Consider the following 121,896-nt stretch of genomic DNA (forward strand, 5'->3'; position numbering starts at 1 on the left):
CAGTAATAAAGACAGGCATGTTGGGGCACCTGGGTGGCTCAGTTGGTTAAGCATCTGACTCTTGATTTCAGCTCATGTTGTGATCTCAGGGTTGTGAGACCAAGCCCTGCGACTTGGGGGGGGGGGGGCTGCAGAGCGGAGTCTGCTGAACATCCTCTCCCTCTACCCCTCCCCTTGTTCACACAAGCTCTCTCTTTAAAGTGAATAAAATAAAATAATTTTTTTAAAAGAAAGACAGGTATGTTACTGAAATATGGTGGAATATTGCGTGGTTATAGTTCTACCATGTACAAAATGCTCAGGGCACACGGAAGGTGGGACAACTCATTCTGCCTCTTTTCGTATTAAGCTCCCTCTGGGCTCAGCCAAACAAGCACCATTTCTAGAATACTCACATGAGCCAGACCAGGTCAGACTACCTGTGACAGTTACAGTGGACAAACAAGGAAATGGGGCAAAGTTTTCCTTCCTTCCCTATCATGCCTGTTGTTGGCTCCTGCCCCTGTGAGGCCAAGAAGTCCCAAGATCTGTAGTCAAGAAGCTGGAAACCCAGGAGAGCCAATGTTGTAGTTCTAGTCCAAATCCACAGGCTTGAGAATCAAGAGAGCCAACAGTGTGACTTCCAGTCTAAAAGCCCGCAGGCTCAAGACCCAAGAAGAGCCGATGTTCCAGTTCAAGTCCAAAGGCAGGAAAAGACCAATGTCCCATTCCAAAGCAGTCAAGCAGAAGGAGTTCCCTCTTACTCAGCCTTTTTTGTTCTGTTCAGACCTTCAGTTGACTGCACAAGGCCCACCCATATTAGAGAGTACAATTGGCTTTACTCAGTCTACGGATTAAAATGTTAATCTCATCCAGAAACAGCGTCACAGACAAATCCAGAATAAAGTTTAACCAGATACCTGGGCACCCCACGTCCAGTCAGGTTGACACATAAAGTTAACCATCACAGCTGGTGACACCTGTCCTGCCTGCGTTCCCATTGATTCACAGCCAGTTCACTTTTGGAAGCAAAAAGGGGAGAAAGAGAATCCAATAAATCAATGCGCAATGGCAATGAAAGTAAATCTCACTCATCTCGTGGCTCCTGGTAGCCAGGCAGGTGCGACACATATTCTCTAATCTTCGTAACAACTCTGCAACCTGGGAAGAACGAGCCCTGTTTTCCAGATAAGGAACCTCAAGGTCAGAGATGTTAAGTACTAGCCCCAAGTCACACTACCAATTAGTCATTGTATCTGCTAGTGGCTCTTCTAGGTTGTACAGTACATGCTTCTTTGAATTCCTGCCCCGTGGCCAAGATCCTGACTTTAGTATTCATTTTGCCTGCTCTGAAGCCCTATGGTTAGTTTCCCTCCTATGTGTTCATAATAACAAAGTAAAAAATCCCAACTACTGGCCACCTAATAAGAAGAAAAGTATTACTTTTAACTAAAGTAATGGTCATGGCAGCAGGAAGACAGCGGGGGCAGGGAGATGTGCTGATGGCAAGAGTTTCAGGAACCTATGTTCCCTGACTTCTCCCAGGAACCTCACCTTGTTACTTCTGCAAAGTCATTAAGGGAACAACTCTGGCTCTGAAGGGCACCCAAGGAAGACAACTCAGAAGCTGGTCCTTTGATGACAAGCTGCCTTCTGGGTCTGTTGCTCTCGAGCTTGGAGACCTCTACCATTTTCCTGCCTAGGTTGGTTTTATAGATTCTTTGGGACCAGGAGGCTGCCACTTCAAAACATCTCCTTACCCTTTATTCGATGGTCACTTCAAGCATGTGATCCTGTTGCTTCTCCAATCACAAGCAATTAAGGCAGAGGTGGTGAAGTCTGCCAGCTGGAGGGCAGGTGCAGGGGGCCTCAGGAAAAGTCAGCAGGACTGCTGCCATTGTACCTCTGGGGGCACAAGGGGGAGGACAAGGAGTCAAAACACAAGCATAAGCCAATGTCTTCATCTGTTCAGGTTGCTGTAACAGAAAATGCAAAGGGGGCTTAGAACAACAAAAGTATTTCTCAGAGTCCTGGAGACTAGAAAGTTCAAGATCAAGGCGCTGGTTGACTTGTTGTCTGTTGAGCCCCTGTTCTGGTTTATAGATGGCTATCTTCTTGCTGCGACCTGGTTAAAGGGTTAAAGGGGAGGACAGACCTCTCTGATACCTCTCCTTTAAGAATACTAGCCCCAATTCATGAGGGCTTTGGCAAAAGCCCAATTTCCCAAAGGTCCATTTGGAATGGGTTTGAACATGTGATTTTAGGGGGCAGAAATATTCAGTCTATAGCAGCCAAGCAGCACAAAATCTTAAGGAACAAAATATTTCTAATCCTTATGTTTGGTGAGAAACCATTAGCCCAAGAAAAAGGACATTTCCTTGGTTATAAAATTGAACTTCGTTAGGGTAAAGGGCAAGATAAACAAGAGATTCTTAGAGTTTCTAAGGACAAGCCGTGTGTGTGTGTGTGTGTGTGTGTGTGTGTGTGTGTGTTTAAAACAGTTCTTACCACACTGAAAAAATAAAATTAAATTTAAAAAAATTTAAAAATAAAATAGGGGCACCTGGGTGGCTCAGTGGGTTAAAGCCTCTGCCTTCAGCTCAGGTCATGATCCCAGGGTCCTGGGATTGAGCCCCACATCAGGCTCTCTGCTCAGCGGGGAGCCTGCTTTCTCCTCTCTCTCTGCCTTCCTCTCTGCCTACTTGTGATCTCTGTCTGAATAAATTAAAAAATCTATAAAAAAATAAATAAAATAAAATAGTTCTTGCCCACAATTACAGTTGAGCCAAGACTGTAAAGAACCTAAATAACCCTTACTCCAAAATCCATACAAACACCATGCATCCTCCATGTCATCCAACGTCACCTGCACAGGTGACATGTTTAGTGTAAGAAATGTTTATTCTCTGCATCTGAAATACAAGCTCTTGGGATTTCATAGGGACCTTTTGAGGAAAATCTGTAATCAGTGATTTTCAGTCTTCACTTTTGGCTCCAAACAAAAAATAAATATTCATGTTTCCACCAGGAGCAGCAACTCACTACAGCACAGACATAGAGCTTTACTGCATGGTGAGAGAGTGGGGTGAAGACAGCGCATGTGTGAAATGAACAAGCCCCTCACGTGATCTGGATGCACAAGGGAGGACAGTGTGGGCTTCTGCACGACACATAATAGGGGACCACCTAGTTAAGCTTTGGAGACCAGACAGAACTCATTTTATTTCTTTTTTCTAACTTAAATTTAAACAAATTTTTATTAATAAGATAATTAAAAATAAACTTGAATCTCTTTGGCTCACTCTTTGTTTTCTTTAGATCTTTGCTGGAAAATCAGACCAGCCAGGAGCTGCATTTGCAAGAAGATGTGGACTTTGGAATCTGAGAGATACAGGCTTGAATTCCAGTTCCTCTTGAGGAGACCACTAGACCCCTTGCACCTCAGTTCCCTCATCCTTACACCCAGATCATCCATCGCCTTTCAGGATTTGAAGTGTCTTCTATGCAAGAGACACTCAGTAACTGTTTTCTGGTCTGCTGCCCCTCACTGGACATTACCTCACAAATACATTTCCAAGAACCGGCCTGCTGTCTATATTTGTCATTTTTAATAGCTATAGAGTATTCCATTGCGATAATGTCATAATTTTCCCTGCCATTTCTCCAGTGGTGGCAATTTGGATTGTTTCCAGTTTTCCTTTCTTATGAATTGGACCGCTATGAACATTTTTTCCCCCTCATTTCCTTGGAGTGAATTCCCAGAAGTAGAATTACTGGATTGAAGAGTAGGAACAGCTTTGTAGTCCTTGCTGTTTATTGCCAGATGAATTTTCATTTTTCTGAGAAGGCTGTCAGCTGGGAGAGCTCAGCATATGTGGTAGATATTATGGATGATTTCCATCTGTCACTGCTGTTCCTGTCACAAGACCTACTGAAGAAACCATTCCCAGACTCTCAAATCTTGCAATGGGCACTAGGTGGTAGGAAATGGGGACTAAATAGAGAACAAAGTAGAGACCCGGAGTGTGTAAGGATGCAGGCCTGGGAGTGCGAAGGTTGATCAGGCTCTCTTGGACATGACATGACCAAGCACTTTTGTCTGGAAATAAAGGGTGCTGGGAGACAACTCCTCAAATAAGTTCATGTTTACTGTTTTTATTCTACATACATTCATGAGCACTCATCTAACATGTTTCACCACTAACATTTATGTAGTGTTGAAACCTGTCCTCCCACTCACTTTGAAATGCAAGGACCATGAAGGGTTAAAGTCTGGCCCTGCCAAATAGGGGCTTCTCTCCACTACGATACTGGAAGAGAAAAATCTTGCTTAAGAAGCTAAGGAAGCCACATTGAGGGCATGAGTAGAGACTCAAATCAGAGACAAAAGTAAAACTGAGGCACGGAACACAAGCAAGAGCTTCCCAGGGACAAGCAAATGGAAGTGTTAGAAGGAAGAGTGATGGGAGCATACTTGGAGTAAGGGAGGAAACTGGATGGGGTCAGGGGAATGGGTTATGACAATGGTAAACCAAGGCAACTTCCAAAGCTTTGTTGATTGTGCTATTCAAATCTAATATCCTGGGGCACCTGGGTGGCTCAGTCAGTTAAGCATCTGCCTTTGGCTCAGGTCATGATCCTAGAGTCTTGGGATCTAGCCCCACATCAGGCTCTCTGCTCAGAAGGGAGTCTGCTTCTCCCTCTGCCCCTCACCCTGCTCATGCTCTCTCTCTCTCTCAAATAAATACAAAAATCTTCTTTTAAAAAAAGTTAAATCGTGGTGCCACCAGTTTTATTTTTGTTTTTCAACATTTCCTTAGTGATTCAGGGTCTCTTCTGATTCCATACAAATTTTAGGATTATTTGCTCCATCTCTTTGAAAAATACCGGTGGAATTCTGATCGGAATGGCATTAAAAGTATAGATTGCTCTAGGCAGTATAGACATTTTAACAATGTTTATTCTTCCGATCCAAGAGCATGGAACGGTCTTCCATCTTTTTGTGTCTTCTTCAATTCTTTCATGAGTGTTCTGTAGTTCCTCGAGTACAGATCCTTTACCTCTTTGGTTAGGTTTATTCCCAGGTATCTTATGGTTCTTGGTGCTATAGTAAATGGAATCAATTCTCTAATTTCCCTTTCTGTGTTTTCATTGTTAGTGTATAAGAAAGCCACTGATTTCCATACATTGACTTTGTATCCTGCCACGTTACTAAATTGCTGTATGAGTTCTAGTAGTTTGGGGGTGGAGTCTTTGGGGTTTTCCATATAAAGTATCATGTCATCTGCGAAGAGAGAGAGTTTGACTTCTTCATTGCCAATTTAGATACCTTTTACTTCTCTTTGTTGTCTGATTGTTGTTGCTAGGACTTCTAATACTATGTTGAACAAGAGTGGTGAGAGTGGGCATCCTTGTCGTGTTCCTGATCTCAATGGGAAGGCTGCAAGCAAACTCAACACACACAAAACAGACAATCATATAAAAAAATGGGCAGAAGACATGAACAGACACTTCTCCAATGAAGACATACAAAGGCTACCAGACACATGAAAAAATGTTCATCATTACTAGCCATCAGGGAGATTCAAATTAAAACCTCATTGAGATACCATCTTACACCAGTTAGAATGGCCAAAATTAGCAAGACAGGAAACAACATGTGCTGGAGAGGATGTGGAGAAAGGGGAACCCTCTTACACTGTTGCTGGGAATGCAAGTTGGTGCAGCCACTTTGGAGAACAGTGTGGAGTTTCCTCAAGAAATTAAAAATAGAGCTTCCCTATGACCCTGCAATTGCACTACTGGGTATTTACCCCAAAGATACAGATGTAGTGAAAAGAAGGGCCATCTGTACCCCAATGTTTATAGCAGCAATGGCCACGGTCGCCAAACTGTGGAAAGAACCAAGATGCCCTTCAACGGACAAATGGATAAGGAAGATGTGGTCCATATACACTATGGAGTATTATGCCTCCATCAGAAAGGATGAATACCCAACTTTTGTAGCAACATGGACGGGACTGGAAGAGATTATGCTGAGTGAAATAAGTCAAGCAGAGAGAGTCAATTATCATATGGTTTCACTTGTTTGTGGAGCATAACAAATAACATGGAGGACAAGGGGAGATGGAGAGGAGAAGGGAGTTGAGGGAAACTGGAAGGGGAGGTGAACCATGAGAGACTATGGACTCTGAAAAACAACCTGAGGGTTTTGAAGGGGCAGGGGGTGGGAGGTTGGGGGAACCAGGTGGTGGGTATTAGGGAGGGCACAGATTGCATGGAGCACTGGGTGTGGTGCAAAAACAATAAATACTGTTATGCTGAAAAGAAATAAAAAATTTAAAAAAAAGTCAAATCAAATATCCTTGCCAATATTATTTTCTGCTTGATCTGTTGATAACCAAGAAAGCTGTATTAAAATAGTGAAAGATTTGTTAATATCTCTTTGTAGATCTAACAAAGAGTTTATGTATTTTGAAACTATGCTATTCGGTGAATATGTTTTCAACTGTTACCTTCCTGATAAATTGAAGCTCATAGCATGATGCTATCTTCCTTAAAGCTTTTTCTCTCAAAGTCTATTTTGATTTGCATTGATTTGACTCAACCTGCTTTCTTTTGGTTAGTAGTTTCCTGGTATATTTTTTTCTGCTCTCCTACTTAAAAGTTTTCTGTGTTCATACATTATAATTGAGTCTCTTATAGAAAGAATGTAGCTAAATTTTGTTTTTATATAGTCTGAGAGTCTTTATGTTCTAACAGTAGAGTTTAATCCATTTACATTTATTTGGATTACTGATGGATTTGGATTTTATTTCTACTCTCTCATTTCTATTTGTCTTTTCTCTTCATAGCACTTTTACGTTCTCACACCACTCTTCTGACCTTCTTTGACATGACTGCATTTTTTTCTCTCATCCATCCCACTTCTCCTTCTACTTGTTTGGACATTAAATGCCCCATTCTATCTTTTTCAACAAAGTCCAAATGGTGTCATTGCCTTTTTCTCAAAAAAATACTATAAGCTTCAAAGTTGGCAGGGCCAGACCTTAAATCTAATGACCTACTCCTCCAATCTTGCATACTATTTTTTTAAAGATTTTATTCATTTATTTATTTGACAGACAGAGATCACAAGTAGGCAGAGAGGCAGGCAGAGAGAGAGGAGGAAGCAGGCTCCCTGCTGAGCAAAGAGCCTGCTGTGGGGCTCTATCCCAGGACACTGGGATCATGATTATCTGAGGTGAAGGCAGAGGCTTTAACCCATGAGCCGCCCAGGCACCCCATTGCATACTAATTTTGTCTGTATTATAATTCTAGTCTCTTTGCCCCAAATAGACATTAGACGTTATCATTATTTTGTAAATTAAAAAAAAATTTTTTTTTAGTTTTGTCTCCAAATCAACCAAAATCTTGACTCACTGCACCTTTCTTCAAAAACATCAACTGCTGGGGCTCAGTGGGTTAAGCCTCTGCCTTTGGCTCAGGTTATGATCTCAGGGTCCTGGGATTGAGCCCCACATCAGGCTCTCTGCTTGGTGGGCAGCCTGCTTCCCCCTCTCTCTGCTTGCTTGCCTCTCTGCCTACCTGTGATCTCTGCCTGTCAAATAAATAAATAAAATATTAAAAAAAAAAACCATCAACTGCTCCCAATCATACCTATTCAGTTCCATTCTCTTTATAGCTCGTTTCCTCTTTATTACCCAAATACTTGACCCACCATTGAGTAGAAATACACTTGTATATATTCCCAGTTTACCATGGTGAAAATTTTAACAATTGCACTGCTACCTCGTGTCAGGAACATATGTATTTTATCTTCCACCAGTGATGGCATTCTTACTGCCAGCAGTCAGCTCAAAAATTTCATATTAACATCTGCTTCCTTGGACACTCCAGGAACTGACTGCTGCAGGTCAGATTTCCTGAAAAGCAGACTCTGGGATGGACACTAGCATCTAATAAACTTACTGGAGGAATACTCTCAGAATAAACACACAGAAGGGCATGAAAACACAGAACTGAAACCAGAGGGAGAAGTTAGGGTGTTGAAGCACAACAAAAGATCTCACAGCAAAGCTCCCAGCTAATGCCAGGTGGCATTCTGGAGCTTAGATGGAACTTTAGAGTCTCTCAGGACCCCTCAGGAAGGGGGTGCGACCTTGGATGAGAGCAACTGTTCACATAAGTTTGAAGTCAAGGAGAAGGAGAGCAATGGAGCCACAGCTTGAAGTGGTATGGTCAGGGAAAGATTTCTTTAAATGAAAGAGATGTTAGGCTAAGGGGAAGGAACTAGAGGAAAGGGAGTTTTCCAGCTATCAGGAAGGCTATGGCCTGGCCGTGGGTGGGATGCCCTTTGTTGAGAACTATGGCGCTGTGAGAGAAGCAGCCTTGAAAACTCTGGTCCATTTGGGAAAACAGCTCTGTGTATGAGTGCAGATGTTCATGTTTAAGAGTTACTCATTAAACAATCGTGAGAATGGAGAGGTACGCCTGAAACCCACACAGATGGGGAGATCTTGAAGGGAGCCAGACCTAGAAGAGAATCTATGCTTTCAGGAAATTTACAATTTAAAAAACCTGTTGAACTTACTGAATCATGATTTCCCAAACTTATTTGACCACAGAACTTTTTAATTTTTCTGGAATATATCTGTTGATGTGTCTCATAACATTCCTCAAAATACAGTTTGAGAAATAATGAGCCAAGTAACCACCTCAAGGTTTTACTGTCTTCCAATGGCCAATTCATAAATCAGGACATAAATCAAATGAAATAGAAGAATGATTAAAAAAAAAAAAAAAAAAGCTTTCAGGGCACCTGAGTGGCTCAGTTTGTTAAGCATCTGACTCTATTTTGGCTCGGGTCATGATCTCAGGGTCATGGGATCGAGCCCTGTGTTGGGAGTCTAATTGAGATTCTCTCTCTCCCTTTCCCTCTGTCCTTGCTCGCTCTCTCTCTCTCAAATAAATAAATAAATCTTTAAAAAATTTTAAATAAAGATTTCTTATTCAACCGTGTTTCAACTGGGAAGACATTTACAGAGTGCTTACTATATCCTTGACCCTGCTCTGGGCCCAAAGGACACAGAGTTGACAAAGGCTAAAAGGTTCTGAGTTCCAGGAGTTGGCCACCTGTGAGGGGACTCAGATGGTCTCTAAGTAAATGTTATACTGAGAAGTAAGCCCCTTGATGGGAAGAGAAACCCCAGGTCCAGCACGGAGCCTTGCTTGTCCAGACCATCCTTCACGAGAATGGCTCTGAGGAAGGAGGAAGACACAAGCCAAGCCTGGGTGAGGGGACTTCTGGAGAGACTAAGGAGTGCAGGGGGAGGTCTGGATTTGGGGCAAGGGCCTACCTGGACTGATGCTGCCATTACCTGGTCACATAATCCTGGCCCAGGCTGGATTTTTCATCTCCTGGAGTTTCTGTCTCATTTGCAAAATGGAGGATAGTAATAGTCCACACCTCACAGAGTCTCCATGCAAATCAAACAGGAAGAAAAGGATGTGAAAAAATTATTTAAACTGTAAAGGACTCCACAAAGAGGGATCTTATGACTTACTTATTCCTTCACAAAGTGCATTTCAAAGAAAGCTAAACAAACTCCCCCAAACTTTCCACTCTCAGGGCTATTTTTATTTTGTGACTTTCCAAGCCTCAAAATGAAATTGGAAAAAAAAAAAAAACACAAAACCTTCAGCGGCTGCTTTTTATATGGTAGTTTATAAGAGTCAGGATGAAATAGAAATCATGATAGCACAAGGCCCCAAGTTTACATTCTCAGAGGGAGGCCGAGGGCTGGGAGCGCTGAGGACTTCGGAGAGGGCAGCTGAAATCACTAACGCCAGCCTGGCTCTAGCTGGCCTGTGTAGTTTTAAGTGGTCTAATCAGCCCTGCTTTTCACAAACACAAATAAATAAAAATTGACATTACATCGGGCAACAATATGGCATGCCCTGTGCAATTAGAACCAGCTGAGTTTATGCACCCCTCGGTTTACAGAGAAGGCAGCCATGCACGGCACTCGGGGACAGATGTCTATGTGGCTTCTTAAGGCCCATGTTCCAGAGCAGTGGCTCCCAGCCCCTCAGGGGGATGCAGACTTCTTTCAGCTAGCTCTGGGGACCCATATGTTGCAAGAGCCATGTCAGCCGACTAGCTAAATACTGGCTCCCACTTATACACAGGCATAATATTCAAGGGCGCAGGCACCTACCGAGGACTTTGTTCTTTGGGTATTTTCTCAATGAACAGATAGGAAACCCACAAGACTGTGACGTGGGGGGGCCGGGGGGAAGTCTTACATTAACCAAGGGTTGTCATCCTTGAAAGGGTTGGATCCCATTGCTTTTATGTGACAAAAGCTACAGAATGTACTGAAATCAAATTTGAGAATGCTGTGGCCCATGGCAAAAAGGAACAATGGGCATTTGAGAAAGGACAGGAGCCAAACTTTTGTTCTTGAAGTTCCAAAGACTGGACCTGCTCTTGGAGTCAAAAGATTCTTCTGCACTATTCTTCCTCTGAGGCCATAGCTGGTCCTCCAGCCTAACCTCCTTCCAGAGTGAGCGCCACACCCTGCAGCAAGAGTGTCTTCCTCCCTCTCAGACCTCATTGCCTGTCCCTCCATAACTCGCACTCTCTACTTAGCCTCTCAGGCCCCCTAGACACATATCCCCACCTTGGCTCCTTCAGTTACACACACTTAAATACCTTCAGCCTTGAATCCTTGCCCCCCTCCTCACCTTTGCCTGAATAACTTCTCCTCTCCTAATGTCTCCTAGTTTAGATGTCATCTACTTCGGTAAGGTTTGCCAGAAGCTTCCCTCCCGAAACAGGTCTACGAAAAGGAACTCATTTAGAGTGGATTCAGGAGGCCAGCAGGGGGAGCCCTCACGCCCTACCACCCGTCCTTATTTGGAGACCCAAGAGGAAGAGAGGATACCACCCGCCAGGGAGTTAGCACTTTACTATCCCAGCAGGAGGAAGAAAGTTTTTCCTTCTCCCTCTGCAACAGTCCAGCCAATGAGAGCCTGTCACTGCTCAGCCAATGAAAAACCGCTATACTTCAAACTCCCAGTTTACTCCAATGGATTTTTTGTTTTTAGCAGTCTTTGTAACCTCCCCCCCTTCCTCTATAAAAGGGAGATCCTCGCCTTTGTAGATCCTCACTTTTGTAGATTTGTCTATGGTTTTGTCACAGTTGGCGTGTCCCACGTAATTCTCTGCTACTCTGGAATAAAACCTTTTTTGCGCATAAATAACTGGCAATTTTACTTTTTAAGGTTAACCGGTCCAAGTTAGGTAGCCCTTCTATAGATATATCTCCCTATGTAGTTGTGCCATGGGATCCTGAAATGTGCCTGATTTCTTAACTCTTACTCCACCACTAGACCTTAAGCTTCACAAGGGTGAGGTCTGAGTTCTGTTCCCTGTGGCAAAAGGTCAATAAATAGTTGCAGAATAAATGTATTTCCTCTCTTAGGCCCCTCATGTCACCCCACAGAGCCAACCACTTACTCCACAAGCCTTCGGGGTCTTGGGCACAGGTATGAGCTGTTGTTGAAGAATAGAGCAAAAGTCCTCAGAAGGTTTTGGCATTGGTAACAAGCTCTTCAAAAAAGAGATGCTTGAATTGGGGACAAAATTAAGAGAGAAAAGAGTTGACTCAGTGGAACAAACAAAAAAAAAGGGGGGCCTGAGGTTCTTTCTCTTTCTCTCTCTTCTGAGTCACTCACTGATCAAAAAATTGATATTCTCTCTTGAAGTCATAGATGCTACTAAAAACAAAAGATTCAAGAGAGGGCAATAAGTTGCCCCACGTGACCAAACAAGAGAGGGGGCAGAGCTTAAAGGAGAACCCAGGCTTCCTGATGCCAAGTTGCTCCTCTTTGCAAAAGGCCATGGTGCTTAGGCCTGTGTGCACACTTTCCTGGAGAAATTGTGCCAACTCCCAAAAGTAGCATATGTGCCCTTCAGCCGGAGGCTGCCTCAGTAAATACGTATTGCTCCTTGACTTGCAAAGCAAATATTTACTCAAAACCCACATAGCACGGAGCATAAATTCCTGAAAGCCTTGGGCAATTTCTAACTCACTTATCGTTTATTTTTAATTTGTTTTTTAGTGTGTATATTTTCTGCATTAGACCTGAAATAAACAGAGTTCAGAGTAGAGGCTGGGAGAACTGAAAAGTGGTTTTTACCAAAAAACCCTAGGCCCTGCCTATTACCTCTAAATTCCGGTTTCTGACAAGCCCACGACCAAATCCAATCAAGTTTAAATGGTGTCAGTGCTCCACTTGAGGGTGGTCTTGAGGGCAATGCAACATGCTGAGGAATGAAGGAGACATGAGCGGCTTTCGGCACACATGTCAGATTGAGACTTGGGTTATCTGGGTTCTGGTCCTGACCCTGTCTGTAACTAGTTGGTGACACAGAGCCAGTCACTTTACCTCTCTGAACTTCAGTTTCTTCATCTGTATAATGTGACTTATGATATTCTACCTAATTCACTATATTGACAAAAGACCAGGGGTGCCTGGGTGGCTTAGTCAGTTAAGTGCCCAACTCTCAGTTTTGGCTCAGGTCATGATCTCAGGGTTGTTGGATCGAGCCCTATGTCAGGCTCCATGCTCTGAGGGGAGTTACTTGACATTTTCTCCCTCTACCTCTCTCTCCACTTACTCTCTCTCTAAATAAATCTTGGGCGGGAGGCCAAATTGAAGGTGAAGTTCAATATCCATCCACCAAGTGTTTATCAGCAGCCTACTAGGGGCGTGGCAGCTCTAGGAACTGAGAAGACAGCAGCAAACAAAATGGAATTCTCTCTCATGGAGTTTGCACTCAGTGTGGGGCAGACAGATGATAAACACAAGTGATAAGTCTGACACTAAGCTCCAAGAGAAAAATCATCATGATAAGGAAATAGAGGATGATGGGATGGGTTGACATTTTATAAAGGGGTCAGTAAGAAGCCCCGAGAAGGTGAGTGCTGAAGGAGGTGAGGGAAGAGAATCCCAGACAGCAGGAAGAGCTGAAACAAATCTGTGGTGGCAATGCTTGGAGCATTCAAGTGGGAAGACAAAGGTGCTACAGCAGAGTGAGAGAGCGAAGAAGGATAGCAGATGGGGTCAAGGAGGAAGGATGGGGTTCCAGAGTTTAATGTACATAAGCATCCCTGGGGGTGCTGGGAAAGGTGATCCAGAGACTCCCCCTACCTTGTAATAAACGGTAGCCCAGAATCTTCCATGTGCTAAGGATTCCCTAGACCACAATCAACACCACTCCAACCTAACTCAAGAATGCAAAACACTTCCTAGTAACCTATGAACGTATTCCCATTCATACCAACTCAGCTCGTAGAAATTACACAGTCTAAGTTTTAGCCCATCTTCAGGTAATGACACTGTGGTTTAGAATCTGTAGTTTATCTGCAGAACTGGACATTAACTTGGACATCATTAGAGAGAGGCATGGGGGACTGAGTCATTTCTGCCTTTATTCACAAGACAGGATCTGGTTCTTTGTGTGAAATCTGGCCAAGGTTCCCAGTCTCAATTGCCTGCCTGCCAGTATCTTGCCTGCCTGTACTTCCCAAGAGCCAGAGAAGGAGACTGGGCCTGAGTCTTAATCATAACCAGGGAGCAATTGGAATCCCTGGCAGGCAGACAGGAGCCATCAGCAGGCCGCGTGGCCCAGGCAGGCCGGTCAGGGTGGGCACTGCAGGAGCGAGGAAACAGGTCAGCCCAGGGCTCCATTGTGATGAGGGAAGGACGGAGCCTAGCCCAAGGACCAAAAATGGGGCTTGAAGGTAAGTGAAAGGAACACTTATATTAAGTACCTACTGCTGCTAGGCAGTGGGTTAGGCTGTTTCCATGCACAATCTCATTAAATGCTCACTAAACTGCAAACTAAAATTACATTACTGTCTTAGGGAAGAGAAAAGTGAGACCCAGAGATTCTGAATGAATTGCCTAAGGCCACAGAGTTATTATGAGGTAATTGGGGGTTGGGGGATTAGAACCCACTGACTCCAAATCTTAGCCTCTTTCCAAGCAGGACACCACAACTGTTGCTTTGAAATGAGTTACTTTATCATGAGCAATTCAACGAAGTCCTGCCTGGAGGTGGGTAGCTGAGGCAAATCATGCATCTTACCATCCCAGGGATCTGGAGACGGCCATATTGTCTACACAGATCTGGGGTTCAGGTAGGGGAGAGGGATCTATGTTCCCTAAGGGCTCTGTTGATCTGGCCCTTTGAAGGGGATGCCCATCTCCTCACCATCAGAACCCTCATCCTTGGTGTGCCTTCAATCCAGGCAGGGCTTCTGGCCCTGGGTACCTATTCACATGGACCCAGCACCCAGCTACCCAGCCAGCTAGGCTGGCTGATTCAGAGATGTCAGCCCCCACTTCTATGTCTCCCCAAGTCTGAAACCCTGACTTGTTTTATAACCCTCTGCCTCCACTTCCTTCTTCCTTCTTGGGCTCATTGGCACTCACTCTCATTTGCGGGCACCCTTGTTAATGGAATATCATCTGCAAATATGGGAATCTCTGCACCAGCCCCACATTGTTGATATCTCTGGAGTCATTTATAAAAATATCCCTGGCATTCACTGCCCGACATGGTTCCGCGTCATGCTCTCCTTGCAGCCAAGCTTTGCCAGCCTGATAAGGAGCCCTTTATTTGCCCTTTAGGGAAGTTATGACTCATATCACCAGCCTTCCTCCCCTTTCTAGAACTCATGTTATCCATAAAAGGGGCCATTATAAAGGTCATGGAGAAGATTAATCCCAGTCCTGGGTTTTAAATGTTTTCTGTAGGATATAGTTGATTCAGTGGTAACTTCAGGACAAATAGTTTGATTTAGAACCAGTTAGCTTAACTGGAGGATGGTTATCTCAGTGACCAGTCTATTCATCTCGGGACCAGCTCATTTAGCAAGGCGCCGGATAGCTCAGCTGAAATCTGGTTAGCAAAACCTTGGTCAGGTTAGCTCATATTTGGGCTGGAAATTATAGCTCAGGGGTTAGTTAATGTATTGTTCTGGCTGATTAACTCAACTTGCTCTAACACTGGGCTTTGGAAGAAAGACCCTGATCTGTATCTCTCTGAAAACAAGCCAGCATCCCTCTACCAGCTTCATTAACCACATACTTTAAGCCTAACGCAGGTACAAACGTCCCAGTACTAATTATGAATGGATCCCTGCAGCCTATCAGCATCACAGAAGGAAAAATTCCAAGTACAACCCCGACCTTCAGCTCATATTTAGGAAATTGGGTCTATATTGTCTCTGAACCCAAAGCAAGACACCGGTAGAATAGTGATGATGAGCAAATGAGATCATGTTCTTCTGGCCTGTATTTGTGGTGCTGAGAACCCACTCTATTCTAGGCGATGTGCTAGGCATGAAAGTACAGACTGTATTGTGCACACCATTTACTATTTCCCAGCCTCCCTGGCCATTAGGAGTGGCCGTGTGATTGAGATTTGGCTAATGGAATGCGTTTGCAAGCAAAGTGGTGTGTACACTTCCCAGAGTGGCCTACAAAGTTTCCTACGCAATCCTCCATGATCTCTCTCTCTCTCCTTGCGTTGGCCAGCAATGCAGAAGGTCCACAACAGGACTCTGGGATCCTATAGGAGCCACAAAATGGGAAAAGCCATAAAATGGAGGCTGAGTCCCTCATCACTGCACAAAATAAAGGTCTCTCCTAAGCCACCAAAACTCAGGGACGGCCTGTTACAGCACTTAATCTATCCAGATGCAAGTACAGCCCTTCACCTTATACCCATCACTTTCTTGAGGACTTTGCCTCTTTTTGTTCCCAGAAAGACAGTCCATCCTGGGAGTTTCTCAACTTCCTTCTGCTACATCCCTGACTTGTCTATGTGTCTTCACCCCTGCTTTCCCCACCCGCACCACCCAGAGGATGGTTCCATCGATGTGGGTGATCGATCCCATCCTGTCATCTGTTTGTTTTTTTTTTAAAGATTATTTTATTTATTTATTTGACAGACAGAGGCCACAAGCAGGCAGAGAGGCAGGCAGAGACAGAGAGAGAGGGAAACAGGCTCCCCGCTGAGCAGAGAGCCTGACGCGGGGCTCGATCTCAGGACCCTGGGATCATGACCTGAGCCGAAGGCAGAGGCTTTAACCCACTGAGCCACCCAGGTGTCCCCTGTCATCTGTTTTGCACCTGCATTTTGTGGACTGTCTTCTGCCCCAAAATATGCATTTAACTCTCCTCTCTCCTTAAAGAAAAGAGGGTCCCACCTAGAAGCTGAGTAGTTGAGGCCAGTCATCCTGCTTGTCATCCCAGAAGTCTGGACAGATTGCCAGATGCTCCAAACAGATTTAGAGTTCGGGGGAGGAGGAGCGGGTGGCCCATGCTCTTTGAGAGCTCCATGGATCTGGCCCTTTGAAGGGAATGCTTCTCTCCCTAAATAAAGTATGTAAGAGAGGGCTGTTTACCCATCCTGTATCTCACTGAGACAACCGACCTATGTGTCTGACCCTTCATGACCTGACTTCTGCTGAATAGGCTGGAGTTACTATTTCTACCTTATCAGTCACTGATTTCTTAACCCACAGCAATCTGGCTTCCTCTGCCACTGCTGTCCTGATACTTTCACACAAAGGTCACTAATGACCTCTAACGGTCAAGTCCGGGGGATTTTTCTCAGCCTCTTCCCACTTAATCTCTCAGAAGCACTTGACACCTGACCAGCCTCTCTTCTAACTCATTCTTGCTCAACCCTTTTCCAACCCTTCTCTTTCCTGGTTCCCTCTGATGCCCCTAAATGGAGGGATGCCTTACGTTCTTCTCTCTGCGAAGCCTATTCTCTTGAAATTTTCTTGTTTGGAAAATAGGGCTATTGCCACTAATAATAACAACAATAACTAACATTTATCAAATACAAATGTCAGACAGGTGCCTGCATATCACATGCGTTATCCCGCTTCACCCTAACACGGACCCTCTGAGGCTGGGGTGCTATTAGCCCATTCTACAGGTAAAGAATCAAGGCAAAAACTGAGTTAAGGAATGTGCACAAGGCCACCGCTGACAGGAGGCGGAGCCAGGTGAGGCCAGTGCACACCCACTGGGTGTCTTTTCTTCACATTTGGAAAAAGAGCCCCTTTCCTCTGGGCAGATGTAGCCCTGATCCAGAGAGCCTGGCTCGGCAAACAGAGAGGGCATTTAGCCCCTCTTGCCTCCCTAGCCAAGCCCGGCACAAAGTACAGGGCTGTCCCAGGCTCTCATGGAGGTAAAACTCATACAGTGACACTGTACCCCTCATCAGTTCATCCCCCAACCTCACAGGGCATTGTGGGGACCAAAACCAAACAGATCATGGCTCTAAAGCTCTTGGTTCAGAGCTGGCATGTGAGAAACACATGATATAAGAGAATTACTATTACTGTCAGTACTCTTCCTCTCACCCTTCTCCACCATTTCTGAAGTCTCAATCAGCAAATTCCTCAAAGACTTCATGATGTCCCCTGTGTCAAGCAGGATGCTAGGAGCTGAGGTAACAAAGGAACAAAACACTGTTTCTGCCTCCTGGAATTAAAAATCCCGGAGAGAAAGCCACACAAACAATGAATTAAAGCAAAAGGCAACAAGTACAGTAACAGGTGATACAAAGTACCGTGTGAGCACAGAGGAGAGGGCACGGATGCCAGCCTGGGGTAGGGATGGGAACTGAGGCAGTCTTGCTGACAACTTCAGAGAGGAGGAGACAGACATCTCAAAAGCATCTGCATCACGAGGTGGAGCAATCCAGAGAGGGGAAACTGCTTAAAGGAAAGCATGCAGGTGGGCAAGTACCTGGTGTATGTGACCTGGAATTTGCACTTGGCAGTGGGAAGTCATTGAAAGTATCTGAGCAGGGCTGTGACAAGGTCAGATCCTGGTTTTGGATCTGGTTTTGGATCCTAGAACAGTGTTTTACACATAGTAGGTGCTCAGTAAGCATTTGATGGATGACTAGATGGAGGGAGGCATGAAAGAATGAACGAGAGACTCTAAGGAAACTTTGCCTCCTGGTGCAAGCATAGACATTCCATGTGAATTTCAATTGTGTAAACATGCATGCTCACGTATTTATTTTAATCCACTGTAGAACAAACTTGGACTCAGATGGAGAATGTTAGCACTGGAAGAGTCCCTGATGAGGAATTGTTCCTGTCCAATCTTTCCAGCCCAGAAGCTGAGACCCAGACAGGGAAGTTGCTTTGTCAAAGTGATTTGTCTCTAAGCCAGCCACAATTTGGGTTGCCACAGTGTGGCCGTCGCTGAGTCTAATGGTCTCTCTAGGTTTCTGATTTGATCTGGTGCTTCATTCAGGGACCTTACCCTCTAATGAGCACACCATGTATATTCCCACTTCCAAGCCTTGCTTAGACGTCTGTGCCCTGCCTAGAATCCCTCCTCCTCCAGTCTTTCCGAAAACTATCCTTCAAGTCTCTTTTCCTCCAGGAAGCCTTCCTTGACTCTCCTGGCACAAAGTGACATTTCTCTTCCAGTAGTAATAGTTCTTGAATACTTATTATATGCCAAGAAGCAGGCTTAGCAATTTACATCCTTTATTATACTTAATCCTTACAAAGGCCCTGTGAAATATGGATCATTGTTATCAGCAGTTTACAGAAAAGGAAACTGAGACCATCAAGATAATAAAAGCTAATCATGTACCAAAAGCCGGACTAAACATCTTTCACAGATTGCCTGAATTATCCACACAACCACCCCAAGAAGTCAGCACTGTTATTACCATTCTCACTTAACTGATAAGAAAACTGAGGCTCTGAGAGATGAACTCATCCAAGTTTCCCACAGAGTTGAGGAGCTGGTTCCAGGATCAGACCCAGTATTCTGTCTCTGGAGCCCCACTGGCCTCCCAGTGAGGCGAGTGAGGACTCATGTCGGGTTGGCCCCCGGGACAGCAGAGGCAGTGCACTCACACTTTCTTCCCTGCGCTAACCAGTCTTCTGCTGACCCGACTGTCCACCCAAGCACCTGTTGGGCTCTTTCCGTGGTTATTAAATGGCCTGTCTGCTTCCATGTTTTACTCTAGCTGGATTACAAGTGCCTTCTAGCTGGATAGAGAAAACGGCTTGGAGATCTCGGGGCCCCAACAAACTGCCGCCAACACCTGGGTGCTTATGTACTATTGGCTAAATTGATTGATGAATGAGACCCCTCAGCGATGGAATGCAATCTTGCATCCTCTTTGGTACGGAGAAGTTTGTGGAAGGCAGCAACCCAAAGCTACATTGCAGCAGGAGTCGTGGCAGGTCCCATCTACTTCTCACACTCTATAAAGGAGATCCCAGAACACAAATGTTCAGCTTATTGTTATGTGCTCAATTTTTAAAAATCTGGATCTTCCTTTGAAGGTGGGTGGCCTTCTTTGACTGCCACCCCAGTCCCTAGAACACCACCAAGTAGTTGCTCTCTAAATGTTGCTGATCAATTGGTACATAAGGACAGATTATATCTTAACACTGAGGAATATATTTTTGTTACGTTTTTGGTCCCCTGAACTCTTGTTCTTATAGCCTAAATCCCACTGATTTTACATGGGACCTGATGTCTTTATGTGAATTTCCTCCCTAACAGAAAGACCTGCTCCCTAAGAACAGACTGTAAAGTTTTGAATCAGCTTTCTATGAGAGAAAAATATATATATTTAATATATATGTGTGTGTGTGTGTGTATATATATATATGTATATATATAATTGCCAGACTTTATATCTCCAGCTCCTACATGAGGAGATTAGATGTCTCCCATAGGGTTCCTTCTCCAGGACCAGCTTTAATCCATCGTGTTGTCGCCCCCTACTGGTGACAGATGGAGGGTGACTTGCTCTCTAAGGTTAGAGCTGGGAACTTCTTGCCTTAAAAATGGCCGGATGACTTCGCAGCTAAAAATATTTCGCTTTTAACAGCAAATCTGCCGACCAGAGGCAAAAGAGTTTCTCTCATCTAAACAAGAAGCTTCCCCTATTCTCAGAGCTCTCCAGCACTAGCTGTACAATAACTCCTACTTTCGGTGTATCGTGATCATACCCTCAATTCTCACTGCTCGGACCTCCTTCCAAGGAATCCATTTTGTTCATCTTTGTTTTCTCTGTGCCCAGCACAGCACCTGACACATAGAAAGTCCTCAATAAAAGCTTATTACATACATGTGTGCATAAGCGAATGAAACCACGAAAGGAAGGGAGGGAGGGAGGACGGAGGGGAGGAGGGAGGAAAGGGACGGTCTGTGCTTCTCAGCTCCCGGTGAGTTGCAGAGAGCCACATTTGGTTTGCAGAATCATTTAGTCATCAACAAGCACTTCAGAATTTTCATCAGCAGATTCTAATATTAGGGTGAAATCCTTGTTTTTCCTGTCTCCCTTTTTCTTGTAGTTGAGCAGAATTAAAAGCTGGATGTTGTTTAAGTTGTGGTCATTGGGCTCTCGGGATCACAAGCTATACTTTCCCCTTTTTTCCTTGAGGTTCTCAGTACTTGCACAGCAGCTGAAGCGTTTTCTCTGTTCCTGAGAAAGACTGAAGGAGACTAGCCCTGAATGGTTGTGGTGGACATTTGTAGGTCCGGCTGTCCAGCACCAGCCCTCTGTCCATCAGGGGACTGGCTGCAAGAGCAGCCTGCGAGGGGCAGAGCCCTGCCTTCTCCTGGTTCCCTGGCAGTCATTGTCCTAGTATATAGCTCAAGATCAGCCAACGGATCTCTCTTGCCCTTGACTTGGGACTCCTGAAGGAATGGTGGAAAAGTGAATGGTCATTAAAATCCACAAAGGGCAGATCCCGAGAGACTCGCCTTCGCACAGCAGCAATCTGCTGGGTTTGGAGACTCCAAATGGGGCTGTACACCAGAGATAGAAATGCTGGGTCACAGGCCAGGTGAGCAGGAAGTGCGGCTGGAGACCAGGGATACGGGAGGGATTTACTGATTTTCTCTGAGGGCACACTGAGGAATGGGGCCCCAGCTCTCTGCTCCTAGGGGCGGAGATTGGGAGGCCGCCATTTTCATTCCTGTCCTCCAAAGCTGTAGGAAAACATTCAGGGAACAAAATTTTAAAGAAAGAAAACTTACATATATACAAAAATGAGGGTAAACACGATAAAGGGATGGAATATGATTTTAAAGATGAAATTAAAAAGTTTTCTAAAAAAGGAATTGATAAGTTGGTTGGAAAAGGAAAAAGAAAAAGAGGAGAGAATGTGATTAGGCTGGAGACTACAACAAAGCCATGTGCTAGATTTAGGGTATATTTTGATCTATTAGAAGAAATTGTATCCCAAAATTTTATTTTTTTATCCCAAAATTTTAAAGAAAAAAAACCTAAACAAAAAATAAGGTTAATTTATAATACATACAGTGTATTTATAATTAATAATTACAGTTCATTTATAATTAATACAGTGAAGGGATAAAATATGACTATAACAATGAAAATTTTAAAAGATTTTTTAAAAAGTATTGGTAAGATAAAATAGTGAAAAAAATGTTAAAAGAGGAAAGAGGAAAAGTTAAAAAATAGAGAGAAAAAAAGTTTAAAAAATTAACTTTGCAAGACTAAAGGGTCATGGGGAAAAAGCTATGAATTCTATGTATTGTTTTCCCTGGATGTAAATGGGCTAAGTGCCCCAATCAAAAGACACAGGGCATCATAATGGATAAAGAAACAAGACCCATTGACATACTGTCTACAAGAAACTCATTTTAGACCCAAAGACACCTCCAGATTTAAAGTGAGGGGGTGGAAAACAATTTACCATGCTAATGGACATCAAAAGAAGGTTGGGGTGGCAATCCTTCTATCACATAAATTAGATTTTAAGCCAAGGACTATAAAAAGAGATGAGGAAGGACACTATATCATATTCAAAGGGTCTGTCCAACAAGATCTAACAATTTTAAATATCTATGTCCCTAACATGGGAGCTGCCAGCTATATAAACCAATTAATAGCAAAATCAAAGAAACACATCAACAATAATACAATAATAGTAGGGGACTTTAACACCCCCTCACTGAAATGGACAGATCATCCATGCAAAAGATCAACAAGGCTTTAAAAGACACACTGGACCAGGTGGACATCACAGATCAATTCAGAACATTCCATCTTAAAGCAAGAGAATAAACATTCTTCTCTAGTGCACATGGAACATTCTCCAGAATAGATCACAACCTGGGTCACAAATCAGGTCTCAACTGGTACCAAAAGATCGGGATCATCCCCTGCATATTTTCAGACCACAATGCTCCGAAGTTAGAACTCAATCACAAGAGGAAAGTTGGAAAGAACTCAAATACATGGAGGCTCAAGAACATCCTACTAAAGAATGAATGGGTCAACCAGGAAATGAAAGAAGAATTGAAAAAATTCATGGAAACAAATGGAAATGAAAACACAACTGTTCAAAATTTGTGGGACACAGCAAAGGCGGTCCTGAGAGGAATGTATATAGCAATACAAGCCTTTCTCAAGAAACAAGAAAGGTCTCAAATACACAACCTAACCCTATACCTAAAGGAGCTGGAGAAAGAACAGCAAAGAAAGCCTAAACCCAGCAGGAGAAGAGAAATAATAAAAAGCAGAGCAGAAATCAATGAAATAGAGACAAAAAAAAAAAAAAAAAAAAACCAGTAAAACAAATCAACGAAACTAGGAGCTGGTTCTTTGAAAGAATTAACAAGATTGATAAACCCCTGGCCAAACTTATCAAAAAGAAAAGAGAAAGGACCCAAATCAATAAAATCATGAATGCAAGAGGAGAGATCACAACCAACACCAAAGAAATACAAACAATTATAAGAACATATGAGGAGCACCTATACACCAGAAAATATGACAATCTGGAAGAAATAGATGCATTCCTAGAGACGTATAAACCAGGAAGAAACAGAAAACCTGAACAGACCCATAACCAGTAGGGAGATTGAAGCAGTCATCAAAAATCTCCCAACAAACAAGAGCCCAGGGCCAGACAGCTTCCCAGGGGAATTCTACCAAACATTTAAAGAAGAATTAATATCTATTCTGAAACTGTTACAAAAAAAGAGAAATGGAAGGAAAACTTCCAAACTCATTTTATGAGGCCAGCATTACCTTGATCCCAAAACCAGACAAAGACCCCATCAAAAAGGAAAATTACAGACCAGTATCCTTGATGAACACAGATGCGAAAATTCTCACCAAAATACTAGGCAATAGGATCCAACAGTACATTAAAAGGATTATTCACCACAACCGAGTGGGATTTATTCCAGGGCTGCAAGGTTCATTCAACAGCCGCAAATCAATCAATCTGATACAATACATTAATAAAAGAAAGAACAAGAACCGTGTGATACTCTCAATAGATACTGATAAAGCATTTGACAACATACAGCATCCTTTCTTGATCAAAACTCTTCAAAGTGTACTCATAGAGGGTACAGACCTCAACATCGTCAAAGCCATCTATGAAAAACCCACAGCAAATATCATTCTCAATGGGGAAAAACTGAGAACTTTTGCCCTAAGGTCAGGAACATGGCAGGGATGTCCATTATCACTACTGCTATTCAACATAGTACTAGAAGTCCCGCCTGCAGCAATCAGACAACAACAACAACAAAAACAAAAAAAAAAAATTAAAGGCATCCAAATTGGCAAAGAAGTCAAACTATCACTCTTTGCAGATGACATGATACTTTATGTGGAAAACCCAAAAGAGTCCACTTGAAAACAGCTAGAACCTGTACAGGAATTCAGTAAAGTGTCAGGATATAAAATCAATGCACAGAAATCAGTGGCATTTCTATACACCAACAGCAAGACAGAAGAAAGAGAAATTAAGGATTCAATCCCAATTACAATTGCACCCCAAACCATAAGATACCTAGGAATAAACCCCACCAAAGAGGCAAAGAATCTGTACTCAGAAAACTATAAAGTACTCATGAAAGAAATTGAGGAAGACACAAAAAATGGAAAAATGTTCCATGCTCCTGGATTGGAAGAACAAATATTGTGAAAATGTCTATGCTACCTCAAGCAATCTACATGTTTAATGCAACCCCTATCAAATACCATACATTTTTTTCAAAGAAATGGAACAAATAATCCTAAAATGTATATGGAACCAGAAAAGGCCTCAAATAGCCAGAGGACTGTTGAAAAAGAAAGCCAAAGTTGGTGGCATCACAATTCCAGACTTCAAGCTCTATTACAAAGCTGTCGTCATTGCGACAGTATGGTATTGGCATAAAAACAGACACATAGATCAATGGGACAGAATAGAGAGCCCAGAAATAGACCCTCAACTCTATGGTCAACTAATCTTTGACAAAACAGGAAAGAATGTCCAATGGAAAAAAGACAATCTCTTCAACAAATGGTGTTGGGAAAATTGGACAGCCACATGCAGAAAAATGAAACTGGACCATTTCCTTACACCACACATGAAAATAGACTCAAAATGGATGAAAGACCTCAATGTGATACAGGAATCCATCAAAATTCTTGAGAAAAACACAGGCAGCAACCTCTTTGACCTCAGCCACAGCAACTTCTTCCTAGAAACATTGCCAAAGGCAAGGGAAGCAAGGGCAAAAATGAACTATTTGGACTTCATCAAGATCAAAAGCTTTTGCACAAGAAAGAATACAGTCAACAAAACCAAAAGACAACTGGCAGAATGGGAGAAGATATTCACAAATGACATATCAGATAAAGGGCTAGTATCCAAAATCTATAAGGAACTTATCCAACTTAACACCCAAAGAACAAATAATCCAATCAAGAAATGGGCAGAAGACATGAACAGACATTTCTGCAAAGAAGACATCCAGATGGCCAACAGACACATGAAAAAGTGCTCCACATCACTCGGCATCAGGGAAATACAAATCAAAACCACCATGAGACAACACCTCACACCAGTCAGAATGGCTAAAATTAATAAGTCAGGAAATGATAGATGCTGGCAAGGATGCAGAGAAAGGGGAACCCTCCTACAGTCTTGGTGGGAATGCAAGCTGGTGCAGCCACTCTGGAAAACAGTATGGAGGCTCCTCAAAAAGTTGAAAATAGAGCTACCCTATGACCCAGCAATTGCACTACTGGGTACTTACCCTAAAGATACAAATGTAGTGATCTGAAGGGGCACGTGCACCCAGATGTTTATAGTGGCAATGTCCACAATAGCCAAACTATGGAAAGAACCTAGATGTCCATCAACAGATGAACAGACAAAGAAGAAGTGATATATAAACACAATGGAATACTATGCAGCCATCAAAAGAAATGAAATCTTGCCATTTGCAACAACATGGATGGAACTAGAGGGTATCATGCTGAGTGAATAAAGTCTCAGAGAAAGACAATTATCAGATGATCTCTCTGATATGAGGAATTTGAGAGGCAGGGTGGGAGGTTGTGGGGGGTAGGGAAGGAAAAAATGAAACAAGATGGGATTGGGAGGGAGGCAAACCGTAAAAGACTCTTAATCTCACAAAACAAACTGAGGGTTGCCCGGGGGTGGGAAGGTAGGGATAGGGTGACTGGGTTATGGACATTGGGGAGAGTATGTGCTCTGGTGAGTGCTGTGAAATGTGTAAGCCTGATGATTCACAGACTTATACCCCTGAGGCAAATAATACATTATATGTTAATAAAAATAATTTTAAAAATATAAGAAGAAGGAGATAAGGTGAGGAGTTAATTGACATATGGAGAAAGCAAATGATTATGTTAATTCAACATTCTTTCTTGTGCACCCGCTCAGTACCAGCCACTCCGCCAGCAGCTCGGCACACTGAGGAGAGCCCACCAGCCAAGGTCCTGGGAAAGGTAACAGTGGAAAGTCACTTATATACATCCTCTTGTTTCATTCTCGCGTAACCACGGGTTGGGAATTAGCTGCAGGTATGAATGAGAACTACAGTTGAGAGTTTAACAAATGTCCAAGGCCAACAGCTTGTAGATGACAAAACTGCCTTCCGTTTCCTGTCTGGTCTTCCCACTCATTTCCTGGTGCTGGGATCACCTCCTAAATGAACTGTCCGGGTGTTGGAGTTGGCCTCTGGGAAAACACCAGTCAAAACAAATTGCAAGCAGCTCACATCCTTGCCCTCAGGGGCACACTCAGGCAGCACTCACTTGTGCTTTCCAATCTTCATTCTCTGATTAACAGTCGTTAAGTAGGGTTTGCGAGTTCCTATGGATAAATATTATGAACACATACGGATTTCCTATGAATAAATAATATTTACAGAAACAACTTAATGACTAGGTCTGAAGCAGAATCAATATTCAGGAAGATTTGTCATAAGTTTCCCCCTTTCAGAATTTCTGATTCTCTCTTCCGTTTTCTTTGCTGACTTCCTGAAGTCAACTTCTTAAGGAGGCACTTTAAAGAATTTTTAAATTTAGATGATAAAATAAGTCATAAGTTCCCAGTCAATAGCACTATGCATTCAAAGGTTTTCAGAACCTCATCAGATTATGACTAGTGGTGAGTTTCACAAAAACTCCATAGTGATTGGCAGGGGATAGCAAGGAGTATTTTTCATTCCCAGTGATAGATGCCATCTCCCTTAGTAGAAGCAGATGCAACTTCTATTTTGCTAATTTAGTCCCATGTGTAGATCAGCGTCCTGGCTGGCCATTGCCTGGCCTGTTCTTTGAATCAGCTCCATTTGTCTGCATAGAGCTCTGCCCTCCCCTTTGTGTCCTTAGTTCTGGCATGAACGGACCCTGGTTGGCAGGAGCTTTGCGGCTCCAGGGCCAGATGCCAAGGTGAGTCTTGCACATCAGGGAGACGTAGGACATGGCTTTAGCATCTGCCCTTCTCTCCACCCCAGCCCTACCCCTTCTCCAGACCCTGGGTGGAAGCTATACAGCTGTCAGAACAATCTGGCAAGAGCCACAATGATGGCGAGAACCCCAGGACATGAACATGCGGATTCAGAGTAAGCATGCACGTGGGAGCTCTGGTCAGAGGTGGGGGTCTCTAGAAACTCCTGGGCAGCTTTCTTACTTTTTTTTTCCTGACAACTGAGAGAACTGGGTCAAACACTGACTCAAATTTGACCCGACAACTACAGCATGTTCACTTATGCCCTTAGCACCCTTTTGAAACTCTGGGCAGGGGGAATGATATCAAAGATGCATGGCATGTGTCCTATGCTTTTGAGGAATGAATAGGCTTCTTACCAGGGAAATGATTTATACACATTAAACGATTAACAGCCTGAATCTGAATCAGGTGTAGTACAGACCTGGCATCCAATCTTTTAGAGAGGAAAGGGCAGTGGGGAGGGGAGAGGAAATAATCTGCATTAAGCATCTACTGCCTGCTATATAACTTACATTTGGCTCCTCATTTAATCTCCCAATCACCTTATGAGGTAGATACTATCATTACTACTATTCTCATTATTATTATTATTTCCAATTTACAAGTGAGGAAGCCAGAGACTCAGAAGAAGCACTTTGCCCACTTCGTTGCAGAGGGGGCAGAGCTGGGATTGGAGCCCATGTCTGTTGGATTCTGAGTGTTTAATATTACATATTTAATACTTAATATTCTGTCTTTTAATATTACATCCAATCCAGAGTTACCCTGAGCTTGTTTGGATTAATGTAGTGAGAGAAGACTTCAATGATGATGAGGGACTTAAACTGGATGTGAGAGCTGAGGAGAATCTGGACGGGCAGAGAGGAAGAGAGAAGTCCTTCTGAATGTGGGAAACAGTATGAAAGGTAATGTGTCATGGGAAGCCAGCACCTAGAAGAGGTCCTGGTACATGGAGGACTGAAGGATGGCTGGATAGACAGATGAGTGAGTGTGTGGATGGATGGATGGATGGGTGAGTGGATAGGTAGGTAGGTAGATGGATGAGGGGATGAACAGGTGGGCAGGTGGGTGGATAAAGGAAAGGACAGTGGGAGGAATGGGCAGACAGGTAAGTGAAGGAACAGATGCATATATGCCCCTGCATATATGGCATGATAGCCACTATAAACCATGAATACAAAAATGGGAGTGATTGTTAACAAGCATATCAATATATCTCAACTTGAAAACCAATGTCCCTCAAGTGTGTCACCTCAAAGAGTCTGTGGACATATTTCCTGGAGGGTTTCACTTGCCTTTAGAGTTAAGATGGTGCAGTAGTTAAGATTAAGGACTTTGGTTTGAATTTGCATTTCACCATTTCCTAGCTGTGTGACTTGGGGCAATTTCTTAACCTCTCTGGGCCTTGGTTTCTTCAACTGTATAAGAAGGATAATACCTTATTGCATTTTCTAGAGGAATAAATGCATATATAGCTCTTAACACAGTGCCTGGCATTTAATAATGAGAAGTAAACTTTAAAAATAAATAAATACCACAAGGCTCATTCATATGGGAACTCCTTGTGGCCAGGAGCCTACCTAATAAGTAAAACCTAACATTCGCTAAAACCATTTTCAGAGAGACAGAAGTAGTCTAGATTCAAGTATGCTCATTAAGGCTTCCAAGCAAACACATGACAGGCCAGAAAACAAAATTTCAACCCACCTAGCTCCCGAAATCCAAAACACAGCTCAGCAGTGCAGGGAACTTCACACTCAGAGACTTTAAAGGTATAGCCATTTTGAAACCTGAAGGCATCCATTGTTTACTTTCATGGCAAATCCTTGGCTTACAAGTGGGAAAGAATCGCATCTCTCCACATAGCCCAGCGGCCATGGCAGCTAGAGGGAGGTCACAGCGTGGAGCTACAACAGAATTACCCAAAGCACAGGACGTGGCCATGGACAGATACAGGTTTGTACAGCTTGAAGCTTGTAAAACCTGGGGGAGGGGGCACAGGGGGGACTTCTTCAAGAAAAACAAGAAGAAACTCTATTACTACTGCACCTTTTACAAAAGCACATGACCCTGTGAGCACATGGCAAGGGTCCTTCTCAGGGCCTTGTGGGGAGCGTGCAAGGGAAGGAGTCTGAAGCTTAAGCTCTATTAGCCTTGTGGGGCCTCTGCCTCTAGCCATAGGAGGTGTATCTGCCTCTAAGAGGGACCATGCCTGCCCTCAGCAAATATTACCTAGTTTGCATATAGACCTCCAGAACCTCAGAACTGCAATACACTTCAGAAAGTATCTAGCCCATTCATTTTACATACAGGGTAACAAAAGTAGTGTTTTGGACTAGAATAATTAGAATCTAACAGTTAAATGAGTTCCATGAGAGAGACCATACCTTGGAAAATTAAGAATGCTGATCTGTTATCCTTTTATAAATGGATATTTTCCACATAGATGAGTACCTATTCTTTTTTCACAAAAGGGAGAGACATAAAAATATATAATCTACAGGGTAACTGGGCAGTTGAGAATAGCTTCCAACAGTATTTTTCAAGACTGTGGTCAGGAATTCTTCTTAAGTTGCTTTGAAATTGTCTACCACAATTGAACCATTCATGTGCTCAAGAACTACGAAGCACTACCTTAGTTTGGGAGCCCCTGAAAGAGAGTCCAGGACAAGGATTTTGATGCAGGCGGTGTTTTTGGGAGGTGAGAAAGAGAGCAGGAGGCTATGGGGGGAAGTGGGGGAAATGGGGAAGGCGGAGGAGGGTGTGAGCTAGTCTCTGCTGTGGGCAGCTGTGGTCCAGTTCTGATGGGAACTGCCTGAGAACTGTGAAGAACACACCTCAGGATAGTCTCACTGGAGGATGCAAGGCCTTTTTTTTTTCTTTTATTCTATTTTTTGTAAGTTATCTCTTAAGCCTCAACATGGGGCTTGAATTTATAACCCCGAGATCAAGAGTTGCACGCTCTACAGACTGAGTCAGTCAGGCGCCCCAGAAGATCAAAGCCCTTTTATCCCTTGATTTCTACTCCCTGTGTTGAAGTTTTCCCCAGAAGCATGACCTTCCTAGCTCTTCTGGGCTCTGCCTATGCTTTTTTCTTTTTCCTCTACTCTCTTCCCCTTTCTTTTCCCTTCCCTTCCCTTCTTTTCCCTTCCCTTCTAATTTCTGTCCCTCGCAAAAGGGTAAGAAAAGCTCAGTAATCAGCTTTGCCCACTACAGAACTGCCCCCCATAGCTACAGCTGAAATCAGAAGCAAGCCAAGGAGATGTGACATGGGGCACTGGAAGCATTTCTGCACATATCAACTATGACTCAGGAGCCCATGTCTGTCTAATCCAGTGTTTGTTTTTAACCAAGCTGATCTCCCCACATGCTCTAAAGAGGCATGAACATACCATGCCTCTCAAAACCATGAGTCAGTCACTTAATAAATGTTTGTCCCATCCCACCATGGCCCCGGTATTGTTTTGGGAACTGGATATAGAGTAGTGACCAAGACAGATCTCATCTCTTTCTCATGAAGTTTATTCCCTGGTGAGGGGAAGGCAATAAAGAAATAAATGAATAAACAAAAAGACAGTAGAATTCTTTGCAAGTAACAAATGCTATCCATGCTGACAATTGCAATATGCTAATGGGATAGTGACTGGCTACTTCAGAACAACAGGCCACAGAAATCTTCTCTGAGGTGGCACAGCATTTGCCTCAAGAGAATATTGGTGGGAGGGGGGTGTTGGGGATGGAGGGGATTCTGGAAAGAGGAAACAGGCTGAGGCGGCAGCAGCATCACTAAATGGAAGCTGTTGCTGTAATCTGGGGGGGACGGGAGAGGACTCAGGTTGTGCTGGAACTTGTAGAGAAGAGACAAGTGGAGCATTCAGGAAGTGTTTCTGAGACCAAGTTGATAGTACTGTTAGATGCATTGAAGAGAAAGAAGTGAAGGGGGTGCCTGGGTGGCTGAGGAGGTTAAGCTTCTGCCTTTGGCTCAGGTCATGATCTCAGGGTTCTGGGATCGAGTCCCGCATCAGGCTCTCTGCTCGGCAGGGAGCCTGCTTCCTCCTCTCTCTCTCTGTCTGCCTCTCTGCCTACTTGTGATCTCTCTCTGTCAAATAAATAAATAGAATCTCAAAAAAAAAAAAAAAGAAAAAAAGAAAAAAAGATTGAGTCCCTGTTGGAAGACAGTCAAGCAGAAAGAAAGAATTCTCTCTCTCTCTTATTTTTTTCCAGGATAAATACTTTTATATACTGAGGGAAAATAAGCCATATATTTTGAAGATTAATCAACTGAGAAAATAACACCAAACTTTAAAAAGGGGATTTCTAAAATAAATAAATAAATAAATAAATAAATAAATAAATGATTTCTATAACCAACGAACTATTTCAAATCTTTGTTGTGGTTGTTGTTGCTTAATGTAGGAGAGCTAGCATTGTTTCTTGCATCAGGTCAATGTCTTAGATGATCTGTTCAAGGAAGATCACTTAGTCCAACCTGATAAAGCTGATTATCATTCTCATCCTGACAGAAACACTGGCGGGACACACTGAGGCCATGTTTCTGCATCCGACCATGAGCAATAAGGGCTCCCACTACATTCTCACCGATGAGTCCAGTACACCTACAGGTGACAGCCTCTTGCTTTCAGGGGTGCGACAAGTCCAAAGAAAAAGAATTCTTTTCTACCCAGAATTTTATTCTACTCAGACCTTCAGCAGACGGGATGATGGCCATCCACATTGGACAGGGCCATCTGCTTTATTCAGTCCACTGATTAAAATGTTTGTCTCAGGTGCCTGGGTGGCTCAGTTGGTTAAGTGACTGCCTTTGGCTCAGGTCATGATCCCAGAGTCCTAGGATCGGGTCCTGCATTAGGCTCCCAGCTCCATGGGGAGTCTGCTTCTCCATCTGACCTTCTCCGCTCTCATGCTCTCTCTCTCTCTCTCTCTCTCTCTCTCTGGTAAATAATAAATAAATAATAACATTTTTATATGCTGTCTGACATAATGTCTGACCAAATATCTGGGCACCCAGTGGCCTACTTGACACATAAAATTAAGCATCATCCCAGGGAAGAAATAATACTGTCACAGTAGTACAAGAGAATCAAGATTTCAGCTTGAACTACACTACTCTGAAATGCCTAAAAAACACTCAAGTAAATGACAAATGGACAGTGGGATATAGGAGCTTGGAGTTCCAGGGAGAGGCTTGGGCAGATGATATAAATTTGGAATTTATTGGTTTATGGACAGTTTGAAGCCAAGGAACCAGAGGATGCCACCTCGTTAGAGAGGAGCAAGGGTCTACGGCAGAGTGCTGGACCCTCCCACACGCTCCATGTCCGTTAGTCCCCTGGGGCTGCTGTCAGAAAGCAGGGCATAGCTTTGGCTGTGTCCCCTGTGCAGAGAAAACTCAAAGACCTGGGATGGAGAGATTTTTCTGGATTATACAAGAGAGCTCTAAATGCAATTCCATGTGTCTTGATAAGACAGAGTAAAAAGAATATTTTGCAAGGGGGAGGACAAGGCAGTGTGACCACAGAGACAGAGATTGGAGTGATGTGGCCACAAGCCATGGAAAGCTGGCAGCTCCCAGAAGACCGGAGAGGCGAGAAAGCTTTCCTCGCCTCTAGAGGGAGTGCAGCCCCACTGACACCTTGATTTCAGACTTTTGCCCTCCTGGACTGTGAGAAAATACATTTTTGTTGTTTTAAAGCACAGGCTTGGGCGCCTGGGTGGCTCAGTTGGTTAAGCATCTGCCTTCAGCTCAGGTCATGATCCCAGGGTCCTGGGGTGGAGCCCCACATGGTTGGGAGGGGGGATCTCCACTCAGCAGGGAGCCTGCTTCTCCCTGTCGCTTTGCCTACTGCTCCCCCTGCTTGTTTTCTCTCTCCGTCAAATGAATAAAATCTTTTAAAAAACCTGAAAAACAAAACAAACAAACAAAAAAACACCACAGGCTTGTGGCCATTTGTTACAGCAGCCCCAGAAAATAATACAGGGCATGACTCATCGTCCGGCGCTGGGCCAATAGCATGTGGTGACTCTGCCCACATCTGCTCTGATGGCTCACTGTTGTTCTTGTCTTCTGCTGTGTCTCGTCTCCATTGCATAGCCCCTGCCTGCTCACAATTCCTGCTCCCTCATGACACTGGTTTCCACTTAGCCCACCCATGTCTTCTCCCGCTCCTGTCTGTGGTAGAACTTTCTGGCTTAGGCAGCCATTCCTTTTTTCACTGCTGCTTATGGTTCACATTTTGCCCCAGTGCACATCATTTTGCCAGACATGGATTAGGTTGGCTGCCCTTCAGTCAAGTGCCCTGGCTCGAAAGATATGGAGGAGGAGCGGACAACAGGTCATGCAAGCACGTGGGACTGTCTCCCCCTCGGGGACTATGGACTGTGAGTGTGGCAGATGGCAGGGTTGCCAGATCTGGCTCGGCTCAAACGTCTGGAAATTTTTAGCCAAAATGATAGGAACTCAGTTCTGAGGCAGAGCATGTGTAACAAAGGAGAAAATGATTGCTCAAAAAACTAACTCTTCTTAACAAGGAATTACCAAAACTTAGAGGTGGGCCAAGACCCTAGTTAAATAAAGCATTCTTCCTTCATGTCATGTTTGTGTTCACTGGACATAGGGATAAGGGAGCTCTTTGGACAAGGGAGAAACTGATCTTTCTCTTCAATTTAGTTTTCCAAATGAACAACACTTATGTGGACATCATTAAAAAAAAAGAGGGTGGCTGAAGGAATTTACTTAGGGGGATTCCGGGTCCACTGACCTTTGCTTAACTCTCCTCTAACGTGGAGCGGGGTTTCCCGATGCTAGTTCCTTCAGGTCACCCAGGGCTCCAGTGGGTCTGGCATAGGGCCCAAGAATCTGCATTTCTCATGAGCTCCCAGCGGCTGCTGCTGTAGGTAGCAAGGCTCTGGGGCAGATGGGTTTCTCAGGACTCGGTCCACTGGAGTGCCCTGAAACACAGAACTAGATCAAATAGTTCAGAGAGCCAGTGGGTAAAGCGAAGCTCATCAGGTTTCCTACTTTCAGGATGTCTGGCCGGCCCCCATGACTAGGAGGGATCAATTAGACACAGTTCCCTAATCTATCAAACCACAGGACTTTTGTCCCTATATATCTTAGGGACCAGGATGTTATAAAGTATACTTCTGGAAATGCTTCTCTGGGAACACATTCCTTTCCTCTTGCCTTTGGCCCAAGGCTCCAGGGGGAATCTTGAACAACAAGAAGGGGCAGGAAACTGTGTTCTTAGCTTCAGACCAGACTCTTCCGTCAGGCGAAGACAAGTCAGCGAGATAAATGCCTCCGAACCCTGGAGAATGCATCAGGTGCAGTGGCTGGAGGAACACAAACCTGGGTTTCCATCCTTGCTCCGCACTGACTAACCATATGACCTTGAGCCAGTGGTCCTCTCCGAAACTTGGTTTTCTGATGTGTAAAAAGGGGTTTCTGGTCTATTCCTGTTTTATGAGGTTATGATGAGAAATAAACGAATTGAATGTGTGTTGAGGCCTCAGTTGCCCGGTACATAGTAGATGCCCAGTGGAAGCTCTTATTATTATAATGATGAAAAATGTCACCACATTTCACATGCACCCCGTTATTTACTCCAGGTTTTTTGTTTTTTGTTTTTTGTTTTTTTTAAGAGAGAGGGGGAAGCAGACGGCAAGAAAGAGAAAGCACAAACATTCTGACTTGGAAGGGAACTTGTGCTTTGAAGCTGACAAGTATAATTTGTCTTGAGACTGCCAAGCTCTTGGGTTGAGCCTTCATATTGGAAAAAAGAGACAAGTTTGATTAATCTGGGGCCTTCATTACTTACTCCATCTGGCCTGGCTTGGCACAGCCCCTTCCCTCTACAAACCGATTACTCCTTCAAAAGCCTCAGCAGAGTGGCCTCTAATGGGCTCTGACACGGCAGGAATGGGGCTCACGCAGCACAGAGATAAGGGCCCCAGCACCAGGGCCAAAACACTTCCAGCGCTCCAGCCCAGATGCTCCACCACAAAAGAAAGAACTGAACTGAAAGGGAGCCAAGGCATCTTGGCCAGGGCAGATCTCGGGATTCACAGGAGACCTGGTTGCCCACTGTGGGAGCAGCAGCAGCAGCAGGGCCCCCATGGATGGGACTAGAGATGTGGATGATCTGACTAGCGTGTGTTCTGGTGACTGTGGGCACTTTTTAACCTGGCTTTACCCCCATCACACCAGGGAGAGGAAAGTGCTTGGGGGAAGTGAAGAAGGTTGTTGTTTTTAGACAACTGCCAGGAAAAACTTGCTGAGGAGGCTCACTTTCCCACCCAATGCATGTGGCTGCGGTGATGGCAGTGGGAGGGGCGAACAGAGATGGAAGCAAACTGTAGTTTCCTAAGCACCTACTATGCACCAAGGCAGGGCTCCAGGAGGTCTGCACATGGCTGGCTCTCTCACTCAGCACAAGCCTGAGAAGAAGACATGACTATTCTCTTTTGAGAGAAGGTAAGGTGTTTATTCTGGGCTACCCAGTAAGGGATCTGGCCAGAATTGAAATGGAGGACTGTCCACTGGTGGGTCCACGCTGGTCGTTGGGCTCTTTTGTACCCTCAGGAGCAGCCTCTGGATTTGAGAGAAATTGTGAGAAGGGAGACTCTCCCACAGCCTCAGGGGCACTGACTCTGTGTCCTTAGCCTTCTCTCCAGAAGGTCGCAGAGCACAAAAGTTGATATCCTGAGGAAGGTGGAGTTCTGGAACAGAGTACCCCCACCCGGATCCCTCCATCGATCCATTAGGAGCTTGTTTATCTTGGATTGGGGAACAGCCAGTCTCTGAAACAAAGCTCGGCTTCAGAGCTGCTTTGAACAAACAGCTATTTCAAAGGGCCATGGACTTGGGCTTCCAGAACATGAGGGGTCAATGTCCAGCAAGGTAGCTCCCAGGCCTCAGAGAAGCGAGTCTGGGAGGCTGGATGAGTGAAATTGTACAACACTGCCATCTCCTGGGAGCAGGGCCCATGCTGGCCTGGCCAGGTAGAAATCCAGCTCAAAATACCTGACTAAAGGGTCGCTGGGTGGCTTGGTCAGTCAAGCATCTGACTCTTGATTTCTGCTCAGGTCATTATCTCGGGGTCATGCTCTTGGTGTCGTGAGATCAAGCTCCATGCTCAACAGGAAGTGTGCTGGGGATTCTCTCCCTCTGCCCCTTCCCCCACACTTTCTCTCTCCTTGCCTCTAATAATAAATAAATAAATCTTTAAAAAAATATCTGACTAAATTATCCTTCCTCCAAGGAGCCTTCTATAGTCACTTTCCGAATCTGGACCACCAGTGTTCCTTTGTTAGTTACCAAAGCCCACAGAGACTGAAAGCATGGGCTTTTGAGTCAAACACTGAACTGTTCATTTTTTTCACTTGGCAAATATTTATTGAGCCATTTTTGTGCCAAACACTGTGCTAGGCACTAAATACACAATGGTGATGAAGACAAATGGTTTGTAACTTCATGAAGCTTTCATTCGCAAAGAAGATGGACTGTAAACAAGGAATTGTCTCCTTGTAAGCAGGGAATGTGTTCATTATTACTGTGATGAGTGTCTAGAAGAGAAAGCACAGGGTGATGTAGGAGTATTTTGTGCTGAAGGGGAGATGAGGACTCTGGCCTAGTTAGTCAGTCAGTCAGGAAAGCCTTCTCTCAGGACATGATCTATATGCAGAACATCTGAAGGATGTGTAGGAATGTGTCAAGAAAAGTGACCTCGGAGAACAACATGTGTGTAGGCCCTGAGACAGGAAGGAGGCTGGAACATTTGAAAAACTGAGAGCTCTGTATTGATAGGCCATCAAGAGAGAGAAAAAAGAGTATGTGAGGAGAAATAGGCAGCAACCTGATCACACAGGGACCTAGAGTGCCTTGTAAAGGATTTGTCCTCATATTGGTCAATTCTCTTTGTTATATGTGACAAAGACCTAACAAAAACTAGTTTTTTTTTGTTTTGTTTTTTAAGATTTTATTTAATTTGACAGACAGAGATCACAGGTAGGCAGAGAGGCAGGCAGAGAGAGAGGAAGGGAAGCAGGCTCGCCACTGAGGAGAGAGCCCGATGCGGGGCTCGATCCCAGGACCCTGGGATCATGACCTGAGACGAAGGCAGAGGCTTTAACCCACTGAGCCACCCAGGCGCCCCAACAAAAACTAGTTTAAGTGAAAAGGTGATTTATGGGTTCATTAAATTGGGAAGTCTGGAGTTAAAGCTTCAGGTAGGGCTGGATCCAGGAACTCAACTATTATCATTAAGACTTCCTTTTCAACTAATTAATTATCTCTGTTTGTTTCTGTATTTCCCATTAAGTAGGCCTAATTTTCTCCAGCACTGACACATTCTGTCAAATCTGGTAGGAAAATAGTAACTGATATTCATCAGGACTACCTCTTCACAACCCTATGGTCCAAAAGGAAGAGAAGATTACTTCTCTATCTCCATTTAGTAAATAAAATCAGGACAAGACTCTGATTGGCCCAGCTTGGGTCACAAGCCTACCCTTTAGGCCAATCACTATGTCCATGGGGATGCCTTACAATGATTGACCAAACCTGGGGTGTATTCCTAAAACTGTAGCTAGAACAGAGGTGGAGGGTAAAGAAAGAAGGGGAGGCACCATGCCTGACAGCCCCAGGGCCATATGGAATATGGGAGGAGTTTCCCCCATGGAAAAGTGGTTCTTGATTATAGAAGAGAAAGGGGGAAGACTGTGGGATATACAAAAACATTGACAAAACAATATCATAATTGGCAGAAAGCTATGAGAAACTACTGAAGAGTTGTACACAAGGGGAAAACAAGATAACGATTATTTATTTATTTATTTATTTATTTTTTTAATGACCATGCTGGCCAGATTGAAATAGAAGGGACAGGGGCAGAAGCAGAAAGGACTTCAGATTCTAAGCAAACTGAAATGCTTCCCAACTACCTAGAAGTTATCTAGAAATGCTCAAAAAAACATAGCAGGGAGAGGAGTCAAGATGGCAGAGAAGTAGCAGGCTGAGACGACATCAGGTAGCAGGAGATCAGCTAGATAGCTTATCTAACCATTGCAAACACCTACAAATCCAACGGGAAATTGAAGAGAAGGAGAGCAACAATTCTAGAAACAGAAAATCGATCGCTTTCTGAAAGGTAGGACCTACGGAGAAGTGAATCCAAAGCGACGGGAAGATAGACCACGGGGGGAGGGGCCGGCTCCTGGCAAGTGGCGGAGCAACGGAGCACAAAATCAGGACTTTTCAAAGTCTGCTCCACTGAGGGACATTGCTCCAGAGGCTAACCCGGGGGGAAGCCCACGTGGGGTCAGCGTGGCCCCACGTCCCGCGGGGTCACGGAAGGACCGGGGGTGTCTGAGTGTCGCAGGGTTCGCAGGTATTAGAGTGGGGAAGCCAGCTACAGAGACAGAGCCAAGGAGTGAGCTCTCAGCTCAGGGTTACCTTGAACCAGTCACAGGCTGAGTGAGCTCGGAGCGCGGCCAGAGGCCACAGAGACGGAAGCGACTGGGCGCTTTTCTCAAAGTGCGAGCGATTGAGCGCTTTCCTCCAAGCGCGACCAGAGGCCAGGGAGACGGGGGCGGTTGGGCGCCTTTCTCTGAGGGCGCACTGAGGAGCGGGACCCCGAGCTCTCGGCTCCTCCGGGCCAGAGATTGGGAGGCCGCCATCTTCATTCCTGTCCCACGGAACTCTATGGAAAGCACTCAGGGAACAAAAGCTCCCGAAAGCGAACCCGAGTGGATTACTTAGCCCAGCCCCTGGTAAGGGCGGTGCAATTCCGCCTGGGGCAAAAACACTTGAGAATCACTACAACAGGCCCCTCCCCCTGAAGATCAACAAGAAACCCAGCCAAGACCAACTTTACTCACCAAGAACAGCGGGATTCCAGAGGAGGAGAAAGCAAATCTTATCTGGACAAAATGACAAGGCGGAAAAACTCACCACAAAAAAAAGAACAAGAGGCAGTAGCGAAAGCTGGGGACCTAATCAATATGGACATTGGTAATATGACAGATCTAGAGTTCAGAATGATGATTCTCAAGGTTCTAGCTGGGCTCGAAAAAGGCATAGAAGATATTAGAGAAACCCTCTCTGGAGAGATAAAAACCCTTTCTGGAGAAATAAAAGAACTAAAATCTAACCAAGTTGAAATCAAAAAAGCTATTAATGAGGTGCAATCAAAAATGGAAGCTCTCACTGCTAGGATAAATGAGGCAGAAGAAAGAATTAGTGACATAGAAGACCAAATGACAGAGAATAAAGAAGCTGAGCAAAAGAGAGACAAACAAATACTGGACCACGAAGAGAGAATTCGAGAGATAAGCGACACCATAAGACGACACAACATTAGAATAATTGGGATTCCAGAAAAGAAGAAAGAGAGAGGGGAGCAGAAGGTATATTGGAGACAATTATTGGAGAGAATTTCCCTAATATGGCAAAGGGAACAAACATCAAAATCCAGGAGATGCTAAGAACGCCCCTCAAAATCAATAAAAATAGGTCCACACCTCATCACCTGATAGTAAAATTTATAAGTCTTAGTGACAAAGAGAAAATCCTGAAAGCAGCCGGGGAAAAGAAGTCTGTAACATACAAGGGTAAAAACATTAGATTGGCAGCGGATCTATCCACAGAGACCTGGCAGGCCAGAAAGAACTGGCATGATATATTCAGAGCACTAAACGAGAAAAACATGCAGCCAAGAATACTATATCCGGCTAGGCTATCATTGAAAATAGAAGGAGAGATAAAAAGCTTCCAGGACAAACAAAAGCTGAAAGAATTTGCAAACACCAAACCAGCTCTACAGGAAATATTGCAAGGGGTCCTCTAAGCAAAGAGAGACCCTAAAAGTAGTAGATCAGAAAGGAACAGAGACAATATACAGTAACAGTCACCTTACAGGCAATATAATGGCACTCAATTCATATCTCTCAATAGTTACCCTGAATGTTAATGGGCTAAATGCCTCAATCAAAAGACACAGGGTATCAGAATGGATAAAAAAATATGCTGCCTACAAGAAACTCATTTTAGACCCGAAGACACCTACAGATTTAAAGTGAGGGGGTGGAAAATAATGTACCATGCTAATGGACATCAGAAGAAACCTGGGGTGCCAATCCTTATATCAGATCAATTAGATTTTAAGCCAAAGACTATAAAAAGAGGTGAGGAAGGACACTATATCATACTCAAAGGGTCTGTCCAACAAGAAGACCTAACAATTTTAAATATCTATGCCCCTAACGTGGGAGCAGCCAACTATCTAAACCAATTAATAACAAAATCAAAGAACTACATCGACAGTAATACAATAATAGCAGGGGACTATAACACTCCCCTCACTGAAATGGACAGATCATCTAAGCAAAATATCAAAAGGAAATAAAGGCCTTAAATGACACACTGGACCAGATGGACATCACAGATATATTCAGAACATTCCATCCCAAAGCAACAGAATATACATTCTTCTCTAGTGCACATGGAACATTCTCCAGAATAGACCACATCCTGGGTCATAAATCAGGTCTCAACCCGTATCAAAAGATTGGGATCATTCCCTGCATATTTTCAGACCACAATGCTCTGAAGCTAGAACTCAATCACAAGAGGAAATTTGGAAAGAACCCAAATACATGGAGGCTAAACAGCATCCTTCTAAAAAATGAATGGGTCAACCAGGAAATTAAAGAAGAATTGAAAAAATTCATGAAAACAAATGGAAATGAAAATACAACGGTTCAAAATCTGTGGGACACAACAAAGGCAGTCCTGAGAGGAAAATATATAGTGGTACAAGCCTTTCTCAAAAAACAAGAAAGGTCTCAAATACACAACCTAACCCTACACCTAAAGGAGCTGGAGAAAGAACAACAAAGAAAGCCTAAACCCAGCAGGAGAAGAGAAATAATAAAGAGCAGAGCAGAAATCAATGAAATAGAAACTAAGAAAACAATAGAACAAATCAACAAAACTAGGAGCTGGTTCTTTGAAAGAATTAATAAGACTGACAAACCCCTGGCCAGACTTATCAAAAAGAAAAGAGAAAGGATGCAAATAAATAAAATCATGAATGAAAGAGGAGAGATCACAACCAACACCAAAGAAATACAAACAATTATAAGAACATAATATGAGCAACTCTACGCTGACAAATTCGACAATCTGGAAGAAATGGATACATTTCTAGAGACATATAAACTACCACAACTGAGCCAGGAAGAAATAGAAAACCTGAACAGACCCATAACTAGTAAGGAGATTGAAACAGTCATCAAAAATCTCCAAACAAACAAAAGTCCAGGGCCAGACGGCTTCCCAGGGGAATTCTACCAAACATTTAAAGAAGAACTAATTCCTATTCTCCTGAAACTGTTCCAAAAAATAGAAATGGAAGGAAAACTTCCAAACTCATTTTATGAGGCCAGCATCACCTTGATCCCAAAACCAGACAAGGATCCCATCAAAAAAGAATTACAGACCAATATCCTTGATGAACACAGATGCAAAAATTTTCACTAAAATACTGGCCAATAGGATCCAACAGTACATTAAAAGGATTATTTACCACGACCAAGTGGGATTTATTCCAGGACTATAAGGTTGGTTAAACATCCACAAATCAATCAATGTGATACAATACATTAACAAAAGAAAGAATAAGAACCATATGATACTCTCAATAGATGCTGAAAAAACATTTGACAAAGTGCAGCATCACTTCCTGATTAAAACTCTTCAAAGTGTAGGGATAGAGGGCACATACCTCAATATTATCAAAGCCATCTATGAAAAACCCACTGCAAATATCATTCTCAATGGAGAAAAACTGAAAGCTTTTCCGCGAAGGTCAGGAACATGGCAAGGATGTCCATTATCACCACTGCTGTTCAACATAGTACTAGAAGTCCTAGCCTCAGCAATCAGACAACAAAAAGAAATTAAAGGCATCCAAATCGGCAAAGAAGAAGTCAAACTCTCACTCTTTGCAGATGATATGATACTATATGTGGAAAACCCAAAAGGCTCCACTCCAAAACTGCTAGAACTTGTACAGGAATTCAGTAAAGTGTCAGGATATAAAGTCAATGCACAGAAATCAGTCGCATTTCTTTACACTAACAACAAGACAGAAGAAAGAGAAATTGAGGAGTCAGTCCCATTTACAATTGCACCCAAAACCATAAGATACCTAGGAATAAACAACCAAAGAGGCAAAGAATCTGTACTCAGAAAACTATAAAGTACTCATGAAAGAAACTGAGGAAGACACAAAGAAATGGAAAAATGTTCCAAGCTCATGGATTGGAAGAACAAATATTGTGAAAATGTCTATTCTACCTAAAGCAATCTACACATTTAATGCAATCCCTATCAAAATCCCATCCATTTTTTTTCAAAGAAATGGAACAAATAATCCTAAAATTTATATGGAACCAGAAAAGACCTTGAATAGCCAAAGGAATATTGAAAAAGAAAGCCAAAGTTGGTGGCATCACAATTCCGGACTTTAAGCTCTACTAAAGCTGTCATCATCAGGACAGTATGGTACTGGCACAAAAACAGACACATAGATCAATGGAACAGAATAGAGCAGAATAGAGAGCCCAGAAATAGACCCTCAGCTCTATGGTCAACTAATCTTCGACAAAGCAGGAAGGAATGTCCAATGGAAAAAAGACAGCCTCTTCAACAAATGGTGCTGGGAAAATTGGACAGCCACATGCAGAAAAATGAAATTGGACTATTTCCTTACACCACACACGAAAATAGACTCAAAATGGATGAAGGATCTCAATGTGAGAAAGGAATCCATCAAAATCCTTGAGGAGAACACAGGCAGCAATCTCTTTGACCTCAACTGCAGCAACTTCTTCCTAGGAACATCACCAAAGACAACAGAAGCAAGGGCAAAAATGAACTATTGGGACTTCATCAAGATCAAAAGCTTTTGCACAGCAAAGGAAACAGTTAACAAAACCAAAAGACAACTGACAGAATGGGAGAAGATATTTGCAAATGACATATCAAATAAAGGGCTAGTATCCAAAATCTATGAAGAGCTTAGCAAACTCAACACCCAAAGAACAAATAATCCAATCAAGAAATGGGCAGAGGACATGAACAGACATTTCTGCAAAGAAGACATCCAGATGGCCAACAGACGCATGAAAAAACGCTCCACATCACTCGGCATCAGGGAAATATAAATCAAAACCACAATGAGACACCACCTCACACCAGTCAGAATGGCTAAAATTAACAAGTCAAGAAATGACAGATGCTGGCGAGGATGCGGAGAAAGGGGAACCCTCCTACACTGTTGGTGGGAATGCAAGCTGGTGTAACCACTCTGGAAAACAGTGTGGAGGTTCCTCAAAAAACTGAAAATAGAGCTACCCTACGACCCAGCGATTGCACTACTGGGTATATATCCTAAAGATACAAACGTGGTGCTCCGAAGGGGCACGTGCACCCGAATGTTTATAGCAGCAATGTCCACAATAGCCAAACTGTGGAAAGAGCCTAGATGTCCATCAACAGATGAATGGATAAAGAAGAAGTGGTATATATACACAATGGAATACTATGCAGCCATCAAAAGACATGAAATCTTGCCATTTGCGACGACGTGGATGGAACTAGAGGGTATTATGCTTAGCGAAATAAGTCAATTAGAGAAAGACAACTATCATATGATCTCCCTGATATGAGGAAGTGGAGATGAGATGTGGGGGGTTGGGAGGGTAGGAAAAGAAAAAATGAAAGAAGATGGGATTGGGAGGGAGACAATCCATAAAAGACTCAATCAAAAAAACCAGACTGAGGGTTGCTGGGGGGAGGGGGGACAGGAGAGGGTGGTGGGGATATGGACATTGGGGAGGGTATGTGCTATGATGAGTGCTGTGAAATGTGTAAACCTGGTGATTCACAGACCTGTACCCTGGGAATAAAAATACATTATATGTTTATTAAAATAAATAAATTAATTTTTTAAAAAAACATAGCAAAGATCCTTTTAAATACACAACAGAACTTGCAAGAAAGTATGAGAAATCCCCATGGGGTAAAGACAAAGAGAGAACTGGAAAACACAGTTAGGTGAGTATTAAAGCTACAGCTCCCCAGGAAAGTTCTACTGATCTCAGGTAACCAAGAGACTTACATTTTAACAGCCATGTGAGGAAAGGAGAGAAGGCCTTGGGCCTACATGATGGCTATTAGATCTGAGAACTTTCTTCCCCCATAACCACACCACACATAAAGCTGGGGACTTCAGTGAATGGTGACATAATAGACCAGGACAAAAATGCACCCATTGCCACAGAGAGATAATAAGAAAGCACTTGCGTCTTGGCCTAGTCAGTGGATGAAAAAAAGCCATCCCCTTTGAGGGGCACCTGGGTGGCTCAGTTGGTGGAGCATCTGACTTCGGTTCAGGTCATGATCTTTGGGTCCTGGGATCGAGTCCCATGTCTGCCTCCCTGCTCCGCAGGGAGTCTGCTTCTCCCTCTCCCTCTGCCTGCCACTCCCCCTGCTTGTGCTCTCTCTCTGCATCAAATAAGTAAATAAAATCTTAAAAAAAAAAAAAAGCCATCCCCTTTGAGACTTTACAAACATGAGTTTTCTCATGGGCTTGGGGTTGAAATTCATTCCACTTACATGGTCCTGGAATCAACAACTTTGAAAAGGGTTCCAGATTAGTCACACCCTTGGGGGTACCTGAGAGAGCACAGAAGTTCACTCGAGACCCTCAATCCAGAATGCATCCAGAGATCCAGAGGAAAGTCTCACTGAGTATATGCTCACTCTCTCATACTAAGGTTTTCAGCCATCTCTTTCCCCCCATGAGCCCACACAGACCTTCAACTGGCTACTGGCCATGAGGGCATTCCTGACCCCTTCCCAACCTGCTTCTGACCTTCCTAGTCTCTGTCCTCAAGATTCCTCTTTCTACCTGTGTCCTGAATTGTGCCGGCTATAGCCCTGATATTACATCACTTCTCTGGCTGGGAACTTCTACCTCCCTCTCAACATAGTGAGGGAACATGGTTCCATTTGTTACAAGGCCCCTGATTGACCCCAGGGACCAATTTGTCTCTACCTCTTAGACCCAGCCTAGTGTTGGGATGCAACATCTTGGCAGAACCCCACATGCATGGAGGGTCATTTTCCCTGCCCCTTCGCAGAGAGAACAGGGGAAAAAGAGAAGAGGATCAGGGGCAAGCTCTGGGTTGGTCTTCATCCCGGCCTGCGGCATCTCATGGAGGTGGCGTGGCCCGGTGGAGCCTGGGCTTCTCCTGACACCAGAGCCCCGTCCCCGGCCAAGCCCAAGCCTGGCACGCGTTAGACAGTGGATGTGGGAAGCCTCTCCTGACCCACCCACCTGAATTGAGGAGTGTAATCTCTGACCGTGCTCTGGAAACCCAAATTCCTTCTTACACCACAGCCTGTGGCAGTGAGGCTGGCTACATGGAATGCTGGCACTGAGTTCTGAGGTGGAAATCAAATAACTATCTGACTTAGAAAAACAGATCCAACACAGCCGTCTTTGTGAGAGAAGAAGAGCCATAGAGCAGGCCAGAAACACGAAGGGAGCTAGTTGGCAGCTCCACCCTGCCCTGCAGTGGGGAGCAAAGTGCCGCCTGCCTGTTTCCCTGAGAGACAAAGGCAGGGCCTTCACAGCTGTTGCCAGGGCAGGCTTCTCTACCCGGGCCCTCACAGGCCAGGAAAAGAACCAAGTGGAGGCACCCTCCTTAGGCATGTTGAGGGTGTTCAGGAGGTTGTCGAGGGTGGTGATAATGAGCTGCGTGAGCTCACACTTAGAGATGTGCTTTGCTGACAGCAGAGGACAGGAAGGTTGGCTCAGGCCCTGGGCTGTGCGTCCTGCATAGGCCTTGAGCCCACCATTCCTGCAGCCCTCACTGCACATGAACCCCTGACCCAGTGCCTGCTGCAGGGCATTTCCATTGTTGAGTTTACCTTTGTTCTAGAGAATCGTATGACTTTCAATGTGGTGCAGTGGCTGGCACATGGTACAGGCTCCCTAGGTAAATGCAAATGCATCCTAGACCTCCATTTTCTTGCTGCAGACAGAGGAGGTTAGACTATTTCTAAAGGACTTTCCTTACAATTTAGAAATACAGACTCAAATACCAGGAACAGGAGTTCAAAGTCTGGCTCTACCATCCAGTATCTAGGACTTGGGGCAAGTTACTTTTTATTTATTTATTTATTTATTTAACCTCTTTATGTTTCCCATCTGTAAAATGGGCATATTACAGTACTCATCTCACGAGGGTGTTATATGGGTGAGGTTACCTTTGCAAAGCACTTAGCCTTGTGGCACGCCCATAGTGGGCACTTGGCAAAATTCAGACTCTGCGTTTATTTAGTGTCTACATATATTTGCTTCATAATTCATTTGTGCTTTCAATCATTCATTCAAAAGCACAGTGGATTCAGAGCACTGTAAGGACAAACACAAACAAAACAGCCTTCACACTGGAGGAGCTCCTGGTCTAGGGATATTTGCTTGTGTTAAGAGCTCTAAGGACACAAAAGGCTACATATCATACAATTCTATTTATATGAAATTCTCAGATCAGAAAAATCAACAGAAACAGGAAGGAGATTTATGGTTGCAAGGAGCTGGGGGGAATGGGGAATAGGGAGAGACTGCTAAGAGGTACCAGGTTTTTTTTAGAGGTAAAGAAGGTGTTCTGGAATTGGACAGTGGTAATGGTTGCACACTCTGCACAACCTGGTGAATACACTAGAAACCAATGAGTTATACACTCTACAAGGGTAAATTTCATGGGATATGAGTTATTACTCAGTTTTTTACAATACCACTCTAGAGTCTGACTGCCACTTTCAGCTACTGGACCTTGGATACGTTATACCACCTCTCTGGGCCTCAGTTTCCTCATCAGTGCAAAGGGAATAATAAGAATCCTCTAATGGAGCACGGAGAAGAGCTCACTCACCACACTGCCTTGTTATCAGTGCAATTTTATCCTTCTGCCGGAGTGAGGTATCTATCCTTCTCCAACCTTTCCCTTCCAGTCTGTATGTATCTTTACATGTGAAACAAGTCTCCTGTAGATGGCATGTAGATGGGTGTTGGTTTTTTTAATCCATTCTGCCACACTATGTCTCTAAGGAGCATTTAGACCATTTAGATTTGAAGCAACTATTGACAGCTGTGTACTTATTGCCATTTTGTTCATTGTTTTCTGGTTATTTTTGTAATTCTTCTGTGTTCCTTTCTTCTTCCCTTGCTCTCTTTCCTTGTGATTGATGACTTTCTGTAGTGTTATGCCTGGCTTTCATTCTCTTTATTTTTTGTGTCTCTGTTATAAGTTTGGGGTCCGTGGTTATCATGAGGTTTAATATAACATCCGAAGAATACAGCAGTCTATAGTAAGTCAATGGTCACTTAAGTTTGAACACATTCTGAAAGAACTTTACTCCCCTCCTCCACATTTCATGTTTATATTGACGGATTTTACATCTTTTAATTCATAATTTTCTCACTTCTAATTGTGGCCTTTTATTTCCCACTTAAAGAAGTCCCTTTAACATTTCTCCTAAGGCCAGTTTAGTGGTGATAAACTCCTTTGACTTTTGTGTGTCTGGGAGGCTCTTTCTCCCTCCTTCAACTCAGAACGATAGCATTGCCAGGTGGAGTATTCTTTCAACCCTTGAATATATCACACCAGTCCCATCTGGCCTGCAAAGTTCCTGCTGAAACATCAGCTGATAGTCTTTTTTTTTTTTTTAAGATTTTATTTATTTATTTGACAGAGATCACAAGTAGGCAGAGAGGCAGGCAGAGAGAGAGGAAGTAGGCCCCCTGCTGAGCAGAGAGCCTGATGTGGGGCTCGATCCCAGGACCCTGAGATCATGACCTAAGCCGAAGGTGGAGGCTTTAACCCACTGAGCCACCCAGGCACCCCATCAGCTGATAGTCTTATGGGGGATTCCCTTGTCTACTTCCCTCTCGCTGGTTTTAAAATTCTTTAAGTTTTGATATTTTAATTATTGGGGGTCATGGTAGGGACCTCCTTGGGTTCATCTGGTTCCATCTCAGGGAAGTTTTCAGCTATTATTTCTTTAAATTTTCTGCCCCTTTCTCTTTCTCTTTTCCTTCTGGGATCCCTATAATGTGAATGTTTGTTTACTCAATGCTGTCAATAGATGTTTATTGATAATCCCCAACTTATCCTCATTTTTAAAAAATCTTTTTCTCTTTTTGCTGTTCAGCTTGTGTGCTTTCCATCACCCTGTCTCCCAGGTCACTGATCTGTGCTTCTGCAACCACTAATCTATGGTTGAGTTCCTCTAGTGGACTTGTCATTTCAGTTATTGTATTCTTCAACTCTGATGGATGCTTTTTAATGTTTTCTCTTTGTTGAAACTCTTGAGTTTTTCCATTTCTCTCTCCCATTCAGTAAGCATCTTTATGATCATTGCTTTAAAAGACTTTGTCAGGAATATTGCTTATCTCAGTCTCATCTAGATTTTGTCTTGTACTTTATTTGGAGTGTATTTTGTCTCCTCATTTTGCTTAACTTTCTGTGTTTGTTTCTCTGAGTTAGGCAGAACAGCTCCTTCTCATAAACTTGAAGGAAGTGCACGGGTCCCCAGTGTAGACTGCATGCCTGGTGGCTGACACTGTGGCTGGAGTGGGCTGGGAGTCTTGGGGCACTCCATGCTGGAACTGCCCTTGTGAAGTAGCTGCGGCTGAAGTGGGGGTAAACCTGAACGGTCTCGGGGCTCTCAATGGAAAGAGTGTCTTGGCAGGAGAGCTGAAGCCAAAATGGGTGCAAGCGAGGTAGCCCAGGGGATCCAAGCAGGGGACACACCAACAGGATGGCTGGAACCAAGGCGGGTATGGGCTGGGCATTCCCAGGGTGCTCTACACAGGGGGAGCCTTAGAAGGGCAGTTGGAACAGGCGTGATCCAGGAGGTCCCACAGCACTCTACTCCAAGGAGGCCCTAGAAAGCTGTCTGGAACTGAAATGGTGTTGGTCTGGAGTGTTCAGGGTTCTTTGTACCTGTGTCATTTGGCAAGATGGTTAGAGCTACAGCGAGCACCAAAGGGGTGTCCTGAGGAGGCAAGCTGGCTATGGTGCCCAGTCCCTACTCCCATCTATCAAGGTAAGGGGGGCGGGGGGAATGTAAACCATGGTACTTGATAGCCCCTGTGACCCAGAGAGAATCCTAGCAGCTCCTTTGGCTTTTGGCAGATTCTAGAGATGGTACCTTGATATTCTATTTGCCCTTTGAAAGACTTCATTTATTTATTTGAGAGAGAAAGAACATGAGGTGGGAGGTAGGGGCAGAGGGAGAGGGAGAAGCAGGCTCCCCACTGAGAAGGGAACCCCATATGGGGCTCTATCCTAAGACCCTGAGATCATAGGCCTTAACCTACTGAGCCACCCAGGCACCCCTCTACTCTAGTTGCCCTTTTAAACCATGGCTTTCTTCCTGTTCTCCAGGGCAGACAAATCTGCTCACAATTGCTCAGTATTATCCCTCCCCATGGCAGTTCATGGTGTGGGGGAGGGGGGTACGTAGGGATGTAGGAGTTCCCTTCATTACCATGCCTCCTTCTATCCCTCTTGCTGTTTCCTGTGTGGTCTTTTGTTGTACAAAAGCTGCTCAGTCAACCCCTGATTCTTCAGAAGGCACTGCTTTTTCAGTACTATAGATTTGGTGTGTCTGTGGAGAACGTGAATTCAGGGTCTTCCTACGTCACCATTTGGACCAGAAGCCTCTTTACTAGTGTGATATTAATGTGCTATGTTACAAAATAATTCCAAATCGCCAAGCAGAGAATGACAAGAGAAAGATCCATTAAAACAAAACAAAACAAAACAAAACAAAAAAAGACTTTCATAAACATACTGCTTAGGTACATAACATTATACTTCACATGATTTACAGGAAATACCCAGAGTATTTGGAACCTATACCACTCCATAACTTAAGCTCCAACTTTCAAAGGAAAGCATGCAAAGGCTTGACTTGATGATCTGGAAAACTGTAGTCTGAAGTTAAATTTTTCAAAAAGAGGAAAGCATCTGGGCTTTAAAGAAAGAATCCCTTCTCAAACCAACAGCACCTTGAATTAGTATTTCAAAGTATATAAATTTCAGTCACATTTAGTCCATTTTTCTTTGCATTCCCTCAATAGTACTTGGCATAAGGCAAGTACCCATCATTAGCTCTAATTATTATACTACAGGAAGTTCTCTGCAAAAGGTGTGGATAGATTAAATATGAATGAAATAAGTGCTGAAGAAACATGAGAAAGAGAGGAACCAAGTGATGGAGGAAAGGAGTGGTAGGTCAGAAGACTGTTTTATTCATTCATTGGTACAGCACAATGGAGATGAAATCTGAGAGGTAGTGATTAAGAGCAGGGATTTGACTTACTGTCTTTCATCTGAGATCTGTCACTTATTATAACTGTGACCTTGAGCAAGTTACCTAAATTCTCTGCACCTCTGCTTTTTCATGTAGAAAATGGGAATAAAAATCACACAGAAAGTGTCCAATTATAAAAAAAAAAAATCCTGGCAACCTACTGGAATAAGGGTCAGAGCCAGATTTAAATTGCATTGAAATGATAAAAAATCTGTGAATTTTTCTTGCCTGAGTTTATGGATTCACTATACATTTACCGATTCCCTACTACGCACCAGGCATTAAACTAGTCGCTGGGAATATAATGCAAGACATCGTTTTTCTCCCCAAAACACTAGTGTAAGGAGGTATCCAGAGGAGAAAGTCTTACTACTGACAAGGCAAATCCAGCAAATTTATTCCTGTCTTACCTCATATTTCCAACAGAAAGCCTGATTATTCCAGCTCATCCTTTTGAACCAAGCCATAGGTCATTGGTGATAGGTTGCTAACTAGTGGATTGGCTGCCATTGAGTCAGGTGTTCACCCCTGGTCTAATCAGCTGTAGCCAGGAAATGTAATGGTGGCTCACAGTACAAAGCATGGTCATATCTTCCCTCCTAGCAGAAGCTAGTTTTTCTTAGAAGAGGAATAGGGCACCGCAGACAACACATTGATACAAGGAAACATTTTCCAACAGATGTCGCAGCATGTGTAAGGTCAGCCCAAAGTGGAAAAGTATGAGGTATTTGGGGAACTATGAAGATGGAGGGTGAAGAATAGGATTGTGATTGGAGATAAAGCTGGAAAGGGAGGCTAGAGAGGAGCCAGCTGGGCTGAACATTGTCCCCTTGCTCTGGAAGTCAGGACAGTCTTTGACTGCAGGGCAGGAGTGATGGTGGTCATTATCCCATAGAGCCACTACCCCCCAAATGCTCACTGTGGGCCACTCTGGGTCAGAGTCATACTGGGCAGTGGAGTGGGAATCCCTGGTCACTGTTGTCAGAGGTCTTCTTCCCACCCATCCCACCAAAAAAGAAGAAGAAGAAGAAGAAGAAGAAGAAGAAGACGACATTTTGAAGATAATCCTTCATTCTCTGGGAACTGCTAGATGACAGAAAAGAAAATCTGCCTTGAGCATAGACAGGAGCATTAACATGAATTCAGGGGTTCTGAGAGGAGCTGTTCATGTGATGCCAACCACTTTCCCCACAGAATAACCAGTACCAGACTGGCTCAGGGAGACTGGGAAGAGGGGGCAGACCCTCAAGTCTTTCTTCCATAAATCAACTACATCACAAGGGGTGATCTACTGAGGACACTTGGGACCCCTGAACCTGGGCTTCCATTTTAAACTAGCTTTGACCTCTTCCCAATTATCAGTTGTGTAAATATGTCTCTCTACCACCACTATCTGTTGGTAGAAAACATTATACTACCAAATTATATATTGGGGCATCTGGGTAGCTCAGTTGAGTGTCTGACTCTTGGTTTTGGCTCAGGTCATGGTCTCAGGGTTGTGAGATTGAGCTCCCTGACCAGCTCTGTGCTCAGAGGGGAGTCTGCTCATGATTTTCTCCCTCTCCTCCTCTCTCCCTCTGCCCCTTCCCCGCTCTCTCTGTCAAATAAATAAATCTTTTTAAAAAGTATACATCAAATTTTATTATCCATTTTCTTGCCAAAGTCATTTTTAAAAATTAGATCTGAAAAAAAAAATTACTTTACAATGGAAGTAAGAGAGGCCTTGCTTCTAGCATTTTATTTGGACTTTATAGTCTGATCAACTCAGGTTCAAATCTCAGTTCCACCACTTGGTAATTTCAACCTTAGGCAAATTACTGACTCTCGAACAGCCTCCATTTCCTCATCTGTAAGATGGAGTGAATAATTCCCATCCTTAGGGTTGTGATAAGGATTAAATGACCAGATGTATATCAAGTGATTAAAGGTATCTGGTACCTACCATTAGTAAATTTATCTACAACTTGTCATTTAATAAGGCGATCAATATGTTAGTAGTAATAGTAATTTTTAAAAGATTTTATTTATTTATTTGAGATAGAAAGCAAGACTGAGAGATAGCAAGCATGAGTTGGGGGGGAGGGCAAAGGGAGAGGGAGAGCCAAGCTTTCTACTGAGCAGGGAGCCAGATGGGGGCTCCATCCCAGGACCCCAGGATCACTACCTGAGTCAAAGGCAGATGCTTCACTGACTAAGCCACCCAGAGCCCCAGTAGTAGGAATTTGTATGATTTGGGGCAGAGAATCTGATCACTAAATGTCATGTTTACTGCAAATCTATTGCACAGGACAGTTGTAAGGTTAAATGAGACAGTGAGTGGAAGGGCTCTGAAAAGTGCTATACAAGCTTTAGGAGTCATGAAGTGAGATATAAGTGACTGTTACAGCCAAGGAAGCAAAGCGGCAGGTGGAAAGAACCAAAGTGTAGAAAGCTGGGACAGTGACCTTCAGATAGTGAAATCAACCTTCAGTTCACTTCTGAGTTTACAAATACCAGTAAAATCATTTTATTAATGTTTCATGCTGTTTCTGAAATCAATGGTGATTTATTTACAAGTTATCACTGATTTTCTCCATACTGTGCACACATTTTTCATCAGTTTACAGACTGAATGGTCTATTTTCTTTTTTTTTTTTTTAAGATTTTATTTATTTATTTGTCAGAGATCACAAGTAGGCAGAGTGGCAGGCAGAGAGAGAGAGAGAGAGAGAGAGAGGAGGAAGCAGGCTCCCAAGAGCGGAGAGCCCTACGCAGGGCTTGATCCCAGAACCCTAGGATCATGACCTGAGCCGAAAGCAGAGGCTTTAACCTACTGAGCCACCCAGGCGCCCCTGGTCTATTTTCAAATAGGCTTTCACACCCTATATGAGGTGTTAGTTAGACATCGTAAAAGTAAGAAAGTAAGAATATTCCCAAGTAGCAAATAAGTTTTCATTCATACCCCCGCTGCCATTGCTGAATATTTCTTGTCTGGTGTATCCTATTGAGGTTTCTGGAGCCCCGGCTGAGCTTAGTAGAATAGCGCTACGATTGATTGGTTATGTCTGTCATGGGTATGGGAATGTGAGATGACAGGACGCATCTATATTCAGATAAGCGACAGATGGGTGCTCCTGGTGAAAATAATTTCTAAATTAAATTCCTTTTCATACTCATATGACTCAGAATGGTATCATTACTGGGAGAAAATTTGAAAATTGTGACAGAATGTACTTTCCAAAGAGAAGAGCTCCTGCAATGGGACCCTGCCACTCCCCCCAGATTAGGTAGAATGCAATTCCCCTGCCCTTGAATGTGGGCTGGCCTGAGTGAGTTGGGCACAACCAGTTGGACAGAGGTAGGTAGGAAAGGAAAATACAGCTTCTGCCTGGCTTTCTCAGTACCATTGCTCCTGGGAAGCTCCCTCCTAGAAGCTAACACCATGCTGTGAGGAACTCGAGGCTAAAAAGCTCATGAACAGGAGCAGCAGTCGGCAGTACCCCCCTGAACCCTCAGCCTTGGAGGCTGGAGGCCTCCAGATGGTGCCAGCCCCTGGGCATTTGAGTCCTTCCTCACCTGTTCCAGTCTTCTCACGTGAGGGCCCTGACCCTCACAGGGCAAACAAGCTTTTTCCACTGTGCCCTGATTCCCTGACCCACAGAACCCATGAGCTTAATGAGATTGTGCAAAAGTTTACCACCACTAGATTGATTTGGGGGTGCTTCGTTAGACAATAACAGTAAACTGGAAAAAGAATCCCAAACACTGAGGGATGGGGGTGGCGGGTCTGCTTTCTCCATTATGATTGTGAGACTCCGCGCAGGCTACCTAAGCTCTCAAAGTTTCTATTTCTTTATCTAGGATAATAACAGCCCTCCTAAACACTGTACAAAAATGAAGTCAGAAAGCAACGGAGACAGAAGTTTTACAAAATAACACTGTCGTTAAAAGCACACAGATTGCTACTCTTCACTGGCCTTTCTGTCAGCTGGAGAGCAGCACTCTGAATCACAGAGGACATGCTTTTCAGAAAATAGTTATTAGCCCACACCCACAAATCCAACTTAATAGATCTAGGTAGAGTCTTCACATTAGGTGAAAACCAAACCAAAGCCCTCAAAAGTTCCCACAGGACAAGCAGACAGACATGAGACGTAACTCTTGCTGGCGGCGACCTCACTTCTTTTGTGTAATGACAAGCCACATGGTAAGAATGTCTCTTGCTCTCATGAGAGGAACCAAGTAGAGCCTCTCCCTCTTCTGGAAGTACATGCTGTGCTCCGCAACAGCGTGAGGCCCAGGGCTGGTGGACCTGCCTTGCCCCGTCATGGCTTCCCTCCCATGAATCTGCTCAGAGGCGGTCTTCAGGACTTAGAGCTGGCTTTCTTGATTCTACTCCTTGAACAAAAATAACTTCTTTCTATATTCAGGCTAATTTGGTAGAACCCTTCCCCAACTATACCCCCAATTCACTTTTGTAGCAATCAGAGATAAAATACTTCTTAACATTTAAATTAAGTTTTCTTCAAAGTGACCATGACACATATGTCTCCCATCTGCTGCCAGATTCTACCCTGATCCTCTGTTCTGGGTACTTTCTCACTTTCAACCTCTAAAGCTTTATCAAAGAGTTCTTGGTTAAAGGGTTCACTAGCTGTGAAAGCTGGTCAACTCACTTGTCATCGCCAAAATGAAGATACTCATACCGCAGAGGCTGGCTGAGGGCAGGGAGCCATAGCGTAAGAGCGTTCCACTCTTTCTAAAAATTGTCTTTCGAACTGAAAAATCAGTCCCTGCCTTCTAGGAGCCCACAGGGCAGTGGGAGAAATGGAAAGTAAACAGGCTATGAACTACAGCATGCTAAGTGGCATAAGGAGGGTTCTATAGGAATACTCGGATTCCCAAACCAGACCCTGGAGGGTCAGCAACAGGTCCTTGGAGAAAACAGTGTTTAAGGAACAGCAGGAGTTGGGGGGTATGGTGGAAGACAGGATGGAAGGGGGAAGTGATGCAGACAGACAGAAGAGCAGCGACAAAGACATGGAGACAACACAGCACAGTGTCTCCAGGTAGTTCCCTTTGTCTGAACGGTAAGGCAGAGAGCAGAGGGCAAGGAGTTGGCGGGCAGGAGGCAGGCAGCACACATGGCCTTACGGGTGACACACACAGGCGCCTGGACGTAAGCACTGGAAAGAGAACCTCGCTGATGCGACGGAGAACAGATCAGAGGGGGCGAGCATGGAGGCCCGAGGCCAAGAGGGAATCTCTGCAGTAATGCAGGCGAGGTGCGGTGACTCAGCTCACAGTGGTTGTGATCACTCCTATCACAACCCCCTTGCTGGGCGTTCAGAGTGTGAAAGCATGAGGGATGTGTCTCCCACATGGTGTACTATGTTTTCTAAAGGAGTCTTACACAGGAAGGCCAATTTCTGTCTAGCGGGTAAACCAGAAATGCAGCTGAATTCAGCATGAACTCAGAGGCAGAGGAAGCAGAGGGACCAAGACCCGAAAGCTTGGCCTCCCCTGAAATGCAGCGAGCTTGGCCTTTGTTTTCCTTCTCTGAGGCAGGGCCCCTCCCTTGTAAGCCTGGCCCCTTTCTGGACCTGGGGAGCTTCCCTGAACTGGAATCTGCTTTTCCAAAATGAAAGCTGAATGTCAAGAGGGAGGGGAAATGTGAAATTTCAGAGTTTAGCCCCAACAGTTCCAACCCAATTTTCTCACTGTAATCCCCACCACACCCCAACGAAAACAGGCCTGACTCACAGACCACATCAATCCTGGAGGGTGGGGAAGCTTGGCTGCAGGCTGCTGGCCAGCCTCTTGGGGCCCCATCCCCCAGCATTCCTGGTGGGCACATGTGTTGGGGTGTCTCTCTGGAAGCCACAGACAGAGGAAAGGTGGCCCTCACCCACACTCACCCCCACGGATCCATGGCCCCAGCCATCTCCCTCTTCCTCCCCTGAGCTTTTAACTTCCAAACCTGTAGCCACGTGGGGTTGGGGAAGTAGCTGAATTATGATCAGGAATGAGGAGGAAATTTCTAAAGCCATTCCAGGGGCCATAGCCTTGGGAGTGTCTGTGTCTGATTCAACAGATGGAGAGGCAGGAAAAGGGTCATGGAAAGTCGGTGAGATCCCCACTCAAAATTCCACTTCCACCACATGGTAGCTGGGCACCTGGGGCAAATTACTCAGGCTTCTCTTTTGCCTCAGTCATCTCAGCTCTAGAATGGGAATAATAATTTCTTGCTTGGAGGGTTACTCGGAAGCCTGTAGCCCAACATTTGAAACTGAATAGGTACTTAGAAAATCTGGATTCTAGAGGCGCCTGGGTGGCTCAGTGGGTCAAAGCCTCTACCTTTGCCTCAGATCATGGTCCTGGGGTCCTGGGGTACTGGGATCAAGCCCTGCATCGGGCTCTCTGCTCCCCAGGAAGCCTGCTTCCTCCTCTCTCTCTGCCTTCCTCTCTGCCTATTTGAGATCTCTGTCTGTCAAATAAATAAATAAAATCTTAAAAAAAAAAAAAAGAAAATCTGAATTGTAGCATCAGGGGCTGCCTACACAATTCGGAAGGCAGTTACCCTGTACAGTCTACTACCTCTGCTGGACTTCACTTCCTTCACTAGTCTTATGGACAGCTGGAGGGCATAATTGTGTTACACATTATTCCCTTCCCAGGGCATTTCACACTTAATGTGGGTCGATACACATTTCCTGACTGACTGATACACCCAAGTATCAAGAGCCCAGGGCCAGCCACAACCCAGCAATCACACTACTGGGTATTTACCCTAAAGACAGAGATGTAGCGATCTGAAGGGATGCGTGTACCTGAATGTTTATAGCAGCAATGTCCACAATAGCCAAACTATGGAAAGAGCCTAGATGCCCATCAACAGATGAATGGATAAAGAAGATGTGATACACACACAAAAATACACACACACACACACACACACACACACACACACACACACACACACACACAGGAATACTATGCAGCCATCAAAAAACTGAAATCCTGCCATTTGCAACGATGTGGATGGAACCCGAGCGTACCATGCTGAGCAAAATAAGTTAATCAGAGAAAAACATTATCATATGATCTTTCTGATATGAGGAATTTGAGAAGCAGGGCGGGGGGTTGTGGGAGGTAGGGAGGGAAAAAAATGAAACAAGATGGGACCATAAGGGGAGGGAGATAAACCATAAGAGACTCTTAAGGTCTCTTAAGAAAACAAACTAAGGGGTGCTGGGGGGTTCGGAGGGAGAGAAGGGGTGGCTGGTGGATGGACATTGAGGAGGATATGTGCTATGGTGAGTGCTGCGAATTGTGTAAGACTGATGATCACATACCTGTACCCCTGAAGCAAATAATATATTATATATTAAAAAAAAAAAAATTCCAGGGCCAGGGGCACCTAGGTGGTTAAGTTAAATGTCTAACTTGATTTCAGCTCAGGTCATGATCTCAGGGTGCTGAGATCAAGCGCCCCGTCAGGCTCTGTGCTGAGTGTGGAACCTACTTAAGATTCTTTCTCTTGTGGCGCCTGTGTGGCTCAGTGGGTTAAGCCTCTGCCTTCGGCTCATGTCATGATCTCAGGGTCCTGGGATTGAGACCCGCTTTGGGCTCTCTGCTCAGCAGGGAGCCTGCTTCCCCGCTCCCCGCCCCCCCCACTGCCTGCCTCTCTGCCTACTTGTGATCTCTGTCTGTCAAAAAAAAAAAAAGATCCCAGGGCCAGAGGGAGGTGAGGACAACAATGCCAAAATCAACACTCTCTGGCACCCAAGGCACAAAGTATGACCCTTTAATAAATAAAATATAGAGGCATTTGTGCAAATGCAAAAACCTATCTTTCACTTGTTAGAAGTGGCCAGTCAATAGCAGAGGCCAGGCAAAGTACTGGCAAACCAGGCAGGGCTGAGCTTCATTGCCTGGGGATATGTCACCACTACCCAGTGATGCCAACACTGGGCAAGTAACCAGACCTCATCTGTAAAATGGGAATATTGGGAGTATCTAGAGTGACTGGGAGCATGTAAAGAGTGTATGGAAAGAGTGTATGGAAAGCACTCAATGTTTGGCATCTAATGTTCAATAAATACTCATCTTCCTCTCATCTTTGTGAGAGCTCAGTTCTGTTTGCTGGGCTAGACCCCCCTTGTCAACCAGCAACATTGGAATCTTACCCCAGAGACCCTGTCCACCTGGGTGGGGGAGGGGTACAGAGCTGAGCTGCCTCTCTGGAATAGTCTGAACAGCAAGGGGACTTTGTGGAAATGCCCTGCAAACCATTAAATGCATTACAAGTATTAGTGTCACAGTTTTGTTTTCCTAATACTTTAAAATCTAGAAACAGTATTATAAGCATAATCCTAGTTCCCGCTCACTTGACAATCTACCATGAGCTAGATAAAGTGCCCACTGTTGTGCACAGGTCCACTCACTGAATGTTCTTGATGACCCCATAAAGTAGGAACTATTTTCATCCTGATTTTTTTTTTTTTTTACAATTTTTTTAAGTAGGCTCCATGTCCAATGAGGGGCTTGAACTCGACCCTAAGATCAAGAGTCACAACTCCAGCGACTGAGCCAGCCAGGCACCCCTTCATCCTGATTTTAAGGATATTGAGAATATATTCAAAAGTGACTCAAAGTCCCAAGCCGGATTCAAACTCATGTCTGTTGGCTTCCAAACCTATGTGTTTAACTACTACATTACACTCATGGATTGAATATAAATGTTCTAAGTTGGGGCACCCTGGTGGCTCAGTTGGTTAAGTGTCTGCCTTTGGCTCAGGTCAGGTTCCCAGGGTCCTGGGATAGAGCCCCACATCGGGCCCCCTGCTCAGCAGGACAGTCTGCTTCTCCCTCTGCCCATGCTCATGCTCTCTCTCTCTCTCTCTCTCAAAAAACCCAAAATCTTTAAAATAAAATAAAATCGTTCTAAGATGAGTAAGATGTCAATGCGCTCAATATATCCAGCCAAATGCTGGTCATCTTGCTCTCAGCTCCTGAGAGTTCTGCCTCTGTCCCCTCAATATACATTACAGTATCTCAACACCACAAGGCACATGGCCGCACTTTGCTATTTAATATTTCCTGGGGGAAAAAAATCTCCTGAAAATCATCTAGCTTTTCCTCATTCCAAATTAACCAAGTTGAGCTTACATAAAGTAAGCTACCTCAGATGAATCCAGGGCTCAGCTGACTCTGCTAAGATCTGAAATCACAGTTCTTGAGTACAAGGATTTTAAACCTAGTACAGAGAACATTTTGTCTTCCAGCTAGGACATCCAAACAGAATACAATATCTTCTTTTAAAAAAAAGTGTTTTCTTTCTGAAAGTGAAAGAGCATTCTGCAGTTCAGGAAAAAAAAAAAAAAGACATCAAGAAATAGTGGCTTATTTTGCTTTAATATCCCACAGTATTTGTGTGGGACTATGTTGCAAAAACAAGGCAGACATCTGTAGACAAGTACGTCTCACTCTGAGGAAAGAACTGATTGGAGAGAAGGCACCAGAAATTGGATTTTGCTGGAACACATGTAAACAGTGAACGGGGGAGGAATTCACCAAAGAAAAACGAGCTTGCACTGTCATTTCACTGGGACAACCTAAGCGTGAGAAATGGCCTCACTGGCTCCCGCTCAGCCTCCATCCCACATTGTAGTGAACAGAAGCAGGTGCTCGGGAGACAAACACCTGCACAGCAGCAGGGCTTAAGGGCACAACACGGAGTGACGTTAGTAAAAGCCCCTAGGTCCTCTTGCCCACACGGCATCTCAGCTGGCGCTGTAACACTAATGGGCCAGTCGTCAACAACTGGTTAGTGGAAAAACCGAATCTTAAGAAGCCTGGGTGGATACATTTTGTTTGTCCATGCTCTTCAATCAGATGACTTGGAGGGTCCTGAGGCAGAGGGACGTACCGCAACTGGCCTGTCTTCTTAGGTGATAACGGTGGGCGCAGTGCGTCCCGTCCTCTCCTGGAGTTGGGACACCTTCAGAGCGATGGAGATAAGGGGGGCCAACATGACCTGAGGGAGACACAAAGAGAAACTTTTCCATTACTTTCTCTAGACACAGACCCAGAGCTTCAGCCCTCAGATGGCCTCCAAGACCCACATGTCTGACTGCCTCTTCCCACATCCCAAAGGCTCCTGAAACTCGGCAAGTCTAAGCGCAGAGAAGTGTTCTTTCCCTAAAATCTGCTTCCAGCATTCCCCATATTGGTGACTCAACAACATAGCCTAACATCTAAACTTAGTGAACAACTACGAGTTACTCTTGACCCCTTCTTCTCCCACACTGCCCTTGTCCAATCTATTAGCAAATGTAAGTAGTTTTTACCTTCTACACATCTCTCAACGGGCACCATTTCTCTCCAACCTGGGCGATCGATCTCGCTAAATCAACTTTCTCTTTCTCACCTGGAACAATGGTCCTTCTACTTCCGCATCCTCTAATTTGCCGCCCACATTGTCCCCAAAGAGATCTTTGCAAAATGCAACAACACTACCTTCCAACTACTTCTCACTCAGGGGGAAAAAGAAAAGAATTCTGCTGTTGCAGGATATATTTATAAATAAAAATAATTTTTAATTTTTTTTAATGAAAACATTTTTAAAAACCACTTACTTATCTAGCTAAACTGCCCATGTTACAGATGAGAAAACTGAGATCCAAAAAGATGAAGTGATTTAACCAAATGACCCAAGGGCAGAGCCAAGAGCAGTTCATTTCCTACTGCCCACTGTTGCTTTCCCTCATCTTAATCTCCACCAACTCATGATTCCTGGCTGAAAGCAGGAGAAGCAACTCCACGCGCTGAGCACAGCACTTGCCATTCCCCTGGGGGTTCCAACAGTCCCAGAAAGTGCTGAGGCAAAGGTCCAGCAGCTCCAGAGTAAGGGAAGGCATCTCGTGGCTGGAATGGTGATACATCTAGGCACTGTGGGCACCTCACACCCTTCAGACCCCTCGCACCGCCCTCCCCACCTCCCCTCCACCTCCTGACAACTATGGTTCAAAGAAACTTATCTTTCATTCATTCATAAATGTCTACAACATGCCTGGTATTAGGACAAAAGAACACAATTCCCTTCTTTTTCTCCTGCTCTATTATTCTGTGGGTCTACAACGCAGACACCACTGCCTTTGATTTAAGTTTTAGGGACACCTACAGCACAACAGAGATCTTGCAACAATTGAACCTGGAGTCTGGACACGATAAAAAAAAATGTAAAAGTGAAGCCTCCTCTCGACTCTAAGAGCCACACGGTCTCAAAGCTAATCCTAGAATTAGCTTTTAGAATTTCATTTAGAATTTCACATCCCTTGTCTCCTTAAATCCCTATAATACCTTGGAGCGGTAGGAAGTACTCTACCAGGAAACCACGGCTCAGAGCACGGAAACCACTTGCCCGCAGACACATGGCTACTACTCAGGTGGCAGAAACTGGTTTGAAAGCAAGACCTTTCTACATCTAAACTTTATTCTCAAAACCGCTATGCCAAGGCTTTCCAAATGAGTTTCCTCGGATTTTAATTAGGTGTTAGAAGGAAAAGGGCTTAGTAGAATAAGCATGGTGAAATGCCACTCAAACAGGGGTCTTCGCCGCAAGTTTTCTCAGAGCCTGTAAGGTGCCATGTGTGTTATGAATCCTGAAGAAAGGGTTAATGGACCACAACAGCTCCTACACTTTTTTGGCTGTGGAACTCTGGTGGGGAAACATTTGTCAAGACCATTGTGTGAGGAACAAACAAGGTGAAAGTCCCCTGTGTGTCACTGTCTCCCCTCGGCTCCTCCCCTGGGGTGGCTGTCCTTTAAGTTCTCCACCCCACCCCTGCCTCCAGGGTCCCTCCTCACTCTGACGTACTTCTGGAGATCCTCTGGGTAGGTCTGGGAGCCCAAATCACCAGGCCGCCAGTCTGCAGACTCTTCCATATTGACCTTTGTTGTGCTGGGTCATGAGACTCTCTGCTCCACCACCAAATCTGGAACCAGCGTGTGCCCTTCCAGAACAGGCGATCAGACCAAGCAGAGTAGCAAATGACCAGTGACGGACCAGAACGCCAGAAGAGGGGTTGATTTAAAGATTAGTTTTCCTGACTCTGTTGCTCACCAGGCACATGACCCTATGAGCTGCCGCTTAACCTTTCTCTGCCTGTTTCTTCATCTGTGGTAGCGATAAGAATGGGGGCTACCTCATTTGAGACTTCAGTGAGTATATCCACTTGGGTAACGGGTATAGAACAGAGCTTGGCACAGAGAAAATACTGAGATAATGGTTAGCTGTCACTGTTGTTAAGACATACTGAAGGAGACATAGAGAAAACTGAACACACGTGTTTGACCACTGGAGAAACGGGCTGTGGTAACACAGACTCAGGGAAACCACTACTGTTCCCTCTAATGGGAAGCACTAACTCGTCAGGATGCAGGGCCTGGGCATTACCTGAGGGTCCTGGTAGATCTTGGCGATGTCCTTCTCGTAGCTGTCAATGTACAGCCGAATGGTGGCCCCCGCGCTCCCCGTGCCACTCAGCCGAAAGATGATGCGAGAACCGTCGGCAAAAATGAGCCGCAGGCCCTGGAGGAGGGAAGCAGAGATGTGTCCCCCACCTGCTGGAAGGGAGACTGAAGGCTGGCAAATACAAGGGGTTTGTCTGCGGATGGAACTTCCTCCGCACTTGATCAACTGGAAGATCAGGTCCTTGATAAAGGGCAGCAGTTAAGCCCCAGGAGTCGGCCGTGGTCAGCCTGTCACTGCGTCCGGCCAAACGGGGCTGAGCTTACAGGGGGAGAAGCATACCCAGCGTCAGGTGGGAGATCTGATCCGGGGCGCAGGGGTCCTGGATGACACAGGCCGGCACTCCCCACCTCTCCCCACTCCCCTGTAATTTATGGCCTAACCATTCCAGTTTGAAGCCTAATAAATAAGTAAACAAATAAGTCGCCAGATACAGAAATCTGATCCCCAGATCAGGAGGAAAACATGGACAGAATGGGCTGAAACCGGAGCAGAAGAGGAAGAACTCTCACAATACCAACAGAGAGGCTCAAACGGAGAGCAGCAGGCCGCACGCCGCAGGTGAAGCCAGCTATGACCAAACCAGCAAGCAGGAGGCAGCGATCACTCTCCCCTCGACGCCTGAGGACTCAAAGCGGGGCCCACGTGGGTGCCATGCCAACCCGTGCCCCCAACTCCCTGCTGCCTTCTTCTTTCCTCCCTGGCAGCATCTCACATCCTCAATAACCTTCTTGCTTCAGGAGAATTGAGGCTAAAGATTTTCGGGTACATATTCTGTCACCTGAGGTAGGAAGAGTCAGCAAGGCAGCGGTCTGAGAGCTAGTCCTCGTGAGCCTATCACTCTTCTATACAAAGAACTTCAAAGTCGGACACCAACCAGAAGGAGAGACACCGCTCCTCAGCTGCTGTTTGTCACCAAATCCCGTTCCGTGTCTAATCGTGCCATTCGGCAGTGAAGACAGCAGAGGAAATGCACACAGTACCTTCCTGATTCCATCATCATGGGGAGGATACCGTTCACTCCCATTTACCATTTCTTGCTTCTAGAAACATACCAGGTTGGTCTACCTCTCCCACAGCTTCAACTTGAAGTCCTTCCACTTGATGGCGGATGCTATGTCTACTTCAGAGGATTCTCTCTCCTACCTGGCCTTCCATCTAAATCTTCAGACTTTCTGATTATAGAACATGAAGCTGTTGAGGGCAGCAAACAGCACCCATGCTCATGCCAACACCCTTCCCACACATGCCTCAGCTCCCCCCGCTCGCAGATGCTGGCTGTAGCACAGAATTGTGGGTTACTTTCCCTAATCTCCCGTTTTTTCTCTGAAGGCTTCTCTACAAAACTTCTGCCCTGCCATCCTGTGGACCCCACTCTGCCCTCTTCCATACCCACCTCCTACTCTACCCCCGGCCTCTCTTTATCTCAGACGTCGCTTACAATCATCTGTACCAGACCCAGAGTTCTCACAGAGGGTGAACAGGCATAGAGAAGAGAGCCCACTGGGCCAGCATTTTGAGGATGGGAGACTCCTGGTGCTCAGGGTCGCTGTGGCTATGCTCCAACCACCCACCCACTGCCCGCTCTCCAGACAGACACTCTATCGAGCCTGCAGTCCCCCTCCTTCAAAGCTGTCGGCTACCTTGAGAAGGGCTGGGCCAAACATCTCGGTCCATCAGGAAAAAGCAAACTGGAAAGCTGTAAAATAATTTTCATCTCCTTCTTTATTATCTCTGCTTCTAAATTATTAGTGGCGAGTCCGTCCTGTGACAACAGCAGAACCAGAGGAGAGAAGACCCCGGGCCCCGGGTGTTTGTGAGAAGCTTAGATGAGGGCCGACCCAGCCTGCAGCCTTGGCTCCCTGGCACCCAGAGAGGGAAACCCTAACAGCTCTGTTTCCATCCAGACATGATTCAGGTTCTCAACTGTGATGTCCCGCTACGTATGCACCACCGTGTTGGACTGGCTGCGTGTCACGTGCTGCAGATGGTTAACGGCTAACATTTCTAAGTCCAGAGTGCCTCATCAATTTTTTTTTTTTTTTTTTTTTTAGAAATCAGAACATACCAGAGAAAGGTCTATGATAATGCCACCACTCTCACCGCTGGCATTCTGCTATCATCTCCTGAGAGAAAAAGAGGGGACTGATATCTAAGGCAGTAGTTCACCTTTTCAGCTTCAGATTCTAGGGCTCCTTTCTGCACACACATTCAACACAATGTCTTGCACGAATTCTGGAGGACGTAAAAAATCCCTCTGGAGCAGGGGCTAAGAATTCCAGAATGAGGGCACAGGGGAGTACACAGAACCAGGGAAAAACCCATTTCCCCTATGAGTATATTTGCAAGTTATGTATGACCCAGCAGAAAGCTGGCAACTGTGCGGAGAAAAAGTGGGGGCTGCGAATAGAAATAGAAAATAGGGGGAAGAAAAAGGCTCAAGCAGCCTTTTTCTTTTTTCTCTTGAGATTTCAGAGATGAAGCTCTGAGGCCTCTCTCCCATACACATAAATCTGTTCCTACCTGATTCCTTGAAACGCTTCCATCCACTGGATCACTGTATTCAAAGTTATCAATTTTCTCCACAGTGTAAACTTTGTCACCCACTGAGAACTGCTTCCCCACGAAGGAGCGGTCAGATATCAGGGCCTCCAAGTCCTTCATCATTTTGTTGGCACCCTCAGCCTCCACCTCCTCATAATCGTACCTGCAAGAAGTTGCAGAGGTAGGCCCACACACTCCCTTTGGATCACCCCGAGACAGATCACCACTTCCTTCACCATCTGTTTGGGCCTCCCCCCTCCACCCCGCAAAACCCCCCCGGCTGCAGAAGCTGGCAAAAGGCTGGGCCTGTCCGTCTCTGGGGAGGGAGCAGGTCAGGGATGGGAGGAAGGCTTTGCGGGGTTTCAGGGAAGGGTCAGGAACTTCTGAGTAAGCAGAAAACTCCCATTTGGCTTTTCTACAGAATAAGTTCTAGAAGCTTCAAGGGCTTGTGAGAGATTCTAACATCTAATCAGTGCATCCCCAAGAGGTAGAATTAAATGCAGGGTTATCTCCCGAGGACTCTGCATCAAGAACATGAGTCAAGCACTTCTCTTTCAAACTCCTAGAGCTTCTTCGGGATAAATGCTGGGACAGTTCCCAGTCTGGGACCTGCCTGCGGCTGCTGAGATTTTTGGCACAAGAGCGTTCCGGTCTCCACGGGAGCTTCCTAAAGTGAGGCCAAGTTTTCACTGACCAGAGAGAAGGGGCCAAACCCTAACTCTGTACATCGGAAAACAGCTCTGTAACTTTCAGTGAGGGTGGATTCTGGTCCAAAGTGCTTTGGGTTCACCCTGACAGAGGAGGCCTGATGTAGATACAAAAGGATCAAAGCAGAAAAAGAAATAAAGAAATAAATAAAAATCATCACAAAAGAAATTCTATGACTGTTATTATTACTCCCAGAATTGTTTCTGACTTCTTTCTTATGAGGTTAAAGACTCTGACAGGTGGCTTTTCTTGACCCTGTGGCACACACCCTCTTGAGAGTTATTTTTTAGAGGCTCAAGACAGCAGAGTCTGTATTTATTTGCGATAGCGAAACAAACATGATATGTGCAAGATGACACCATCTGAGACATGAGAAATACTGGGGAGTTAAGGCCAACCTGTTCAGGCTCCAGGATTCTACCGATCAAGGACAGCAGTCCTCTTAATCTTGAAGTCAGCTCTTTCCCCTAGTTAACATGATAAACAGCAAGAAATCACAACCAGGTGTCTGTGCTTTCCGCCTGTGACCTTTGGCTGTTTAGGGGAAGTGTTCTACAAATCCTAGGCACAGAGGGGTGTGATGGAAAGAATCTGGACTTTGGCATCAGAACGAGCTACGAATCTAGCCTCTATCACTTACTAACTGGGCAACTAGGAGCAAGTTGCTTCATCTCGCAGAATCTCAGCCGCCTTACCACTAACTGTTTTGAGGCTGACATAAAACAATGCCTAGCACTCCTGTTAAGTAGATGAAGGGTGTCTTAACTAACTAGAAATGCAGGTTCTAGGGACTTGATTTGCAATAGTTAGCAGTTATCTGAAATTAATACAAATATGTTAAAATGGTTTTTATTTTTTATTTATTTTTAAGATTTTATTTATTTATTTGACAGACAGATCACAAGCAGGCAGAGGGGCAGACAGAGAGGAGGAAGCAAGCTCCCTGATGAGCAGAGAGCCCGATGCAGGGCTTGATCCCAGGACCCTGGGACCATGACCTGGGCCGAAGGCAGAGGCTTTAACCCACTGAGCCACCCAGGCGCCCCTAAAATGGTTTTTAAATGGAGACTTTTAACTGATTCAAGAGTGACCTCTTCTCTGAACAAACCTTCTAACCTTATTCCATTCTAGTTACTACTCACTTGTTAACTCGTTCATTTATTCATTCAAAGCATATTTACAGTGTCATTAGGAGTGAGATGTTCAGTGATAGCAGAAGCACAGAACCAGACATGGTCCTGCCTTCATGACACTCTAGAATCTAGTGAGCCCATGACTGCTGTTCTGAATTACCAGGCTTTCCCAGTTCTTAGAAAGTAGAGATTCTTGCTGTGGCTCCCAGGGCTACTGCTGCGGTACCACGTGAACCTTATTACTTAGACCTTCCTCAGAAGAATGACTTGCAATGAAGAAGAAGACAGCAACAGCCTTCTCTCTCAAGTTGATTAAAAGGATTCCGAGGAAGGAGGCTGAGTTGATTAAGGTTTAATTCTTACGGGACTATCCAGAGACCATGGACTGACTATTTAATCTGTGGCATAGTTTTTAAATTCTCTAATTTAACTCACCTATTTTATAGAAAAGGCAACTGAGGCCCAAAGAAATTACATCTATGCATTTCTTACCGATTAGCAATTCATCTACTCCCTTTTTCTCATAGTTCCTTTCAATAATTAGAATAGTGAGGTCTAGGAAAATTTTTGTTAGATTTTTACACTTACTGGGGGAAAGGCAAGTTGGAATTAGTGAAAAGCACTTCTCAAAAAAAAAAAATTAGTGCCTTTTAAAAACAGAAGTATGCGTGGAAAAGAAGAATTACTATGTACTCTAAGTATTTTGTTCACTGCCCAATCCCCAGTGCCTGGCAGAAAGTAGGCACACAGTCAGTATTTATTGAATCAATGAATGAAGTATTGACAAGTATGCAGCCTTTGGGGACCTATTTTAATGAGTCAGAAAAGTTGATTTAGACTAAGCATAATTGTTTCCATAATTTCAGAAAGAAAAAGAAAAGTTTCCATACTTTGAGTGTCCCAGAGTTTATAAAACACTTTCAGACTCATATTTCATTTAATTCACTCAATGGCAGACTGTTATTACCATTTCTACAAATGAGGAAAATGAGGACAGTTTTCTGTTAGAGAGAGGTTAAATGACTTCCCAACTCACTAAGGGGCAGAAATAAAATTCTAATCCATTCTTCTGAGTCCAAATCCAGCGCAATCATCATGTCCACCTCTGTATATTTAAAAGGCTTACAAAACATTTATTCTTTTGAATACATTAACTAAATTTTTTAAGCCTTGTTCTTTATGGCAGACATAAAAGGCAACCCTGACTGAATTATTTTAAAATCCCTCAATTTGTAGAGGCTAGATGAACTAGGGTTTTATTATCACTTGAGAAACAGGAAAAAAATCTACACCCATGAGAACTCTCTCAGGGCACTTCCTCACCCTACCTCTGTACCCCAGCCAGGCTGGGACTTACCTAGTGAAGAAATTCCGGCCATACTTCTGCCAGTGATCTTTGAGAATGTCCTCCACACTCTGTTTGCGGGTGGCCAGAATGGAGAGCCAAGCGAGGACAGCCCAGAGTCCATCTTTCTCGCGGATGTGATCAGAACCTGGCCAGGGGGCAGCAAGCAGCTTTGAGAAACATGATTTCTCCAAAACATTTGGGAATAAACTCAACAGTAAACATGGAGACCCAATCAAAAAAGTCATAAAACTTGACTGAGGAACTTGAGTACATGGAAGGAACCACATATGGAACAAAGCAACATAATATTGGAAAGAAGTTGATGCTTCCCAAAGTGATCTAGATATTTACAGCAAATGCCAATAAAAATGTCAGAGGGATAATCTGGTGGAACTGGATATAGCAATTACAAAGTATAAATGTGAGCAGAAAAAAAACAAACAACAGAAGAACATGCCCATCATAAATACTCAATAATTAAAACCCTGACAGCCTAATGGAACAAAAGAGGGCACCTAGAAAGAGACCTAAACATGTGTATGACTTGAATATATGATAAGGGTGTTACTTCAAGGCTGTAGGAAAAGAAGGAATTACTTTTTAAGTAGTATTTAGCTATCTAGCTAGACAGTTGGGAAAAAAAATCAGTTTTTTCCCCTATAAAACACCACACCAAAAAGATTTCCAGGTAAATTACACATTCAAATATAAAATTTGAAAAGCTTTAAGTCCTCGAAGATATATAAAAATAAAAGATATATATAGATATAAATATAAGATATACAATATAAATATAATAGAAAATATACATAAATATATTTTTTAAGTCTTGGGAATGGCAAATACAGGTAAATTCAGAATTCATAAGAGAAAAAAAATCTATGTATTTGCCTACTAAAAAAAAATTATTGGGGCGCCTGGGTGGCTCAGTGGGTTAAAGCCTCTGCCTTCGGCTCAGGTCATGATCCCAGGGTCCTGGGATCAAGCCCCAGTTTGGGCTCTCTGCTCAGCAAGGAGCCCGCTTCCCTTCCTCTCTATCTGCCTACCACTCTGCCTAATTGTGATCTCTGTCTGTCAAATAAATAAATAAAATCTTTTAAAAAAATTATCATTTCTATCTGCAAAATAGCTATAGGTAAAAGTAAAAGGCCATTGGCAAACCTTAAAAAAAAAAACCGATTTGCAACATAAAGTAGATGTTTAATGTACCTCAATATAGAAAAAATTTACATGTTAATAAGGAAAAAGCAAAACTTCAATAGAAAAATAGGCCAAGGATATAAACAATCACTGAAGAATATATACAGGTACCCAATTTGTAAGAAGGTAGCATTATTTTTTAAAAAACAATTGAAGTTAAAACCCCAATAAGAAACTGCTACTTGCTTGACAAATGGCCACAGATTTTAAAATGAGAACACCTAGGATCAGGAGAGGTAGAAGGGCAATGGGGTTCCAGCATGCCACTGCGGGGAGAGGTACAACCTTCCAGAGTCCAATTTGGCAAAAAGTATCAAAACCTTAAAAAATGGACCTACTTGTGGATCCAGCAACTCCAATCCAGGGCATCTTTCTTTAGCCAAGAGGGCTTTGGTTAAGTCAACTATGGCACATCTGTCCCCTTCCAAGGTACCTGCTAAAATCTTTACCAGAGCTAACACACTGGCTCATCTCAATGTGCTTATGTGCATGGAGACCCTCTTCCAAGAACCTGATACAGCACACAACTCTCCTTTTCAGCCCTTAACTTCCTCGTTCTAAAAGCCAAACAAAACGGAACAAAGTCTCCACACATGGACCATACTGAGCGCTACTTTCTGACTCCTGAATAGGACCCAGTACAAACCCTCTCCCACAATGCTTTGCACATTATCATGCCTTGAACTCTTCAAGTGCCTGTGCCACTGGGTCTTATTGTTCTTAGAACATCAGAGTGTCTCACAATGTTGGCTACGTAGTAGCCATGAGTGAAGTCTGTTTTCTTCCTCTTTTTGTCCTTTTAGACCCAACTCAGATGTCCTCTCCTGTCTGGGACTAGTACCCAGCTCCCCTAGGCAGTTAAGAGCTACGTTCTCTTCCTTCCCTCACAGCGACCCGCTCAAACCCTCTACTGATTTATGAGCCTTTCACCCTGTTTCTCACCTATTTCTTTTTTTTTTTTTTTAAGATTTTTATTTATTTATTTGACAGACAGAGATCACAAGTAGGCAGAGAGGCAGGCAGAGAGAGAGAGGGGGAAGCAGGCTACCTGCTGAGCAGAGAGCCCGATGTGGGGCTCGATCCCAGGACCCTGGGATCATGACCTGAGCTGAAGGCAGAGGCTTTAACCCACTGAGCCACCCAGGCGCCCCTCTCACCTATTTCTTAGAGACATCTTTTACTTATCCTTACAACGAAGTCTGGTAACTAGAAACGCACACTGAATACATAAACAACTGTAAGGAGTGCAATGAATGAGTTTATCGGTTAATTAATCTACTACAACATTTTCTCTTCCTCTTTTTGGCTCAAAAACACAATTTTTTTTTTTTCAAAAGACCTTCTCTTCAATAAGATACCACTTTTAGAAACCACAGTTCTCAGAACCTGGAAGCTGACAGACCTGGAGATGTTGGGCAATACTTCTACGTAGCACTTTATGTAACAAATTCTTGGTTTACCGAATTTCATGATCTACGGACTTTTATTTGCCTGTATTGCTATCTCAAGAAACAACAATGAGCTCTTGGGCCCTTACAGCATTTGCAAATGTTGTTTTGGCGATAGTTCACCCTGAGCAGCAAGATTCTGGCAGCTTCCCTGATATACTGCGAATTCATGACAAAAGTACACAGCTTGGAATTATTTGTCTATGCTCCCATGGGTATTTTTTCTTCCCTCCTTCCTTTTTCTTTTCTTCTTCTTATTTTGTATTTATTTATTTCTTTAGGCTAGACTGAAAGCATAAGGGGCAGTGTCCCTTTGTGTTTTTCCTGCCCTAAGTAAAGAATTCTGCTTTTTCTTTTATGCAGAAAATAAAATGAAATCTAAAGATCTTAACCAATTCTGACGGAGTTACTCAGAGATAACTGAATCACACATCTAATACCATCAACCAAATATCTGTCTTGGATAACATAGATAAAATATTCTATTCCATTTGCAAGATCCCTAGTCTCTGGAACTTCTTACTACTCTCACTAACCACCATCATGTAATCAAAACTCTAGGTAACTCTAATACTCAGAAAGTCTGGGTACATTTCTTTTCCTTTTTTTTTTTTTTTTTTTAGGATTTACGTCTTTTATTTTAGAGAGAGAGCAACAGCTAGAACAAGTGGGGGAGCAGAGCGAATCTCAAGCAGACTTCCTGCTGAGTGTGGAGCCCAACATGGGGCTTGATCCCAGGACCCTGAGATCATGACCTGAGCTGAAATCAAGAGTCATGCTCAACCGACTGAGCCACCCAGGTGCCCCAAAAGTCTGGGTACATTTCATTTTCTTTAGGATTTTGATGAATGAGGACAAGTTACAAGTAAAAAAAAAAAAAAAAAAAGGCAATGGCGTATGTGTGTGTGTTTTTAAAGATGCTGCTATTGTAGTCATGGCAGTTGTGTTTCACTGGAAGTTGCTTGTATTTAAGAGTCATGAAACCTCGGGGCACCTGGGTGGCTCAGCCATTAAGCGTCTGCCTTCAGCTCAGGTCATGATCCCGGGGTCCTGGGATGGAGTCCTGCATCAGTATCCCTGCTCAGCAGAGAGCCTGCTTCTTCTTCTCCCTCTGCTGCTCCCCCTGCTTGTGCTCGCTTGCTAGCTCGCTCTCTCTGTCTCTGTCAAATAAATAAATAAAATCTTAAAAAAAAAAAAGAGTCATGAAACCAGAATCTAAAACTCTTGTTATTTTCTAGCTTAACTTTTCCAGCCTCAGTTTCCTTGACTGTAAAATGGGAATAATGTTACCCTTCTCACACAACTGTAAGACTTTACTGTGATAGAGGGTAGAAATATTTATTAACTGCTAAGTACTATATAAATGCAAATTACCATTATGGATAAGGGAAAAATAAGAAATTTTGGGGGGGAAATGAGTGCTTTCCACTACCTTATTAAGCTTTCAAAAATAATGGCTCTTAACTGTACACATTGGTGATAAAAATGTAATATAACCTAGTACATTCTTTTCTCCGGGCAGTGGCATTACAGTGTTTTCCTCTTCTTCCTCATCTAATTTTCCCATTATGAATGTGAATTACTGCTATCATTTCTTTTAATTTAAAAAAGGGAAAAGAAGCCAGGCTCCCGTAATTGTGAGGAAAGGGAAACACCGCCAGCAGGCACCCCTAGTCCTAGCTAACACAAAGGCAGTGGTGGGCTTTGCACGGGGTCTCTTCATACTCGGTCCAGCTCAGGGACTAACTGAGTGCCTGGGAATTCTGCCCCTTCAGCATCTTCAAACACCTGTCACTTTACTTCGGCCTAATCAGCACCTTGTGGTAAGTATACACTCAGCTCGGTCAGGGCATATTCCAGGCCTCAGCCAAGAAAAATGTCAACCCTTGCTGAAGGAGCCAAAAGCTAACAGTCTGGGGATTAGTTTCCATTTACCAGTCTGGGCATCTTGGGAGTGCCGGGCGCCTGCCTCTACCAGGTGACAGGTCTGAGGATGGGGCAGTGGCTACTGAAGAAGAGCTGCACGGAGTTGTCTGAAAACACTTGCATCTGGCTGTCACGTCTCTCTCTCTTTCTCTCTCTGCCCATCTTTAGCTCCCTTTTGGTCGTCGTCGTCTTCTTTTTTTTAAGATTTATTTTACCCATTTAAGAGAGGGGGAACAGGGGAAGAGGTAGAGGGTGAGGGAGTGAGAGAAACACAAGCAGACTCTGTGCTGAGTGTGGAGCCCAACCTGGGGCTTGATCCCATGACCCCGAGATCAGACCTGCGCCAAAACCAAGAGTCAAATGCTCAAACCAACTGTACCACCCAGGCATCCCTCCCTTTTGGTCTTTTTTTTTTTTTTTTTAAAGACTTTATTTATTTATTTGATAGAGAAAGATCATAAGCAGGCAGAGAGAGAGGGGGAAGCAGGCTCTCCACTGAGCAGAGAGCCCGACGTGGGGCTCGATCCCAGGACTCTGAGATCATGACCTGAGCTAAAGGCAGAGGCTTTAACCCACTGAGCCACCCAGGCACCCCTCCCTTTTGGTCTTCTAAACGCACTATTCCTTCTGCCTGAAAATGTCTACTCCATATATTACCTATTAGCCTGGCTAACATCTCCTGCAATTACTTTCCACTTCACCCCAACCCAGGATGGCTTTCTTATTGCCCTCCATGCTCATCCCTACTCTATCCTACCTGTCTGTTCTTCCCCCACCTCGACTCTGAGGCGTATCCTGGGCTGATGCCTGCATATCAAACATCAATAAGGGTTTTCCCCAGGAGTGGTCAGACCCCAGCTGACTGGCTGGCAGGTCCAGCAGACCTGCTCTGTCTGCAGTCTTATCCTCTTTGGCATTTATGGCACAAATGAATTTACTCTGAAACGAGAGGCAAGCTCCTCAGGAAGCCTTTTCCAGATCACTCCAGCCTTCAGGGCCTCTTCGCCAGCCACCACCAGACTTTCCCTTTAGCAATGAACCCCATATTGCCTTGTGACTACCCCGGAACTGGGTCCTTGGAGGAACATACTAAGTGTCTGACGGGCAGGAGCCGCGTCATAACGCAAACCCCATCATGTGCTCAACAACTATGAATCAGTGACCACCATGTTCCAAGTTCATGAGAAAATACCAAGATGTATAAGACATGTTACTTGCCCTCACAGATCAGCACAGACATACAGGGGAGGGAGACAGACATGCAGGTAATAGTTTAACTGAGTTAGTTATAATTAGGTTCTCAGCCTAGTTTTAGTGCGGTATTCTGTCTGGGAAATCTCCAGAGACGGGTTGTTCTAACTTTCCCATGGGGACCTCACCTACAGGAAAATACACTCAAAAGCTGTGCAAATCAGAATGTGCAGAGAACCAGACAGAAAATAGGATCCCCGACACCACAGAACCAGGTTAGGTGCCCTGCCAGTAAAGCTCCCAGGGCCCCTGCATATCACCATCGATCACTCTGCATACTTGAATTACCTGGCCGGGGTCTGATGACTTCTTGCCCCAAATGTGGATTCTACAGAGCCCTGCACGAGACCATACCCATCTGCCCCCAGAGCCTCCTCAGTAACTGGGATGCGGTTAAAGTTCAATAAACATTTGAGGAACGAGTCAATGCAAAGACGTACAAACATAAAAAACTTTTCCTAAGAAATTAAAATTAAGAGAAATGTGCAAAGCATCAATGCTGAACTTCTTCAAATCATCACTCCTATAGCATGCATCATTGCTAAAACCTTTTAAAGATGAAGCAGGAAAAACTTTTACTAACCTCTAGACCTGGCCAGATCATAATTTACTGGCATATTTCTACACACCAGGTTCATCCTCAACGGTCTCCTATCCCTTTCCCCAGCCCCCCATTTTCCTGGGGAAGTTTCAAAAGCAGTGACATTCTATTCTATCTGCAACTTCACGTTCTATTTCCTTCCCAATTTCCCAACAAATTCAAGATGGGACAGAACACCACTTCTGCCCTCTGCCATTGTGTGTAAACATGGATATCATCATCCACAGTTAGGGGGGAACAATAACTCTGCACCGTGAGATCAGCCAAAAATAATAGGTTCCGCCTGTCTCGTTCTGGTGCCCATTTCTGAGTCCCTTTACCCCGACATTTGTAATGCTGATGCGTGAGGAAGTGTCCCAGTCTTTGTGGCTATGATGATCCTGAGAGGCCATGGCTGTCCCTGCATCATGGACAGACTAATGTATGCTTGGGAACATGAGTAATATTATGGTTTGTGCTCTGAAATGCTAGTGGTTTGTTTGGTGAGCCGGTTCTTCTGAAGCCTGACTCCTTCGCACCTCTTTGCAAGTCAACTTCTCTTCCTTTATAAAAGCTCATCTGTTCTCACGAACACCTTAGGTTCCCGACTCTGGACTACGGAGTGGGAATGGGTGAGTCCCCACAAGAGGTAAGGTAAGGATTCTCCACTGAGGTGGATGTTTAAGTCCAACAGCACTGCCTGCCAACTCTGATTCCAACAACACACAGGAAATCACACCAAGTGACTTTGAAAGTCTTTTCATTTCCAACACCAGGATTTTGTTTGTCTAACTGGAGGGTGTCATGTGAATACTGTGGTCACTCACTCATTTATTCAGCAAGTTTATTCCACGCTGGCCTTTATAGGCAGCTCTGGGGATATGATGGAGAGTAAGACAGCTGTGATTCCTGTCTTCACATAACACAGTCTAGTGGAGCACTGGCTAGATTAACTAGATGTTAATCAAGTAATCGTTAAGTAATTTTTAAATCACAGCTGTAATATATGCAACAAAGGAGAAGTGTGTGTGCCATGAGAGCCAATAGGTAGGGGAATGGACCCACAGTGGAAGGTTAGGGAGGCTTTCCCGAGAAAATGCTCCTGCTCTCATCTGGAAAAATACAGAAATAAAGGACACTGTACTCAATGAAACTACGGAACTGAAATACCACAAAGCTTGTTTAGTCACTAGTGTCCGCCCTGAGAAACTCTGTAAAGAAACTGCGGGAAGCACTCACCAGCAAGGGACTAGAAGGTGGAAATTAACTCCTCTATAAACAAGGAGATCAGAAGTTCAGTTAAATGACTTCAGCTGCTACTCATTCACAGCAGTAGAGGCTCATAGCTATGCAGCGTTGTTTTTGAACCATTTGTTCAAAATTTTCTTTTTTTCAAAGAGAAAGAGAGTTTGTGGATTATTTTCATGATGCATTCTCTCTTTGGATAAAAGAGATATCAAAGGGAAGATAAAATCACGGTTGGCCCTCAGTATTTGAATGGGTTAATAAAGAGGAACAAACGTTAACAAGAAATAATTTAAAGTCTAATGTCTGGGTTCAAAGAAATCAATCCCTCAAATGTAACATGAATGACAAATTTTCTTGGCAAATTCTCCTGAGTAAAAACTTAAAGGGACTTCATTAGCCACATTATATGGGCTAAGCAGTATTACAAAATGCCCTGAAAGCTAATATAAGTGAAAGTTATTTCCAAATAAGCACAGGGCCCGGTTCTCTAGAAATAATCCTCCCACTCTAGTCTTTACTTCTTAGATCACACACGGATTTGGGCTCAGTTCTGGACCTGATCTAGGAGAGGCACTGGAGAACTTGGAAGCATCGAGAAGCTAGTGCTGGGTATACAAACAACGAGGAATGAGCAGGAGGACTAAGGATGGGTAGCCTGGACAGGAGAGGACCTGCAAGCTGCTTTCCAGTAGGTCAAGCCCTGTCACGTGAGAGGAGCCCCTTGTGCTATCTCTCCAGGTGTGTTCCCAGCCTGTCCACTCAGGGACTCCTAATGGCTCCAGGCTTGGCATCCACCTTACCCAATGCTTCCCACATGGATCTCTGGGGCAATATGTCACTAGATATAACACACACACACACACACACACACACACACACACACACAGAGATGCAGCTAACTGTTTGGGTAAAACTGTACAAACAAGATCCCTTACAGTAGAATGTTTTGGAATCTTTGAATGCTACTATCATTATGAATATCCAAGACAGAAAGCTGTGTTTCAAGTTTTCCGATCTCTGTTGAATTCAGAACCCTTTCCTGGAATTCATATCCTTCCACACACCCAAACACCCTGGGAAACCTTGTTCTAAGCTTTTCTCCCTTTCACTCTGTTCAGCACTGATACAGGTGCAGGGGGTTAGGAAACCAAAGATTAAGACATGGTCCCTGCCTTCAAAGACAGCTTCGTCCATAAAAAAGAATGCTTGAAAGCAAGTCTGCACTTAATAACATTGGGGGGGATGGTATTTCATGGAATACGACCACCTCACAGGTTCATGTGCATTCATCTGGTATCCTACGCAGTAACATGGCATCATCCGTATTTTACAAAGTAGCATAAGGCTAAGCAGTGGCCTTGTATTCTCTGACCAAAGACAGAATGCTGGGAAACCATCGAGTCTTCTTTGTGGACACTGTTCTGTCCCAAGACTCATCCATCTTTCTTACATCCTCCAATTCTATCAAGTCAATTCATTACCAAGGAGCATTACCACTCCTTCTAGGACATTACATTTCTTAGAGCCTTGTATATAGGTGTCTTAAATTTACCAGCTCGTTCTACCCACCCTACCCCAGGACTTGAAGGAAATGAAATAAAATCAGTATTCAACCTGGTCTTCAAATCAGTATTTAACCTGGGATGAATTACAACTCAGTTGCAAGGCTTACAGAAGGCTAGATTTTGATCTTTGCTTTGCTTTGGTACTAAAGGCCCAAGATCAGTACTTTTATTTCAAAATATTGGGTAAAAAGACTAAGAGGAGAAGAAATACAGCCAGTGATGTACCTTGTAACCTGGCTGGAGACCAACACATGGATAAGGGCCACATGCCTGAATGGAGGGTTAGAAAGGTGAGAAACTGACATGGGTAGGATGAGGCAGTAGGGAAGGTCATGGAAGTAGGACTTCTGGTCAGCATTTGGACAGGCAGAGAGGAGGAGGGAGAGCACAGAGTGTAGGGCCTAAGGGTCCTGAAAGGTCCCCCAGCCTGCCATGTTCCCCTCCCTCATCACGCTAACCATTTTTTGCAGACCTCCTCACGGACAAGGACATGGTTCTCATCTCCTGATCACCTAGCAACTTCCATCCACCCTAAGGGCCTCCTTCCATTTAACCTTAATGAATCATAACTTGTTGCTACAGCAAACTTGGGCCGGTTCAAGAGAAAGATTTAATGCTGTGAGGCAACCTTCTTTTAAATAAAAACGAAAAACTGACTCGTTCCACCATATTTCTTCCCCAGAAAGGAAAACATTTATAAAAGTTTCCTTGGCCACGGAGGGAAGAAACACATGTTTATCACTGTTTAATCTCTACGGGCTCAGGGACGATGCCGCCGAGGGGGCCCCCCAAACTTCCTGTCTCGGTGGATCTGATCCTCTGGAAGTAAAATTAGCCCTCCTCGGCTAAGCACGCTCACGGCTTTTCAAAATGTGTACACTTCACCAGGGTTGTTATAAATAGACTGCATTTTGATTTAGGACACATCAGCCACCAGTGCTATTTCGGTCCTGCCTTAGCAGTCAGAGCGTCCCCGCGAGTCGTGTTTACAGGAAAGGGCACGGTAGCACAGGGCCATGCACTCACCAGTCCCGAAGCTCTCCTCCCCACAGAGGGACAGTTTGCTCGCATCCATCAAATTCCCGAAAAACTTCCAGCCCGTTGGGGTCTCATACAAAGCGATCTTTGTAGCATTAGCCACCCTTCAAAGGCATGAAATCAAAGTTACATCACAGCAGGACTGTTAGCTTAGCCACATGAGGGGGGGAACTGGCAACCGTTATTGTAATCAAGGGTCCCATTTAGCATGGCTTGGAGGTACACATAATTCTAAGATGGGTGGAAAATCGTAGGCGAAAACTTGTGCACAATGGGCTATTATACGTGGAGTCGGAGGAGGGGGTAAAAGAGGAAGAAGGAATAATTAATTCAGGTCACTGAGGTTAGTATCTTAGAAGGAGCGACAGTAGCAAAATGTGCAAGGACTGTTTTTGAGGCTATTTCCACCCAACGTGTTTGGGACACAAGTCTGCAGCTATCAGCATTCCATAAAGAACAAAGGAAGGATGTTTTGATGCACTTCACGCCACAGACTCATAGAATACTGGGTCTAGGAGGGCACCATTTTACTGTCTAGGACGGTAGGTGACTAGCCTAAGGTCCGCAGAGCCAGGATGAGCAACAGCCTGCTATCTAGCTGCCTGGTCAATGCTCTTTTCATTTCACCAGAAGCCCAGAAAGGACAGTGTCCTGTGGGTCTCCCATTTGTACCAACTCCCCCACACTGCTCCTTGGTCCCCTATCCTCTCCAACACATCTTCTACTTCTTCCTATATATCTGTAGACTATTTAGAACCTTACAGGGCTTTTTTTTTTTTTTTTAAAGATCCCTTTCCCTCTGAAAAGGAAGATGAATCTACATTTCATTCATTGTTTTTAAAGTTCTGCCTTCCAGAAAGCTGACCTTATTGCTAGCAAAGCAATGTCACGTTTAGATTCTAACATTTGAAGAAAATTAAATCTAAGCTTGAAAGCTGAAAGGACAATAAACTTTTACCTGGGTAATGAGTTATTTCCATTGTGATTCTATATGTGCATTATCAATTTTTCCAAAAACTAGAATTAAACTGCTCTTGGATGACACGGAAGTTATTTCCGGGTCTGCTAGGTCTAATTACAACAGCTTGGCCGAAACCAGCTCACAGCTTCAGCTGTAGGGTGTGGACCCAGAAGCACAGGGTTCTAATTCTCGCTTTGACTTAGCTGTGGAGTCTTCAACAAGATGACTAGCCTCTCTGACCTTTGGGGTCCTCTTTAGGATGAGGATTGCTGTGATGATCAATTAAGACTATGAACCACTCTATGAATATTATCTTCAACTTCTTCTTAGCAGAAGGGAAGTTAGCATTGACTGTGTTAACACATATTCCTCCTCTCCCCCACAGTAGGAAACTACTGCACCGCCCAGTTGGGCCAATTAGGATCAAAGGTTCTGGGTTCAAATTCTGACTCAGCCATTTACTAGCTGGGTGACCTTGGGCAAGTTACTTAACTTCTTTGGCCTTTTGTTTTCCCACCTCTAAAGTGGAGTTATAGATAGCATTGACCTCATAAGGTTGGCTTGAGAATTAAATGACTTAAAACATAAAGTGCTTCATGTCTAGCACAAGGCAATGCTCAACAAATACCAGTTATTCCTAGAAGAACCTAGATATATCCATTCTGCTTTCTTCTCTGACCTTGACCTTTTAGTCATTCACTCATTCCTTATCCATTCATTCACCAAACATTTACTGGGCACCTAATATGTTCTAATTAGCATTCTCCTTGGTCCTCATTTACTATGTATTAGTTGTATTTTGTAATTGTTTTAGATGTGGTCTCACAAACCACCTTAAAGCCTTTGTAAATGAGGGGTTATATAATAAATAAATAAATAAGCAAATCTGAGATACCAAGTGTTTGTTATCACTGGGTCCTTTCTCATAAAAACTGAATATAATTTTCCTTAACTATTTGAGCTTTCTGTTTATTTGGATTTTGGAGAAATGAACATTTACTGTGTTTGTGTATGGACGGGCACCCAGGGAGGGATGGACGTGGAATGCTTCTTCAGAAGTTCTCTGACATACTGACCCTCCTTCGAACTGCTCTTTCATTCAAACTCTGTGCACACCTGCTAAAGGAGGGGGGTGGTTCTCCAAAGTGATGTCTTCAGTACAGTGGGGCTGCCATCCACTCATTTCTTCAGTAACACTCAACTGTTCTTTTTTAAAAAGGGTGTGTGTGTGTGTCTACTGTGTGCCAGGCACACCACGGCATACACTTTAGTGAATAAGACAGTCTTTTCTCTGTAAAAGTTTACATTGTAGCAGGGCAGACAGGGAAGCAAACAAGCTATGGAAACAGTGTGGTAAGTGCTGGAATGAAAGAAGCACAGGGTCGAGAGGAAGCACAGAGAGGAGACATCTAATCCAGAAAAAACCCCACCCCTTCCCTCATAAACACTTATATGTGGAATAGAAAAAACAAAACAAACAAACAAACAAACAGACTCTTACATACAGAGAACAAACTGGCGGTTGCCAGAGGGGAGGTGGGTGGGGAATGTTGAAACAGGTGACAGGGATTAAGAGATACAAGTCTTAGAAATGCAGAGCACAGCATAGGGACCACAGTCAGTAATACTGCAATAACATCGTATGGGGACCGGTGGGGACCCGACTTACTGTGGTGAGCACTAATACACAGAATTGCCAAATCAATATGGTGTGGGCCTGACACTAATAAAACACTGTATATTAATTCTATTAATTTATTAATTTATTAATACATTATTTATTAATTCTATTTATTCAATGTTTGACTAAATAGACAGCACACATTGTGCCTCAGATGCCCAAGCTGAGGGGGGAGCAAGAGTGTTCTGGATACAGAGAAGAGCCTGGTGAGGGCCACAGGAATGAAGACCTACCGGTCCAGGGCCCCACTGGTGGGCATGCTGCGGGCAAAGCCTCGGACTCCAGTTTGCTGGAAATACGGAATGCTGAAGATGTTGGCAGCAATGACAGCCACGGAGTCCGAAGGGTTCACAAAGAACCCATGCTTGCCCAGAATCATGTTTCGATCCTTTGGGAGAAGGGGGATTCAAAGGAAGAGCTGTTAATCAAACTGCTAAACAAACAAACAAACAAACAACAACAAAAAACTATCTTACATGGGAGGGTAATAAAATTTTAAATTCTCCAATTTAAAACTAATATCTTTATTCATACTGGGTTCTAAGCACTGGACTTTGTTTCTAATGGCTCTGCATAGTACACCGCTACACCGAAGGCACTCCCATGCCAGAAAACAGAAACTGTTTTCAATTAAAGTGCAAGCACAAACTCCTTCTGAACCAGAATTTCTGCTCTTCCTCCAGAGGCCGGCTGACTTGAACTTCCCAGACCTTTTCCAAACTCTGGAATCAATCACCTCTCTCCCAAAGGAGAGAAGAGATCGACATAAGAAAAGGAAACAATGACTGTTCACATAGTTTGGTGGGTCTACCAGGCATCTTTCGAGGAATAAAGCCGATTTCTTCAAGAAAGGGCTCCTAAATCACAGCCCCTCCATCTGATGCAGGGCCCAGCAAAACACACTGCTACCTTCACCGCCTCCTTGGTGCCTGGTATAAGGGAGTACTCGAGTAACACTGTGTATGGAGGAAAAAACTCCCATCATGCCCTGCTTCAGAAAGGGGCGCTGCAAAATAATGTCTTGAGGGACCCTTTTAATTGTCCAAAATTTTGATATGGGAAATTTTATGTTTTTTTCGGAAATAATGGATTCTGGCTGAATTTAAGAAGAAGAGCAATAAAAATATATTTTCTTCTAAGTAAAACATGTAGTTTTACTAGTAGTACCAACTAGTAGTAGCAGTACCAACGAAAATACATTTCTTCCCTGTTATATAGTCACCAATGTAAATAAAACAGCCTGTTTATTAAAGATACTAAGTGTAGAGAAGGAATAAAAGGTTAATTCTCTCATTATAGTTTTATCATTCAGCTAATGCGAATGACAAATGGGTATATTATAAGGCCAAGATCTTTTTTTTTTTTTTTAAGATTTTATTTATGTATTTGACAGACAGAAATCACAAGTAGGCAGAGAGGCAGGCAGAGAGAGAGAGATGGGAAGCAGGCTCCCTGCTGGGCAGAGAGCCCGATGCAGGGCTCGATCCCAGGACCCTGGGATCATGACCTGAGCTGAAGGCAGAGGCTTTAGCCCACTGAGCCACCCAGGTGCCCCAAGGCCAAGATCTTTTAAAGGGTTGAATAAACCTAGCATGGATTTCTAGAACCTGACCAGCTCATGAAGCACCAGCCGTTATACCGTAACTGAGCCCTGATCACCCTGCCACTCTTAGGCAACAGCAATGTCTAAAACCAAACACATGGGTCCCATTTCAAGGACTCATTCCTATTCAAGAGGGTCTTCTAATAACTTAGCCCTGACCCCATGTGCAGTGAGGACTTCTCGATAGTCACTCACTCATGAAGCCCACAGGGCCTGACGGAAGCAGCTTGCTTCTCCCTGCTTTGTAGGACCAGGCCTGGCCCGCATCAGAGTTCACGGAAACGCCCTTATACCCACCCCATCTCCATCAAAGGCAGCCCCGAAGTCGTGCTCTCCTGTTTTCATGGTCTCCACCAGGTCAGCAGCGTAGGTGAGGTTGGGGTCAGGGTGGTGACCTCCGAAGTCCTCCAGAGGGACACAGTTAACCGCTGAGTTGGCGGGGGCGCCCAGTTCTTCGCAGAGGATCTTCTTCACGTATGGTCCCACGACTACGTAAAATGTGAAACGAAGAATCAGAAACTATGATTTGTTAAAGCATGTCAGGATCGGGGGAGGAGGTGGAGGCATTCTAAGGAGAATGGCGGGAAGGACAATGAGAACATAAAGCCTACGTCCAGGGGCCAGTGGAGAGGTAAGTCTGACTGGGACGGAAGGTTTTGCCAAAAGGAATAATGAGGGGTTTGACTGGAAAAGGTGGGGCTAGTTGATGAAGGAAAATGGGGGAAGGCAGGGGAGTTAGTGTCTATGAAGGCCCTACTACACACCTTGCCAGGGGCTTCACAACCATTTTCTCACTCCTTCAAAAAAAAAAAAAAAAAAAAAAAAGAGCTCACAACATAGTAGAGCTTAGTGCTTAAAAGCTTGGACTCTGGAATTAGAGTGCCTGGGTTCAAATCCCAGCACGGTTAACCATGGGCTGTACAACTGTGGGAAAGTTATTTCATTTCTCCAGGCCTCCAGCTACCCTATCTGCAAAATGAGGATAATAATGGTGGCTACCTAACAGGGCTGGTGTGAGGATTCAACAAGTTAATAGACAGGAAGCCCTGAGGACAGCACCCAGCACCTATGTTATAAATATCTGCATTATGATTATCACCTCTACCTTATAGATCAGAAAACTGGTCTGAGATGAAGCCATTTGCCCAAATTTACATATCGAGCGGGAGAGGAAGCTGGGATTCAGAGCCCTAATCCTACTATATCCGGTTATCAGACAAACTGGTTAAAAATAGAAACAAACAAAAAATAAGAACGACCAGCAAGAGGAAAAACCAGTCACATACTTTTACGGTGACCTTTTGTACAACCACCAAGAACATTCATCTCTAAAATGCTGAGAATGTGTTTTCATCAAGGAAGGTACAGACACCAATGTAGGCCACAGAGGTTGGAAGAGGGTAGAAGATGCTTCTCCAGTTAGGGGTCACATTACGGAGGCTATGGACACACCACAGAATAAGGTCAAGGCAGCCAGGGCTATGAAGGATATAGAGACTGAGGCATTAGAGGAACCCCTAAAAGACCTGGATTACAAAATGTACTTCATGACCAGCTTCCTCTACCCCACACCCCAACACAAACCCATTCTTTTTTATTTTTTTATTTCTAGTTTTTATTTAAAATCTAGTTAATTAACATATAAAGCCCATTCTTAAGCCATTCTCCTCATTTCCCTAACATAACATCTCTTAAGCCTTCGTGGCTTTGCTCCAGCCATTGCCTCAGCTGGAAATGACCACCCTAGATCTTTCTTTCATAAAAACTAAGTGGGTTGCCAACTTCTTCCAGGAAACCTCTTTTGATACTGCTAGTCAAGCTATGCCTTCTTCCATACCCCAAAAAGAATACTTGAAATTCTATCTACCCCTCATTTTGTTAGTAGTTTTCAACCCATCCCATCTCCCCACGTCCCTGCCTACCCCCAAACACACATGTAGTAGGTACTCAATACATACCAAGTGAATGGTTTGAAATGACAGAATGGCTATTATCTTACTAAGGAAGTAGACACATTCTGTGGGACTCCAGAGGCAACTTAGGACTCAAAGGTGAGGTTCAGGGATGGAAGGTATCAGCCCACCGGAAGAAGGTTTTCTAACTGTGGTTTCACAGGGTAACAGGAGGCCCTAACAGCACATCAAAAAGGTTCAATCCCAGACAGAAGTCTTCCCACCAAGGCGCACAGCTGGACTCTAAAACCAGGGAGACTCTTTCCTGCTCAAAGATCTAAAATTCTAAATTTATTACAAAACAAATAAATAATGTCCGTGCTCAGGAATTCCCATATTTCTCCATGTGAGAAAGCCTCATGGTTCTAGTCCACGATGATGGCTGCTGTCTCTGCTGACCTGGCCATACACCCACAGAGGAAGAAGAGGGAGAGACACCCAACTGCTGTTCCTGAACTTAATCCTCAGCTTGCTCTTGTAAGCTCTGCTCTTCTAAGAAAAGGCACATGTGGGGGCAGCTGAGTGGGGTAAGGGACTCAGGAACATGTTCACCTCTTCTAGCAAATGACTCCCCCCCCCTTGGGATAGATGGGGGCATTTAGGAAGAATGTAAGGTATCTTCTGAGGGGGAGGAAGCACACACAAAAATTTGCTTAATGTGGAAACTCTGACCTTTGCACTACCTTGCCACAAGGAATATCTCTACTGTTTTTGGCTGTATACAATTAGATCTTTATCTATGTGAATAACTCTCTGATATGGTTGCAAACTCACTATTTAAAAATTGTGAAGAGGAGAGTCTTGAGAAAAGGCTTGTTAAAGTGTCATGGTACCCAAGGTAGAGAGCAGCTTGCTGTCTGTGTGAGGAGGCAAGGGAAGAAACATGGCTCCATACCTCCATGCATGGCATCAATACGGATCTTCAGTCGGTTTGGACCAGAAAGCAGTTCTTTCAGCGCATTGAAATCAAAGATGTTCCTCAGCATGGTAGCATAAGCTTCCACGGAATCCACAATTTCCACTGTGAGAACAAGCAATGTTAAAAGATGGGGGAACTAAACACATTAAGAAATATTACCCTCGGGGCACCTGGGTGGCTCAGCTGGTTAAGCATCTGACTCCTGAGTTCGGCTCAGGTCATGATCTCAAGGGTCGTGAGATCGAGCTGTGTGTCAGGCTCTGTGCTGAGCTGAGCATGAAGCCTGCTTAGGATTTTCTCTCTCTCTCTCCTTCTGCCCCTCCCACCCCCTCCAAAAAAATTTTTTTAAAGAAATATTATCTTCTGAAATGATTACATTGCTGTAAACCCACAATAGCTACTTTTTTTTTTTTTAAAGATTTTATTAATTCATTTGACAGACAGATCACAAGTAGGCAGAGAAGCAGTCAGAGAGGAGTAGGGGGAAGCAGGGTCCCTGCTGAGCAGAGAGCCCGATTCAGGGCTCGATCCCAGGACCCCGAGATCATGACCCGAGCCAACCTGAGCCGAAGGCAGAGGCTTTAGCCCACTGAGCCACCCGGGCGCCCCCACAATAGCTACTTTAAAAGGATAATTATCAAGCCCCTCCAGTATGCCCGGGCTGTTACACAATCTCTTATTCAATACTAACAATATTCCTGACAGGAAATGTTCTTAGTCCTATTCTGTAGACAAGAAAGCTTCAAGCCTGAAAGGGTAAGTAACTTGCCCACACAGCTGGGATGGGGCACATACGGGTTTGGTTTTTTTTTTAAGATTTTTATTTATTTATTTCACAGATCACAAGTAGGCAGAGAGGCAGGTGGAGAGAGAGAGGAAAGGAAGCAGGCTCCCCACTGAGCAGACAGCCCAATGCGGGGCTCGATCCCAGGACTCTGGGATCATGACCTGAGCTGAAGGCAGAAGCTTTAATCCACTGAGCCACCCAGGTGCCCCACACATGGGATTTTTGACACAGGTTTGCCTGACTGTAAATTCAGCTACATGGCCACACTCACTTTTTGCCTATCACCATGAGAAGCATATTTTGATGTCATAAGTAACAAGAAATGCAATGCCCAATTTCCTTTCCTTTTTCTAGGCCCACTACCGTGGAACTTAATGGTAAAAAGCAGGGAAAAAAAGTTTCAATAAACCACTTCTCACATGTACCACTAAAGAAATAAAACAAATAAAAGAACTTAGTATTGTTCTTGTTGGATGTGCAGGGTTCTCAACATTTTTGAAACATTAAGAGTTTAAGAAATTCTCTACTGGTGTTTTCTAAACCCTAAGCATATCTTCAAGATGTGCCAAGGTGCCAGGTTATCTTTGTTAGGATGAAACCGTGAACTCTCGATGGGTAGGTTCCAACAAAAATGCATTCCATCAAATTGCAATCCAGAGGAAAGTGTGCACATTAGAACAGCCAAAATGCAAGTCGCCTTACTATCTCATTCTTTTTGTGCTAATATGAACAATGTTATAAACACCGACTCCATCAATTACTGCTAATACCTTGGCATTCAACCACAAAATCTACCACAGCTGCCTGTGTGGGGAGTTTGATTTAGCCCCAAAATGGCTGACTTGGATTTTACTAAATATCAGGGCAGGAAAAATAAAGAATCCAAGCCCAGGCTTTGGGATCATTCACACCTGAGTCTAAATCTGGTTTACCACTCACTGACTGTGGGATCTTGAGCTTGTCATGTAAGCTCTCTCAACCTTTGTTTCCTCATCTGGAAAAACTGAATACAGATAGTGCTGCCCTCACAGGGCTCTGTAAGAATAAAGTGGGATAATGCATGTTATGAGCTTGGCATATAATGAAAGCTCAATAAAAGTTAGCTTTGAATGTAATCCTACAGGTCTTCTAGTCAAGGCTATTCATTTTATAGGCATGGAAGCCAAGGCCTAGAAAATTGCAGTCAAATGCTCTACCCCTGAGCTACACCTCCAAGGCCTAGAAAATTGGAAATGATTTATCCAAAGTCACAGGGCTGATTCCTGGCAGGGCCCCGAGAGCCCAGGTCTCTGGATTCCCAGACCCAATTCCAGACCTGCTAATTAAGGCATGCAAAGGTTAGTGACCACGATCTTTCCAAAACTGAAGACTCATTGTCTTAAAACCTTGAAAGGCAAACTGTTCAAGTTGGAACTAGAGAGAGCAGGAGAGGAGGAGAGTCAACGTGCCTGTGAATGGTTTGAACTTGTTTTCCAGGTCAAACTGCTGCTTTCCCAGAACTCCAAGGTCTACTTTCAGGTCAGGGCAAATTGCATATTCTTCAACTGTCTTGCTGATTTGGAAGATTTTATCCGTTATTGCTTCTGGAGCAGGACCTGGAAATCAGACAGCAAACTGTGGGTCATTTCGTGGGACTGACATGAAAATGCAAAGAACACAGAGCTCATCCATTCCCCTTCATGAGCACATGTGCCATTCCATCACTTAGGCAGCAAAGTACCAAAATTTCCTAAAAGAAAATATCACGTTAATGGTCATTCGTGCATAGCCTCTCATATTCGGGTACAGCAGAATGAGAATCATTCCATTGTCACCAAAAAGAAACAAAGAATTCCCTTGCGAAGGATCAGAACCAGAACCCTGGCCTTCCAACGCCTTGGTTATTAGTTTACCCTAATGAACAGAAACTGGCTACCCTCAAAATAACAGCAAACTCACCTCCATTGGAAATATTAAATTTGATTCCAAAATCTCCATTGGGTCCTCCTGGGTTGTGGCTGGCTGTCAAAATGATCCCACCAATGGCTTTGATCTTTCGAATGATGCAGGATACGGCAGGGGTGGAAAGGATTCCATTCTGCCCAATAACCAAGCGACCAATCTAAGAGAAGAAATCCAGAACATGCACCTTAATATCAATAAATCCAGAGCTACTGCCCAGAAATACCAAAACAACAGGCAGATGGACAAAGAAATAGTGCTGAACCAGAAAAGGTGTTCTTTAATCAACACCTACAGCTTAGGTTATTATTATTTTATTATGAAGTAGAATGTTACTGTTGAATAATATTATTATTGAAGTAGAATGAGCATTGCAGAACAAAGTCATTCCTTCACAAAACCATCCCTTCAGATAGTTTTTTGGGACTTTGTAGTTTTAAAGTAGTGTGTGGCCTGGGGAAGCGCTTAGGCTCTGGCAAGAAAACACAAGAGTATTTGAAACACAGTCTTTCCATACCAGGTTCATAATTTTCCACTGAAAAGTTATTAGAAAACCCACATTTTTATCCAGTTCAATCATACTTTCAAACCACAATGACGGGAGAAGATATAAGTTTAGCTAGTTAAAGGAATTCTACCCAAAGAGAAGGCTTTTTGCAAATTAAAAAAATTTTTAAAGTGAAAAGGGCAAACTTTATATGAAGAGTTTAGAATCTGCGACTCATAAACTTATCTTTCCAGTCAAGCCTGGATTCTGATTGGGTGGTCCCCTCCGAGCAGGACAGACCTACCCATGTCGGGGTGTACCTTGGTTGCCCGCTAGGCCTAAGGCAGAAGATGCTGGGGCTTATTACTGGTTAATCCAATCAGAACTACCGGCAGGAAAGGGCTCCAGGTGGTATTTTGCTGTGTTCTCAACTTACCTTCCCGTATCTCTCATAGATGCTATCGGCACAGCTCCTAAATCTTCCTTCACTAAAACATAATTTATGTTTGTTTCACCGTGACCCAAATTGGAAAAGAAGGAAGAAGTCCCATCAGTTCCTTGAACATACTTGGAGAAGACCTGATGACTGCATCGAAAGATTTATAAAATGAAGAGTTTGTGCCCTCATTCCATTCTCCCTTCTGAGAGAAGAAAGGGACAGGGATGTTTTAAACATTTCCATTTGTTATTTCTTTCTGCCCCACCCAAGATAAACATGCTTGAAGAAATGATTCTCTGGGAAAGTTTTTCTGGGACTGTTACCTCTGCCCCCCACAAGTCACCGAAAGCTTGCCTGCCTCATCATCAACCCCTCGGCTGCCAACCATCTCCCAGGATGCAGCTGGTTCATTTCAGTCACCTCTTGGCTCTCACTTGTCCATCTCAGAACAATGCTCATTAGACCAATACATTTGCTCTGCCTTGCCTCCCTCAGGAAGTGGTGATGACCAGGGTAGGCGGTATAACGAGGCTCCTCTGTAAACTAGAGGGACCAGCAGGCAGTGTGAAATCAACATTAATGATTATCACCGAGCCATAGAGTGTTTTCCAAAACCCAAGACATGTTCGATTCATTCTCATAACTGCTTCCTAGGACTGCTGTGTAGACGAAGAAGCTGAGGTCCAAAGTTATGATGCTGCCCATTCATCCATTCTTGCATTCATCCAAAAGCAATAATAAAGTGTTTATGAAAAGATGGTATAGGAGGCACTGGGATAGATGACAGGGCAAGGTCACGTGGCAAATTAGTAACCACAGCTGGCCACTAATAGCTAACTCAGTACAGTGCGAACGGTAACCTCTCACCCTTCTGGCAGTTTCTGGGTTCTGATAAGAGCGAAAGTCTATGGTTGAGCAGTTCCATAATTTCAATAGGAGTGGCTTAATTAGAGATGGTAATTTGACCAGCCAGAGCAGTGATGGGAGTTATTTGGAAATTATACTTGCACATACTTGCACGTCAGTTATACTGACCTATACTCAGATCTTATATGTATTTGGTATGGAGAGGGAGACTGGTGACTGAATATTAAGCTGCACCACCCAAGTCATCCCTATTCTACCATTCTTTAGGGTGAGATCTGCAATGGTCAACCAGTGAGCAAAGGTCCAAGAATGAGGGGATTATACTGGGGGTAAGAATAAGAAAGTCAAAAGACAGAAGCAAGGGAAGTCCATGGTTCCTTCTTCCTCTTCAGCCCAAGAAGAGGTAACAGTGGATCAAAGTCTCTCCTTCCAAAGAATACTCTATCCTGTGAATCACCCTTGGGAATATTAATCCTCAACCTGATATTGAGGAGCTAATACTCTATCACCATCCTTCCCTGGACAATATCTGGAGAACTGCAACAGCTCCTGACTCAATCTCCCCTTTCTCTCTCCCACCTGTACCTCCCTTATTCTACCCTGGCTGAACTCATCCTTCCAACTCAGGGCCACCTAGTTCATCTTTTTAAACCATAGTTCTGTGTCTCTATGCAAAAAACCTTCCCTGTACTATACGATCCAGAAATTCCAATTCTAGCTGTAGACACAAAAGAAAGCAGGGACTCAAAGAGATCACTTGTGTACCCATGTTCATAGCAGAATTATTCACAATAGCCAGAGGCCCATCAACAGATGAATGCATAAACAAAATATGGCATATATACACCGTGGAATGTTATTCAGCCATAAAAGGGAATGAAATTCTGATACATGCTACAATGTGGATGAGCCTTGAAAAAATTGCACTAGCTAAAATAAGCCAGACACATAAGGACAAGTATTGTATGATTCCACTTAAATGACATACATAGAAGAAGGCAAATTCATAGGCAGAAAGTAGAACAGAGATTGCTGGGGGTGAGGGAGGAGCAATGGGAAGTTATCGTTTAGTGGGTACAGAGTTTCAGATGGGATGAGAAAAAAGTTCTGGAAATGGATAATGGTGATGGTTGCAGAATATTGTGAGTATAATTAATAACACCGAGTGTGCACTTAAAATTGGCTGACACACTAAGTTTTACCTTACATATACTTTACTACAGAAAAAAAAAATGTATTTTTAAAAAAGAAAAATCCTTCCCTGGCTCCCAAGTGTCTACCAACTTTCAGATAATTCCCTCTACCTGGTACTGAAAGTTCCCCCATCAAACAGGCTTTCCTGTCCTTCCTTCTCCCTCCCACTACTCCTTCCCACATGACACACTACCAGGAAGGATACCTCACCGTTTACGTGCCATTTTATCATCCAACATGACATGGAGCAAACTTAGTTTTCCTTTTAAAAAACGGGGCCTCAAACTATGGAAAGAACCTAGATGTCCATCAACAGATGAATGGGTAAAGAAGATGTGGTGTGTATGTATATATATACGTACACAAATGGAATACCATGCAGCCATCAAAAAAACCCAAAATCTTGCCATTTGCAACAACGTGGATAGAACTAGAGGGTATTATGCTGAGCGAAATAAGTCAATCAGAGAAAGACAATTATCATATGATCTCTCTGATTATGAGGAATTTGAGAGGCAGGGAGGCTGTGGGGGGTAAGGAAGGAAAAAAAAAAAGAAACAAGATAGGATCAGTAGGGAGACAAACCATAAGAGACTCTTAATCTCGGGGCACCTGGGTGGCTCAGTGGGTTAAGGCCGCTGCCTTCGGCTCGGGTCATGATCCTAGCGTCCTGGGATCGAGCCCCGCATCGGGCTCTCTGCTCAACAGGGAGCCTGCTTCCTCCCTTCTCTCTCTGCCTGCCTCTCTGCCTACTTGTGATCTATCTGTCAAATAAATAAATTAAAAAAAAAAATGGATGATCTTGGTTGTCCTAAAATCTTATAAAAAAAAAAAAAAAGAGAGACTCTTAATCTCAGGAAACAAACTGAGGGCTGCTGGGGGGTGGGGGGTAGGGATAGGGTGGCTGGGTTATGGACATTGGGAAGGGTATGCGCTATGGTGAGTGCTATGAAGTGTGTAAACCTGGTGATTCACAAACCTGTACCCCTGGGGCAAATAATACATTCATTATATGCTAATAAAAAAAATTAAAAACAAAAAAACAGGGCCTCATGTTTTCTTATGTTTCACAAAGAAACAAGTTCCATGTTCTTTGCCCTGCTAGTTATACACACATATTCTTATTTCTAAACATATCTCTACATTAAAAGCTCTGGAGACCAAATGAGATATCAGTATTATAAACAGGGGCCCACTAATGTCTTATTTTGTACATTAAAATTTCCTGTACTTCTTAGCTCACAAAAGCATCATGTAAAAAAAACTTCTTGTAAATGCAGATAGCTCTATGCAAATAAAAACAAAGGGAAACTTCTAACAAAGGCAAATTATATTCTACAGTCCACAAATGCAGCAGATAAAAGTGTAATAAAGAGGGAAAAAATGAAATGATCTTCATTTAGCTCACTAGGCTGAAGAGGCTTCCAAGAATCGGCTTAAGGGTAGAGTGGGTATTGATAGAGGTGGCAAGGGAACAAACCTGTGGCAATAAATTATCTTTCCTTTACATTTCCTCCCTAGAGCTCTGTCCACAGTTACAGGATGTTACAGGAGTCAGAACTGAGGATATGTTAGAAAAGGAAGGAATCAAACCATCTAGGAGGTGATAGGTTTTATCAGATTAAAGTGCTTTACAGGTCCACTAAATGTTTTCCGTAATTCAGTTTGGTTGCATGACTGCTTTAAATGCAACACTATTCTAAATCAAGAATGCCCTTGAGAAGATTTGAAAATACTGCTTGGGCTGCCACAGCTCTAACAAATAGGCACTTACCATATTTAGTCAATTATTATCACTTAAATGTATTATTTAGCAAACCTTCAGATCGTAAATCTGAGCAAGTCTATAGGGTCTGCCTGAATTACACATTCCTACCACCTCTTCCAACATCCTTCAGCTCCACACAAAAATGAAATGAAGCCAAATATATCACAGCAAAGGGGACAGTGTACCACATCCACTCAACGATCTAGATATATGCGGAGAAATAATGTTCCTTTCGTTCTTTCTCTAAAGATTAAAAGCATCTTAATACCTTTCCCTTTGCAGCTCTCCTCAAAGGTGAAATTTACAACATGTCACATTTTATTTTAAAAATCTGTATGCTTCATAATAATTTCATATTTGAGTGCTTTATCAGCAATTTTTACATGAGAGGCATTCAGATTCTGAAACTGGGTAGGAAGGAAACTTCGCATTATAAACAATAGGATCTACAAACTACAAACATTTTAAAATTTAATTTGGTGGTGTGTTTCTATTTTTGCTTTTAATTTGGGTTTTGCAATCACACCTGCTTGGCATATTATTTAAAAGAGACCGACGGCAAAAGCCCAACACATTTGGTTGCCATGCTAAATTTTTATGTTCTCAGGACCAGAATCACTCTCGGAAAGGAAATACAACAGATTTTTAAAATTTGTGAGTTCTGAGGGACCGTGTGCTCCAAATTATTGCTAAGTATAATCTAAAACACTGAAAATACATTTTTGGTCCCAAAGAGGAATCTGCAGAGCAAAAACAGCAATGTCCTGCTGCCCACCTTCCTGCAAATCATTGGGACTGTGCAAATTGTTAGATTATCAAGATCAATGCCTTCTGGCGCAAGATTCCTTCTGATTTGGTTAATTTGGCCAATGCAGTTTTTCACAATGCCGAGCTCTCAGCCGAGCCTCCTTATATTATAGTCTTATAGGAGTTATGAACTCTACCCTGTTGCACAAATTCGCCGCACACAGGGCTTCTTTGTGTCCAAGGTCATTATAAGCAGGTTCCCCTGTAACAGGTCCTCTTGGTAGGCTTATACCTAACATTTTCAATCCCCTCCTGGCATTTCTGCATGACTACCAGGACCCACAAACAACAGCACGCCCTGGCTTTTGTTTTCCTGTTTGACAAGTGACTGAACTTCAACAAGGAAGCCATTGAAAGAAAACAAAATCCTCCTCGCTCCTCTACTCATTAGAGCCGTCTTATATAGGCGAGGGTACCCCTCGGAACTAGGTTAGAATGTAGATAAGACAGCTTAAGGCTGGGGGGTGTGCTTTAATGTTTAAAAAGCAGCAGGTACTTTTTCAAGCAAAAGGCATGGAGTACAACACAAAAGGAGCCAAACTTACATTCCTAGATCCCAACATGACTACTGTAATGTCAGGAGTAATATCACAATACACATTTTCTGCAGTCACAATGAAACGCTATAGGGATGCTAGTAGAACTGAAGTGTATACAACATACAAATCCTTGTACTCTTGTATATTTCTGCAAAACGAAGAAAGAAGCATATGTGGAGAGCCAGAAACATAATAATAATTATCGTATACCAACCCCATTGGCGGCCGCCATCTGCACTATTGTTTCTATCGCCGACTTATTAAAATACCGCCCATCTCCACCAACCACCAGTGAGGATCCCTGGCGATCTTTGAGGTCTATGGAAAAGAACAGACTCTGGATGAAATTCTCCAGATAACATGGCTTCGCCTCAAAACAATAGGTTTTCTTCCGTAATCCACTAGTTCCTGGTTTTTGGTCATGGTAGGGTGCGGTAGCAAAGGTCAACAGAGGGAGAGGACCTTCTTCCATTTTCCTGTATTTCCCGGAAATCCATTCACCAAAATTACTCATCTTTCATTTTCACCACTTGGCTCAGCGAGGGTGTTCAGGGAAGAGGCAAGGGTCCTCAAAATAGTCTGTCCGACCTGAAGCTGCAACAGTGTCATCTGAGTAACTAAAGGAGAGGTTGATCTCTCTCAACCAGGAAGCTCTGTTAAGTCCTTGCTGTCGTCACCCACGGTTAAAAAGTTAAGGGCCACACACCCATCCACACCCACACAAAAAACACATTTTCCAAGTTGTTTTGGTGAGGATACTTCTGCCCACATAACGACGCCAAATACCCTTCAATTATTTTTGCCGCATCTCCCCTGTTAGATAGTCCAAGGATACTGCCTGTGGCAGCCTTCCGTCACAAACACCAGATGGCTGCCAGCCTCCACTCGCAGAGCCCATGCAACGAAGGAGCAAGCGCAGTCCCAAAAAGCAGGCTAATCGTGAACAGGACACCCTGGTGTGGCTCCCGCTGCTCCCGACACCTCTTAACGCAGAGCCTCTCTGGGCACTCGTCACCGAGAAGGCCATCTGCTGCTACAGTTGTCCCATGCCATCCTAGCAAGTTAAAGGTCAATCTTAAAATGGAAGTGAGGGATCTCAGTTACCTCTGGTTTCCTTACATCACCATCATTTTGATACCCAAGTAATTTTTTACTTCCCACATGCAATTCCAGTTGGAAGGAAGAAAGTCACCAAACAGAACAAATTTATTCATTGCCCACCAAGGATTTAACAAGACAGTATTCAGCTCCAGAAGAGTAGATACCTACAAATATGCCCTGAATGATCAATACCTTGGTTATTCCCTTGAATTTAGGGAAATGTGGGAATGGAGACGCACCAAATCCTTGAAAATGCAAGAGAAACAGGGAGGAAAAAAAGTATTTTTTTCTAAGTGCATGAGGTTTGATCAAGTTATTATCTGGACAAATAATATGAATGTAAGATTAAACTTTGTGTTTTCATTTTCTCAGGTTTTTAAAAAATATTTTATTTATTTGACAGAGAAATAGAGGGCACAAGCAGGGGGAGCGGCAGGCGGAGGGAGAGGGAGAAGCGGACTCCCCGCTGAGCAGGGAGCCTGACACCGGGCTCGATCTCAGCACCCTGAGAATATGACCTGAGCCAAATCAGATGCTTAACCGACTGAGCCACCCAAGTGTCTCCCATTTTCTCAGTTTTACATAGACTTGGCTTTTAAGAAAACATTTTTAGTGAAGCAGGTTAAGTCCTTTGCATTTGAAGAACCTAAGATGTTTTAAAACATTCTACCTGAATAAATTTAATATCCAACCCCCATTTGGTCCCTAAGATTTTATTAATGATCTATTTAAATGCATGTTTCCTTATCTAGTTCAGCAGAAGTTGACAATTAAGAAACTCCATTGTCAAGGTTTTGGTGAACTTGTCAAGGATGCTTAAAAAGTAAACCAGGGCTAGTTACACCACATGTTTGGAGAGTCTGACATGCACTGGAGTCCAGGTTTTCAAGCGAAACATGAATAATCACTTGATAAACAAAATCTGAGTATTTTTCTACTAACTTGTCAAGCAAGGTCCGAAAGCAAACAGGACTGCGAGCAGCAGACTGCCCTCTCTGCAGAACCAGCTGAGGGGACGGGCCCCAGAGCCGAAAGCAGCTGCTGGCAGAGAAGCCTGGTCTCCTTCAAATGACAAACGGTGCTGGTCCAAGTGCAGGGAAGACCTCGAGACATAACATCAAAACAATTTGCAAGACCATGTCTACTAAGTCGCAAAACAGTTGGCCAAAGGACACGTTTTATAGTTTATTTGGGGCTTTTATTTACTTCTTAAAGATAAAATTCTTTAGAAATTAATTTATGAAGTCAGCTTGCTATACTAACCATAGTTTACATGCCTACTGCTGGCAATGACAATAAAGGCGTTTTTTAAATTTATTTTTTTTTTAAGTCTGGTGCCAAGTTTTCTCTGGTTCTAGATAAGTTTGCAAATTAGGCCAAGCATATGTGTCTTGACATATTTAATAATAGATCAAGATTTATAAAATATCAACCCAATAATCTATTCATTGGGAATAATAGAGCAACCGGCTACATATTTGGTAGTTTTCTTAATAAGTTCTTGAAAAAAAAAAAAACAAGTTCTTGAAATCCCAGGCTAGACCTAGGGGCACTTGGTCAAAACGGTACTCCAACATCCCCAGCTGGAACGTCTTTGCCCACACGATCCAGCATGTTCTCTGCTGGTGGTCTGCCATCTCTTGGTGAAGCTCAGTTCCTGAAGCTAGAACCAAGAGAGTTAACATGTTGTTGATTTTTTTTTCCCCATGCACTGATTTTATTTACAGTTTGACTAATGCAAATCAATGTCATAAAATGAGAAGTCACGAAGAATCAAGGCATAATTATGCAAATTCAAAGTAGATGTTCAATACAAAAAAAAACAATCATAAGAGTGGGTTTGTTCGCAGCATGAGATCCAACGGTTCTTGCTTCAAAGGACAGGAAATACTTTTTTTTCTTGAAGACCGTGGCCACATCACACACTAGAACACCTCAGCTTACTACTGTGTCTTCATGGGAACCATAACTTGTTTCTAAAAAAAATTTTTTTTACACCATAAGTGTTGTAAAAGGAGCACTTCCCCTGAATTAAACCTTCTCTGGGACACAGCACCAGTTTCTAACTATCTGAAAACTAACTGATACAGGAAGTATTCCAAATATAACTATTCTGATTCTTAAAAGTTGAAAAAAAAAACTTTCTGGGCCCCTGGGTGGCTCAGTCCATTAAGCATCTGCCTTTAGCTTAGGTCATGATCCTAGAGTGCAGAGATCGCATTCTGCATGGGGCTCCCTGCTCAACAGTGAGTCTGTTTCTCCCTCCCTCTCTGCCCCTCCACCTGCTTGTGCTCATGCGCTCTTTCTCTCTTAAATAAATAACCTTAAAAAAAAAAAAAAAGATTATCCTATTAAAAAAAAAAAAGTTTCCAAAGCTTAGAAAGAAATATTGCAAGCTTGGTAATGTAGGTACTCTTCCAATAACCTGATATGCCACTAGGGGTTGATTATTATTTGCCTCTTAATTTCAAGATTTTTTTATATATACCTTCCCTGTAGATCATCTTTATATTTTAAAAATTATTTAACGCAAAAGGAAACTTCTGGGTGACTGGGCCGTGACTGAGCACTAAGAGATCAGACATGTCTAACCTGTGGAATCAGGTCACTAAGTGAACCCAGTGGGTGAACCCAGCGCATCCCTCTTGCATGGAAATACCTAGGTGGGCACATGGCCTCTTTCCCTCCCTGTGTGTGAGCCAGCCCTCCAGCAAGGCATGGATTGGGGAAAATTCCCTCTCATGGCTCTCGCACATGTCAACGAATACCCAGCAATTTAAGTGCACGCTGAATCTAAACCTCCAGAGGAAAGAGTTCTACACCCCAGAATGGACAGTAACATTGTCAGCAACTACGCATGTCTGGGACAGTATTGGTCAGGATGCAAAACTAAAGCAAAAAGATATCACCCTTGCCCTAGAAAAGCTTCTATTCTAAAAACTGGCCCGAGTCGTAATTTTATGGACACTATAGAACTCAACCCCATATAAAAATATTACCAGAAGCAGCAATGTTAGATGAACTGTGAAGTGTGGTTAAAAAAGAAGGGGCATTAAGAACATGAAGCTTCCTACGACGTGTAGACTAAGTGGGGCAGCTATTAAGAAACTCATTTGTTTTAGCTCTCCAGCAAAGGTTGAACTTCATCTTCGGAAACGTTACTGTCGAGCATAGCGAACCCAATTTGGCCTAATGAATTCGCCTGCGTTGCCAGTACTCCTTCACAATGACACAAATTACATTTAAACCATATGGGGGATTTAAGGATTACTCCCTTCAGACAAGGAACTTTCATACTGGTCTTGGGTCCCATCAATTTCACAATGGCAGAGTTATGAACCCCTTCATTCCCGGCCTCACAAAGACTCCAGCTCCCATTCTGATCTGCGGATACCTTCCTAATAGATAGAACACAACAGAAACTGTAGACTTGCCCACTCTTCAATCATTCTATTTTTCTTTCCATCAGTAAATACTTACTGGGCAGCTGACTACCATGTTCTTTAGCTTATGCCACGGTGGTGGACATGGGGGTGGGATGGCTAACCCTGTCTCTAGATGGAAGCATTAGGAAGAAAGCTAGTAATTGGGCTAAAAGCAGCAGGGATCATCAGACCCCCAGTCTGACGCCCAGCACTTGTGACAGCTGAGGGTGCCTGCCTGAGTGGTTGGGGTGTGTGACAGGTGTGAGAGGAAGACACTTACTCATTTCTCCCACCAACAGTAGGTAACGACGTCATGAATGCCAGCCCCAGGCTAGGCATCACAGGATAGTGCGTATGTTTAGGAGCCAGACACAACCAGGGCTCAAAGCTTTGACTTTGAACTGCATGAGAAAGTTGATCTTGAGCAAGTTCCTTAACTGCACCGAGCCTATAAAATGGGGAAAGCTCTCAAAGTTGTCCCGGGAATTGAATCCGGTAACCTGTGTGAAAACACATAGTGCTGTGTCTGGCATCTAGCAGATCAGTAAATGGTAGCCCCTCCCCTTCCCCATCCTGTCTCCTCATCTCTATAAGAGGATCATACCTGCCTCACAGGGTTTTTATGAGGACAACCTTGCTAAGTATCTCTGAAAGGTTGTGAACTAGAAAAAAATTTAAAGCTGTGAAATTTTTTTTTCATTTTCAGGAGGTGGAGGAGAAGAGAAAAAAGTGCATGGACCTTTGTTCTTAAGAAGTTCACATCAGCGGCGCCTGGGTGGCTCAGGCGTTAAGCATCTGCCTTCTGCTCAGGTCATGATCTCAGAGTCCTGGGGTCCAGCCCACATTGGGCTTGCTGCTCTGCAGGAAGCCTGCTTCTCCCTCTCCCACTCCCCCTGCTTGTGTTCCCTTTCTCGCTGTGTCTCTCTCTATCAAATAAATAAATAAAGTTAAAAAAAAAAAAAAGAAGAAGAAGAAGAAGTTCACATCAAAGGAGCCACCACCGGGTGGTGGCCTCAACCCTGTCCCAGAGGTGCATGCACAGACCTACAGCTCTTGAGACATTACAGGAATGGGGTGAGACCGGAAAAAGCTGGAGCAAGACTACAGAGTCTCCTGAAACACACGACAGTTGATTTTGTAGGCACCGGAAGCTAAAGAAGCTTTTAAGCAAAAGGAATCTAAACTGATAGGTTTTTGGAAAGTTAACTGGATGCCAGTGGTGCATCAAATACCTTTGAGAAGGAGAGACTGGAAAAAGATGAACAGGGCTGCAAGAAAGGATTCCTTCCCTGGCTGCGGTGGCTCTGAGGATCCTGTCAGCGGGGTCTTGACCAAAGCTGCTCGTCTGCCGGCCTCCTGCACAAGACTTCAACTTTAAGTCCTGGGGCTACTTTGAACCCTGCTGGGATTTTCTTCCTCCAACATGAAGACACCACCCAAATAACCTCTTTCCTCAGACCTCTTCTCCACACAGTGCCTTCCACCCATCCCCTCTCTTCTCGGAGAGCTGTGCCCTAGCCACCCCATAAGAGTAGACTCCTAGAGCCATGTTCTACTATAAGACCCTGGTGCCAGGCCAGGATCGCCAGAGGTGGATATCTGTCCCAAGCTAGATCACTCATATTTTCCCTCCCAGGAATCTAGAATTAGGACTCAAAAAAGTATAGAGTCGATTTAGTTAGTCTCTGAACTGGGAAGATAGGTAAATTCAGGAGCTGTGGGGCAGGGACAGTCGTGTCACGAGAATATCCATAAATGGTGACCGACGGCTACACAATACGTGAGAACACCTGAACGCTATTCAGGAGACACCTGTGGCTCATTTAGACATCTCTAAGGTTTGCAGGCCCAATGTAGGGAAAGAACTGGAAAACAGTTCAGAATGGAATCAAGCATTAAATAGGTTACATGAATCTTCTCAAGAGGGCGGGGACTGCAGATTCAGCAGACATGAGAATGAGGGAATGTGGTCTGTGAACACACGCTGCATGAGATGCCCTATTGACCTTGTGTTCTGGACTGGGGTGGTTTCCTATTCAGCTCTCCAGTCAACATGCACTTCGGCCGGCTGACGCTGTCACCCCAATTCAATGGGAAAGATCACTCCTAACTGTTGGGGTGAGAGACTCGTTTTTGAAGAGAGCATTTTTTTAAAGGATTTATTTATTTATTTGAGAGAGCGCACAAGTGAGAAAGAAAGCGTACACATGCACGCGTCGGGGGAGTGGGGGCGGGGGGGGGCGGGCGGGAGGGAGAGTCTTGAGCAGACTCCAAGTGGAGCGTGGAGCCCGACACAGGGCTCGATCTCACAACCATGAGATCATGACTATGAGATCATGACCTGAGTTGAAACCAAGATTTGGAAGCTCAACCCAATACACTACCCAGGTGCCCCCTGAAGAGGGCATTTTTAAACACAGGAAGATTTAGAATTAAGTATGGATATGAAGTAAATCACATTCATATAGTGTACAGAAAACAAAATAAATCAGACTTGTAGCATTAATATTTTTGCAGTAAGTTTGGGAGAAAATCTAAGCATATTTGATATTGTAAGTATGTTAGGAGAATCTGGGATATTAGTTTATCTAACAGATTAATCTTATATTTCCAATTTCTAATGTGCAGTTGAGCAACCTATTTGGACTTATGCTTTTAAGTCTGAGGTAAGAGAACAATGGAACATTCACGAAAACTTTGTGATATTTACAGTTTGAAGTTTAAATAATCAGAGGCAGACAATTTGCTGTAACGTTTCAGGGAATGGGCCGTGAGGCCCTACTGACAGGCTGGTAACCCAGCTCTGTGGGCCACTAGCTGTAAGACCTCGGAAAAGTCATTCAAACTCTTTGTGTGCCCGTGGCCTCATCTGTAAAAACAGGGAGAATAACAGACCCCCTAGCTCACTCACTGTTTGCAGTCGTAGTTGAATGAGGTGATACACAAAAGTTCTAAAACCAGAGCTGGTATAGAATGCCACTTAGTACACTAGTAAGTACCACTTACTAGTTGGGTGACCCTGGGCAAAATACCCAACTTCTTGGGGCCCTCACTCTCTCATCTTTAAAATAGAGACTGAAAATAATACCTATTTAGACTTATGGTGATCATTTTGCACAAATATATAACACAAATATCAAATCATTATGCTGTTTACCTGAAAGTAATATGATGTTACATGTCAATTATATGTCAATTTAAACAATGCATCCTTTAAGGAGAGTTAAAGAAAGACAATAGGACATACAGCATGGTTTATCTTATAAAGACACAATGAGTTAATAAATGTAAAGAACTTAGCATTGCAGGTTCTGTTGCCTTGTGAGCCCTACATAAGCCTTAGCTTTTATTACTACCCTGAATCAATCTGAAACTATGCAGCTGTGTTTCATACCTATCTACGGGTATATGTGTTTTAACAGAGTGAGGAAATATCCCTTAAAGAAAAAGAGAAATTGCATTAAACTATAAAGAAGGTACAAGGTCTGAAGAATTCCAAGGGCTGGATGGCTTAGAGCTGTGCAGAGTCTCAGGCTCAAAAAGACTCCTGGAGCATATTTTGAAATTAAAAATAAAATAGTTGCATCAGAGCGTGCACGTCCGTCAGCATCTGTCCCGTCTGCTGTCCATCTGTTTATCCACCCATGCACCCAGCAGTTACTACATAGACTGACTTGCTGCATTCATTTCACCAAACGCTATGGACCACGGGAAGAGGACAGACTCAAGTTGTCAAGGAAATTTTGGTCTAAAGAGAGAGAGAGGTAAGTCAACAAATTGTTTAAAAGAGAAAAAATGGAGTAAGAAGTGCTAATCTGGGAACTCAAGAGGGAGATATGAGCTCCTAGAGGTGAGAGAGAAGGTAAGGATGGCATTCCTCACCTCCACAAATGCATCCTTAATTCATGTGGCTAAAACCAAAAACAAATCTTTGAAGATGCAAGGGGCTTAGGAGGCCTTTTCCTAAATACCGCACTTGTGAGAAGGGCTCCTGTTTTATTAGGAATTACCAATATTCGGTCATTTTGACCTATAAAAACAGAAACTTACATGGTTCACAAAGAATTTTTATAGGTATCTTCCGTTTCCTTTTTGGAACATCTTCAAGAAAGTTTTCATTTGGGGCGCCTGGGTGGCTCAGTGGGTTAAAGCCTCTGCCTTCAGCTCAGGTCATGATCCCAGGGTCCTGGGATCGAGCCCCGCATCGGGCTCTCTGCTCCGTGGAGAGCCTGCTTTCTCCTCTCTCTCTGCCTGCCTCTCTGCCTACTTGTGATCTCTGTCTGTCAAATAAGTAAATAAAATCTTAAAAAAAAAAAAAAAAAAAAAAAAAAAAAAGAAAGTTTTCATTTAACTCCCTTAAGAATATTCATTTGGTGCTAACAGAGTATTTGCACATATTCTGGCTATTACCAGAAATATGTATGAAAACCCCTTGGGTTAAAAAAAAAAAAAAGGAAAAAGGAATTAATTAAATAATTAATCTAAAAAATGGATCTAAAAGGTTGATGTTCAAATCACTTGTGGTTGTATGTTTCCCTCTTGTGGTAAAAAATGGAAAAACAGTCAAGATTTCTCATGACCTCACAAGGGGGCGTGCTAGCGGCATCACACAACCCACAGACCAGGGGGCCCCACTCACTCCAAATACAATGGGAATCATGCCCCCTAGAGTTTTGTTGCAGACAGTGGTTGGCACTCTATCACATAATAAAAATATGAAGGGATTTCTGGATTTTTAAGAAGAGGAAAGGTATGGTGAGGTCGTTCTCTGTCTCATTATTAAGGACTTTTTCAATTGCAAGGCCTGATCAAACTAGGATGTCCAGGTATAAAGGAAGTGAATGAAGGTGGCCACAAACAGGGAATGTCTTTTTCTGTGGAATCTTTGTGAGCCTAAGTTTCTGTGAAATAAGGGTAGTAAAGCTTCCGATAAAAATTCTGACAGTATATGAGAAAAGGCATGTAAAGTGCTTATCAGAATGCCTAACCAGAGAGTGGCAGTCAATAAATGTTATCCAAACTACCAAAATCAGAAAGACATGTGGATAAGGACTGATCACATCCTTCTAAGCCAGCCTCTGATCTCTAGAGCAGGTTAGACCAGGCAAGAAACAATCGATGCTGTCTAGGTAGGACTGGGTCATGGAATGTACAATGGGCAGGGAAAAGGTGAGGGAAAGGAACTATGGCCCTTGCTATAACCAGAGGGCTTTGGAGTCAGATAGGCCTGGGTCTGAATTCTGCCTTTGCCACCTCTGGCTGTGTATGGCCTTCCTGGCCTCAGTTTTCTTATTTGTAAAATAGAGACAATGACACCTGCTTTTAAGGTTGTTGCATGCCGAAAATAACCACAGTAGGTCGGTGTGTTGGGCAGTGTTCCAAAGGCTTTATAAGCATCAACTCATTAGATCTCTACAACAGCACTGTAAAATCAATGCTATCATTCTCAGCACCATCTTAGGGACAAGGACACCTAGGGATACTGATGATACTGATTTATCATCTGATGATAGCTGGGAAACTGAGGAGCTGGGTTTGAACACAGGCAATCTGGTTACAGAGCCCACACTCAGCCATTGTGCTGTGCTGCTTCTTACCATAGTATGTAGCCACGTAAATGGCAAATAATCAATAATAGCTTTTTTAAAACAGCAATCTATGGGGCGTCTGGGTGGCTCAGTTGGTTAAGCATCTACCTTCGCCTTGGGTCATGATCCAGAGTCCTGGGATCAAGCCCCACATCCGGCTGGCTCCCTGATCAGTGGAGAGCCTGCTTCTCCCTTTCCCTCTCCCCCCCAACCCTGGTTGTATTCTCTCGCTCTCTCTCTCAAATAAATAAATAAAATCTAAAAAAAAAAATTTTTTTTTTGTCTAGTCTGGGGCACCTGGGTGGCTCAGTCAGTTAGGTACCCAACTCTTGATTTCAGCTCAGGTCACGATCTCAGGGTCATGGGATCTGGCTCCGTGCTCAGTGGGGAGTCTCCTTGAGATTCTATCTCCCCCCCTCCCTCTACCTCTCCTCCCTCACCCCACTTGTGCATGCTCTCTTTCTCCCTCAAGCCTACCTCTAGGAATGAAGCACAGTGGAAATCTGGGTTTGATCCCAACTCTGGATAATTTTTAATATCTTAGGGATCTTGGGCAAATCACTTACCTTCTTTTTCCTCAACTGTGAAACAGGAGTAAATACCAGTGTTTTCAGAGTTGTTGAAAAGATGAAATGAGATGGTATAAAGAGCATACAGCCCAGTGCAGAGCAGTACACATAGGTTCTCATGCAGGCTTTTTTTTTTAAGATTTTATTATTCACTTGATAGAGAGAAGAGAGAGAGTGAGCACACAAACAGGGGGAGTGGGAGAGGGCGAGGCAGGTTCCCGCGCTGCACAGGGAACCCGATGCGGGTCTCAGTCCCAGGACCCTGGGATCATGACCTGAGCTGAAGGCAGACACTTAACTGACTGAGCCACCCAGGCGCCCCTCAAGCAGGCTTAATAACAGCCTAGAGATGCAGGTAATCTCACTGTTCCCATTTTACAGAAGAGGACACTGAGGCTGAGAGAAGTGAATGACTTGCTCCACGACTTGCAACTGATCAATTGGAAAGGCAGGTTTCAACATCAGTTTTAATGCCAAAGCTCCCACTTAAGCTGTCTGGTTCCTTTGGGTGACCAAGCATATTTGAATTTAAAGAAAATGAAGAGGAAATGGATCCCAGGTGCCTGTCAAAGAGATACGGCCCAAGTGCAAAGTATATGAGCTTTGGTGGTCTGCACAACCCCCTGCACTTGGTTCACAGGTTGTGGATTGCCCCCCCCCCCAAAAAAAAGTTATGTTGAATTCCTGACCCCAGATGCCTGTGAATATGACCTTATTTGAAAAAAAAAGAGTCTCTGTAGATGTGATCAAATGAAGAGGAGGTTATACTAGATTAGAGTAGGTCCTAAATCCAATGACTGGTGTCTTCATATAGGGTGTGGAGATTCAGGGACAGAGGCACAGGGGGAAGAAAAGCAAGTGAGGCCAGAAGCAGAGACGGGTGCTCTGCTCACCAGTGACTATGGCCACCCCCAAAGCTGGAAGAGGCAGGGGAGGATTCCCTGGAACCTTCAGAGGGAACATGGCCTCTCTGTAAGCCTCTGGGACTGTGAGAAAATAAGTTTCTGTCGTTTTAAGCCACACTGTTTGTTGTGTTTGATTATAGCAGCCCTGTGAAACTAGTATTAAAAATTTTTTAATATAAATATAATTTTTTTTTTTAAAAAGGCAAGCCCAGCTCCAGGGACAGCTGATCCCTCCGCAGCACAGTGGCTGGTCTGAGCGAGAGGTCCTTGGCTAGACCTCTCTCCACAGGTACCCCTATTCTTTGCCTCAGGGTGCTTGGTTCTTACCACTAAACACCACAGGATGCGCCACGGCTTAGAATATACAAACAAGCCTCCGCCCTCACTCAGTGAAGAGGAGAAAGCACATTTTGTAACCTTGGTACCTGGAATGAAGAGCGGACAGTCGCTAAATATTTGATGGTTGCACCGTTGAAGTAAGAGCGGTCTATGACCTCTGCGGCTAGGGTTTCTGATGACAGAGGTGAGCTTTTCCAGGCAGTTGCCCAGTAGGTCCCCTGTCCTGAGACCAACCACAACTATGAAATTACTCCCAGCATCAGACAACTTCCCAAACCGTAAGGCATCCACACTATAGCACACTCTGCCTGAGTACTGGCATTTTAGGTAATTTCTATAGCACACAGACTCGTGCAAAAGCAATCAGGAACAGAGCTAGAAACTGCAGTAGTGAAAGGAGCACAGGGGCGCCTGGGTGGCTCAGTGGGTTAAGCCTCTGCCTTTGGCTCAGGTCATGATCCCAGGGTCCTGAGATCGAACCCCACATCGGGCTCTCTGCTCAGCAGGGAGCATGCTTCCCTTCCTCTCTCTCTGCCTGCCTCTCTGCCTACTTATGATCTCTGTCTGTCAAATAAATAGATAAAATCTTAAAAAAAAAAAAAAAAAGGAGCAGAGCTGGTTAGTCTGTGAGGTTGAGGCCCAACACTTGGGCTGCTTCCAAGAGGAGCCCTGTATCAGTGCAGGCAGAGAGAGACAGAGAGGAGCTCGTTCCCTGAAGCCAACTTCAGTGTCGGGGAGAAAAGAGGTGAGAGACAGTCAGGGAGAGAGAGAGACTAAAGCCAACAAGAGAAAAAGAGGCCCACCCAGCATCTCAGCCCTTCCACTAATGGTCCTTCCACTACTATCTGTAGGAAGAAGCACAGCTCCATTGCATGTCTAATTTTTTTTTTTTAATAAATTTTGGTGTGTGCTTTAACTGAGTGGACTGTGCATCACACATTCTACAATATGGATTTAGATCAACCAAGCCAAGGGAAAAGACTTGCCGTGATGAAAACAGCCGGTCACATACAGCCCGTTGTAGGCCATATATTCTGGTTAAAGACAAGTGAGTAAACAGAGCTTTGATGCGTTACTGGACAAATCCTGTGGCCCAGTCTTCCTTATAAACAGCTTTTTAGCTTTGCTAACCTAAGTCTCCATCCGTGATTCTCCCTTCCTACCAGAGTCACAAGACAATTCTTAGGCGGCATCTTGGGCTGGCCTGTGTTGTAAAAGCAAGCATCGGGCATTAAGGACCCACGTGGTGATAACTCGCCACTGGCTACCTGGCCGCCTGCTCCCTTTCTGCACAACAGGAGTTAGGAAGACTTCTATTTTAACGTCTCAGCCTGTGGGCTTCCTTTCCACAATGGCCTCCTTGTTTTCCCCATACCACATTATGTAGAACGTCCCCGCCGTTTCCTGGCTTCCTTTTCTTCATCCTTCAAGACCTGACTCGAACACATCTCCCCTGGAACCTTCCCCCGACTGCTTCTCCAAACCCCCTTCCCTAGGGCTCCCACTGGCACCCTAAAGGAGGCAGCTGTCACCTGTTGTAAGGCCCAATGGACAGTGAGCTCCACGGGGTGCTGAGACTGTCCCGATGCGCTCGTGGACGCCCCGTGCACAGCACAATACTGAGCAATGACGGGAAGCTCAGCAAAGGTCTCCGGGACAGAAGCAGCCTCTCGAGTACTATTCGGGAGAAGCTGCCGGAGCCAGCAGATCCAACCGTTCACCAGAATGGCTACACGGAATCCCTGAGGGGGAGACGTGGTGTGCAGACACCCAACGCCGTGATGGGCACTTGAGCTACTTGGGGACAGTTTTGCTTATCTGGGGTTATTTGGGTTATTCTGGGTTCTTTGGGTTACTTGGGCTGGTGGCTGTGTTCTTTTGAGATGAGATAACTAAGTATCAGGCTGATAATATATTACCGAAAGCCTCAAGTCTGTAGAACTGGTCCCCCACCCCCTCCACCCCTCAGGCCCTGCGCAGGAAACGCTTACTCTCTGTAAGAAAGATATTTCTGTTCTGAAATTTATAGACCAACAGGTATGAAGCATCTTGATAGGTCATTGACAAAGCTGAGAAGTAAAACTGAGAAGGTGGGAGCCAGCTGAGGGACCCTTAGCAAAGAGAAGTTTAAGGTGTCTGTATTTCCCATCAAAATCCCCACTAGCAACACACTTATGACTACATGTGAGGCATTATGCCAGGTGACTCCCGACACGTACCTTATTATTTCCTAAATATACCTCTATGATATATTATTTTAATTTTATAAATGAGTTTAAAAAGAGTTCAGTTTTGCCCCAGATTAAACTGCTAATAACCAGCATATCCAGCAATCAAATTCAAGTCTGTCTGACATCAAAAGCTATGCTGCCACCAAATTCAAATGCAAAAGAGGTCATTCTGATATCCCACTAAGATCCTCAAAATGGCCTGATATCTGTACTTTCTGGTTATTCGTTAGCACATCTGGGGTTTGGACTTTGAGAGATGCTGGATAAAATTGCATGTGGAGATTTGTTTTGGCAGGAGGCATACATCAGACCAGTGGGGTGACTTTCCTGAAGCAAGAGTGGAATTTCAAAAAAAAAAAAAAAAAGAGTGGAATTTCAAAACAACCATCATAACGCACGTCTGGGTTGCATCTTAGAGTTCCCAAAACCCTTGTGTGCCCATTATTTAATCCTCATAAAACTCGCAGATGGGACAGATATTAGAATTAATCCCATTTTACAAATAAGAAAGTTGAGCTTTGCATCAGTTAAGCAGGGCTCCATGATACTGTACAGTAAGTTAGTTGTACAGTTGACATTTGCACCGAAATCTTCTATTCCAACCCATCACTGAGCACTGAAGTCGTTTGGTAAGATTCAGGGAGCCACCATGTGACCTGTCTTCCATCTGACATTAGGTCAGAAGTCCACAGAAGCACTTTGGATTATGGAGTTCTGGAATCTTCTCAACAATTATTCCCAGCAGCAGACTTTTAAATCGAACAACGAAGGTATTAGCCATATGCATTAAACCAGGGACTGCTCCCTGACTTCTTCCTTACCTCACTCTCAGCTGAGGTCTCCCTCGTGGGAGAAGGCATCCTTGTACTCCCCTCCCTGCTCAAGGTGGAGCTGGTTGCTCGCCTGTGTGTTTAACGATTCCCTGAACTTCTCTTCAGACAGCTGAAAGCGGACTGAATGGTAGCCATTGCCACCCTTTCCTCACAAAGATATGTCCACCTGGAACCTGTGAATGCGACCTTGGAGATTAATGAAGGATCTCGAGCTGAAACCATCATGAATTATTTGGTGGGCCCTAAACCCAGTAACAAGTATCCTTAAAATAGGCGGAAGAGAAGACAGACACATGTGAAGGCAGGGGGCGAGACTGGGGTGACGCAGCCATATACACGTAGGACACACGGAGCCACCAAACGCTGAAAGAGGAAGGAAGGACTGCCTCAGAACTCCAACAAGATAAAGGTCTCAACTCAATGGGCCTGTGACAGACAGTCACAGCAACTGTGAACCTCTGCCTCACAGATCGAATTCAAGGGATAATGTATGGCTAGAGACAGAGTAAGACTTCTGTGTGGAGGGTATGGTGGCAACACACAGAAGACCCGCCCTCCACCCTCCAATGAATGGCCTTGGCGTTTGGAAGAACCACAGTGATCATCAGAACTACCCAAATCTTCCATTTACTAAAGACAATGCCAGCCACTATGTAAGCACTTCACGAATTCTGCTCCAACCTCACATGGACATTTCAAGGCAGGTATTGTTATTACTCTTTTTATACCAAATCTACACATGGGGGAACTGGCTATATGGGGAACCGTGTGATCATGTTTATCTCCTGGATTTGACTACATAGGGCTTGGTGCCAACTGCATGGCCCAGCTCAGAGAGGCAGTCTGAGTCTTGGAACAGGTGCCAACCTTACTCCCAATTCCATTTGAGTTTCCTACATTTATTTCCCTTTTGCTTCATTTTTAAACATACTTCATTTCATTCTGCTCCACAGAATGCATTTCTCAGAGTCCCCATGAGGCAGTGTAACAAAATAGCTTTACAACTGAAGGAAAAGATCCTTCCCCAGCCCCACCCAGGTATGCCATCTTCTGGCCTCTGTGCAACCCTGAACAAGCCCTTGGAGTCAGGTGGGCACACGTTTAACATCTAGGTTTCTGGTTTCTGTGGCTTAGCGCTGACAAGACTCTCATCCCAGGTCGGGGCCATTTTGTCTTGCGTTTTAACAAACCTTCTCATGGTGCATGATTTCTAAACGCCTAACCAAAGCATGTTTAGATGTCTACCAGAGTGGAAGAGAACCATATCCCCAGGCCAACATGGGCATCTGCAGAAGGAAAGCAGAATGCCAGAACCTCCGTCAGCATAAACCACCTTCTAAGATACTTTCTCGGCAGGGCAGCACAAAATACGGCAACTCATTTTAAACAGTTATGCCGGAGTACTTTCATTTAAATTAACGCTATCTCCTTCAAAACAATCATCTTGGGAAGCAACATATTTATTCAAACAGCGCTCACACTGTACTAACATTTCTGGAACTCTTTCTCAGCAACTGTCTTAACAGTCTGTGGCACTTCCTTTGAAAGTCTTCAGTCATAACAAATTTCATCCTCTGAGAATAGATTTGAACTTTGGAAAGAGACAAAAATTGGTTGGAGCCATGTCTAATGAATAAAGTGGGTGATCAAATCTTGTTACATCGTTTTAGGTGAAAAATGAGGCATGACTATAAAATAATGTGACTGGTTTTCCTAGGTGACCCATAAACCAACTGGCTGAAAAATAATTCCCATAGAGGAGTTTCAAAATGCTTTGAGCACTAGACGCATCACTGGAATAAGTGTACGGTTCCCAGAGTGGTGATTTGGCAGGGTACAAAACTAATTTGGATATATAAGTTCAAATATGTTTGTAAAAAAAGAAATCTGATTGCTTACACTCATGAAAATGAAGAAGCTATTCTCCTGGAGAAATTTCTCCTCCTTTTTTTTTTTTTTTTGACAGCCTGGTCTGCTTTGGACAAGGGAGTCTGCTGAGAAAAACGTAGTGGTGATTTTCATTTTTTGTGTCAGTCCTCCCCCAACCAACCAAAGACTCCTTGAGAAAGGGGTCATCTTCAACTCTGTTTCTCCAGTGCTCAGCACAGCACACACACATGGGACACTAATTCCACTGTTCTGGACACAAACGCTTTGACTCTGCTTCTTGTCCTCTTGGGACTTCCCTTGCTAAATGTAACTTCTGCCTAGCAACCGAAACTGGGCCATGTAAAACCCACCCACACAAATTTATGAGACCTAAGATACACAAGTGGTTGCTTAGGGTCAAAAGCATAAGGAAATAAGAGGGACTGACTGCTAATACATGGGCTTCACTTTGGGTCATGGAAATATTCTAAAATTAGATTGTGGTGATAGTTGCACAAGTCTGTGAACACATTAAAAGATATTAAATTGTCCACTTTGAATGGGTGAATTGTGTGATATGTGAATCATATCTCAATAAAGTAGTTTATTTAAAAAGCCCTCCACAATAGGAATGTTCGTGCCTTGGTTCCTTTCTAAGATGGTGGTTGGAATAAATGATAGGTTCTCTTCCAAAAATCTAGTTCCCTATATAAAATTGTTTCTGTCTTCTTCTGTAACTCTATCACTTGAAAATGACTTTGGGGTTTTCAGCAGATTTGGAAAGCATGTTTGGATAGTGAGGACTGCTGAGTGTCCCCCAACACCTGTTATCCCATTCCTTTAGCTTGACACCCCCAATGTTTAGCCTGATACACAGCTCCCAGAATAACATGGGTATATCCTAGCCTCCCTTGCTGCTAGAGGAGGCCTTAGACTATGTTTTGGCAAGAAGATGTGAGTAAAATAAATGATGTACAGTTTCTGAGAAAGGTGTGCCTTCATTTCACTTCCTTCCTGTTACCTGGAATGACCCTATGCGGTAGGCAGCCATCTTAGCTCATGCAGATAAGGGTAACTCACTAGGGAAGGCCAAGCAAAAAAGAAAAGAAATACAGAACCACTTATACAACAGACCCACCACACCAGCCCAAGACTGCCCATACCCAGGCTATTACAGAAAGAGTTCTATTACTATGAACTTATATTTTGTTTAAGTAACTTTTTTTGAGACTTTTTTTCACAGCCAAAGGTATATGTTAACTAATGATACAATCTGATCTTCTGCACCAGAACAGGACCTAAAATATGCAGCATCAGCACACCTTTTATGCCATGGCAAAACTGTCACCACTGCTACCCCAGAAGGCAGACCACTGGTCAACCAAACCCGGGCAAATGGGAGAAATTCAAAACAAGAGCAGCCGTTGGCTGCTTCTTGCCACAATAGAGAGGAGCTCAGGCAAGGACTTGCCAATCCACAGGCAAAAATGAAGGTAAAGCTCCACTATGGGAAATATCTTTGACTGTGGCCTGCGAACTGTGTTGCCTGAGTCCAGTAATTTGCGGCCTTGTAGAGTCAAGATGATCACTATATGCCCGCCCCCAAGCTAAGGCAGCTCTCCATGAAGCAGCAGGTGTAGAAGAAAGGGCTGTGGCCTCAACTCTTTCCCAGGATTCTTTCCTAGACAATGAAAACTGACCCATCAGCAAAGATCTGATTAAGGATACTGCTTTCTTACTCAGCCTAGCTTTTCCTATCTCAAGGCAGGCATCAGTGATGGAGATGTCTGAGGAGGGACAGAGCACAGAGGCCAGAAAATAAAAGCTAAAGTTTTCAGGCTTGGGGCGTCTGGGTGGCCCAGGTGGTTAAGCATCTGACTCTTGATTTCGGCACAGGTCATGATCTCAGGGTCATGAGATCAAGCCCTTCATTGGGTCCCACACTCAGCATTAAGTCTGCTTAGGACTCTCTCTCTCTCTCAGCCTCTACCCGTCCCTTGACTCTCGCACTCTCTCACTCTCTCTCTCTTGCTCGCTCTCTCTCAAAATAAATAAATAAAATCTTAAAAAAATAATAAAGTTTTCAGGCTTAAAACCCTACCTATGTGAGAATTTTCCCTGTGGTTATCAGTATATGGAACTGATCAGAATAGGCCGGAAGAAGCCTAATAAGCTTTCAAAGTAATTATATAGTGAAACAAAACAAAAACTTGGTCTGCAAAAGTAACCCCTGTCTTCATACATCCACCAACTTTCATGAGCAGAAAGCAGGATACAAAAGCTGTGCAGACTCCAGAAAGTCTCAGAATCTACTCTGCAGTGCCCCAGGACTAAGTGAGCACCGAGGACAGAGAGTAAGACAGTCCCTCCCCGAGGGCAGGGCTCCCTGTGGACCTACTCCATGGACAGGGCAAGGAGTCTGCACTCCCCACCAGCAGCAGCGTGTGAACACTATGGCTGCTGACTGCTCTATTTCTATAACTATGGAAGTATATATATTTATTGGAAGGAATCTAAGCTGCTGCCCCAGGGGGCAGAGTGATGTATTTCATGGGTGAGAAGAAGAGTGGACACGGTTACCTGCACACCCAAAGAGATGCTCGTGGCAGAGATTTTTCTACTTGCAACTCCTTTTCTTAAGGTAACAGAACCACCCATTTTTAGCCGGCCACATGCCTCCCAATATATAAAGTCTACATTTTTTTGCTCTTCTTGCAGGTAAGTATGGAAACTCTAATCAGTGGGTTGTGAGGAGGAGTGAGGCGTGCAATTTCCAGACTGTTTAAAGGGGGGAAAAAACGCTCTGCTCCATCTTTTTCCCGTGCCCACGGGCAGCAATGAGGTTGTGGTTATGGCCACCCCCCACCCGGCCCCACCGCAGCCAGACGGGTAAAGGCAACACCTTCAAGACAGCAGAGCCACAGACCTGAAGGAGAGGGGGGTCCCAAGGACCTACTGCACTAGTCCTGGCCTGTGACACCTAGATGACAGCATGAGACAGAGAAAAACTTCTATTTTGTTTAATCCACTGCTGTTTTGAGTGACAACATCTTGAACTTATGTAACTGTACAATTTTTTGACTTAAAATACAGGCTACATGGTGTACATCAAATTCACTTTGGGAGGTAGTTTAAAATGTCATCTTTTAGAGCCTCCAAATCTGAGCTACGGTGGGATGCCGGGCCTTGCCAGGGAGCTCTAACAGAGATTTCAGCTATGAGCCAAGGAGAAAGCCACAGGGCCCAGTGCTCCATAGTGCACTGGCTGAATTGTGACTGCTCTCCTTCTGGTATGTGCAGCTCTGAGCAGCAGCGGGAATGCGCAGTGCTATGTGGAGTGAAGAGGGAAGAGTCAGATTTAGATCAATGAAGCTGAGAGAGAGACACCCTCCCCCCTACAATTCTGCTAAAATATTTTACATAACAAAGGCCGTTTAGTGGCTAAGTGCTCGGCTCTAAAGAACAGTCCTGTCCATTCCTTCAACTAACCTCTTTCTGCTATGTACCCACTCCAATAAAGGGGCCTCTTTTCTGTTCACACGCTCTCCACGCTTCAAGACACAATTCAAGTTCCGTCGCTTCTTTCCCCAACAGAATGTTGTCTCCCTTAGCTGCACTCAGCACTTTTTCTAATTCTGTTCTTTGCACATGTAAGTACCTCTTGTGTCTTATCTCCCCCAAAGACTGCACACTCCAGGATGGAAAAGGACAGTATCTTATTTATCCTGGCATTTAATACCAACTCCCACTCGGGAAGTGTAAACAGGAGGAGAACAATCATTCATAAACCCATCATAACTAAAGGACTTTTTTTTTAAAATAGGAGTTATACCATATTAAAAAGTGACCCAAAGATGATACTCTGGCAAGTCATGCTTGCCCCAAGGATATCAGGTTTCAAGTAAGGGTAGCAAGGAGCCTCTACCTAACACCAGTGACCTCAGAGTCCCCAAAACATTCTCCGTCCTGCCCAATATTCTTTCATTCCCTTCTCAGAACTCTATCTAGAAATATGTCCCTTCACCTGTTTGCAGCCAGCCTCATGAAAGTTTAAGAAAGAGTGATCCATCCCAAACGGGAGATAGTGAATAAGACTAAGTTCTCCAAGCCCCACTGGTTTAGTCTGAGAACCTGAGACCATTCATCCCTGTGTCATGTATTTGATGCCCATTTCAGTGCAAGCAGTATCTGACACTAAAAGGGGATCATCTGTTTTAATGCAGGGGTTCTTAACCTAGGATCCTTAGACCCTACTGGCAAGAGGTCCCTGGGTAGAATTGAATGGGGTCTGTGAGTTTGAATGGCAAAGCAAACAAAATCTTTATTTAAACTAACCTCTAAATGAAATTTAACATTCCCTTGAATTTTGAACCTAGGCAATAAACCACAGAATTATTATTATTATCATTACTAATACCACCTGGGATTTTATCATCAATAGAAATTACAGATATTTTTCAGAGGTACCTTGGGTGACTCACTCCAAATAGCGTCTGACTCTCGATTTTGGCTCAGGTCACGATCTCAGGGTCGTGGGATCCAGCCTCATATCAGACTCAGTAGGGAGCGTGCTTGAGATTCTCTCTCTTTCTCCCTCTGCCCCTCCCCGCCACTCATCCTCTCTCTCTCTAATCTTTAAAAAATCACAGATATTTTCATAGCATATTATAGTTATCTCAAATATTAAGATTGCAGATATATCAAAATATCATTTTTACTTACCACTATTCTAAAGTAAGATGGTATTAGACCTTCTACTAAATTTTGTTAATGTGTCTATAAAGAAGCATATATATCTTGCTATACCACAAACTTGGTTAACATTTTGATAATTTCATTTCCAATACAATTTTTATTTCCTCTGTAATCCTTTATATTTTATTTTAAAATAAAATTATTCTGAGATGGGGTCCATAGATTAATCAAAGGAATCCAGGGCACAAGAACCCCTGCGAATTGTTGAAAGAAAACCTGTTTATTCACAAGTTCTCATGAAAACATTTATTTTATTTTGCTGAAGATAATGATGAACCACCCTTCAAAATATCCAGACGTTCATTTACTTGTGAGTTCAAACTCTTCCCAATTCCTAAGACTGGTCATGTGCAGATCACTGGGCCCAAGAGCAATTTTTAGAGATCAGGAATGGTTTGAACTAAGTTGCCAGCACTGGTATCTGTTAGACTTCTCAGTAACCGAGGCCCATAAATTCCTTTCTCACTGTGCTAATCTGAGCTAGGTTTTTGGCCTTCAACCCAACTGGCTTCTGAGTAACATGGAACCCCTCTATATTGGCTGGGGCCAGTGGGGATAGAGGAAGGTGGGGACAGTGCCGATACCTACGAAGAAGCGTTAATAACTGCATCAGGTTGGGCTTGATGAACTTGGTGTCCCCCTATCAGCAGAACACTAATAACACAAAAGTCCTGCCCCAGGTCCATCATGAGGTTCCCCCACAAGGGTCATTCAGTCAGTTTCCAGGTAAGTAGAGACTGCAGGTACTTTTAAACATGTTATTTCATTTAATCCTCACAAGAACCTCTCTGGGTGTCTCATCATTTCCAACCTTCACCGACTGGGAGGGGGGAGATGGGCAGGGAAAGGATCAGAAATCAACTAACTTGCCCCCAGTCTCCAACTCCTCTATTTTTATTCTTTTGTGCATAGAATTCTTCCCCTTGACAAATCCACCTGCAATTCCAACTAGCCCTTTAAGCCTCAGTTCAGCTACCACTTTTAGTGTTCTCAGACGCCAAAAATAAACCTCTTAAGGTTTTCTGATACCTTAGGAAACCTCTTGCTAATGGACACAAGTCAAGACACAGCACAAAAGCTCACAGGCACAGTTCAAAGCTCTGGCGGCTTCATGCTGAGATGCTGAGTACAGCTCTGGGAAGGCGCTTGGTGGGGCCACTCTTCCTGCTGGGGGTGGGTCCTTGCTGCCTCTCCAATGGCTCCCTGCACACCGAAGTCTGACCTCTGCTTTCACTTTCACCTTTTTTTCATAAGAGCCAAAGTCCTTTTCAGATTTCTTTTGGTTTGCCATTTGCAAAAACAGGCATTTAATATAGGTCATTCATAAAAGTGAAGTGGCATAAGACAAACTTTCAGAAAGCAGGAGATACCTCTACAGCCCTCCGTGCTCTTCCCCCTTTCAGTACCTGGCACATACCTCCAACAGTAACACCTAATGCACTGTGCTTCTCTGTTTATTCTCATTTACTTCCCTGTACAATGTTTTTGCTGAGGGCAGGAATATTTTGTATCCCAAGTACTTAGGACAACATAGTAAATGTTTGAAGAGAATACAAGCATTGGTCACCAACTATACATTGGCTTTAAGGGCTGGAATTTGTTTATTTCATTTTTTAAGATTTTGTTTATTTATTTGTCAAAGAGAGCACAAGCAGGGGGAGAGGTGGCTGAGGGAGAAGCAGGTTCCCCACAGAGCAGGGAGCCTGATCCTGGACTCAATCCCAGGACCCTGGGATCATGACCCAAGCAGCAAAGGCAGATGCTTAACTGACTGAGCCACCCAGGTGTCCTGGAATCTGCTTAACTTAAAATGTATTCCTCATCCTTCACAATTCAAGGCAATTAAACAAGGACTCACTGAAAGCTACACTATCCTAGGTACTACAAATACAGATAGCACCAGACCCTGTCTTAAAGAAGTTTACTTTCTAGGGGGTAGTGTCACATGTAAAGATAATTTCACTGGGATTTGATTAACTATTCTAGAACTATCTATGAGAAAGGAGGAATTCATAGGGGAAGGAAAATGGCAGAGAAAGGTTTTGGGGGGAAATTTTCAGAAGATGCTATGTGAATTGACTCACACCAGAAGAGAGGAGTAGGGGGCGCCTACGTGGCTCAGTGGGTTAAGCCTCTGCCTTCAGCTCAGGTCATGATCTCAGGGTCCTGGGATCGAGCCCCGCATCGGGCTCTCTGCTCAGCAGGGAGCCTGCTTCCCTCCCACCTTCTCTCTGTCTGCCTCTCTGCCTACTTGTGATCTCTGTCTGTCAAATAAATAAGTAAAATCTTAAAAAAAAAAAAAGAAGAAGAAGAAGAGAGGAGTAGCATACTTAAATCCCTGGTATGGAGAGAGAGATATAGAGACAGGGAACAAAATCAGTGAGCAGAAAGCTGAGGACAGAAACCTAGGGAACAGCTAGGGTGTGCACAGGGCAAGCAGTCCATGAAGGAACTCTCAAAAAGTGTGAGTAGAATCAGGAGAGTGATCAAGACTAGGGAAGGAGGACTTTAAAACTGCAAAACCAGTAGTGCCAAAGGCAACAAAAGGCCAAATGAAGCCTAAAAGAGTATTCAATGGATTTAGCAACCAGAAAGTCCTTCGTAACCTTGGCAAGAGCAATTTTAATGGAGTGGTGGAGGAAGCAGAAGCCAGACTGCAGTGAAGTGGTAAGTGAATGAGTAAAGAATCAGTGTGGCCACTGGCCAAAAAGGGGAAAAGCAATAGGGCAGTAGCTGAAGGGAGATGGGGTTTTAAGAACATATTTTTTTAGTCCTAGACTAATTTTTTCCTTTCCACCCCACACTCCTCCCAAATGGGCAACTTTCCATTTGGACCTCTAAAATCCCCACTGTGCTGTCAGCAAGCTCCTTAAGGGCGAGTCTTGTGTCTGAAGTGTCTCTTCCACACAGTTCCCTGCACATGGTATAGGTTCAATCTCTGTGGAATAAATGAATGAAATATATATTCCACACAGGTCATAAGGCATTGAAGGGCTCTACTGGAATACAGTTCACTCTTCTTTCAAGGGAATTTGTGGTTGTCTGAAAACTCAAGAGCACCTTCTACCCAGAGGGCCTTGTCTCCTTGATGCTTATAAATTTCTGACCCGGGGAGGCAGACGTAGATTGGGCCCAGAATACAATTTACAGATGACCAGAAAAATAGATCTTTATAGATTCAAGGGGCCCTTTATTCCCAGAAGCTGGAACTGGCAGGTCAATGTTAGACTCAGGGTACTGCCACGGTAGTTCCTCTTTAAGCTGCCTGGGCTTCAGTTTTCTCACTGGCAACTTGAAGATGCCCATTAATAGCATCGACCTCTTCAGGCTGAAGCATAAATCAGACACCGCATGTTTAGTGCTTTTCATAGTGCTTGGCAGAATGATGCTTTTATGTTAAAGTACTACTAAAATGAATAAAAATATTACTAAAGGGAATGAGTTCCAGAAGAGATGGGTAGAAGTCAAAGCTTATTTTATGTTTTTTTTTTTAAAGATTTTATTTATTTATTAGAGAGAGACACAGCTAGAGAGGGAACACAAGCAGGGGGAGTGGGAGAGGGAGAAGCAGGCTTCCCGCTGAGCTGGGAGCCTGATGCGGGGCTCGATCCCAGGACGCTGGGACCATGACCCGAGCCGAAGGCAGAGGCCCAACAACTAAGCCACCCAGGCGCCCCAAAGCTTATTTTAAATACAGAGAGAAAAACTCGTTAGAAAACGTTTTTTAAAAAGTGAATGAATAATCAGCCCCAACTTAACTTATTTTATAAATTCACCTTTTCGTTGATCAGGTTTACTTAAAAATCTATTTCAGAGTTTCACCTATCCGAGTGGACCTGCCCATAAAATCAGTTAACGGTCCTTAGCTGGTGGGGAAAGTGGGGAGGGGATGAGCCAAGGTGTTGCATTAATTTCCTGGCCAGCCTCTAGGGCTTGCATAAGAGTACCCTTGGGTATGCAGTTTCTGTTCTATTGAAAAATCGGCTCCAGCTCCTCGATGCAACAGATCTAGAAGCACCACCGGTGCAAACACTAGCCGTTTCAAAAGCCTTTGCCCCAGCAACCAGGCCGTGCAAGGGCAGGAGCTGTCCCGAAGCAAACTAGGGTGTAGGGAGCGAGACTGCAACCTCCTTCTCAGCCCCGAGGGCCTCACGCACCAACTGGGCTCCCGCCACCCCTGCCCCAAGGCGTCGGGTTCCCTGCCAGTGGGAAGCGCCAGTCCCAGACGAGAATAGCAGGCAAACGAGCGGGATGCGAGGGGTTCTGAGCAGGGCAGAGGCCGTCTAACCTTTCCCGGTTAAGGTGACCGCACCGTGAGCTGAAACCGTATCTTCAGTCACCGGAAAGGTTAATGTAAATGTCAGAGGCCTCGGGAGAAAGAGGGGAGGGAAGAGGAGGGGAGGGAAGAAGGGAGGAGGAGAAAGAAGGGCGGGGCAGGTGGCGGAGGGTCCGTCCTCCCAAGGTCAAGTCCCACTCGACCGCCCCCCGGGAAGTCGACGGAGCAGCTCGGCGGAGCCCGGTGGCCGCCTTCCAGCACACAGCGACCTCCGCGGGGCCTGCCGGTCGGGAAGCGCGAGCGCAGAGGGGCGGGGGGTGGAGACTGGCGCGGCCGCGCGCGGAAGTGGCCGGGCCGAGCGCGGCAGGGGGCGGTCGGGCGACACGGGCCGCACGTCGCGCACGGCCCCGCGCCGGGTGCACGCCACGGAGCAGTCGGCGCGTCCCTTACCCCGTTGGCGGCGGCGATGCGGACGATGAGCTGGATGGCCTCCTTCATGTAGAACCTGCCGTCCCCGCCCACCACCAGGGTCGCCTCCTGCCGCTGCGCCGGCTCCACCGTGGAGATGATACTCTGGATGAAATTCTCCGCGTAGTTGGTGCTGCTCTGAAAAACCTTCACCCGCTTCCGCAGCCCGCTCGTACCCGGCTTCTGGTCCGGGTACGCCTGGGTCTTAACCGTCACAATCTTCACCATGGTGGCGACTCGCTTCCTGGGGCCGGAGCTGACCCTGCTAACCGTGGGGCGGCCGGAGCTGTGGCTGCTGCTACTCTGGGGTGAGGGTTCGGACGGGGTAGGGGCAACGCCAGCTCCCTCGCCTGCGCTCGGCCCTCCTCCTTAAAGGGACAGGGAACAGGGCCCTCCCTCCGCCGCTGGCCCCACTTTTCAGGTCCCGGGGGGGAGGGAGCGCCCACCTCCAGGCCTCTAGTGCAGTGGGTGGAGCCTCTCTCATTTCCCCATCCCACCCCACCCCCGTAAGCCAATCCACTATAAAACGAAATCCGCAGCTCCTCCCCTAACTGGAAAGGCAGAACCTGGGGTAGGGGCTCTGGGGTAGGGGCTCTGTCCTAGGGCAAGAATTGGAGGGGTGGGAAAATTGGGGAGTATAATGATTTCCTGTGGTTTGGCTAGAGTATCATGTGTAAATAACTTTCTGGAAACCTGTTCTGAGGGATAGAAGTGTCAGCCTTAGGTAGATTCATGACTCGTTATTCTTT

The 121,896-nt window shown here is 44.2% G+C and overlaps 1 protein-coding gene across 4 annotated transcripts; it reads right to left on the reverse strand.

Annotated features, from left to right (window-relative positions):
- Positions 1 to 59,717: 59,717 nt before the first annotated feature.
- Positions 59,718 to 121,577, reverse strand: PGM1 (phosphoglucomutase 1). Of its 4 annotated transcripts, none has more exons than XM_080802630.1 (12): positions 95,575 to 95,798; positions 95,003 to 95,106; positions 88,685 to 88,847; positions 88,195 to 88,341; positions 85,936 to 86,061; positions 83,386 to 83,576; positions 81,719 to 81,873; positions 78,832 to 78,947; positions 68,597 to 68,732; positions 65,378 to 65,561; positions 62,780 to 62,914; positions 59,718 to 60,358 (listed from the first exon to the last, which is right to left on the reverse strand). In XM_080802630.1, exons 2-12 carry the CDS (start codon positions 95,018 to 95,020, stop codon positions 60,269 to 60,271), a joined length of 1,461 nt encoding a protein of 486 aa, XP_080658756.1. In that variant the 5' UTR covers positions 95,021 to 95,106; positions 95,575 to 95,798; the 3' UTR covers positions 59,718 to 60,268. The 4 variants fall into 4 exon arrangements, with proteins under 4 accessions (XP_080658756.1, XP_080658755.1, XP_080658754.1 ...); XM_080802629.1 differs by lacking the exon at positions 95,575 to 95,798 and adding an exon at positions 95,251 to 95,407; XM_080802628.1 differs by lacking the exons at positions 95,003 to 95,106; positions 95,575 to 95,798 and adding an exon at positions 121,130 to 121,577.
- Between the last annotated feature and the right edge of the window lie 319 nt (positions 121,578 to 121,896).

Source organism: Martes martes (genome assembly GCF_963455335.1).
Source record: "Martes martes genome assembly, chromosome: 4".
Classification (NCBI taxonomy): Eukaryota; Metazoa; Chordata; class Mammalia; order Carnivora; family Mustelidae; genus Martes; species Martes martes.

Coding starts and splice junctions, on each gene's coding strand:
- PGM1 (XM_080802627.1), bottom strand. CDS start 95,302: ATGAGTAATTTTGGTGAATGGATTTCCGGGAAATACAGGAAAATGGAA. Junction 86,062..88,194: donor CAAGTTCAAACCATTCACAG/GCACGTTGACTC, acceptor TTGTTCTCACAG/TGGAAATTGTGGATTCCGTG. Junction 65,562..68,596: donor GGCCGGAATTTCTTCACTAG/GTAAGTCCCAGC, acceptor AACTTCTTGCAG/GTACGATTATGAGGAGGTGG.